The 108,744-nt window shown below is 45.3% G+C and overlaps 2 protein-coding genes across 2 annotated transcripts; one reads left to right on the top strand and one right to left on the bottom strand.

Annotated features, from left to right (window-relative positions):
* Positions 1-14,621: 14,621 nt before the first annotated feature.
* LOC137425399 (uncharacterized) lies at positions 14,622-32,513 on the top strand. Its single transcript, XM_078776611.1, has 3 exons — positions 14,622-14,765; positions 30,314-30,521; positions 31,244-32,513. The coding sequence occupies exons 1-3, from the start codon at positions 14,625-14,627 to the stop codon at positions 31,948-31,950; spliced, it is 1,056 nt and encodes a 351-aa protein (XP_078632737.1). The 5' UTR covers positions 14,622-14,624; the 3' UTR covers positions 31,951-32,513.
* On the bottom strand, positions 32,159-100,631 carry LOC137425397 (fish-egg lectin-like). Its single transcript, XM_078776612.1, has 5 exons — positions 100,569-100,631; positions 89,253-89,328; positions 72,185-72,339; positions 43,265-43,589; positions 32,159-32,724 (listed from the first exon to the last, which is right to left on the bottom strand). Exons 1-5 carry the CDS (start codon positions 100,624-100,626, stop codon positions 32,592-32,594), a joined length of 747 nt encoding a protein of 248 aa, XP_078632738.1. The 5' UTR covers positions 100,627-100,631; the 3' UTR covers positions 32,159-32,591.
* Between the last annotated feature and the right edge of the window lie 8,113 nt (positions 100,632-108,744).

Genomic DNA, 108,744 nt, shown 5'->3' on the forward strand with positions numbered 1-108,744 from the left:
ATTTCTATGATCTCACACCTATTGTCTCCACTACTTTCCACCATATTGCACCAACAAAATAATACCTGTGTATGTTTGTGTGTTGGCGGTTCGGGGTTCACATTAACGTGGGAAAGTGAACTTCATGTCAGATATAATTACTCCGCCACCAAAAGTGGATGGAGGTTTTCTTTCACGCCTGTCCATCTGTTTGTCTGTTTGTGAACAGGATGTCTCAGAACATTGTGGACGGATTCGGACGAAATTTGGTGGGCAGTTTGGATATATGAGAATGACGAAATTATTGGATTTTGGTGAAGATATGAATCCGGATATGAGGATTTTAAAATGTTTAAAGTAATTTTCCCCATTGATAGATGGGGCCAAAATGATACACATATACAGTGTCTTCAGAAAGTATTCACACCCCTTAACTTTTTCACATTTTGTTGTTACAGCCTGAATTTAAAATGGATTGAATTGAGATTTTTTTGCACTGATCCACACATAATACCCCATAATGTCTAAGTGAAAATTTTTCAACATAAATTTTTATAAAACAATTAAAAACATCAGAGAGCAATCAGATTGCAGACCCTTGCCAGGATGTGTTTGTAGTTTGTGTGGTGTTTATTAGCTGCTGTGTGTGTATAGTTTATTGATGACATGACGTCATTAATTTAATTCTGCCATACAATTTTTGTGGAGATCATGCACAATAAATTTCAAACTGATCGGTTCAAGCGTTCTACTTGTGTTTTTTTTTTTTTTTGTATACAAGATCGGGGATTGTGTAAGAGCTAACATTAATCACAAAAAAACAAACAGACACACAAAACGTACAATAAAGGGAGCGGGAGACAAGATGGGGAGAGAGAGCTGGAAGCACACAAGTACAACAGCAGAGAACAGGGACATCTGGAGATCTGTGGGAGGGAGAGGACTTGGGGGGAAGAGGCATGGTAGGGGGGACTTAAAGGAACAAATTATGGAACGGAGTGGGGGTGGGGGGGGGGGGGAGGAACAAATTATGACGTCATAACGAATACACTGATGAAATCTTCATGCATATATGTTGTTCCCTATGAGGAGTACTTGACAATGAGCCCTGTTTCATTTTTACCCTCGCCAGAGGAGGGGGTATTGCATTTGAATTGTTTGTCCGCACAGAATAAATATGATTTTCTCTGCAACCGTTGGTCCGATTGACAGGAAATTTTCACCATTGGTGCACTTTCTCCTGGAGTTTTTGTGATAATTATGACGTCATAGGTCACGTGGTATGGGTGCCATCTTGGAAAAACCGAAAAACTTTGAATCTCTACGTCTCCGAAAGCGCTACAAACCAAAAAAATCGAGACATGGCTCATTGTAAAGAACTCTCCATGGGGAATATGATATGTTAATGATTATCCTGGTGTTGGGCTAGCGGCTAGGGTGCCGGCTTAGGATAACCTAGGATCCTGGGTTCGCATCCCAGTAGATCGCTGAATGAACGCTAGGGGGGTTGACTCAGCCTGATCATACCTTCCGAGGTCGGCTAATTGAGTACCAGTTCACTGGCAATTCCCTGTTTGTCGTTACAGGTGGCAAAAAGGGTTGGCGTCAGGAAGGGCATCCGGCCGTAAAACATTGCTTCAAAAAGGGGACCGAAAAACAACAACAACCACGGTTCCCGAAAAAGGCCAACCCCTGCTTTGCGGGGAAAAATGGCCTCTAAAGGTGGTTTTTAATGATTATGCCATCGGTGCCTCCATTATGACATCATAATTCGACGAGTACAAAACTTCATCCGATCAAGATTAAATTTCTTGAGCATCATCTAGGGATAAATTCGTGGAGAAAAAAAAATGATGGCATCGGTCACGTGGTTCAGCCACCATATTTGTTTTAACACAAAATTCTTAAAAACCACTAACATGTCCTGGTGAGCGTCTGCAATCTCTGCTCTTTCTTGTTTCCCATGGAGCAGTTTCGGAGATATAGAGGTGAATTTTTTTCGGTTTTTCCAAGATGGCGCCCATACCACTCACTTTACCTATGATGTCATAAATATTTTAAAATCCTACAGGAGGAGGGGCTCCTATGGTGAGAATTTCTTGCCAATTGGACCAACAGTTACAGAGAAAAGCATACTCGTTCTGTGCGGACAGACCGACAAACAGTCCCAAATACAATAGCCTCTCCTCTGGCGAGGGTAATAAAAAGCTGAAATGTCTCGAGTCAATAATAAGTATTCAATCCCTTTGCTATGACACTCCAAATTGAGCTCAAGCGCATCCCATTTCCTTTGATCATCCTTGAGATGTCTTTGCAACTTGATTCGAGTCCACCTGTCACCACTTCAAATGATTGGACATGAGTAGGGGATAAATGTTGGTTCTGGGGCACATAAAATTAAACTGGATTAAACTGGATGACCTGGAGATGACCTGGACGAAACTGCATTAAACTTGAATAAACTGGATTAAACTGGATGACCTGGAGATGACCTTTACTGAGTCTTCCCCATTAACTTGGCTTGGGTTCTGGCTCACCTTAAAATTTAACATTGAAGTCAATGGGGAAAATTAAGGAAACTTATTGACCACTCACTCTGAAGCACCCCAAAAAAAAATTACGCCCTTTTTCTCTCAAAAAATTACACCATTTTTCTCTCAAAAAATTAGGGGAGAGGCAGGTTAGTTGATACAGTAAGTTAGTTGATGCAACCTTCCTCCTAGCCATCAGAAATGAAACTTGTGTAAATGCTGCCTTCTGTTGTTAGCTAGTTGCATCACATATCGTTGATAAGTAGGTCAAGAAGTTACAGACAAAGAAAGGGTGTGATTCTCCAAAAAACCTGATTTGTGTCATCCTGAGTAAAAACGCCAACAAAAGGTAAGATCATTTATTGTGATAATACTACATAGATTTCACAGGAGTTCTCATTGGTTGATTATACCTTGTGAAAGTGGCTTTCAGCCTACGCTGCTTTTATTGCCAGGATATTACACATAAGCATGTGGGCAACATGTGTTGCAAAAAACCCATGGATGGGTTAGATGATACAGTCTGAGTAGGTTAGTTGATACGCGTGTCAACTAACCCTACCGACCTGTATCAACTAACCCATTCATTTTTTTTTTTTACAAGACAATGCTGTAGCCATTTGTAACTGGGCTTCATACATCATAATATATGTAGGCCTATATAGCCTACACTGTACATCTTTAGAATATAAGAGTTGTGTCCATCTGAGTTGTGAATCTGGTTCCTTTGCTGATATTTGATGCTTGCCGATTCATTTGCTTGGCAGTTCTTTTTTTCTCTCTAACTTAACCTTTAGCCCCATTGTTAGATATACTTTACATTACCTATGTATACAATATACATAGCAGGTATACAACTGAATAAATAACAAACAAACAGCTTTAACAAGTAAAGATACATTCAAAGTACACAACCCCCATATGCCAAATAATTAAATATCCTACAGCGCGGCATTGTCGGGGCACCTTGGGCGCCCGGCAATACCGCAGTGCAGCTCATAGAGAGTCCATTGGGAGGGGGAGGTGTACAATAATTGATTGATTAATTGTATAATTAAAATCAATAAAAAATTATCATAAAATATTTTCGTAATCAATTGGCTAATACCACAACTAAACCACTCGTTCTTCATCCGAAGATGTATCCTTTAGAATCAATAAATAATTAATCGATTAATGGTTAAATCAATGAATCAAAAATATCCTTCATGGCCGGCCACATCACCTGGTCACTGTCATGTCCAAATATTAGCTTCCCAGTTCAAAAAGTGCCTGAGATATTGCCCAGATGAGAAAGAAAATAAATAAATGATTAATAATGAAAATAAATAAATAATAATCATTAAAAAAATTAAATAGTTAATCAATTGGCTAATATAATACATAAACCACCACCATTTCATCCGAATCTGTAACTTTGAAAAAATTAATTAATAAGTCATTCATTGAATAATTAAATAAGTAATCGATAAATTAATTAATCAATAAATCAAAAATAACCTTTACAACCAGATCGCTTGGTCATTGTCATGTCCAAATATCAGCTTCTGAGGTCAAAAGGTGCCTGAGATATTGCCCAGATGAGAAATAAAATAAATAAATAATTAATAATGAAGATAAATAAAAAATAATTATAAAAAATTAAATAATTAATCAATTCGCTCATATAACACATAAACCACCACCATTTCATCAGAATCTGTAACTGAATTTTTTTTTTGTCATTAATCAAATAATTAAATAATTAATCGATTAATTGATAAATTGATTAATCAATAAATCAAAAATAGCCTTTGCAGCCAAATCACTTGGTCATTGGCATGTCCAAATATCAGCTTCCTAACTCAAAAGGTGCCTGAGATAATGGCCAGAAGAGAAAGGAAATGTATAAGTACTTAATTAATTGCTAATAATTAAATAACTAATCAATTAATTGATTAATCAATAAATCAAAAATATCTTTTAAAGCCAAATCACTTGGTCATTGGCATGTCCAAATATCAGCTTCCTAACTCAAAAGGTGCCTGAGATAATGGCCAGAAGAGAAAGGAAATGCATACGTACTTAAAACCACCGTTTAGAGGCCATTTTTCCCCGCAAAGCGGGGGTTGGCCTTTTCGGGGACCGTGGTAGTTGTTGTTTTTTGGTCCCCTTTTTGAAGCAATGTTTTACGGCCGGATGCCCTTCCTGACGCCAACCCTTTTTGCCGCCTTCAACGCCAAACAGGGAATTACCAGTGAACTGGTACTCAATTAGCCGACCTCGGAAGGATGACAGGCTGAGTCAACCCCCCTGGCATTAATTCGGCGATCGACCGAGATTCGAACCCAGGATCCTAGGATCCTAAGCCGGCACCCTAGCCGCTAGCCCAACACCAGGGGCCCAACACCATACGTACTTAATTAATCGCTAATAATTAAATAACTCATCAATTAATTGATTAATCAAAAAACAAAAAATACTGTTTTTGACAAAGTACTTGCTCACTATTGTGCCGAAATTTCAGCTTCCTTGCTCAAAGGATGGCTGAGATATTGCCCGGACAAGAAAAAACAAACAAACAACCAAACAACCAGTGTGAAAACTGAGTACTCCCTTTCAGCGTGCGTCATTGCCGAGCCCTTTTCGGTGCCTAGCAATGACGTTATGCAGCGCCTGGAGATGGCATAGGAAAGGTGCGGTGTACAATTAACAATGCTCATTGACTCTGAAAATACCATTAGTACAAATATTAAACATAAATGATGGTATGTAGCCTAGTTTGATGTGTATCTGTAATTATGTGCATGCTAATTTGTTACCATTGGCAGAAATACCATGGAAATCAATGTATCATCTAACCCATTCACGCCTTCCAAGGTGTATCAACTAACCCACTTGGTCAGGTCAGATGATACGTTTGACAAACAGTTTTTTTGTGAGCCACCATTCCAAGTTTGATAATGCAGTAGATCTGGCATGCTTCACAGATATGTACAAGACCCTGATATTTCTTTTGGACAATTCATGAATCCTGTCGAGCTTCATTATAAGTCTTCATTATAGGCCAACATAACTGAAAAGTGTATCAAATAACCTGCCTCTCCCCTACACCATTTTTCTCTAAAAAAAATACACAATTTTTCTCTCAAAAAATTACACCATTTTTCCCTCAAAAAATGACACTATTTTTCTCTCAAAAATTACACCATTTTTCTCTCAAAAAATTACACCATTTTTCTCTCAAAAAATTACACCATTTTTCGCAAAAAATTTCACCCCTTTCTCCCTACATTTGACTCATTAACTCTCCCAATTTTTCATTATACTCATACAGAGACCCAACGAATATTTGTTTTTCTTTTTTAGGTAATAATTTAATTCTCTTAAAAGAACAATCACCATCTAGAATATTGATAAATATTACATTCGAATTTGTCTCTCGGTTTAGGTATCGCTGTTGAGCTAAGATGAAATGATAGACCTCTCTAAATGATCTCATCTGATCCCCTCCCAAACCACATATAATTTTTAGATTATAGTAAACTTGCCGAAAGCACCCGGCATTGCCCGGGTTCTTTTTGAATGAATTTACTACTATAATTCAGCTTTTACTCACGGCCGTAGAAGATTGACTGATATAATTCAGCTCAGCTTTTAATTGCGAAATGGGCCCAGCCCAGCCGAGGTGGCCTCGACTGGCCTCACCACCTAGCCTATAACCTTTCCGGGGCCCGTGCTGACACTTTTAGTTCTTTTTGAATGAATTTACTACTATAATTCAGCTTTTACTCGTGGCCATAGAAGATTGACTACTATAATTCAGCTCAGCTTTTAATTGCGAAATGGGCCCTGCCCGGCCGAGGCGGCCTCGACCGGCCTCGCCACCTACCCTATAACCTTCCCGGGGCCCGTCCCGACATTTTTTGTTTCAGAGGTTTTCTCCTATCTTTCACCGTTCAGGAGATTAGCGCGTGCGGACAAACAAACAAACAAACAAACAAACAAAAACTTTCTTTTATATATATATATAGATAGATTATTTTCCCCTCAATCATTTGACAACCACTTTTTTACCTAATAAATACAATGTTTCAAAACAAAAGACAAATTTCAATCAATCTCCTCATTTAAAATGAATACTGAAATATATTGCACTGATGTAAAATTGAACAAAGATGATTATAATAACTTTTGGATTAAACCTATTATGAAGGATAATATAAGCTACTCAATCTCTTTTAAAGGAGGAGCATTCTCTGTCTTTGGGAAGTCGTCAATTAAAGTAATTATAACAAGAGTTTCACCAATGTTTATGGAGATCTATAGCAAACTAGAGGAGGTAATGAAAGATGTTAAAGTATCAAAAAACAAAACTCTTTTTACTGAAGCTACCGAAAAGGAGGATAAAACTATTAGTTGTAAACATGGTGAAATTTCTATAATCTTTAATAACCCTAAAGATGTTAATCTTGATGAAATGAAAGATGTTAATAGAACAGGAGAAATGTCATTTCGCTCAATAGTAGTTAAGAACCATTTTAAAATTACCTTTAATATTAGAAATATTGTAGTTGAATCTGTCAATGAAAAAAAGTATATGGATATAGATGGTAATGTTTTTTCTGCTAATTAAATATGAGTCATTATTCAAGTGAAGATTTTGAGGATTATGATAGCTCCTGCTCTGTTGGAACAGAAGACAGTTATGATCCTGAGAGTTTATGTCCTTTGTTATGATATTTACAAATTATATGATTTAAATGGAGAAGAAATCTTGGGATCATTTTATTCACAGGAATTAAAAAAGACAAAGATAATAAAAAATTGAAAAATAAGGTCTAAAATATTAAACAGTCTCCTCCAAAAAAGGTGATTTTTTTTTGAAAAATAAGGTTCTAATACTTAAACAATATCCCTCAAGGATCAATACTAAGATCTGTGCCAAGAACTGATTTTTATTTTCAGCGAAAAAGTATCTATAAATTACAATGAGATTTTCATCAAGAAAATTTTATTTTATGCAAAAAAGTATCTATAAATTACCACGATATTTTCATCAAGAAAATTTTATTTCAAGCGAAAAAGTATATATAAATTACGAGATTTTCATCAAGAAAATTTTATTTTAAGTGAAAAGGTATCTATAAATCACGAGATTTTCATCAAGAAAATTTTATTTGGAGTGAAAAAGTATCTATAAATTACGAGATTTTCATCAAGTTTTTTTACGATATAAATATGATGAATACAACGTATTGCAACGTTTGTAATCGTGAATATCATAAGCGTGTTTTGACACGTCATCTAAAATCAAAAAGGCATAGACGAAATGCGGGAGAACTACCTCCTGTGTCTAATGTAAAAACACTGTGATGTCCGCTCTAAGGATGTCCGAAAGGTCTGGTATAACGAACACCCTCCAACAAAAAAGCATAGACGAAATACTGGAGAACTTCCTCCGGCATCTAATGTTATACACTGTGATGTCTGTTCTAAATATGTCTTGAAAGGGAGTTATAAGAAACACCTTCAATCACAAAAACACAAGAAGAATGAAGCGCCAGTTGTATACTCTATTAAAATTAAAAACTCTGATGGAGTATTTAAGGGACATGTTGAGATAAGGGTTTTTTAGTTTGGAACTCCTGGATCAGAATCAATAGCTGAGGCAATTGAGATGGTTAAACCTGTTATTTAAACACTTGTAAAAGATACACTGACTGAGATGAATACTTTAAAGTTTTATATGGGAGTAAAAATGGGTATGGTAAAACATGGTGTTGAAGAAACTCCCTATATGAGAACAGACTCTCACTTTATCACATCATTCCAAGATTTCTTATCATCAGGTGTTCATGGTGAACTTGTAAAACAGGAGCAGGATGTAGATAATACAATTGTAGGTAGTGGATATAGTATTAGTAACATAATTTTCCAAGATATACACATTCTGAAATCAGACCCTCTTAAAGCTTGTTCTCACATTGATTTACCGAGGGTAATAAAACTTTAAAAATCGGTTGTTAATATTCAAAGCAAAGATAATAAATGTTTCCTATGGTCTGTTCTCGCTCACCTTCATCCCCCACATTCAAAACCTGAGAGAGTATCAAATTATAAGAAATATGAGAATACGTTAAATGTTAACGGTTTGAAGTTTCCTATGTCATTGATTGATATTCTGAAATTTGAGAAAATGAATAATCTATCTGTTAATGTTTATGGACTAACAAAAACAAACAAAGTTCAGATTTTTAAAATTTCTGATAACTATAAAAATGAAGAAACTCATATTGACCTTATTTGTTTTCGTTTGGAAGAAAATTCACATTATGCTTACATCAAAAATTTGTCTCGATTGACTACTTCTCAAACGTGTAATAGAGCTAATAAAACATACCCCTGTAAGCGTTGTCTTAACTTCTTTCATACTAAAGAAAGATTAAACCAACATTCAAAATACTGTAGTGATCATAAATCAACCGTAATTAATATGCCAAAAGTAGGGTCAAACATATCATTTAAAGATTTCAACAAGACTATAAAACATCGATTTGTGATACTATACGCTGATTTTGAAAGTATCCTTGAAAAAATAGATCCTGCTTCACCAGATCCTAAAGGGTCTTACACGAGTAAATATCAAAAACATACTCCTTGTGGTTTCTGTTAATATATCAAATCATCCGTTGGTGATGACTACAACAAGTTAGAACTTTACAGAGGAGAAGATGCCCCAGAGGAGTTTGTGAAACGACCAGAAATAGACTGTGTTCGATTAACCAAGATAATGAGAGAAACCAATAAACCGATGAATCTGACCAAGGAAGAGAAAAACAAGTTTAGGCAGGATAATATATGTCATATTTGTACGGAGAAAATTGGTGAAGGTCTAAAGGTTATAGATCATTGTCATCTCACTGGTAAATATAGAGGTCCAGCTCATCAAAGTTGTAATCTTAATTTTAAACTTCCCACTTTCATTCCTGTCTTTCTTCATAACAATGCTCATGATGATACGAATCTATTTATTAATGAACTTTCAAAGACATCTGGATACATTTCAGCAATTCCGAACACAGATCAGAAATTTATACATTTCATTCACAAAAACAATTCATACATCGCCTGTGAATCACATCAGGTTTCTTGACACATTTAAATTATTGGCAAGCCCATTATCTGACTTGGTATCAAATATTAAAATCTTTCCGTGTCTTTCAGAGTATTTCATAAACCAAGAAGAGATTGAACTCTTATCACAAAAGGGAATATATCCGTATGACTATATGGATTCATTTGAGAGATTTAAAGAAACACAACTTCCCTCAAAATAAAATTTCTATAACGAATTAAATAAAAGTCATATAACTGATAAAGATTATACTAAAGCACAAAATGTTTGGAAAAAGTTTAAAACAAAGAGCCTAGGAGAGTATTAAAGCGCGGCGTTACGCGCGCTGCTTGCGAGCAAGGAGGAAGCGGACAAGCGGTAACTTATAAGCGTCTTTATTTCAGGAGCTCACTGTAACACTGGCGCGCTCCAGGCTGCGCGCCCGGTGTATATCATGAGGCCACGCCTACCCCTCGGGCGTGGCCACCGCCCACTTGGTGCGCGGAATGATGTCACCACGCCAGTGGGCTTTTGTGTCCGCCACACGCGCCCCCCCAGAATTCCCGCGCACCTGGAGGGCCAGTTTGCGGGGCAGACGAATGACCCGGCCGAAGCGCCCCCTGGCGATCGGCGGCGTCCGGGGTGCAGGGATGCCAGGTGGGATGCCCCTGGCTGCCCCTGGGATGGGTGCAGGACCGGGGGGCGGCGTGGCGGCGGGGCTGGGCGGTGCTGGGGGTCCGCCCGCAGGGGGGCGGCCCCGACGTGGGGGTCGGGCCACTGGCGGTGGATGGTCCACGTCGAGGTGGGCCGGCTTGAGGCGGTCTACCGAAACGCGGTCAGGAGTACCGCCGATGTCCAGGGTGAAGAGCTTCGCCCCGGTCTCCAGCACGCGGAAAGGCCCGTCGTACGGGGGCCGCAGTGGTGTCCGGTGGGCATCGTGGCGGACGAAGACGTACTCCGCCGTGCGAAGCTCCGGGGTGACGTGCATCGGTGGGTGCCCGTGGCATGCCGTTGGCACCGGGGCGAACCTCTGGGCGGTCTCTTGCAGAGCGGAGCGCTGCTGTGCCGCGGACCATGGTGCCGTGGAGTCGGGGAGGAACTCGCCCGGCACCCGCAGCGGTTGCCCGAAGACCAACTCCGCCGCGGATGCGCGCAGGTCCTCCTTGGGCACCGTCCGGAGGCCCAGCAGGACCCAGGGGAGCCTGTCGACCCAGCCGCCGTCGCGGAGGGTGGCCCGGAGCGCGGCCTTCAATGAGCGGTGAAATCGCTCACACAGGCCGTTAGCCTGGGGGTGGTAGGCCGTGGTTCGGTGCAGCCGGACCCCGAGCCCCTGCGCGACCGCCCCCCAGAGCTCCAAGGTGAACTGGGGGCCGCGGTCGGACGAGATGTCTGAGGGGGCACCGAACCGGGCGACCCAGGTGGCGATGAAAGCCTGCGCGACATCGGCCGCCATTGTCGACGCCAAGGGCACGGCTTCCGGCCACCGGGTGGTGCGGTCCACCATGGTGAGGACGTAGGTGAAACCCCGCGAGGGGGGCAGAGGTCCCACCAGGTCCACGTGGACGTGGTCAAACCGGCGTTCCGGCACCGTGAACGGGGCCAACGGGGCCTGGGTGTGCCGGTGCACCTTGGCGCGCTGGCACGCGAGGCACGTCCTGGCCCAGCCGCGGACGGCCTTCCGGAGGCCATGCCAGACGAACTTGTCGGCGATCAGCCTTTGGGAGGCCCTCGCGCCCGGGTGGGACAGGCCGTGGATGGCGTCAAACACCTGGCGCTGCCAGCCCGCGGGCACGATGGGGCGAGGATGCCCGAGGGAGACGTCGCACAAGAGGGCCGCGCCCGCGCCGTCGAACGCCACCTCGGTGACGCGGAGGCCCGTGACGGTGGTCCGCAAGGCCTGGACGTCGGGGTCAGCGGCCTGGTCCGCTGCCATCCGGGCATAGTCGATGCCGAGGTGGACTGCGTGGGCGACGGCCCGGGAAAGGCAATCCGCCACCGGGTTGTCCTTCCCCGCGACGTGCTGGATGTCCGTCGTGTACTCGGACACGGCCGAGAGGTGACGCTGCTGCCGGGCCGACCACGGCTCGGTGACCTTGCCCATCGCGAAGATCAGCGGCTTGTGGTCGACGAAGGCAGTGAACGCACGGCCCTCGAGCAGATGGCGGAAGTGCCTGACCGCCAAGTGAAGCCTGAGCAACTCGCGGTCGAAGGTACTGTAACGGCGTTCGGGCGGGCGAAGCTGCCGGCTAAAGAACGCCAGCGGTTGCCAAGCTCCACGCACCCATTGCTCGTGCACCGCGCCCACCGCGTAGTCCGAGGCATCGGTGGTGAGGGCGATCGGTGCATCGGGCGCCGGGTGCGCGAGCATGGTGGCGTTAGCCAAGGCGAGCTTCGCGCCCGTGAACGCCGTGTCCATCTGCTCGGTCCAGGTAACGTCGCCTTTGCCCGGCTTACCTCGGAGAGCTTCGTGCAGGGGGCGCAGGAGCTGGGCGATACGGGGCAGGAACCGATGGTAAAAGTTCACCATGCCCAGGAACTCCTGCAGCCCTCTGATTGTGCGGGGGCGCGGAAACCCCTTCACCGCCTCCACCTTGGCCGGCAGGGGGACGGCTCCGTGCCTGGTGACACGGTGCCCCAGAAAATCGATTATGGTGGCGCCGAACCGGCACTTTGCGGGGTTCACAATCAGGCCATGCTGGCCCAGGCGTTCGAAGAGCGTGCGAAGGTGGCGTAGGTGCTCTTCGCGGGACGCGCTGGCGACGAGGATATCATCCAGGTAGACGTAGACAAAATGCAAGTCACGCAGGACGCTGTCCATCAGTCGCTGGAACGCCTGAGCCGCATTCTTCAGACCGAAGGGCATGCGCAGGAACTCGAAGAGTCCGAATGGCGTGATGACCGCCGTCTTCGGGACGTCCTCCGGCCTGATGGGGACCTGATGGTAGCCGCGTATGAGGTCTACCTTCGAGAAGAAGGACATGCCCGCCAAACTGGCGGAAAAGTCCTGAATGTGGGGGACGGGGTAGCGGTCGGGAGTCGTGGCGTCATTGAGACGGCGATAGTCCCCGCACGGTCACCATCCCCCGCCGGGCTTCGGCACGATGTGCAGCGGCGACGCCCAAGCGCTCTCTGAGCGCCGAACGATGCCGAGTCACTCCAGGGTAGCGAACCCCGCTTTTGCCACCGCCAGCTTCGTCGGCTCGAGGCGGCGTGCCCGGGCGTAGACCGGTGGCCCGACGGTGGGGATGTGATGAGCCACCCCGTGCTTGACGGCCCCCGCCGAGAAGGTGGGCCGCGTGAGGGCCGGGAAGCCGGCGAGGAGGCGGGTGAATGCGTCCGCTGCCGGAAGCGTACAGACCAACGTGGCCGGAACGGAACCGTTCGGCAAGCCGCTTGGCAAGCCGCTCGTTGAGCTGGGCAACGCACAAGCGAGCGAGCTGAACATCTCGGCCTGGACAAGACGTCTGCGCTTGACGTCGACCAGGAGCCCATTAGTGCACAGGAAGTCCGCGCCAAGCAGTGCCATGGGCACGTCAGCGGTGACGAACGTCCATCGGAAAACCTGCCCTCCGAACCGCAGAGAGAGGCAGCGTTTTCCGTACGTACGGATGGGCGTCCCGTTCGCGGCAAGCAGCGCGGGGCCCCCACCCGCGGCGTGCTTGTCTGACGTGCCGGCGGGAACGACACTCACCTGCGCTCCCGTGTCGCACAGGTAACGGCGCCCGGAGAAGGTGTCCGTTATGAACAGCAGGCTGCTCGAACGGCCGGCGCTCATATATTAGGCTGAACAAACTACATCATTTGCGTAGTTTGAGCGTAATTATTAGTCTCGCCCATTCCCAAAGAGACGGTCGATGGTGGACAGCAGACGGCAGGCTGTAGAGTAGATGGTAGACTGAGTGTGAATGTGTCTGCACACAGTCCAACTTTAATATTTACATTTGATTACGTGTTGCCACGTGAATGGGATTCCCATGTCTGTAGTTACAAGTTTGGGTCATTCGATCAAGATCAGGTTATTTAAATGTTCGTAAAACATTTACAAGATTGTTGTTTACAGATGTAAGAGAAAAGTTAATCAGGAGTGCAACATGACAATGATGGGCCAAATGGCCTCATTTCCATGTTAAAGGTTGTACAGGATCTTGCGACCATGAATTCAACTCAGAGTAGTCCCACGGAGACCGAGGACCCATTGTGTATTGATTTCCATTTCTGCATGCTGTAGTGAGCACCATGAAGGCTACAGCCGGAAGAGCTTTTTATTACCCAGACCAACCATCATAAGAATAATAGCAACTCGTCACATCTTAAGAATAACTACATCTGTCCGTATTGCCTCATAACATGATATGAGCGGGGTGAAATGGTATGTAGCAGTGACCACTACTGGCACCAAGATGCTCTCTTGGTGTCCTTTGTAAAGAGTAGCTGAGCTATTGCGGGCACCATGGCCAAAATACAAATTCCTACCCTCACCTATGGAGGGCACCGCATCAGCGGCACAGCCGTGCCCTCAGCCAATGATGCTATCCTGCAGCCTTGTGCTGTACGTGCAAGAAGAAGAGGAATGAATTTGTATGAACGCCGTTTGTGAGAATATAATTTTTTTACATCTGAAGGTGGACAGTTTTCATCCCTGTTTGTCTGTCTGTCTGTGTCTGACTGTGAGCAGGATATCTCAAAAGTTATGGACGGATTCGGACGAAACTTGGTGGACAGGTTGGGTGTGTGACAAGGGCGAATTGATTCGATTTTGGTGAAGATGCGTATCCGGATACAAGGATTTTTAAAGTGATTCTTTACAATTGAGAGATAAGGCCAATAACGATATTTAAAAACGTTGTGGACGAGTTATGTCAAAACTTAGTGGATGAGTTTGATAGATGAGAAGAACAAGCTGATTCAATTTTGGTTCAGGTCCTCATACAGATCTGACCTAACTGTCGGATACACAATGTAAACTGTTCCGCCTGGCGGAGGTATGTGTTCTACCGAGTGCCGTACTTGTTTTATTAATGTGTTTCAGATACGGCGAGATCGTAAACGTGAATTTGGTTCGTGACAAAAAAACTGGGAAGCAGAAGGGATTCGTATTCATCTGCTATGAAGATCAGAGAAGCACCATCTTGGCTGTGGATAACTTGAATGGCATCAAGGTATCTCTGCCGTTCCTTATTCTCATGAATGTGTCAGCAGGAAACACGAGCCCCATTAACTTTATGGCGTCTTGTACATCCGTGCTCAAGTTTTGGTCTTCATTTAAATTTTCATGCTTATCTTTGAACTAGATGGCAGTTATTACCCTCGCCAGATAAGAGTGTATTGAATTTGAGTCAGTTTGTCTGTTTGTTTGTCTGTCTGTTTGTTTGTCCGCACAGAATAAATATGATTTTCTCTGCAACCGCTGGTCCGATTGACAGGAAATTTTCACCATGGGTGCAGTCCTCCTGTAGAATTTTTTAAATGATAATTATGACGTCATAGGTCACGTGGTATGGGTGCCATATTGGAAAAACCGAAAATGATTGCACCTCTATATCTCCAAAAGCGCTGCATATAAAAAAAACGAGACATGGCTCATTGTAAAGAACACTCCATGGGGAATAACATATGTTAATGATTATGTCATTGAGGCCTGGTGTTGGCTTAGCGATTAGGGTGCCAGCTTGGGATCCTAGGATCCTGGGTTTGAATCCCGGTTGATTGCTGAATTAACGCCAGGGGGGTTGACTCAGCCTGTCATCCTTCCGAGGTCGGCAAATTGAGTACCAGTTCACTGGTAATTCCCTGTGTGTGGCAAGAGGCAACTAACGGTTGGCGGCAGGAAGGGCATCCGGCCGTAAAATATTGCTTCAAAAAGGGGACTATGGTGCCCGAAAAAGGCCAACCCCTGCTCTGCGGGGAAAAATGGCCTCTAAAGGTGGTTCTAATGATGACGTCATAGGTGCCTCCATTATGATGTCATAATTTGACAAGTACAAAACTTCATCCGATGAAGATGAAATTTTTTGAGTGTCATCTCGGCATAAATTGGTGGAGAAAAAAAATAATGACGTCATCGGTCACATGGTTCGGTCGCCATATTTGTTTTAACACAAAAGCCTTAAAAACCACTAAAACCACTAAAAACACATCCTGGCGAGGCTCTGCAATCTCTGATTGCTCTTTCTTGTTTACTCATTGCAAACGGCCAGGGTGAAATTGGTTGTCAGCAGGTTTTGGTTGTTTTAGCACATTTGTCTAGTAATGTTAAAATGCTAATTGTGGCTTACCCAATAATTAGGCAACCATCCAGCTTGATCCGTAACAACAGGAAAATGGTTGTCTCTTGTTCCTCAGCAATGCTGGTCTCTGTCTTCCACCGCCTCCTTTCTGGTCTTGCACCTCTGCTCTTTCTGTGCTCTGTCCCCAATTCAGCCCCCCTCTCTCCGGCCACAGGTTTCTGCAGGACTTACAAGATCTGCCAACAACATCCTTGTGAAACTCCCAAAATCCAGAATCAATGCTTGCTCACCTCCACTCATTCGTTCCTCTTTTTCCGCACATGTGGCATCAACTTCCACATTCTTCACTCGCATTCTTTCCTCCAGGTCAAGACAGCTACTGACCACCATTTCAGATAATCCCCAATCCAAAACCACGATCTTTTGTAGCCCCATTAACCCTCCGCCAGCCCACCTTTTTCCAAGTTTACAGTTTTTCCTTCCTGAGAGTTTGCTTCTGTATCCATCTTGTCCACCTACCATCACCTTCTTTATTCCCAACATCCCTTGTTACTCCAAGTAGGCATCTAATTAGTCCCTCATCCCTGCTGTTGGTGTGACCCCTCTCTCTTTCTTTTTACTGGCCCTTTTGCTGTGTTCCTTCCGTTATATGATCCGTTCTATGTTATTTTTTTTGCCTAGACCAAGCTTTCTTTTTTGACAGTTTTTTGACACCTTTTAACATGAAATATTGGACAGGATATAACAGTAACACCTGGGCGAAGATGTAACCTAAAAACACGACAAATCCAGTTTGGAAAAATTAGCTTTAGTAAGATGGAAACTGGAGCTGCAGATTCCATCAGCATGTGGAAAAACTCAAAATCTCTCTTCCTGTTTATTCATTCCCATGCTCCTATGTTGCATATTGCAAATATTTACTCAGAATTCCATGACAATTGAAGTTTTCATTTGTACCTACAAGTGATACGTATGCAGCATACACATTAGAAATTTCATGCAGGTGTCACGGTTTCTACGTCCGCTGTTCAATAAGAACGTAGGACAAACGCCTTGAGAATATGAGCCGTTTTTATTATGGAGCCGTTACACATGTGCGGGAGATAGGAGGGCACGAAACTGGCCGTCCTTTCTCGAAATATATTTCCCAGTGAGCTTCATTTATAAGCAGGCAAGAACAATATTATAAGTGTTTTTCCTCCAAGAGTATGCCACGCACCCATAGTGCCACGCATACAATCTTGAAGGTCAGATTCCAACACGGAATGGCCTGTTCTCCTGAAAAACCCACAATGTGTTTTAAAATCTTCAGACAAGCAGAGAGAAACACAGACCAGCTTTGTGGTCAGAACAACAAATGCAAGATAAAAAAAAGATCACAGTGCATGACATATGCATCCTCAGCAGACTAATGAGAAAAGGTTTGATGAAGCAACCATCAGCTCCCACATTCCTTTCTCCTGTTCAGATATTAAATAATAAAACATTTTAAAAATATTATAGAACATGGAATCCCATTAACATTTCAGATCTGCAACGAAGACGTCTGGTCCGATGTAGATGTGCTCCACTAGAGGGTGACCAACTCCCCTGCGGAACTGGCTCCCTCCATCTTGCACAAACGCGGTCCTTGCAGATATTCGAGGTTAATATAGGTCCATGCTCATGAGAGCCCGCACATGTTGTTGTTCTGGGGAATACATAATGTCATCAATCTCCTGTATCATCTGCTCCTGTTTAGAGTACAGAGCATGGCAATTTAAGAAAAAGACAGAGACTTCCTTTGTGTCAAAGTCATCCATGGACGTGCGCTCAGAGGGATCCGGAGTAACAGGTGGATATTGCGGTTCCTCGTCGTCGTTTTTGTCCTCTTTCTCGTTCACTTGTAGTTGAGCCAACAGAGACTTAGAACTAGGAAAAAATCTCTCAAGACACAGGCGAAGAAAATATATCATTATAAACACAGCAAAGACAAGGCTTACGATTATCGTAAGTCCCCATAAAATCCAAGACAATATGGTGTACCCAAGGCTACCAAACCATCCAGAAAGCCAATTTGTTATACCCAGATCCTCCTGGGAAATTCTATCCACCTGTAGTCTCCTGCTCGTCTCCCTCAGTCGGTTAATGGCCTTGTTTACTCCTAACGGATTCGGGATCCAAGTGCAACATTTTCCCTTGATCACCCCACATACCCCTCCACGTTCCGCCAAGAGGATGTCGAGCGCTACCTGGTTCTGCATCACCATGGTCCACATTTCTACCACAGTATCTAACAATTCCTTATGGGCCTGTAGGGTATCATTGGCAACTCTTTCTAGGGCTAAAGCAATTTTGTCTATCCTATAGCTATTCATAACGACTCCTGTTCCCGCGAGGAAGAATCCCAATGCTTTCTCCCATCCATGTCCAAAAAGAGTAGTCTTTTTGTCTCGGTCCCACATTGCCCTCCCGGACCCTTCCCGGAGAGATGTCGAGGCTATCTAAAAGGAGGATTTCAGGAATTACTGAACCTAGATAGCATGTCCCCTTCCAGTCATCAGGCAGATACGGGTATGCTTTATCTCCACAAACAAACATCGTCCCATGTGGAGAAACCATGTGGTTTGAAAGGCATTTCATACCCTCTGAATCCCCCTTCTTGGGAACAGTAGAAAAAATAACAGCTGGTAGGGTAGTTGTATTATCTTGCAACCCCACCTGAACAGTCATTGCTCCCTTTGAAGACCTTGGTTTTCTCCCAGGTAAGACAATGTTGCATTCAGAAACTCCCATCTCAGTTTTTCCCCTCCCTTGGATGCAAACCACACCTGTTCGTTTTTCTACCCAATCTGGTTTAGGACGAGTTACCCTGTCCTGAATCATCGGGACATATCCAAATTTACGAGTGCATTCGGCATCATTCCTTATCCCTGTCCTTTTTACAGTGGTTCTAATACAGGTGTTTCCCAATGGAGCCGAGCATAAATCATTAAGTGACAATGGGATAACTTTCATCTTGATACCCGTGGAGGTGCTCTCTGGCATTGGCATACAAGACCAGCAATTTGTGCGAGTCTGTGCCGCCACTACTTCCCTAGCCACTCCCCAGTCGGTATTTGATTCTCCAGGTTCTCCCCTTATCACTTCGCTATGATCCACTGGCTGATACCCCTTGATGGTTATTTTTACCTGGTAGGTTTGTCCCACACACGTTTTTCTGCAAGTTTTATGTTTAACCAGGCACCTCAAATTCTGTGCTTGTTTAGCTTGGTCATAAATCGAGGTTATTAAAGCGTAATTTTTAGTTCCCCGTTTATATCCTGTTTTCTTAGTTTTTCTTTTTTTCCACCGACTGATAGAAAAATACTTCAGTACCACTTCCCATTTGCCTTTTATTTTCCGAGACCATTGTACTATGCGGACAGGGATTGGAGACAAACAACAACAACATGCATTTTAAAGACCATTTTCCCTGCTAGAGCGGGGGTTAGCCTTGCGGTCCCCATGACAATCTTCTCCATTTTGCCCTATTTTCTGCATCTCTCCTTGTTAACCCCCTTGCCCGCATTTCTTCTTCCACCATCTTTAGCCAAGTCTTTCTCGGTCTTCCCCGTCTTCTACTTCCTTCTACATTCATTTCCATCACTCTTCTCAACCAGTCACTTTCATCCTTCCTCAACACATGACCAAACCATCTCAACCTGTTCCTCTTCACAGCATCAATCACAGGCTCGATTCCCATAATATTTCGCAATTCATCATTTGTCTTCCTCTCTCTCAACGATACTCCGCACATCCGTCAAACCATTCGCATTTCCACCCTTTCCAACCTTCGTTGCTGCTCTACGTTCATTACCCATGTCTCGCTCCCATAAATCATAACACTTCTCACACATGCAGCATACACCTTTCCCTTCAGCTTCAACGACACTCCCCTCATCATCAGCACGCCACTCACTTCCCGAAACTTCTTCCATGCACATCTCACTCGAGCAACCGTTGCCGAGTCTGATCCACCTTCTCCATTCAGCATGTCTCCGAGGTAGCAAAATGTTTTCACACCTTCCAGCTTCACGCCGTCTCCAAGATCCAACTCAACATTTCCTCCATCTGCAGCTCCCTTTGTGCACACCTTACATTTGAATGTAGCTGCCACCCTGGTTAATGACCCTCTCAGACCACTACATTTTTGATGAACCCACTCAGCACACATTGTACACTGAATGGAGTTCACTCCGACACCCTTCCTACACACAGCACAGGGCCACTTCCCAGTTCTTTCCACCTCACCACATGCTTTACCACTTGCCATCACCTTCGTCTTTCCGATATTCACCTTCAGACCTTTTGTCTCCATACATTCCATCCACGTGTTCATCTTTTCCTTCAGTCCATCCATACTTTCCGCAATCAACACCAGATCATCTGCATACAACAACTCCCACGGTAAACCCTCCTTTACGTTCTGAGGCAGCACCTCCATCACAGCTACAAATAGTAGTGGACTTAGTACCGACCCCTGATACACTCCCACCTTCACCTCAAACTCACCACTGTTCCCGTCCTTCGTCCTTACAGCTGTGCGCGCTCTTTTGTACATTGCCATCACTACTCTGATCAACCATTCCTCCACTCCTAACTTCCTCAATGCCCATGTCAATACTTTGCGTGGAACCCGATCGAATGCTTTCTCCAGATCAACAAACCCAAGAAACAACTTCTTCCTCTTCTCCATGTACTTCTCCTGCAACTGCCTCACAATGAAAAGCGCGTCTGTCGTTCCTCTTCCTGGCATAAATCCAAACTGCATTTCGTCGATCTTCACTTTCTTCCTTATCCTCCTCTCCAACACCCTTTCCAATACCTTCATTCCATGCTCCAATAACTTTATCGCTCGGTACGAGCCACACTCCAGAGGGTCACCTTTCCCCTTGTATAGAGGGACGAGGGTACTCAGTTCCCAACCCACTGGAATGCGGCCTTCTTTCACCACCAGATTACAGATCTCTGTCATTCTCTTCACACCCCAACTTCCTGCTGCCTTCAACATATCTCCCACAACTCCCGTCGGCCCTCCCGCTTTTCTACCCTTCATTGCTTTTATCGCTTCCTCAACTTCCTTCTCAGTTATCTTCTCTGCCGGTCCTAAAACTGGGTTACTCTCTATGTTGCCATCCCATTCATTCTCTGTATTCAACAGCATTTCCATATATCTTTTCCATCTTCCTTTAATTACATCTGGGTCGACAACGATTTGTCTCACTTCATCCTTCAAGCAGCTCACCCCCATCACATCACACCTCTCTTTCGCTATCTGCTTTGCAATCCTGAATACTGCTTTCTGACCCTCTTCCGAATCCAAGCGTTCTCCGAACATTTTCCTACATGCCTCCTGCGCCTTTGCTACCTCTTTCTTTGCAGCCTTCCTGGCTGCCTTATAACTTTCATGCTCTGCTGTTTCTGCTCCCGTACCCTTCGCCTTCTGCCACTCCTTGAACTTCTTCCTCTTCTCGTCAATCCTCTTTCCAACTTCATCATCCCACCACCATGTTTCCGAGTGCCTCGGTGGTCCTTTTGTCCATCCACATACCTCACCAACGGCTCCCAACAGACTAGCTTTCATTGACATCCAACCACTTTCAAGCTCAACCACATCATCCTCGACCCTACTCAGCCTCTCTTTTAATGCCTCCCTTACTGTCACCTCTTTCAACCTCCACACCTTCATTCTCGGTTGGTACTTCACCCGCCGAGCTCTCCTCGCACCTTTCACCCTTACGTCGCAGACAACCAAGTGGTGCTGTGAAACAGCCTCCTCCCCCGGGATCACCTTTGTGTCTCGGAGGTGCCCCCTATCTCGCCTACGCACCATCAGGTAGTCAACGGTTGTCGTCGACCCACCTGACGTGTATGTAACAAGCTTATTATCCTCTTTCTGGAACTGAGTATTACAAATCAACAAATCAGCTCCATCAGCAAACTCCAAAATCCTTTCACCTTCTCCATTTCTCACACCATATCCGTAACCCCCATGAACTCCGTCAAAACCATCCATACTCCTTCCCACATGTCCATTTAGGTCTCCTCCTACCACAACAACTTCCTCATCTTTCACGTTTTCCATCAGCTTCTCTATCGCACACCAGAACTTGTCCTTCTCTTCATCGCTCCGACCAACCTGCGGAGCATATCCCGAGATGACGTTCACCAAGAGCTTTCCAATCATCATTTTCACCATCATCAACCTATCACTCACTCTTGTCACACTCACCACACTGTCTACAAACTCCTCAGAAAACAGGACACCAACACCATTCACGCCCTCCAGGCACCCTTGCCACACAAACTTGTATTTCTGTCCCTGCCTACCCTTCACCATTCTCACACCACTTCCCTTCCATCTCGTCTCTTGCACACAACATATGTCCACTCTTCTTCTGACCAATACTTCCACCACTTCTCCTGATCTCCCTGTCATTGTCCCTACATTCCATGTCCCAAACCTCAGAAACCGATCTCCACTTCAGGCTGTACCCTGCCCATATGTAGTTGTAATTGTCATGGTTCTCTTTTTGAGGCAATGTTTTTATGGCCGGATGCCCTTCCTGACGCCAACCCTCTTAGTCGCCTCTTACGACACGCAGGGATACGGCGTACCTATTCTTATCCAGGGTACACACTGGGAAACGTTTAAAACATGGAAATCCTGGAGGGGGGGGGGGGGGGGATCACCGCTGCGGTTTAAACATATTTAAATAAATATTTAAACAAAACCATGAAAACAATCTGGGAAAAGTCTCTAAGTGAGAACGTGGATTTGAGAAAGCAGGAGCAGAGGTGAAAGAACAAACGAGAATATAGGGGGCGGGGCACAAGTCGAGACAAGGAGGCCGCACGAGACACCAGGCCGCACGAGGCGTGGACAAAGAAACGACTAATTACACACAAATTTGCAACAACTACAAAACCAAAACCAAATAGAAACACACAATAACACATACACAACAAAATACGCAGCGGAAATTTGACAAAGAAACGAACGGGAAAACACTCAAACTTTGATGCCGTGGAGAGATCAAAGCAAGCCCCGTCGCTCGAGGGACCGGAAGCTAATGATTGGAGATTGGAGAGACAGTCAAAATTCCACTCCTTATGTTTCTGTCACTAATGCATGGGATTTCTATTTTCTGCCCATTGTCAATCATTATAGAGGGGGGCACCATGGGAACTAATGCTCCCGCTTTCCTTTTTAGGGGGTCTACTCCGTTACTAAAATACTTGGGGTCATTTAACCCTCTTTTTAGTCTTGCAGGTTGGTGTGATGTCTGGGGTCCTCTACTCCCATGTCCATTTAAGGCTTCACTGAGTACTCTTGGTGTCCCCATCAGAACTAGCAGCAACGTCTGCATCCCCCTCGGTCCCATTGTGTTGGGGTTGTGTAGGGCCCTGGTTGAGTGCGGGTACGTCTAGAGAAGTGGCTTCCTGGGGGTGCGTCTCTGGTGATACTCACCTTTGGCAGTGAGATGCGTGTATCCAGGAGGTCTTTTCTCGACACTTCACAGCAGTGTATGTGACCAACAGCACCTGGTACAGGCCAGTCCGCCTTTCCTGGAGGCTGTGCTTCCTTCTGAAATTCTTTATTATCACAAGGTTGCCTGACTCGAAGGGATGGCACGGCCGGGCCACTGGTTCCGGCAGAGCTTCTTTCACCTGTGAATGGAAACTGTTGACAGTTCTCATTCGTTCTGTGCAAAAGGTCAGCACATTATCATCCAGGTGATGAATATTTTGTAAATCGGTCATAGCTGGCACCGTTACTGCCAGCCGCATAGGACATCCCATCATAATTTCATGTGGACTCAGGCCCATGTGTCTATTTGCTGTTGAGCGCATGGCCATGAGAGCAAGAGGCAATGCCTGCAGCCATTTAAGTCCTGTGTCCTCACATATTTTTGTCAGTCTAGACTTCAAGATAGCATTCTGACGTTCCACGGCGCCCGCCGATTGTGGATGGTAAGCGCAGTGGAATACTTGTTGTATCCGTAGGGCTTTGCATAGCTCTTTGACTATCTCTGCTGTGAAATGTGTTCCCTGGTCGGCGGTCGCTTGATATTATGCACGGGATGCCGAATCTGCAAATAAAGTCATGCACGAGATGTTTTACCACCGCGGTGGCATCACCTATGAGTAGCTTAAGCTTCTGTCCACTTGGAAAACATAACAACAATCAAGAGTATATATTTGTATTTTAGTGGCTGCATCTGCACGTAGTCAATTTGCAAATGGACAAACGGTGCCCATGGCATAGGATGTGCGGCATTTTGAAAACGTCTCGGTGAGGGTCCCACATTGTGATGTTGACAAATTGCACACTTTCGGCATATTTCCGCGGCTACTGTTGTGATACCTGGAGCATACCATGAGTGTAAGATCTCCTTTACTACCCCCTCTTTGCACACGTGGCCATTATTATGCGCCACGCGTGCGATCCATGGAAGCAATGCTTCTGGTGCTAAGGTGCGGCCCTGGCGATCGATCCATACATCATTGTCTTGCTGCGTGCACCCTTGTTGCAGCCATCCCAGCATTTCCCTATTTTCCACTGCCGCTTGTAGATTGACAATGTCCTGCACAGAAGGGGGTTACTGTTTTTGTTATGAGCGGGACGAGGTGTGGCAGGCGAACCCTGGGATTTTGTTCGTACGTGGCTCTCTTGACCGCTCGGTGTGCACGGTCATTACCTTGGGAGATTAGTGACCCCTGTTGGCGTGAGTGTGCCTTGCATTTTACAACTGCGAGTGCACTAGGTTCCTGTATTGCTTGAAGTAAGGCTGCGATCAGGTTACCGTGTTTTACAGGTGAACCCGCTGAGGTGAGAAACCCTCTCATTTCCCATATTTTTCCTGAGTTGTGTGCGACGCCCCAGGCATAGGCAGAGTCTGTGTAAATTGTGGCGGAGCGTCTCGCAGCCATTTTACATGCGTGCATAAGCGTTATTAGTTCGGCTTGCTGGGCAGAATGCCATGGTGGAAGTGCATGGGCCTCGATTGTTTCCCAATGGTCGCACACAGCATACAATGAAAGCAAGCAATCATCCTGGGGATGGCTTGAAGAGCCGCCGACGTAATATGTCAATTCTGCGTTCGGAAGCGCTTCGTCCTTCAAGTCTGGTCTCGACACGGAAACCGAATCCACGAGCTGCAGACAGTCGTGTGGAGTCCCCTCACCTGGTAGGGGAAGGAGAGACGCCGGGTTCAGTGTGTTACATCTTTCAACAGTTATGTTAGTGGCTGACAAGAGTGTTAGTTCACTGATGACGGACCTCGCTGCGGTGAGATGTTGCGTCTTCGCTTGTATTATGAGCGCACTAACGTTATGGGCTACTCTGACTACCAGGGGGGCTCCCCAAAACAAGGTCGGACGAATGAGTAACTGCGTATACCGCCGCTGCTACTGCACGGAGGCATGATGGCTGTCCTCTGCATACCGGGTCGAGTTGGCTACTGTAATACGCTATGGGATACATTTTGTCGCCATGTTTTTGCGCCAATACCGCTTGTGCAAAACCTTCCCATTCGTGCACGTATAGGTAGAAGGTTTTGTCATGGTCGGGCAAGCCTAAGGCGGGTGCTGTGGACAGCGAACCTTTCAGTCCAGCGAATGCATTTTCCATTGCTGCTGACCATTCGACTTGCAATGGCGCGCTGTCTTTTGAAGCATCATATAACGGGCGGGCCAGTACTGCATAATCTGGGATCCATGTCCGACAGTACCCAGTGATGCCCAAGAATCTTCGGGGGCCCTTTTTGTTGTTGGTCTCAGAATTGCGGAAATAGTTTTCACGCGTTTTGTTGTCAGCGTCTGTTTACCCTTCTCAATAGAATGTCCAAGGTACTCCACCCTGGTTTTACACAGCTGTAATTTGTCGTAATTCACCTTGTGGCCTCTGTCGGCCAGCGCACAGAGGAGGGTCACTGAATCAGTCAGACATTTTTGCTCTTGTTTATTACACAGTAATAAGTCGTCCACATACTGTACCAGTGTCGACCCTTCTGCGAGGACTACGTCCATCAAGTCTTTGTGTAGGGCCCGCGAGAACAGTGTAGGGCTGTCGGCAAATCCTTGGGGCAGACGGGTCCATGTGTATTGTTGTGCTTCATAGGTAAAAGCGAACAGGTGTTGTGATTCCTGGCTTAGAGGGATGGAGGAAAATGCTGAACATAGATCAATTACCGTGAAAAACTCAGCATCTGGCGGGATGGATGCCATGATAGTGGCTGGATTAGGTACTACGGGGGCAATTCTGACAATACACTTATTTAATGCTCGCAAATCCTGAACACAGCGCCAGCTCGATTTTCCCGGTTTGCGGACCGGTAACATGGGAGTGTTACATGAACTAACGTTCGGGATTAAAATTCCCTGTTCAAGCAATGAATTCAACACAGGTAATATACCTTTCCGAGCCTCCTCACGAATTGGGTATTGGTTCACTCTAGGGAGAGCCGCTCCTGGCTGCAATGTGACGGTAACCGGGTCTGCGCTTGTCATTTTTCCCACGTCATTGGGATGTCTGGTCCACAGGTTAGCTGGCACCTGGTGCAAAGCCTGGTCGTGGAGTCGGCCGCCTTCTCTCCACCGCGTGTCCTTACACTCAATTTCCACTCTCTCAAATATTGTGGGTACATCGATGTGCGGCTGTTCCCACATGAAGCCCTGTTGATTGCGCACATGGTGCCAGTTACATTCCAACATGACCCCTTGGTAATCCCTTGGAATGTTTTTCAACCGAGTTATCATGGGTCCAATGTCCTTTGCCTCGAATCCCTGACTTACTCAGAGTGTTAGATGAGGAGTGACGTCATTTGGCAATTTAGCGAGGTCCCTTTGGTCTTGCGTCATCTGTACTTCCAACCCTACCCCCTCTCTTCCTATCCAAAGGTCTGTGACCACTATATGGGTGATTTCTCCAAGGCGAGAATGCACCTGATTTTCAAATTGTTCGTCGTTGCCAAGTTTGTCATAATAGCAAGTACAGTGAAGGGTCTCTTTCCGTCCGTGTACATTCCATCCATGGGCCATTACCCAGGTCTTCAATTCGACTGAAACCTCAAGCGTGTCCCAGTGCGTTCGAGTGGTGACTAACACTTGATTGTCCGTGCATCTCCACCAGTACACTACCGGATTTTTTTGCATTAATAGCAGTAGAACTAGATCTCGCTGGGAGTGTGGTATGTCCAAAAACACCCCTCCCGGAGTACATCGTACAGTGCATCCCATCTGACAAAACAAATCTCTCCCCAAAAGGTTACGTGGGGAGTTCTCCGCTAGTAAAAAGGCATGTCTCATAGATAGAGGTCCGCATTGCACTGCCAATTCCTGACTCGGGGGTATTTTTTCCACCCTCCCTGACACCCCCACCACCGAGACCCTTTCTGTTGAAATGGGGATCCCTCCCGAGTCTGACCCCTTAAGTGTCGAGCGAGCCGCCCCTGTGTCGACGGGAAACTTACAGCATTTTCCATCTATTACCAATGACGTGGAGGGATCTGAAATGGGGTCATTGGTTAGGGAGGGGTCGAGGGGCTTCTCGCTTGCATCATGTCAATATTGGGTTCTGGGGTTGTCTTGTTTATCGAATCGGCCCAGGTTGCGCCGGTCCTCATTCGAAGGTCGTTGACCACCCCTTCGGCCCTCGCTCCTACGTCCTTTTAGATATGGACAATCTCTTTTCCAATGTCCTTCTTCCCCGCAATGAAAACATCCATTAACAGCCTTACCTGGGCGGCCGTTGTCCGCATCTTTTTCATCCTCCCATCCACCAGAGGAGCACTGATTCTCCACACAGGGTGGGGGCCTTGCCCAACCCTGGTTAGGTTCGAACTCGCGTACTGGGGCACTGGCCTCTTTCCAATATACAGGAAACTCGACTTCTTGATGCCGATGGATTGCTCCCCGAACTAACATTTGATAAGCCTCCTGTTTAATCTCTTTAGCAGCGTCTGCATCCGCAGTGCACGATTGGTGGCATTGCATGGCCGAAGCCAGATTCTGTGCCGTGGTTTGCCCCGCCCATCCCAAAATAGCAGCTTTCAATCGTTTCTTAATTCCTGGGCGAAGTCCTACAAAAGAAGTTATTGAGTAATTGATCTGGTGGGCCCTCGATTCCTGGGGCCCCCCATATGTGCTCATTATTGTTTTAAGTCGAGTCAAAAATTCCTCTGGATCTTCTCCAGCCTTTTGTTCACAATGCGTGATTTTTCCCCAGTCTACATAATTCGGTCGGACTTCATGGACAGCGTCTATCAGCCGACCCAAGCGAGCTGAGTAGTCTCCTTCTGTCTCGTTACTTGGTGGCGCCATCTGCCATCCTACAGTTGCCTTTACCTTTCTCCATATCCTTTCTGGGAGGACACGGTCCATCATAATGCCCACATCCAAATGTGTCGGTTGATGAGTGAGCACGAATTCATACAGGTGTTGTCTTAACCTATCTGGGTCATCGAGGCATCCCCGAAGAATGGCTGACATGGACTGTAAGTCTACTTCGTTCCATGCCCGGTGTACGTATCTGGGAGGTAGCTCTCCTCGTTGTGCCGTTGCTGCACGGCCTGCGTCCGTCATGATCATCGGGGCTATAGTTTGTGGCCTATGATCTGTGTTCGGTCTTGTCCCTATCAATTGAGCATACAATCCCACTTAGGGATCTGGTCTGTACACAGCCTGATGTTGAGAGGGGGCCCCGCTCTCTTCCCCAGGCCCTGTCGCCTTATTGTTTTCCTGCGTCACTATCATTTGTTTCTGTAACACAGATATCTGTTTTTTAGTCATCTCGAGTTTGCCTTTAAAACCTGTGCATTTTGAGTCCATCTCTCGTTTGGCACATTCTTCCAGCTATTGGCTGAAAGCCTCCCAGTCATTCCCATTATGCTTTTTCCCTTCGTCTCTCTTTTTTAGAGCTTTCCTTAGATTAGTCAACTGTGATCTTTGGAATGTCCCTTCAGTGGGAAACGCGGCCCTTTGTCCCACGGTCAGTCTGACCCACTCATGTACGTATTGTACACAAACTTCCGCAAAAGTCTCCAACATATATCCCACCGGAGTACCTGAAGATGAACGACCGGGTATCCTGGGTTGCCCATTCTGGTTTCCCTTTTTTTTTTAAACCTTATTTCCCTTTTAGTGACGTCGCTACAGAAAATAAACCTTATTTTCCTTTTTGTGAGGTCACTACAGAATATTTACTGTAGTCCTTAGTCACAAGTTTTCTCTTTCCTTCAAGGTCCCACCTTGATTTCTTTTTTTTTACACCTGAGGTCGCACCTCCCTTATTCACTGTAGTCCTTAGTCACAGGTTTCTCTTTCCTTCAACGTCCCACCTTGATTTCCTTTTGCACCTTCATACCTAAGATCCCATCTTAGTTTTTTAAAATTTGTCCTGCTCCGCATAAAACGGCTCAATCCCAGTTCAGATCCGCGCAAAACAATGGAAAGGGTTCGTGTTTGCCTGGAAATGACAGCACGTTGTTCCTGAGAGAAATTAAAAGGTCTCTCACCTTTTGCTAAGTCGTGGGTACGGTACCCTTGAGACAATTGCTGCCACCTCAAGATGTCATCTGTCCCCTTGTCCACAGCCATGGTCGAATCCGAGTCACGGCACCAAAATGTCGGGATTCGTTGTCCGCTGTTCAATAAGAACGTAGGACAAACGCCTTGAGAATATGAGCCGTTTTTATTACGGAGCCGTTACACACGTGCGGGAGATGGGAGGGCACGAAACTGGCCGTCCTTTCTCAAAATATATTTTCCAGTGAGCTTGATTTATGAGCAGGCAAGAACAATATTGTAAGTGTTTTTCCTCCAAGAGTACGCCACGCACCCATATTTCCATGCATACAATCTTGAAGGCCAGATTCCAACACGGAATGGCCTGTTCTCCTGAAAAACCCACAATGTGTTTTAAAATCTTCAGATAAGCAGAGAGAAACACAGACCAGCTTTGTGGTCAGAACAACAAATGCAAGATAAAAAAAGATCACAGAGCATGACATATGCATCCTCAGCAGACTAATGAGAAAAGGTTTGATAAAGCAACCATCAGCTCCAACACAGGCAAAACCAACAGAAAGGTAACCCTTTTTTCCTGTTGTTAATTCGTTCATTTCCTTTGGACAAACAGCTGACATATCATTCAATCAACAGAGATTTGTTTATATATAATGGACCATTGTATGCATTCTCCAATTCTTATTCCATAATCCCAATGATGTTAATCACATGACCACCCAGCTTGTGGATTATAGAAACCTTTGCTGTGTTATGTTGTTTGCCATTTTCCTTTGCTTTCCCCATTTATATTCCCTTTCTTTCCTCCACTCTCCACCCCCGCCACCCCCGCCCCTCTCACCCCTGCCCCGAACATGGATTCCTTTCAGTGTCGTCTTTTTCCTGAATGTACTTTTAACTTTTGGCTTCTTCCAATTTTCCTTGCACTTCAGATAAAAGGTCGTACCCTGCGAGTCGATCACGTTTCGAACTACCGGCCACTGAAGGACACAGAAGCTACAGATGCTGTCACAAATGCTCTTCACGAGTTGGGTTGTGGACCCCCAGTTATTCAAGCTTCTAGGTCGTCTGTTCACAACATCCTCCAGAATCCACAAAGCTCAGATTCATTGGCGTCCACTTCCAAGGAAAGCAAGAAAGGTTTCTTCTTTGTTATTTACATTTTAGCCTTTCTTTTCTTTGCATTGTACAGTAAAACCTCACTCAGCTAGATTATATGGCAATTGACCTATTCCTGATGTACACATTGCCGGCTTGCTGCAGAAATAACGCCGACATGCCTTAAGTCCGAAATTTGATGTGTACTGCTGCAGTTCACCCAATGAGGAAGGCTGTGGTTGGCTGGGGTGGGATTTGAGCGTGAAAATATCGGAGATGTGCTGATTCATCATTTTCACAAACTGAACCTCCTTTCACTCCTCATGCAATGCTTTGAGTTGCAGCTTAAGAAATGCAATGAGGGGGGCATTTTGAGTCAAAACAGGAGCACAGCAGGGAAAAGAGGAGTCACATCCAGCAATCTGATAGTTACGACATAACAGTGCACACTGAATCCTGCAAGTATTACGCTAAACACAATAAGAGCAATACTATGGCAAATAGGGCGACCAAAGAAACACAGTGTACTGGACTATTACATGCAAACCACTTTGTTATTCCACACTCGTGTGTATTCTTCCAAACTTTTCCAGCACACTTTTATTGGACGCTTTTCAACTTGCTACAAATATGTGAGATCTGAAGTCAGGCTAAGTGAGGTTTTACTATCTTATTAACTTCCTCTCTGATCCAATGAATCATATACCAAGCCCAATACCTCATTCATTTTGCAACATGAGCTTTTTATTGTTATTCTTTTGCAGAGAAGAAAAAACTGAAGAAGGAAAAGCACAAAAAAGAGAAAAAAGAAAAGAAAAATAAGAAAATGAAAGAGGAGGAGGAAACCGACAGAATGAATAAACGAAGCGGTCAGATATCTATGAATGTAGAAGAACGTTGTAAAGTTTGGCAACCTGTTGAGATGAAAAATGAAAAAGTCGATCCGGATCACAGTCAGCATCTGGGACGTAAAGAGCTAGGACGAGAGGGGGAGGAGAGGAGATTCCAGGAAGAAGAGAGGATAAAAATGGAGATGGACAGAGGAAGTGGAAAGAACAGTCGGGCAATATGTAGAAAGGATTTTACGGAGAGGGCTCGTGATACGGAGGGTAGAAAAGGGCGGGAGAACAGTAGAGGTGAGAATTCAAGAGGAAAGGGGGGTATCCGAGAGGAAGTTTGGGAGAGTTACAGGTCAAAAGAGAGGGTGAAAGAGAAATTTACAAGAAGAATGGAGGATTTGCGAGAGAGAGAGTTTAGCAGAAGTAGGGAGAGGCGTACACATGTCGAAAGAGACGAGAAGAGAGTTTGGAACAGGGATCAAGGCACGGAGCAGGCGTTGAAAATGTTCAGATATAGTGATGAACATTATCAGAGAGATGTTGGAAGAGATGTCACAAGGGAAAAGCATCGAGAGGTGGAGAAAACCCATATTTGGGTCAGAGAGAAGGAAAAGGTAAGTAGAAGAGAGTAACCTGTACACTGCCATTGAATTGATGTGGTGAAAGTGATAGAATGGGATCACTGCTGTAGTTTCTTTAGCATAGCCAAGACAAAGATCATTTTTGGATGGCCTAAATGAATGGTGTTTTGAGCCGTGGTTGCCTTGTTGGACCGGTCTGGCTCAACACAACTCAGATGAAGATGTACATTGTTCCAGATACAATTTCGACATTTTGAGCAAAGATTATGCATTAATTTATTAATCTGAGATATCCGTCTCAGGAACTCAGTCTTCAGAGTTTTTTGCAATGCTTCCTGTTTTGGAGAACATAACTTGTACATTTTTTTCTTTTCCTCAAACACAATTCTTTTGAGAATCCAGCATTTCATTTTTGCGAACTCTTCTGACATGTTCTCATTGCCAAAGAGTATTTCACCTTTGGTGATTGTCATCAAGAATTGGCTCATAGATAAGGAGTATTGAAAACATTCTTTAGAAATGGAGAAAGATGTATAATGCAAATGTGTTAAAAATAATCAAACAAGTCAATCTTCTGAGCTTTTCAAAACAAATAAAACCGAGTTCATAAAGCATGCTATTGATTATAAGATCATTGCAAGTGTCTGTTAAACATTGTTGAGAAGGGTAATTAGACAAGAAACAACATGATGCTAGACATTGCAGAGCATAATTGTGCCTTCGACAGTTACGAGCCACAGAAGATCGCCATCCACCGACACTGATGTGATTTTCTTTTCCGGGAGAAGAGGTTCCAATGTTGGGATGCTCGTCCTTACTCCAATGCTGAGAGGAAGAAAAAAATGCAACAAGTAAAGGGAGGTGGTGGAAGTTTCACATATAATTATCTATCTCTCATAGTCATATTAATGTCACGTGATTTAATTATCCTTTTAATGGGAAGACATGTATTACATCAGAAAATGTAATGTTCTAATTTTGGTAAATAATCGAGTTGGAAATTGTGGGGTTAAAAAGAAACATCCCCAGTGCTTAATCAAAGAAAAAACATGCTGGGGAAACCATTTTCAATCTGGAGCTGAAAGAAAAAAAATTTCTAAAACCAAAAATTCCACTTTGACATTATGGGGTATTATCTGTTGATTAAGTGGCCAAAAAAAGTCAATTTAATCCATTTAAAATTCAGGCTGTAACACAACAAAATGTGAAAAACGTCTCGGGGTGTGAATACTTTCTGAAGCACTGCAGCTGGAGGAGTTATGGTTACCTCCACCACCGAAATTGGACGGGGATTATGTTTCCACTCCTGTTTGTTGCGAAATCGAAGATTCACAAGTATATTGGTTGGTCTGGTCTGTTATCCGATTTGTCTGTCTGTCTGTATGTATGTTAATCACCGCCTACTAATGTACTCCTATCTTCACAAAACTTAACCACCTAATAGAGGTAGTCACAAGCTTTGCAACCTATTGTTTTGAGGTCAATATCTAAATTGTCAAGATCACAGGTGGACACACTTGTTTTAGGCTTTGTCAATTGATCTGAGGTTGCCTTCAGTCAGATTTGCCTTCCCGGAAGAGAAGGCAAGTTATTTGAAAGCAACTGCCTCACCACAGGATTGTGTGTACCAGGGTTGAGAGGACAGGAATGATAACTGCAGATGACATGGTATAAATCCATACATAAGCGAAAGCAAGCTTGTGTGGAAGGATTCCCAGGCAGTATTAATAGGAGGAGAGGTGGAAATGAAGGACCAGTCTTGACATGAGAGGACAGCTTGTAGTCCCTGCCAGTCAGCTCGATTCAATTGCCAGACTCTGGCTAGTGCCGGAGAGCTGCCTCAGTGCCGCAGAGAGATATTGACTCTCACCAGCACATGATCAAATTAACCTATTGGAACAGGAGACACGAGTTGGAAAATTTGTCATTTCCAAGGCTGGAAGGGAGGATTTGCCATTGGGAGCAATACAGGTTGAAAAATTCACTGATTGGGTAAGGTCCATTTAGTCACAGAAGTCCTCTTCTGCAATGCCATGGCTGGTTGAAGAGGTTCCAACACCCAGCCGATTGGCATAGTGACAGTTGAAGTCACTGCCAATGAGGAATAGAGTTGGGATGGTTGATTATAAGATCATCCATGTTGGCAGAGATGGAGATGTAAATAGAGTCAGTTATCCCTGTTAGGACAGTACAGCAAAAATGAGAAACACGTGGTTGAATTACGGAGGGGAAATGCAGCCAAAGGTACTCCTGGGGATCAGGACAGGGAAGGATAGTACAGGGATGGGAAAATGGGGTTTAGACATAAACTGCAACTCCGCCACCGAAACGGGGTTTAGGCCTATCGAGACAGAAAAGATGAAACGCTGGAGGAGACACTGAGGAATCACAGACATCCTGTGGGAAGAAGGATTCTGTTACGCAGATAATGCCGGGTTTACCAGTTGCAGCTTTCATTGAGAGATCTGTCAAATTGGAGTGAAGATCTTGCATGTTGTAGGTTCACAGAGTTTATGGTTGGGGAAGAAGGTGATGTTGGTAGGGAGTGGGAAAGAGAGGGGAGGCGGGAGTATGTGGAATGGAACGTGGAGTGAGCATAGAGAGGATAAGAAGCAGAGAGGGGGTGGGATGTTGTGGAAGCGGAGAGGGGCGGGACGTTGAGGAAGCGGAGAGGGGGTGGGACTTTGTGGAAGCGGAGAGGGGCGGGACGTTGTGGAAGCGGAGAGGGGCGGGACATTATGGAAGCGGAGAGGGGCGGGACGTTGTGGAAGCGGAGAGGGGGCGGGACGTTGTGGAAGCGGAGAGGGGGCGGGACGTTGTGGAAGTGGAGAGGGGGCGGGACGTTGTGGAAGTGGAGAGGGGGCGGGACGTTGAGGAAGCGGAGAGGGGATGGGACGTAGTGGAAGCGGTAAGGGGCGGGACGTTGTGGAAGCGGAGAGGGGCGGGACGTTGTGGAAGCAGAGAGGGGGCGGCACGCATGGGGAAAAGATGGGAGTGGGGAAGCAGGGGGTGAAGAGAGGTGCTGGGATGCAGCGGGTGAGGAGAGGGGCTGAGACACACAGGCGGTGAGGGGAGGGGCTGGGACATACAGGCGGTGAGGGGAGGGGCCGGGACATACAGGCGGTGAGGGGAGGGGCCGGGACATACAGGCGGTGAGGAGAGGGGCCGGGACACAGGTGGTGAGGAGAGGGGCCCGGACACAGGTGGTGGGGTGAGGGGCCCGGACACATAGGCAGTGGGGGGAGGGGCGGGACACAGGTAGTGAGGAGAGGGGCTGGGACACTGGGGAAGGAGAGAGAATGGGTGTGGGGAAAGCAAAGAGGGGTTAGGGTGTGAAGGAAGCAAGGAGTGGGTAGGGCATCGAGGAAGTAAGAAGGGGGAAGGGCACGGGGTGAATGGACATGTGATCGGGGGATTCTGAGCATAGGTGGGGGTGGCAGAGCCAGGAGTAGAGTCGCTCTATTTGAGGAATAACGACAACTTAATTTTAAGCCATTGTGTTTCCATCGAGTGCCTCCGCCCATTGTGCTGAAGTGTAATGTGTTAGTTTTTTCATCAAGCTTCCTTTCTCTGTGCCCAAAAGGAAGATTATATTACTGTCATGCTTTTTTTTTTCGCTCAATGGGAATGTAGTTCCAGGGAGCTTATGGATGCCGCATCATCAGTCCGTAAACACTTACAACTTTCTCTCTGAAACTGCTGATGGGATTGTGACCAAACTTGGCTAAAATTATATATGGTATTGTTATGAATTTTGGGGTAGGGGAATATCTAGATTTAGGTGGATCTGCATAGGTAGGTGTCCGGCTGTCGTGATAGGAAACCTCACCTGTAATTTCTGTGTTTAGCCCGGTTTGTCGGATCAGGCATGTGCCTGTGATCATACAAGGATGATCGTGTGATAAATAGTTCTAGGGACTAAGATAATTCCCCTGTGCGTCAGACCTGGTGATCATACCTGTGTCCCTTATGGCAATGCACTCTTGTAGACAATAGATAGGCCCATTAGTGCACCACATTAATTAAATCCCCCCCTTACAATGACTGACCATAAAAACTGACCGGAAGAGACAGGCAGGAGGCGGCCGCGTACAACGGCGGTGAGGTGCCGGGACGCAGCAGGTGAGGAGAGGGGCTGGGACAGACAGGCAGTGAGGGGAGGGGCGGGACACACAGGCGGTGAGGAGAGGTGCTTGGACACACAGGCGGTGAGGGGAGGGGCCGGGACACACAGGCGGTGAGGAGAGGGGCCGGGACTGATTGGGTAAGGTTGGAAAGTTCACTGATTGGGTAAGGCCCATTTAGTCACAGGAGTCCTCTTCTGCAATGCCATGACTGGTTGAAGAGGTTCTAACACCCAGCCGAACGGCATCGTGACAGTTGAAGTCACCGCCAACGAGGAATAGAGTTGGGATGGTTGATTATAAGATCATCCATGTTGGCAGAGACGGAGATGTAAATAGTCAGTTATCCCTGTTAGGACAGTACAGCAAATAGAGAAACACATGGTTGAATTACAGAGGGGAAATGCAGCCAAAGGTACTCCTGGGGATCAGGAGAGGGAAGGATAGTACAGGGATGGGAAAATGCGGTTTAGACATGGAAGAGCCAATCAAGAGCCATGGAAGACAAACATTGTGTAGGCGGGCAATAGCCACGCCCAGAGGGGCTCTTGATTGGCCAGGGGGAGGGGCGAGCAATAAACACCACACAGATTGGCAGAGTAGGGGAGGACGTACGATTGGTCAAAGGAAGGGCAGAGAGCTTCTCTGTGATTGAGGGTGAGAAAGGTAAAGGAGCGACACACTGATTGGCCACCAACCGATGAGACCACGGCCAATCAGTGCGGAAGGCGCGAACAAACAACCAACAAGCTACGCACTGGTTGGGGGGCAAGCGCCGGTGATGAAAAAGGGCGCGAAAGGCGACAAGTGAGCGACGCACTGGTTGGAGGGGAAGCGAGCTGACGTCAGAAGACCGCCAGTAAAACCGGTTGCTCGCCGGCATTTTGCTCTCTTCCCTTGGCCTTCTTGTTCCTGGATTCTTCCTGCCTGGACCTCCCTTCTGCCCGTGATTTTCGTCTCCATTTGGACCTCCTCCCTGTTCGCCTTTCATTCCTGATTGGACATGTTCTTGCCTCTGGACGTTGGAGAGACGGTGGAGCGACGATCGTGCGAGCGGGGCTTGCCGGGCGGCGTGACTAGCGGAGTGCGCAGACGAGGCGGACTGAGGCCTACTTTCCGCCAGGCACGGAGCCGCGTCCGGTCACGAGTTTGGGCCTGGATGACAGCAGACAGTTAAGAAGCACCACACAAACCCCAAACACGACGATTCTTTTATTTAATTATTTCCCTTGTCTTGTCTTGTATGTGAGGTGAGGTGTGCTGGATCCCAACCTAGGTTTTAGTTTTATCATCGCGTTTCCCTGTCCCGATAGTTATTTTAAATAAACCCTTTTATTATTTTCTGTTCTATCCAAAATCCCATGTTCGTGTGAGTTCAATTGTTTTCAGGTCGAAGACATCAGGCCGTGAAGGTAAGTCGGCACTATTCATTCCGTCTCGCATATGATCCGCCATCAATTGGATTGAATAAACGCCTCCATTAAAGCTAGATTCCATCCATGGTGGACGCTCGGTTTTAATTGAGCCAACCACAGGACAGTATGTTGTGTTCACGGCATTAAAAAAAATCAGGGTCTAAGGCGGCCTACCAGGGGTCAAAGTGGGTCTTGGTCGATCCCCCAAAATATGATTTTTTGTTTGTTTGTTTAAGTCTTATTATTACGTATTATGATTCTAGATGCTGCCCTGTCTTGGAGTAACCATTGAAATTGGTTTAAAATACCGTGATAGTTTAAAATACCTTTCGTCGGTGGAGTATACTGCTTTTATCTCCCAGGTTAGTGCCCAGGGGGTACTGCTCCTATTTTTTGTTTTGTTCCTCCAATGCAGTGTTTCCCAACCGTTTTCTGATCGAGTACCACTTGGAGGTCCCGTACCGTCGCCGCGTACCACCTGGTTTCAGAAAAACTCAATCCGCGTACCACCTGGTTCCAGAAAAACTCAATTCGATAAGATATCAGGCTTATTTCAATTTAATGTGAGGGCTGCATCTGTTTCTTCTCCACCAGCTGGTCGATGCGGGGCATAACTTTGCTCACAGCACATCGGAAATCATGAAATATATCAGAAATCAGAAATAAAAAAATTATCAGGCCAAATCATTTTTTAAAAAGGTTGTCGCGAACCACCTGGAAGGCCCTCGCGTACCACTAGTGGTACGTGTACCACAGGTTGGGAAACACTGCTCCAATGCATCAGAATAAGATTTACCTTACAATAGATTATTAGTGTCAAATGAAATGTAGCACGTGAGTAAAGGTTCACACTGATGAGTGCCTAATTTGAGATGTGCAGCGCGAACGAGTAGGAGAAACACATAGGTTGTGACAGAATTCAGAAATTTGAAAAGAATTGGAAAAAGGAAAGTGAAATATAGACACGAGGCACACCATCCACGCCAGATGTGCACGCCATCAAGAGAGTAGAGAATTTGAAAAGATAACAATTGTGAGTGAAAAAGATAAAGAGCTTGAGTTTGATTGATTGTGTGGTTTCACTGAATGCAGGACTTTGGCTGCTCGGCAAGGTCGCATGCAGGTCGACATGGCACAAGGCTGATAGTCGCAGACGAATGTCCGCGATGGGTGGGACCACGGTTTAGGACCCAAGGCACCCCGAGAGCGACACCTGGTTGATGTTCCGACACTCCGCTAGTGCAGAAAACTAGAGGTGCTGTGCAAACAAAGTATCAAATAATTTGCATTTGCAATTCCAGACCGGTAGTTTAGCGGATTCCAGACGGTAGTAATGCACCATTCCGAATGACTTAGCGTACAGGGAGTTAAAAACGAAAAGGGAGGAGGATGGTATGTTCACGACACTAGAGGGATTCCACAAGACGCGATAGGCCGACGACCGAAGGGGGCTGGAGGAGGATATTCGACAAGACGAGATCGTCCTCGTTCGAGGACAGCTTAACTTGGACAGAGCGACACAGAATGTTGAAGGAGCTCTTCAACAGCTGGGGTGGCAATGGAGTAATACCCCCACAAGCGAGGATCCGAATCGTGCCGATAGAACGATTTGGTTGTCGTATTGGGCGTATTGCATGTTTTAGATGTTAAACTTTTATCCCCATGGATACTCTGATGTAGGGCTGTCAACCGATCCGAGACCGGGACGAAATCCCGGCGGTTTCGGCTTTCGAGACGGTCTCGGGACGGTCCCGAGATAAATTGATTAACGCAATTTCTCGGTAAAAAAATCCCGGTTAAAATTCCAACTTCTTGCAGATATTTTCCATAATAGAGGCATTTATTGAGCCTTGCTTTCATTACTCTGCTTCTGCACAAGCATCATTTTTCGCAAGTGCAGCTGAACTGACACAAACGATGATAGATAAAGTAAACTCACTGTTCCAGGATTTTCCCCTCGTCAACAAACAATGCACTGCAAACGAATCCGGATCTTCACCAACATCTAATCATGTCGTCCTTGTCACACACGCTGCATCTCCACAAAATTTCGTCCGAATCCGTCCACAACTTTTTGAGATATTGTGTTCACAAACAAACGGACAAACAGACAGGAGTGAAAACATAACCTGCATCGACCTTTGGTGGCGGAAGTAACGAAATCAGGATGAAGGTCACAATGAAAATCCCCCGCATCGCGGCTTCATTTAAACCGTTGAATCCTTCCGCTGTATCACTCCGCCTCGCCCCGCTGCGGTCACGTGTCCGTCCTTGGAGACGAGTTACGGAATGTGGTTGCTATGGTCTTTTGCACATTAATATCGAGGGACTCGCTCGAGCCCCGTGATTGGAGGGACGATGTTTATTTAGATTAAAAACACGTTTATAACGGATTATTCTACACACAATGTATTAATACAAGTACAATACATTATGTAGTTTTATGAAATGAGTTTTTGATGAACGTTTATGTTTAATTGCAACGCTAAATCTATAAATTGTAAGAATCCCTCGGGGTTTGGTGTGACGGTTTGAATGTGAAAGTATTTTGGTTATCTTATCTCCACTTTAGGCCTGATAAGTTGATTACGTTTACTTTAGTCACAGAGTCAAAATAAGGAGGGGGTGGGGTGATCACTACACCGCTTGCTTTATAATTTACTAGCAGAAGTACCCGGCATTGCCGGGCGGGGGAGGGGAGGGGAACGGGGGGGGGGGGGGGGGGGGAGCGAGCCCCTTGGCGATCACAACTCACAAAATGATAATGAAACTCCAACCGGGACTCGAATATGCCTGGGCAGAAACATTTTCTCCCTCTCTCTGACATTCCGAGCAAGAAATTACACGACAATACAAACTGTAATGAGATAACCCGGTCCCGTCGGTGGCCGATCATCTGCATGTAGGCGGTGTATTTTATTTCATCCCGGTAAATGGAAGCTAAGTCGGAATTTAAGTACTCAACATCAGAAATGAATTTTTTTCATTGTTGTTTATATATTGTAATGAAATTCCATTATTTTTGAAGCCTTATTATTTATTATTATTATTATTATTTTTATTTTTTATTTTATTTTTTTTACTTTGTCAGGAACCGAGCCGACCCGAGATCCCGTTATGAAAATTGAAAATTTATCGAGACGGTTCCGAGACGGGATTTTGAATCTAGCTAACAGCACTACTCTGATGTACTTAACATTTTGCATTGATTGGTTTAGCGGTTTGACAGTGGATTTTAAAAGGTTTTAGCTTAAATTCAATGTGGATATAAGCAAATTTAATATGAAGGATACCAATCCTAATTACACTTTGGCTATTTTGAGTCGGCCAGTTTTATAGTTCAGCGATGCTGTCCAAAAGTTTAATGTAGGTTTATTAGTTTGTATATTGGTAGATTTTGTGTTTGATCCAGGTGTGTTATTGGTAGATCCAGGTGTGTTAGACCAAAGTGTTGGAGGCTGTGATGAAATTGACAGGTTAGCAGGACACAGCCTTCAACCGGTTTTTAGAGGATGTGTATTTTATTAAACATCTGGAATGTCCGTACCATCCCAACAGAGGAAGTCCAGCGACTTCATGATACAAAACCTAGCCTCATGGAAGAGTGAGGTGACAGTACATGAAGACAATGTTTCAAGACAGCTGTCCACCACCGTCCCCCATCTGTGCCAATGATCTTTTCTCCAAATTGCTCACCTGTTTCCAGATTACCAAGTTTCACTCTGCTCGCTCACCCTCTTTTTTTATTTCTTATTTTCCATTTCTGCTTCTTCTCCAGTTTTCCTTCCACTTATTTGATTGAGAGTTTGCACCTGTATCCAGCTTGTTCACTTCTTGTGTACTCCTGGCTTCGCACTCGTTACTTCCTGTGTTGTTTCTTCCTCCAGGTCTCCTATCTTGCCCCTCTACCCTGCTGTTGGTGTGTTCCCCACCCCTTTTTTCCACTTATATTCATTCTTTTACGTCCTGGTCTGTTCTGTGTTCGAGCTCATCCACGTGCCTCGACTCTACAGTCACGTGAAAAAGTAAGTACACCCCATGTAAAGTTTTGACTTTTTCAACATATTTCAATATGCAGCTATTTGATCTTCATTTCAACAATATTGATAGATAAAGGTGATATAATATAACAAATATCATGAAACATTTACATTTTGTAGTCCATTGTATAATTCAAATAAACATAAATGCAAATTTCACATGTGGAAAAAGTAAGTACACCCCTACATTTATCACTACTTCAAATACCTAAAATTAGAATCAGGTGCACCAGCTCAGGTGCAAATGATTAGAACATCGTCAGAGAGGATCTTGGAGGAACCTGTCTTATTTAAACCTCAGACATTTAGTTTGGTTTGCTCTTTGTTGTTGAAGTGTGCGGCATCCCCATGCCTAGATCAAAAGAGCTCTCTGAGGCCTTCAGAAAGAAGGTTATAGATACCTACTCGTCTGGGAAGGGATTTTAAAAAGATCTACAAACAATTTGAAATCAATCATTCGACTGTCCGGAAGATCATCTACAAGTGGAGAAGATTCCAAACAACTGCCAACTTGTTCAGTCCAGGCCGCCCCAGCAAGTTCAGCCCGAGTGCAGACCGCAAGATGCTGAAAGAAGTCTCTAAGAACCCGAGAATGTCATCACGGGACCTACAGGTAGCTCTTGCCACTTTGATGTCAAAGTGCACGAGTCTACCATTAGAAAGAGGCTGCACAGATTTGATCTACATGGGAGGTGTGCCAGGAGGAAACCTTTGCTGTCAAGAAAGAACATCAGGGCAAGACTAAAGTTTGCCAATGAACACCCCAGCAAAGACCAGCACTTCTGGAACAATGTGCTCTGGACAGATGAGTCAAAGGTAGAGCTGTTTGGCCACAGTACCAGAAGACATGTTTGGCGAAAACCAAAGACAGAATTTGGCCACAAGAACCTGATACCAACTGTAAAGCATGGTGGTGGAAATATTATGGTTTGGGGCAGCTTTGCTGCATCATGGTCTGGGCAGTTCACCATCATATTATAATCCACTATGAATTCTTCATTGTACCAGAGGGTGTTTGAGGATAATGTGAGGCCATCTGTCGGAAAGTTGAAGCTCAACCGAAGGTGGACCTTGAAACATGACAATGACCCTAAACATACCAGTAAATCCACCAAGGAATGGCTGAAAAGAAAGAAATGGAGGGTTCTGGAATGGCCAAGTCAAAGCCCGGATCTAAATCCCATCGAGGTGTTGTGGGGGGATTTGAAACGAGCTGTGCATGCAAGAAACCCCTCAAACATTGCACAGCTGAAATAATTCTGCATGGAGGAGTGGGCAAAAATTTCTCCCAGTCGATGTCAGAGACTGGTAGACACTTATAAGAAACGCCTACTTGAGGTTGTTTCTGCCAAAGGGGGCAATACCACCTATTCGAGCCAAGGGTGTACTTACTTTTTCCACATGCGAAATTTGCATTTATGTTTATTTAAATTATACAATGGACTACAAAATGTAAATGTTCCATGATATTTGTTATATTATATCACCTTTATCTATCAATATTGTTGAAATGAAGATCAAATAGCTGTATGTTGAAATATGTTGAAAAAGTCAAAACTTTACATGGGGTGCACTTACTTTTTCACGTGACTGTATATACAAAAAATGCACTGGCATTGGGATACAACAGCAATGGAATGAATGAACAAAGACAGGAGGGAGAAGAAGAAGAAAGAGCAACTTGCATCGTAAGAGGGTGAGTGAGGTTCGTGGGCATTTAAACCAGGATAAGGAAGGAGGTGAAGTGCAGCAAGTGAAACTGAACTTTTATCAAATGGATACAAACCTTTGATGAAGCTTCCAATTTGAGTCGATTGCATAAACAACGCCATTGTCGCTCACGTCCAGTGTCACAAAGTTTCCAGAGATTGAGACGGAGGACAATTGGACGGCACATGTACTTGGTGTTATTAGGTATCTGAGGTTTCCATTTGAATCGATGCCCCAGCAGTCGTGCAGGCCACAAGCCATCACAGACATTTTAATGGGCGAGATTTTCCAGGGAGTGTACAGGGGATTGTTTTTATCCAGCGGAATACAGTAAATGTCCCAGCCCAACCCAAGGACGTAGCTCATATCTTTACGTTTGGCAATTACTTGATGGGCTTGTCCTAAGGGAAAAGATAATGATAAAGTTTACAAAACAATGGCACTGCATTCTTCTTACAAGAAATGTTGATTTGATCACAAAAAGTATTTTGTTTGAATTCAGCAGCAATCACTTATTCCAGCAAATCGTAAAATGTATGGAAAAGGCAACGATTTTCTCTCTATAAGTGGTTTATTAAAAGGTTTCTTAAAGAAAACGGTGTCACAAGAACAAAACCTTAATCTTAACTTTCCTTTTCTTAACCTTTCATTTATTGAGCACCATACTTACCTCCACTGGTCAGTGACAGGATTACAAATATCAATGGGATCTTTAATGTGACATATTTGGGGAACTGCACACTATTGGTTACTGGCACTGAGATTCAGTGAAGAAAAAGAATCGAATTAGCTGACACAGCCAAGGTGGTGAAATGGTCTTCAGCGATGCTAGACCCACACGACTAGAAATCACAGGTCATTAAGACAATGAAGGATGAAAGGCCTGATTTCGCCCCACAGACCACAAAGACACAATGGCTTGATCCAAATGATCGCATTTTCTCAACATCTCGTGGTATCGTTGTGTGTCGAATATTATTCGATGTGTCGAATCGTTATCGATTGTGTTATCGTTCAAAGGTGTGAGGATTGCAAGTGTTTTCCTTCAAGTATGTCAGTTGAGGGTCATTGCACACTGTCAATACTTGCTCGCCATGCAGTCCTCGTATTCATGTCTTCTTTCTCATTCCATTGTCAAACAACAAACTTTTCAATTTAATTTCTACTTTTTCTTTGTGTTTCTATGTTGGCATTTGATGCCTTCCATGATGACAAACACAACCAACCAAACAAACTGACCCAAATGCAATAAATACCCTCTCCTTTGGCGAGGGTAAGAAAAAAACTTTAATTAAAAAAACATTACATTTTTAAACGAAATCGACAATGACAATGATTTAAAACAAGAGCGAGAATTGTTGTGCAATACATGACCCCTAATGATGTGATATGTTACAAGTCCAAAAAAGGCATAACTCTGAAAAATTGTCAAAACACAGGAAAAAGCTTAGTGCGTCGAATGGTTCATTGAGACGAGATCCGACATGCAAGCTCAACGTAATCTCTGTACGAGGTATGGAAGGAATCCGCCATCACGGACTAGTATCGGAGAGTGGTACAAGAGGTTTGAGGAGACTGGAAGATGTCATAAACAGAAAAGTACCAGTCGACCAAGCACAAGTGCAGCGGACGTTGGACGAGTGCATGAATAATTTCACGAAAGTCCCAAAAAAATCAATCCGCCACGCGTCCAGAGAACTTGGACTACCAACCACCACTGTTCACAGGATTTTGTATAAATGACTGAAGCTTTATGTCTATAAGGTGCAGATTCTGCAGAAACTCAAACCAAGTGATGGACCCAAATGAATGGTGCTTGCTGTGGAAATGCTCAGTTTCATATAGGATGATGAAGATTTCCTGGAAAAGGTCATGTTCACAGACGAAGCTTGCTTTCATGTATCGTGGAAGATCAACCAGCACAATGTGAGGATCTGGGGCTCTGAAACTTGAACAAATTTGCGACAGTCCAAAGGTCAATGTGTGGTGTGGCCTTCTCCATGACCGATTGGTGGGTCCGTTTTTCTTTGTGGAAGATACAGTGACCTCAACAATTTACATGAACATGTTGGATGGATTCGCCTTCCCACAAATTGAAGACCTGCAACCCGATATCATTTTTCAACAGGATGGCGCTTCCCCTCATTGGACCTTAGTCATTCAAGCCGTCCTGAATGAAAACTTTCCAGGTCGCTGGATTGGCCAAGACAGACCAACCGCTTAGCCTGTGGGGGGTTGATTTTTTTTTTTTCTGTGAAAAAAAAAAATCATACTGATCGGATCAAGCATTGTACTTGGCCAATTATGATGTCATAATGAAGGTACTGATGACATCACCATCAACATATCTTATTCCCCATGGGGAGTACTTGACAATGCCCCATGTTTCAATTTTTTCCATTGTGTGGTTTCAGAGATAGAGAGGTGTAACGTTTTGTCATCAGATTTTCCATAAAGCTTTATGATGAGAATATGGAGAAGGCAAATTTATAATTTGGTCAAAAGGTCAGCATTGCACAAAATCATCAATTTTCATCCGATTCACCTGAAATTTGAAGAATTTGCATATTGGGTCACTGAATTGGTTTACCAATCAAAAACTAGAAGCTGATTGTTTATTTTTTTAGATCAAAAGGTCATGGTTGCGTAAAATTGCCAATTTCACCCGATTGACCTGAAATTTAAACAATTGGCGTTTTGGATCACCGAGTTGGTTCACTATTTAAAAGGTAGGAGTCAATTGATTTTTTTTTTTTTTTTTTACATCAAAAGGTCAAGGTTGCATAAAATCGTCAATTTTCATCCAATTGACCTGAAATTTAAGAATTTGCATATTGGGACACTGAATTGGTTCACCAATCAGAAAGTAGAAGCTGATTTTTTTTTTTTTAGACCTAAAGCTCAAAGGTCAAGGCTGCATAACATTATCAATTTTTGTTTTGTATTTTTACCTCCGCCACCAAAGGTGGATGGAGGTTATGTTTTCACCCCTGTCTGTTTGTCTGTCTGTCTATCTGTGAACAAGATATCTCAAAACGTTGTGGATGGATTCGGACGAAATTTGGCGGAGAGGTAGTGCATGTGACAAGGACGAAATGATTAGATTTTGGTGAAGATCCAGATTCGGATCCGGCTACTAGAATTTTTAAAGTGATTCTTCACCATTGGGAGATTGGGCCAAAATCGATACATAGCAGGATATCTCAAAAAGTTGTGGACGGATTTGGACGAAACTTGATGGACAGGTTGTTTGTGTGACAAGGAAGAATCGATTCAATTTTGGTGAAGATCTGAATATGGATTCGGATACGAGAAATATTTAATCTGAAAGTGATTCTTCACCATTGAGAGATCGGGCTAAAACCGACATATAACATGATATTTAAAAAAGTTATGGACGAGTTATGGCTAAACTTGGTGGACGAGTTGGTTAGGTGACAAGAACAAGCTTGTTAGATTTTGGTTCAGGTCCGAATCCAGATCTGGCCTATCAGTGGGATAAAAAACATAAACTGTTCAGCCTGGCGGAGGGATGCTCTCGACCGAGTGCCCTTCTAGTTTTTTTTTTTTTTTACTTTTCGTTATTTTAAGCATATGGAAGACGAAGAAGACGTATGAATACAAATGGACGCGGGCGAGCTTTGCATTTTCAGATGCTTTCTCGTTACTTTTTGCATTCTGTTCCTTTCTAGGTTATTGACACTCGTTTTTGTGTTGTTCTTCCTTTCCTCTTTGTATATATACCCACCCCCCATTTCTCACCCTCTGTCGCCCTCTTCCCTACATACCCTTTGGTCGTCTAATATAAGCTTGCTGCCATTTGTGGTTTTGCTTCTCCATGAGCTTTGCTCCTTGTGAAAACTAGATGGTACTTGTAGAATACCTACCCTGCGCAGTCACCAAGGTGCGAGCCAACTCTTCTGTTTTGGAAGGGTTTTTCTCTTTGATCCAATGTGGCTGCCAGACCTCGTGAGGGATTACATAATAAATTTATATTCTCTAAAATAATTGTTTCATAGATCACGTTCAATAAATTTCAAACTGATCAGACTAAGCGTTGTCCCTGTCGAATTATGACGTCATAATTAAGGCACCAATGACGTCATTAACAACACATTCCTCATATTGAGTTCTTTACAAAGAGCCACGCTTCAATTTTTTCCATGAGCGGTTTTGGAGATATAGAGGTGCAATGTTTTTCGGTTTTTCTCAGGTGGCGCTTGTACCACGTGACCTATGACATCATAATAATTAAAATATTCTACAGGAGAATGCGCCCCTATGGTGAAAATTTTGTCTCCATCAGACCAACAATTGCAAAGAAAAAAAAATCATACTGATCGGATGAAGAGTTATACTTGTCGAATTATGACGTCCTAACAAAGGCACCGATGACATCATCATTAACATGTCTTATTCCCAATGGGGAGTACTTGACAACGCACCATGGTTCAATTTTTTCCATCGTGCGGTTTCAGTGATGTAGAGGTGCAAAGTTTTTCCAAGATGGCGCCTGCACCACGTGACTTATGACGTCAGAATTATCATTCAAAATTCTACAGGCGGAGGCGCTCCGATGTTAAAATTTTGTGTCAATCGGATCAACGGTTGCCGAGAAAATAGATTTAAAAAATTCAGACACGCACATATGCCACATGTACGCGCATACGCAACTGAATGCCTAACCCTGATTTTCGCTTTGCGAGCGCAGGGTAAAAATGAATTTGGCTCGATTGCTGTCATAAATTTAACCGAGAAGCACATTCCTTTGTTCAGGGTGGGGTGGGGATGAAGTGAAACGTTCTGACCTTTAGCCATGTCATTTCAAGGTGCAAGATTCCTGTTGGTGCATTCCTCCTTCCTTGGATCATTTCGATATTTTTGGAATCTCACCCCTCCACGTATCACGTGCAATTTTATGTATGACGTCAAACATTTGATGTATGACGTACCACGAGCTTCTGCTAATCTATATCTTCTTCTATATACAGTCACGTGAAAAAGTAAGTACTGTTACGTGCTCCTCCCCAAACCCCTGGTCACGGTGTACCTCCGAGCCCAGAGAGGAGTCACGGCAGAAAAATGTGTTATTCTGTATGTCAAAGATCAATGGTGAAGCCACACCAATTGTTACCAACAAACAAATATTGTATCAAGATCACACAAGAATAACAGTACAACAATAATATTAATCAAAAGTACAATCAATATATATCCTATGATGGTACCATCAGTTTCGTAATATATAACTCACTGTGCTCCAAGTGAGTGAAACAAGAACATTCCCAATGTCTCTTTCCCAGCTTCAAACCAAAGTTGATTCCGGTTTCAAGCCAAAGTCGATCCTGGCTTCAAGCCAAAGTCGATCCGCTCCAGCGATCGTCAGAACGATATCTAATCGAGACCAGAATCCCGTTGGGTTTACCGTTACAGTCACGCCCGCCAAAGCTGCGCAAAGGCGCCCTCAAGGCGACTGGGAAATCCAAAGGTGCCCTCCAGGCGACTGGGAAATCACACCCACGTGTATGGACGTTTCACGGCTCCAAATCGGCGAACCGCCGATTTACCTTCAAAGTCCACGTTATACACACCCACACCAGATAAACGTCTGAATGCGGTGAAAACGGTTGAAGCGAAGCAAAGACCTTGCGCGATGCGCAAAGCGCGCGAGTCAAAATGGCCGACGGCCCGTTCTTGAGGCGTAACGGCACGACGATGATTCTCCTCGGAATCCACCGCCAAACCTGACACGTAGGTTGATCTGTCACAGCGATAACAACTCTGTCGCAGGAATCACTTTCCTGGGAAACCCAAAGTTCACTCGTGACTCTTGCTCGCCAACGTTTGCTCCAGACCACAAAGCAACTATGCTTCTTCTCCGACTCACTCGCTCCGCCTTCTTTTTCCTCTCTTCCTTTTCTTCTTCGTCGTCCGGTTCCGGTTTCATTTAAAACATTAACTTTTTTACCTTTTGAAAATAGCAATATCTATTTCCCTCAAACGACAACAATAATAGTACATGGAATCAAAAATGTTTACAGTGGATGAAAACCACAACAACGGAAGTGACGAATCCGTAACAGCACACCCATTCCATGTAAAGTTTTGAGTTTTTCAACATATTTCAACATACAGCTATTTGATCTTCATTTCAACAATATTGATAGATAAAGGTGATATTATATAACAAATATCATGAAACATTTACATTTTGTAGTCCATTGTATAATTTAAATAAGCATAAATGCAAATTTCGCATGCGGAAAAAGTAAGTACACCCTTGGCTCTAATAGGTGGTATTGCCCCCCTTTGGCAGAAACAACCTCAAGTAGGCATTTCTTATAACTGTATGCTAGTCTCTGACATCGACTGGGAGAAATTTTTGCCCACTCCTCCATGCAGAATTATTTCAGCTGTGCGATGTTTGAGGGGTTTCTTGCATGCACAGCTCGTTTCAAATCCCCCCACAACATCTCGATGGGATTTATATCCGGGCTTTGACTTGGCCATTCCAGAACCCTCCATTTCTTTCTTTTCAGCCATTCCTTGGTGGATTTACTGGTATGTTTAGGGTCATTGTCATGTTGCAAGGTCCACCCTCGGTTGAGCTTCAACTTTCCGACAGATGGCCTCACATTATCCTCAAGCACCCTCTGGTACAATGAAGAATTCATAGTGGATTCTATGATGGTGAGCTGCCCAGGCCCTGATGCAGCAGAGCTGCCCCAAACCATAATATTTCCACCACCATGCTTTACAGTTGGTATCAGGTTCTTGTGGTCAAATGCTGTCTTTGGTTTTCGCCAAATATGTCTTCTGGTACTGTGGCCAAATAGCTCCACCTTTGACTCATCTGTCCAGAGCACATTGTTCCAGAAGTGCTGGTCTTTGCCTAGGTGTTCATTGGCAAACTTTAGTCTTGCCCTGATGTTCTTTCTGGACAGCAATGGTTTCCTCCTGGCACACCTCCCATGTCGATCAAATTTGTGCAGCCTCTTTCTAATGGTAGACTCGTGCACTTTGACATCAACAGTGGCAAGAGCTACCTGTAGGTCCCGTGATGACATTCTGGGGATCTTAGAGACTTCTTTCAGCATCTTGCGGTCTGCTCTCGGGCTGAACCTGCTGGGGCGGCCCGGCCTGAACAAGTTGGCAGTTGTTTGGAATCTTCTCCACTTGTAGATGATCTTCCGGACAGTCGAATGATTGATTTCAAATTGTTTGGAGATCTTTTTAAATCCCTTCCCAGACTCGTAGGCATCTATAACCTTCTTTCTGAAGGCCTCAGAGAGCTCTTTTGATCTAGGCATGATGATGCCGCACACTTCAACAACAAAGAGCAAATCAAACTAAAAGTCTGAGGTTTAAATAAGACAGGTTCCTGCAAGATCCTCTCTAACGATGTTCTAATCATTTGCACCTGAGCTGGTGCACCTGATTCTAATAATTTTAGGTATTTGAAGTAGTGATAAATGTAGGAGTGTACTTACTTTTTCCACATGCGAAATTTGCATTTATGTTTATTTAAATTATACAATGGTCTACAAAATGTAAATGTTTCATGATATTTGTTATATTATATCACCTTTATCTATCAATATTGTTGAAATGAAGATCAAATAGCTGTATGTTAAAATATGTTGAAAAAGTCAAAACTTTACATGGGGTGTACTTACTTTTTCACGTGACTGTATATATAAAAGAAAGTTTTTGTTTGTTTGTTTGTTTGTCTGCGCAAGCTAATCTCCTGAACGGTGAAAGATAGGAGTAAACCTCCAATACAAAAAATGTCGGGATGGGCCCCCAGGAAGGTTATAGGCTAGGTGGCGAGACCGGTCGAGGCCCACCTCAGCCGGGCCAGGCCCATTTCGCAATTAAAAGCTGAGCTGAATTACAGTAGTCAATCTTCTACAGCTGCGAGTAAAAGCTGAATTATGGTAGTAAATTCATTCAAAAAGAACCAGAAATGTCGGGACTGGCAACGCCGGGTGCTTTCGGCTAGTCTATAATAATAAAAGGCAGTGTCCGTCCGTCCGTCCGTCTGTCTCCTCCATAACTCCAAAACCATGAGACCTTGAGGCCCCAAACGTTGCATGCATTCCTGGACCTGGGTCTCCAACAGATTGCGATGATGAAAACTGGGTGTTTGGGTGTGTTATAACACCCTTTTTGAAGATGATTAACGAGGTGCTCATAACAAAAAACCCTGAAAAAGCCTTACCAATATGGCGGCCGGCCATATTGGTCAGCCCACTGCCACTCACTGGTTTCTTAAGCCCCCATTTTGTTTCGGCCTACTCAAACGTGCCTTGCCTTGGAAACACGATCGATTATTATCATTACATAATTGAAGCATATCATAAAAATCTGGATTCGGATATGATGATTAGATCCTGTAGACTAAATAAATGTCCAAATCTGGAGTGAAATCTGACAATATTTACCATATGTAACGATTCTTAAAACGAAGTTTATATATGCATTTATTTAAGCGAGGCTGTCATTCTCCTTCTGGGGGTTTTTTTTTTTTTTTAAATTAAACTTAATAAAAATTTCTAACTTAATTCATACTTCCATGGGATAGGGTGTCACTCCACTGTACCTACGATCTGTTTTTAAAATTCCCTCTAGACGATGGACCCAGATTGCGTATATTTTAAAGTACTAGGGCATGCCCGTACTATATATAAGCTAGGACGTGCCCGTACGTGGGTGCCCGTTCCTTGCCAAAAAAAAAAAAAAAAAAAAAATTTGTGTAGGGGTGTGTGTGTGTAAACATCCTAGGGCGTGCCCGTACGTGGGTGCAAAAAAACATGCGTGCAAACAACAACAACAAAAAAAAACTTTGAAACCACGTGGCAGTAACGACCACAGAACCCCCCCCCCCCCCTCTATTTACATGAATGGTTTGGTCCATTCGCAACGACCACAGAACCCCCCCCTCTATTTACATGCAATGGTTTGGTCCAAAGCGAACGGTTTGGTCCATTCGATGTGATTCGATGATTCGATGTGAATGGTTTGGTCCATTCGCAACGACCACAGAACCCCCCCCCCCCCTCTATTTACATGAATGGTTTGGTCCATTCGCAAAGCCAAAGCGAACGACCACAGAACCCCCCCCCTCTATTTACATGAATGGTTTGGTCCATTCGCAAAGCCAAAGCGAACGACCACAGAACCCCCCCCCCCCCTCTATTTACATGAATGGTTTGGGCCATTCGCAACGCCAAAGCGAACGGCGAACGGCTAAATCGCCATAGCTCGGTAAGTACTTGTCCGATTAATTTCAAACCTTGAAAAGGCACATCCTCGGGTCCCCAGCAATATACCTGGCAAGTTTCAAGTATATCGGACCGGTAGTTGTCGAGAAACAGCGGTCACAGACAAACAGACAAACGTACAAACGTACAAACGTACAAACGTACAGACAGAGATTACTGGAATTATAGATAGATAGACAAGTAAAAATTTGAGAATTTTCGAATAGTGTAGGCATTTTGTGTTAAAAGTGATTAAACAAGTTTTTTAGGATAATTCGAGGGTGCTGAATTCAAAAATGCTGTTTAACCGGTTCAATTTTGGAGTCTTAACCTTCAAATTGTAAAAAACAAAATGCCCGCCATTTTCAGCATATTTTTTGCCATAACTTGCATTTTAAGCAACATAGAAGGCTCAAAATAGTGGCAATACCCATGTTTGTGATACTGAGGATTCCAAATTTACTGTTACCTAAGTTGTAACTAGTTTGGTTTCGCCGCCATGTTGAATTCCAAGATGGCCGCCATATTTTTGGTAATTTCTGGGGTGTATTTTTTTATGTACATCACTTTCACTGGTCAAATGCGCTTTTAATTTCTTTAGAACAAAAAAAATGATTTTAATCATTTCTAAAGTGCATTTAAAAAAGGGGTAAAGTTCCAAAATGGCTGCCTTTTAGTAATTATACTTTATAAATACTGTATAGCTCAATATTGGCATTCTCAAATGTTTACCTGTCTATCTTAGTCTGTTCTGTTTCTGCATTCTAGTTGTCTGTTGTATGCACATGCACATCCTCCTGTGCATGTTAGCCCAGCTTTTCTGCAGCTGCAACGGCCATTTATACATCCTTTGGTACATCCGCATGTTACTATCTCGCGACACGCCTTAGGAATTGGAGATAGCGTCATCAACTTCGACACCAAGTTCCCATCGATGTATGTCCATCCCATGTCTGTTACTTGGGAGAGTAATGGAGTAGCGATGGTTGCGCGCTTCCAAATAAAAGCCTGGTAATGTGCGCGCCTTATGTGTAGTCTCACTGCATCTTATGTTGGTGGCAGAGTCTCCTGTGGACAACCCTTAGAAAAGAGTATTACACGTGCCTTGTCGCATCTGTCCACATCATCGGGTACCTTGTAAAGACGGCATATGAACTTTTCTGCATCGTTGATTACTTCTTCAGTGATATCTTCTGTGCCTAGATCTGTCAACAATTGGATGTGTGTTTGAAACACCTTCCAGGCTGTCTTTTTGCCGTGGCCAGCAAGCTGTGACACACTGTCACAACCAGTAATTGCATGGAATGGCAGCAACGCTTCCACTTGGCAAGGTGGCAGTTTCTGGTGGAGTTTGTGGATGCGAATGTATTTTGGCTTCTTAAGAGTTCCTGCCTTCATCCACAGCTGAGTGCATGGCATCTTATCAAAATGAGCAGCTAACAAGACCAGCACGTCAGTGTCACGCACTAAAACCACCACTGTTTCAGCATTTGTGTCGACGCAATGAAGAACAAGTCGTGTGTCCGCCTCCTCATGGTTGGCCTGTAGGGATGATGTGTCCATCTCTGGATCTGAAGATTTCACGTCTGTGATCTGTGCAAATCCTCCAGCCATTACAAGTGTTGTGGGTGCAATAGACACCGCATTTGTCATGAGCTGCTGAGAAAGAAACTCTGCTAGATTTGCCTTATTCTCTCCAAGTGAGAGAAAGTTGGTCCATTTGTCTGGTAGAGGAACGTTTTGGTTTTCTATTACCCGACGTATTGGTCGAGAGGCCCGGGTACGTTTCATTCTGGTTCCAGTCTTGATGGAATCCTGCTGGTATCGGTCGAAAGTTACGTCAACTCTCTCAAATTTTTTCCCCATGGCAAACACTGGAATTCACAAACGCATCTGCATATTCACCAAATGTGGTTATTCTGCTTGGCTTTCCAAGAGCCATCACCAGTGCTTGACCATCAATTACTAAGCAAGTACTTCCAGTTAATGTCACTTGTTCTGGGGTTGAGACATCTTGAATCAACGCATTTGCCAGTCGAGATTTACCGCTACTGCCTGTATGAAGACTCCCATTCATGGCAGCAAGTGAAATTGGCACAGGCATGAGCTCATGCTGCAGAATCAGGTCCAGGTTTATCACACGCCCTGCTTTGGAAGCTGTCACAAGTCGCTGTAGAATGTTTCTATCTGCCTTGATGGTCGTTTCTTTGCCTTTGCTTTCTTTGCAGTCTACAGCATACAGAGACGAGAAAGTCTGTGCTTTGTTCCTATGTAAAGCGGCATTGAAATTGATATGACATGTGCCATCAGGAGGCTGAAGAAGGCGCTGATCAACAAACTCATCCAGCTGCACCTGTCCAAGTTTTTCTGCATTAAGCAAAGAATGTTGAATGCTCTCCGATGCCAAATGCCATCTTGGAATTCAACATGGCGGCGAAACCAAACTAGTTACAACTTAGGTAACAGTAAATTTGGAATCCTCAGTATCACAAACATGGGTATTGCCACTATTTTGAGCCTTCTATAAAACCACCTTTAGAGGCCATTTTTCCCCGCAAGCGGGGGTTGGCCTTTTTCGGGAACCGTGGTAGTTGTTGTTTTTCGGTCCCCTTTTTGAAGCAATGTTTTACGGCCGGATGCCCTTCCTGACGCCAACCCTTTTTGCCGCCTTTAACGACAAGCAGGGAATTACCAGTGAACTGGTACTCAATTAGCCGACCTCGGAAGGATGACAGGCTGAGTCAACCCCCTGGCGTTAATTCAGCGATCGACCGATCGATCGACAGCGATATTTTGAGCCTTCTATGTTGCTTAAAATTCAAGTTATGGCAAAAAATATGCTGAAAATGGCGGGCATTTTGTTTTTTACAATTTGAAGGTTAAGACTCCAAAATTGAACCGGTGAAACAGCATTTTTGAATTCAGCACCCTCGAATTATCCTAAAAAACTTGTTTAACCACTTTTAACACGAAATGCTTCCAACATTTTATATAAGCACAAATTCTCAAATTTTTACTTGTATAGTATTAAAGAGGTGGTCTCCCAAAGATTTGTTTATGGTTTTTACGCCCTCAGTTTTTTTTATACCAGATTGCATCCATTCACATTTTTGAGCGATTTAATTCCATTATAGGTTAATATAGTTGTATATAGTTCTATTTAAATATTTACTATAAAAATACACTTATTTTAAAAAAAAAACATCGTGTTTGGAACTCCACCGTGTTCAACTCTAGCTTTGCAAGTGAAATTCTAACATTTTGTTTGCTCGCTGTGATTTGCACATTTCTCTGATTTCCTGCTTGATTTCACATTTTTTGAAGATTCAGGCTGCTTTTGCAAGCAATGGCGTTACAGAAGACAGATGTCCCTTTTTGTTTTTATGTACCCATTTTTTTATTGACTGACATTTTTGTGCGATATATTTCATCTATCTATAATTCCAGTAATCTCTGTACGTTTGTACGTCTGTACGTCTGTACGTTTGTCTGTGACCGCTGTTTCTCGACAACTACCGGTCCGATATACTTGAAACTTGCCAGGTATATTGCTGGGGACCCGAGGATGTGCCTTTTCAAGGTTTGAAATTAATCGGACAAGTACTTACCGAGCTATGGCGATTTAGCCGTTCGCCGTTCGCTTTGCCGTTGCGAATGGACCAAACCATTCATGTAAATAGAGGGGGGGGGGGGGGGGTTCTGTGGTCGTTCGCTTTGGCTTTGCGAATGGACCAAACCATTCATGTAAATAGAGGGGGGGGTTCTGTGGTCGTTCGCTTTGGCTTTGCGAATGGACCAAACCATTCATGTAAATAGAGGGGGGGGGGGGTTCTGTGGTCGTTGCGAATGGACCAAACCATTGTTTTTTTTTTGCAGTTTTTTTTTTTTTTGCAGTTTTTTTTTTTTTGCAAGGAACGGGCACCCACGTACGGGCACGTCCTAGCTTATATATAGTACGGGCATGCCCTAGTCTATCTATAATTCCAGTAATCTCTGTCTGTACGTTTGTCTGTGACCGCTGTTTCTCGACAACCACGGGTCCGATATACTTTTAACTTGCCAGGTATATTGCTGGGGACCCGAGGATGTGCCTTTTCAAGGTTTCATATTAATCGGACAATTACTTACCGAGCTATGTCCAAAAAACGATTCAACCAATCAGAGAGCAGCGAACGATCGCGTGTGCCGAACGTGGCGGGCACACTCTGCCTCGGATGGCACATTTGAGAGCGTATTCATTTATTTCACGTTTGCAAACTATGTTGGCGTTAAACTATGTTTTACAACTAATAAAAACGAATTTGCGTTTCATTCGCTTTCCTGCGCGTTTGTGCACGCGATGGCGATTTCTTTACCAAACTCCGGAAGCCGTTCGCTTTGGACCAAACCATTGCATGTAAATAGAGGGGGGGGATTGTCACCACTCGCAAGCCGTTCGCTTTGGACCAAACCATTTCATGTAAATAGAGGGGGCGGGGGGGGGGATATAATTTTAGATATAGATATAGTACGGGCATGCCCTAGTTGTATTAATTCATAGTTATATTAATATACCTCTAAAATATACTTATGAAAACAACAACAAATCAAACGTGTTTGGAACTCAAATCAAACGTCCACCATGTCGAACTGTATCATTGCAAGTGCAAAGTCGACATTTTGTCTGCTCTCAGTGGTTTTCACATTTTGCTGATTTGCTGCTTGATTTTCCCATTTGGAGAAAACTATTTAAAAGTAAATATTTGTGGTTTCCGTTTTTGTGTTTGGTGTACTCCATCTGAGCTGTCCACCTGGAGACGCCCGTAGACACCCGGAGAACAAATTAACACTTTTTAGCAGTCAGAACTGCTGCTAAGTTCAATTCCGCAGCTTAAAATTTTAAATCTGGCTCATAGTCAGGGCCCTTAGGGATATTTTGGTTCAAATTCTTCCAAAAGCATCAAATTTGGCGCAGATGTTGCCCATGCCATACTCTTTCGATTTTTGACGGGCGCCAAGGGCGGTATGATCCGGGGACCATACCGGTCCATCCCGCCATGTCACCTGACCTATGTCGTCATAATTAGGATATGCATCCAATCACATGGCGTACTATAAGTGGTCAAAGTTCAAAATGAATCGATCGAAAAATGAAGGCAGGGATCCATTTTTAAGGTTTTCATAAAATCCAATATGGCCGCCAGGTCACATGACCTATGACGTCATATTTATGACATGTATACAATCATGTATACATGAACCCGGATCATGATCGCACAAAAATTAAACACAAGGATATGGCATACAGTTCATAAAACATCAAAATCCGTACCTTTGTAATTAGACTGATGAACTGCATATGCCTGCAAATTAGGAAATAGACATGTAAATATTTCCTCTAATTGTCAAAAATAAGGTCAGAGTTCGATTACCCAACCCAGAAACATAAAATGGTGAACCTCGTGTAAATCTTGACAAAAAACTCAAAAACCGACATGTTTGACTAAAAAATGACCTTTAAGATGACCTTGAGGATTGACCTTGACCTCGAATCATCAAAATAACATCATAATTGGATTCCTCGACCTCGAAAACCCCTGAAAAGTGGTATCATACATGATTCCAACCCTTTTGGTTATTTAACTGATTTTCCTCTAATTGGTGGCGGCCATTTAGTATTTCGCCAATATGGGGCCCCCCGGGGGGGGGGGGGCGCCCGTCTTGGCGCCCGTCAAAAATCGAAAGAGTATGGCATGGGCAACATCTGGGCCAAATTTGGTGCTTTTGGAAGAATTTGAACCAAACGGCCCCAAAATATCCCTAAGGGCCCTGACTATCAGGTTAAGAGTCTCCGGCCATCATAACCTATCAGTCTCATTGCATATCATTCTCTTTGCTAACTCCCCCTCTCGCCGTCACCTTTTCTACCCACCCCACTCTCTCCCTCTGTCTCCTCTTCGTTCTTCCCTTCTAATAAAGTGCCGCGCATTCCTTCCACACACCTCTCGCTCCCACCCTTCTCCTCACTCCTCCCTACTGGAGTTTACAGCATAGCGACATGTGGTGAGGCATCACTCTACCCCCCTCAAATGCCCGCACCACCCCCCTGCCCTTCTCTTTCTCCTCCCTGCTCCTCCCCCTCCTTGCTTCCCCACTCCTCCTTGCCCTTCCTTCCTCTCTCCCCCTCCACTCTTCCTTCTTCTCTCCTCCCTCCTTTCTCTCTCCCCTCCACCTTCCCTCCTCTCTCTTCCCCTTCCCCCCCGCCCCTTCCCTCTCTCCTCTCCTTATCCTTCCATTCCCATCTCCCTCTGACCTCTACTTCGGGGTCCTTCCCCCCTGTCACTCCCTCCTCTTCCCCCCCCCCCCCCCCTCTTCTCATACACATGAAGTGGCTCGTGTTACCCTGCAACGCCGTGTACCTTTCCTTGTTATATATGTATATCTATATATATATTGTTGCGGATATGGGATTTGGCCTCCATATCCGCTTGTAAATATTCCCCTATTTCCCCAATACTCCCCAACTATCCCCAATCCCCCATTCCCTAGTCCCATTGTCTGTAAACAACACTCTGTAGAACCGACCTTCCCCTTTTTCCCCCATTAAATGTCGTGCCCAGGTCCACCGCATCTCACGTAGACAACTTTAGGACCTCTTGCTAGTTATTCTTAGTCTATGTCAGTTAAGGACTCGTTTCCATTAATTCTGACTCTTCGTTGCACCAGAATGTGATTGTATGGCACCAGTAGTGAGTTTAGGACCTCCCCATACCTCCTCCCATCTTCCTCATGAAACAATAACAACAACAACAACTACAACCACAGCGGGGGCGGCGCGGCCGCGGTGCGGGGAGTGTGCGTCCTCACACCGGCTTGGTTAGCCGCCATTGCCATGTGCGCCCACGGGGTTACCACGAAGGGGCTGGCTGTCAGCTCCTCGTCAAGGGCGGAGCCCGGTAACCCCCGCACCCAATAAGAAGCAATGGGCCGATTCCATCTGGGGCGGAGCTAACGAGCCGAGGGCGTGTCACTCCCCGCCGGATATACGCAGCCACTTACTGGACGTGACGTCAGATGCGCCTCAGCCACGAAGGAGAACCAGACGCCACCTCCAGCGCGACGAGACCTCCCGCATCTCTGGACCGGACCGGGTCGATTCTGTCCCTGAGCCAAGAGTGCACCTTGAGCCTCGACTACCTGCCCTTCCTTGCCATCAATCCCCGTGTGAGTCAGTCTTGTCCCGTTTATCTGTCGTCTGTCGGGGTTACTATAAGACCGTGATTAAGTGCCTATCTTTCTATGCTGTCTCTCTTGTCCTTGTAATCTAACGTTCCGATCTATTATAACCTCCTCCGGAGGTCTTGAGAACTGTACCCTTGGTGTCGTGTCATTTTAACCCAGCCGTTGTGTCCTTTCCTCAATTGATTTAGCGTAGCGCGACTCGGCCAACGTTCGAGTATAATCGGGTAAACTGTGCAGACGCGGTCATACCAAACCGCTCGGTAAACCAACATCCACAACCGCGTCTGTAACATTTGGTGTCGAGGAGTTGGATTCGGACCTGGGACTAAATTTATTAGGCCCAAATTTTGGAACACCAATTGTACCATTAGGGTAACAATTGGTGTTGGGAAGTGGAATTCGATCCGGAGTGCGTTTCACGCGCTCGAAATTATAACGGCGAAATTTGATTTTGTTTTACGAAAATAAAAACCCGAATTTTGAAAGTCGCACTATGGCAGACCAAGACGGCTGGGTTCCGATAGAGGAGAGTGAGGCAGGGTCGATCCAGGACCAAATTGAGGGACATGAGGAGAGCGAAGCAGCGAGGGTAGCAGGCGCACAAAATGGCGCCTCGCACATGGCCACGGCGTCCACGCCCGCGACCGTAGTAGCGCTGCTGGTAGATTTGAACCTTTTTTTTCTACAAATGAAGGCCCTTATGGACAAGAATAGCGAAGAAATGGAAAGCAGAATGATGGGGGTAATGGGGAACCGGATGGATGCTCAGAGTGAGCGATTGGAGGGCCAATTGGGGGTAATGGGAAACCAAATGGGGGTAATGAGGGACGAAGCGAGGGGTACCGGTGAGGGGTTAGACAATAATTTTAAGGGGTTAGACAAGAAATTTGGGAAGTTAGACAATAATTTTGAGGAGTTAGACAAGAAATTTGGGAAGTTAGACGACAAATTTGAGGGGTTAGACAACGGGATAAAAGAGGTGAAAAATGGGTTAATGGGGGTAGAAAATAGAATGGCTGCCCAGGAGAATCAGATAGAGGGAGTGAAAAATGGGTTAGAGGGGTTAGAAAACAGGATGGAAGGCAAATTGAGGGACATGAGGGACCAAGCGGAAAGGGAAGTTAAACAAATGGGGCAGCAGATAGAGGGGGTCAGAATGGGGGTAGAGACCAAACTGGATGCTCACAGGGAGGAAATGGAGCAGATGAGGGTGGCATCTGGGCAGGAGATGCAAGTGATGGGAGAGGAGATCAGAAGAGGTGTGTGAGGAGGTCGGAGGAGTGCGCGAGGAGGTGAGGCTCTGTAAGGAGCGCATGGAGAAGGAGGTGAGAAAAGGGACTGTAAAGTTACAAGGGGGCATAGAGGACCTGACGCAGGAGGTGGAACAGCTGACGGAGGGACAAAAAGGACTAACGGAGCAGGTTCAAAGGAACACTGCGGTATTAGGAGGGTTAAAGGCGACACAGAAAGAACTAAAAGATGACTTGATAGCGACGAAGAGGGAATGTCAGATGGTACGTGAGGGACTGACAACGAGGTTGGACGAGGTGGTAGAGGTAATGGAGACGAAGGACCGGCAGGTGAGGACGCACATGGAAACGGTCAAGGTAGCCTTGGAGGACGAGCTTGAGGAGACGTACCGGGAAATAAAAGAGGTGAAGCAGAAATTAGAAGAAGTGGAAGAAGGGGTGAGCGAAATTAAGAAGCGACGGAGAGGGGATAAGAAAGAGATAAAAGAGGAGATAAAAGAATTGGTCCAAAGTCTGTGTTTGGATCGTGATGATGTGCTCATTAACCGGATGAGGGATTCGCAGGTGATGGAGGAGAAGTGAAGAGGAAGAGGACCCGGTGTAAGTGGTGACCAATATGGTCGTGCGTATGATGCGCCAGGGGATTTAATAAGCTTGGGGGTCGAGATGGACCCGGGTGTTCGTGAGAGGCCGTTGGTGAAGAGTGCGACAGGTCTGGTGTGCGAAAAAGGAGGTGTGCGAGAAAGTCCGACTCTGGGGTGTGTGAGGAAAAAGTGCGTGCCAAGGAGTGAGAGTGCTGGCGAGAGTGAGTCGGTCGTAGCACGTGTGCGAGGGAGCACATGGAAGCGTGGTGTGGTAAGTGTTACAGAGGGTGTGACGGGAGAGTGTGCGCAAGAGTGTGCGCGAGAAAGGTGTGTGACGGACAGGTACATGGGGAAAGAGTGCGCTGTCAAAGGCAAGGAAGAATGCACGCCTGTGGTGAGTGTTACAGAGGGTGTGACGGGAGAGTGTGCGCAAGAGTGTGCGCGAGAGAGGTGTGTAACGGACGGGTGCATGAGGAAGGAGTGCGTTGTCAAGAGTAAGGGTGAGTGCGCTGTCAAGAGTGGTGGTGAGAGTAGTGAGAGTGACAAGGAGCGTGAGTTGGTTGTGACAGGTGAGCGAGAATGTACACCTGGAATGGAAGGAGGCACACCTGGAATGGTAGAGCGTGAGTGGGAATGCACGCTGGAATTGGTAGTGAGGCACGTGGTTGGGTGTGCGAGTGAGAGCACACCTGTGATTGTCACAGAGGAGGTGACAGAGGAGGGGGTGCGAAGAGGTGTGTTGATGAGGTGTGCGACCAACGAATGTGTGCCAAAGTGTTCGGTGGTCAGGTGTGTGACCAAGCCTGTGAGTGGAATAAGTGTACCTGGGTGTGTAAGGAAAGGTACGAGGAGCATGGGAACGGCTGGATGTGTGAGCAAGGAACGGGCTGCGGGGTGTAAGCATCCAGGTGAAGCATCGACGGTGACCGGGGTAAAGGTTAGAACGACTTATAGCCGAATGGGGCCCTCGGTGCGTGCTGGGCCTCGCTTTGAACGGCCGCGTCCGTGCTCCACTAGGCGGAGCGGGCGGCTGGATAGGAAGGGTCGTCATGGCGACCACTTTTTGTTGAGGCATTCCGGCAGGTCGAGATCGAGCCATGGGATGGCTCCGTGCCGAGATGGTGCGTGGGATCTCGGCCCGGGTAAACCTCCTTCCCTGCACCGAATGCGGGACGTATCCAGCCGCTGGCACCAAACAACCCGCATTCATTGCTCGGCTTTACGAAGCCGGGCTTTGGACAGGAATTGGCGCACCGAGAGGCATTAGTGAGTAGACTGTGTGATGAGGATAGTGTTTTGGCCCCAAAATTAGAGAAAAACAAAATTTGATGATTGGCAAATGAGTGGCAGTAATGATTGGCAGATGATGAGTAGTGATTGGCAAATTTTTGATTTGTTGAAATTTGATGTGCAAAATTGGTAGTGGGAGATGCCCGATGTGGTGGGATGGCAACTCTGTCATCCCTCACAGAGTGGGGCAAATGCGCACTAGCTTATGGGGTGTATGGCAGTGAAAACTAGCCCGGGTGGGTTAGGATATTGATAGGGCCCTAGAAGATGACATTAGGTAACGTTAAGTTTAGTTAGTGACTGATACCTGTAGTGGGGACGCAGGTAGATTAGTATGGATGATAATGACGTGGGAGCGCAATAGTTTAAAGGGACGACTGGGAAGCGCAAGTTTCAGAGGGGAGTAGTTAGATGAGATGATGCTGTGTGAGAACTGGACAGGTGTGTGGAGCAGTGTGTGAGTAGTGAGTGTTGTGGATCAGCGCGAAGGCGCTTGGGGAGAGAAGGGTGCAGGTGGCACCAGGTGTGAGAGCACAGGTGTGCAAGTACAGGTGTGTGGAATATATGGAGCAGAGAATGAGTGGTGTGGAGAGAGTTGGAGTAAGTGGTACGGAGTGGTGTGCATGGTGCGAAGGTGTGGATGGGGGAAGAGTGGACCCCTTTCACGAGTACCCGGGGCGGGTAGTGTAAGTGTTAGGTAGAGGGTATAGGTAAATTGTGGTTGGATATTGGCATTTGTGGTGCGGTTGCAGAATGGTATTGTGGATGGGTGCATTAGTGTTGTGGAAATGGCTGGGCGTGTAGCCTGTTAGTGTGTGTAGTTGGTTTGGGCACTCCACCACTGTGAGGATGTCGGCCAGGTGAGGCCGCAGGTGGGCTCTGGGAGCCGGTAGAGTTGTGGATGGGGCCCGAGGATCCGGAGGACGGACCCGGGTAGCCCAGTGCCAGAGAGGGCACCGAGTGGGGAGAGCGCCAGAGGGCCTTCCCCAGGTAGTTAGGTTAGGGTAAGGAGCAGGTAAGCTCGGAGGCAACTGCAGTGGTGGAGGTGTGCAGGTGGGTAGACCCGCTGGGAGAGGTACACGCCACAGCCCAGAAATTGTGCGAAGGCACCGGGAGATGAATCGGGGGAGTGAGACCCCAAATTGAAAAGCACCACAGTTTGGTCAATGGGAATTGGTTTTTAGAACCCGTAGTGTAAGAGGGCCAATGGTTTGGCAAGAGAAAGACCCCGGGTAATGTAAAGTTGTTAAAGTCATTTCGGAAATAGGTAGGATTGATGAACCTGTCGCACCATACGCAGCCACTTACCTGTGGTGATGATGACTCCACACCTGTGTTTTCTTTGTTTGTGTTGCAGGAAGGAGAATTGCTGTGTGGATTTGTGAGACGCATCACGACGTGGATGAGACATTGGGGTGATTCCATCTCTCCCTCCCTAGGAGGGACTGATGATGAATTGGAAATGGCAAATTATGATGTTGAGTTGAAAATGGCAAATTTGATTGGTTAGGAGGGAGAGAAGACGAATTTGGTATATGGGAGGAACGGGGAAGACAGTAGGGACGTTTGTTGATTTGTAAAGTAGATGTTTATGGGTAGTGTTGTGTTTTGTGGATACAGTAAGGGGTAAGGGAGGGGCCATGTAGGTTACCTGGTGGGGGGGGGGGGGCGTACGGTAGGAACGTACCTGTCTCACCTGGTTCCCATGTGCCCCCAGTGTGCATTACCTTACATTGCGTGCACTTTTGCGCCCTTACCACCTTACTCACTTGTCTTTTCTTTTGTCTCCCACCTCCGAGGATCTGGCTTTGGGGCAGAGAGAGAGGAGAGAGAGGTGCTGGCGCCGCAGTTGTGGGCCTGCACTTTCGCTGCTTGCTGCCTGGATCGATACACCATATGGACCGCAATTTTAGTGGCCACCCACAATGGACCGCAGTTCTTTTGCGGCCAAGCACCACCCGTGGATGGACCTATGGGTCAATGTGGCACCTATGCCATACAGGTGAACCACTAATAGTTGGCCCCCTGACACCACAATACAGAAATGGACGCGGTTGGCGCCTTTCTTTATTTTTAAAGAAGCAAGAAGGCCAAGTGCACCACATGAAGGCAAGACCAGCGGCAGAACATCGGCCGGCTGCGACACCACCGGTGATTTGTAAACACTTTATTGGTGCACCGGATGGTGCTGACTGTGTGATGGGGTGGTGCTTTTGGTGCTTTGAAGGGGTGCTCTGCACATTATTAAAGGCCGTAAGGCCACAGAGCACTCGTGGGTTGGTGTATCGATGCTGGCATGCGTGCTCTCTCTATGCATAACATCTGCATGTGTTCCTCCAAAAACAAGTCCTGGATCGTAGTGTAAATATCAGCGTAGTCTTGTAAATAATGCTCCCTACCGGCTGTATGTTTAGTTTGCGAATTCTTTCCGCGATTCGGTTATCCTGTGGGTGTGTTTCTGTGAGGAGAAGGGTGCAACGTCGCAGAGGGCCATATTTACTCATTTGTGAATATCTGTAAAACTGTCGCACTCAGGGTAGAGTTAATAATAGAGGGAACTACATCTGAGTGCCACACTAAAGTAGGTAAAAATTTATCGGGTCGGGACGCCCCGAGGGTAGAGAAGGGTGCAATGTTGCGGATATGGGATTTGGCCTCCATATCCGCTTGTAAATATTCCCCTATTTCCCCAATACTCCCCAACTATCCCCAATCCCCCATTCCCTAGTCCCATTGTCTGTAAACAACACTCTGTAGAACCGACCTTCCCCTTTTTCCCCCATTAAATGTCGTGCCCAGGTCCACCGCATCTCACGTAGACAACTTTAGGACCTCTTGCTAGTTATTCTTAGTCTATGTCAGTTAAGGACTCGTTTCCATTAATTCTGACTCTTCGTTGCACCAGAATGTGATTGTATGGCACCAGTAGTGAGTTTAGGACCTCCCCATACCTCCTCCCATCTTCCTCATGAAACAATAACAACAACAACAACTACAACCACAGCGGGGGCGGCGCGGCCGCGGTGCGGGGAGTGTGCGTCCTCACACCGGCTTGGTTAGCCGCCATTGCCATGTGCGCCCACGGGGTTACCACGAAGGGGCTGGCTGTCAGCTCCTCGTCAAGGGCGGAGCCCGGTAACCCCCGCACCCAATAAGAAGCAACGGGCCGATTCCATCTGGGGCGGAGCTAATGAGCCGAGGGCGTGTCACTCCCCGCCGGATATACGCAGCCACTTACCGGACGTGACGTCAGATGCGCCTCAGCCACGAAGGAGAACCAGACGCCACCTCCAGCGCGACGAGACCTCCCGCATCTCTGGACCGGACCGGGTCGATTCTGTCCCTGAGCCAAGAGTGCACCTTGAGCCTCGACTACCTGCCCTTCCTTGCCATCAATCCCCGTGTGAGTCAGTCTTGTCCCGTTTATCTGTCGTCTGTCGGGGTTACTATAAGACCGTGATTAAGTGCCTATCTTTCTATGCTGTCTCTCTTGTCCTTGTAATCTAACGTTCCGATCTATTATAACCTCCTCCGGAGGTCTTGAGAACTGTACCCTTGGTGTCGTGTCATTTTAACCCAGCCGTTGTGTCCTTTCCTCAATTGATTTAGCGTAGCGCGACTCGGCCAACGTTCGAGTATAATCGGGTAAACTGTGCAGACGCGGTCATACCAAACCGCTCGGTAAACCAACATCCACAACCGCGTCTGTAACAATATATTTACCGGTAATGGAGAATATGTATGCATGTATGTATATATCATCTACCTCTCCGAGGGGATTTGACGTAGGAAGCTGAAACTGTCAGGGATTAGTGAGGGAATCCTAAAGTTGTGCATGTGCACGTTTCATTTGATTCCATCAAGTTTTGAATTATTGGTTCACGAGTTATCAAGTGACCACTATATTCGTCATGTGTGTGCGTCTGTCTGTCTGTGTGTGTGTCTGTCTGTCCGCAGCATAACTACCCGATGATATCATCCGATCTTGATGAAACTTGGGTGGGAGGTTGATATCATGATCTCGTTGTGTCCTGCCTAAAGTGGGCGTATTGCGGCCATTGTGGGCGGAGCCATGCCCGAAAAATGTCTTTTTAGGGGGTAATCAAGTTCAAGCTACATCTTCTCCGAGGGGTTTGGTGGAATCTGACAGGGGTTTCGATATTTGGTTAGGCCAATGTCATGTGTCAAGCCCCGATTTTTCATTTTTTTTTCATTTTATTTTTTTTTCATTTCATTTTCACCTAATTTTCGGTATTGTGTAGCTAGCTTGGAGATCTCGCGAGATCTTTGTCGGCGAGGTCACGTCTTTTCGAAGCTGTCCATGCGCTCACGCTTTCGAAGTTAAGTAATTTTTTCACAATTGTGTTTTTGTCGAAACTGTATTTATCGTTCGGTGTGTGTAACTACAGTGTGTCCTTAGTAAGATTCTCGGTGTTAATTTTTCATACCTTTATACAAAATCGTCAGTTAATTCGTGTCGCGTATTTTGAGGCTTAGTGGGCTACCGTGTCTGACCTTGAGGCTTTGTTTTTCTCGCAGCCGTCTGTCGATTGTGCTGCAATTACTTTCGTTCTCTGTTTTTGTCCCAGTCTTTCATCCCATACTTCTTTGTTTAAGATCTCAACTCAAACAAAAAACAAAACCCAAATTTTTTTTTCCTTCTCTGTTTCATTCGTTTATTCGTTTTTCTCATTTGTTCGTTCGTTCTTCGATCTCGTGTTTCACCCCCATTTCCATTTTCCATTTCCCCAGATAGTTTTCACTGCTCAATTTTAAAATGTTTAAACTTTCACCTGAAGTACTGTATTCTGTCATATATTATAACACCTTTTTGTTCTTCTTCTATAAAAGGATGCTTTCGACTTGCAAACCAAATCTATTCATTCCAAAAAAAAAATCCATCTCTTACAGTTCCTCTTTTCGACATTCCCGAAACTCTCCTAGACTCCACCCCTCCTCCAGCGTCCTCAAACGTATTTTTGACTCGAAGGTCACAAGAAACTTATTTTGCAAGAAATGTTCGTTTTCCATTAATCGTACACTTTCTAAAATCCAATCTCACCCCTCCCCTCCAAATCTCCCCCATCACCCCTCCCCTCCAAATCTACCCATTTGCCCCTCCCCTCCAAATCTTCCCCATCACCCATCTCTTTCAAACCTTCCCCCTTGCCCCTCCCCTCCAAATCTTCCCCATCACCCATCCCTTTCAAATCTTCCCCCTTGCCCCTCCCCTCCAAATCCTTCCCATCACCCATCCCTTTCAAATCTCCCCCCTTGCCCCTTCCCTCCTAAACTCCCCCCACACCCCTCCCCTCCGAGACTCTCCCTCGCCCCAACCCTCCTAGACTCCCCTCTCACCCCTCCTCAAAGCGTCCTCCCCGCTTCTTCCCTCTTCCAACTTTCACCTTCATCTCCCCCAAGCTTCTGCCTCGCTCTTCCCGCTCCCCAAATAACACCTCACTGTGCCTCACCCAATCACCATCAAACCTTTTGTCTGCCCCATCCTTCCCTTTCTCCAAGCTATTCTGAAATCTCTGACACACCTTCAACAGCTCTCCCTACCTCTTCCTCCTCTTCCACATCTTACCCTACCCTCCCCCCCCCCCCCTGTTCTGTATCCGATGCTCCCCCTTCCTCTTCATTAACGGTATGGACCTCAACCATCCGGGGCCTTCGCTCAAACTTGACTGATCTCTCCATACAGGTTGCTTCTGACAAACCAGACGTGATCTGCTTAACAGAAACTTTCCTCCTTCATGATGTCTCTGATTCCTTGGTATCTCTCCCAGGTTACTGCCTCCTCCGGTATGATAGACCTGAGCCTCGTCCTGGAGGTGGGGTTGCTATCTTTATTAAAAAAACTCTCTTCCTCACTCGCCCTGCACTGCCCTCTCTCCACCTCACCCCCAGGAATGCCTCTGGCTACGGCTTCCCCTTCGCTCCCACCTCTTGTTCATATGTGTGTTGTACCGCCCACCAAACAGTGATGACTCCATCGACATCTCGCTGTCTGATAATATGGACCAACTTCTATCGACCCATCCCAACTCTCTCTTCCTCATATGTGGTTATTTCAATTGTCACCATGCCAGTTGGCTGGGTGTGGGTACCTCTCTCACCAGCCATGGCTCCTCAACAAAGGACTTCTGCGACTCACTGGGACTGACACAATCTGTCAATTTCCCGACCCAGATCTCAGTCAACGGAGCATCTTCTTTTCTGGACTTGGTTATGACTAACTTCCCTGAAAATGTCTGCTGCTCTTCTTCTGCTCCAATCGGCTCATCTGATCATGTGCTTGTTAAAGTGGACATCTCTCTGACCATTCTCAGAGAGCCTCCTCAGCGTCGACGAGTCTGGCATTTCACTCAGGCCAACTGGCACGGTCTTCAAGCAGCCAACAATCATCTGGACTGGTCTCCCATCTCTACCGCCTCTGACATCAACTCATCCTGGGAATTCTTCCAAAGTAAATTGCTCTCTCTCATGCACAGATTTATCCCATCTCGTCTTCAGTTGTCATACCCTTCCTCCCGTCCATGGTACACGGAATCTTGTGGTGAGGCTGTTGCCCAGAAACAACTTGCCTTCGTCTCCTGGAAAGCAAATCCAACGGAAGGAAATCTCATTTCCTTTCACAAAGCCAGAAACAAGTGTGTGTCCACCCTCAGGAGAGCCAGGAAACGATATCTCTCCGTTCTCAAGACCGAACTGTCTTATCTGTCTCCCTCTTCCAAATCCTGGTGGCGTCTGGTCAAATCTGTTTCTGGTGTTTGTTCCCCCTCCATCCCCTCCCTCACCTCAAACGGCGACACAGCTGACTCCGCACGTGAAAAAGCTGAATGCCTCAACTCTGTGTTTTCCTCTAAATCTTGTGTCCCAAACCCATCCCTCTCTGTACCCACCGTACCCAGTCGTACCCAGTCGTACCCAGCTGCGCCTGGACTCTGTGTCCTTTCCTCCTGACAAGGTGGAAAAGTTTCTGTCAACCCTCGACTCTGATTCTGCAACTGGACCTGACGGCATCAGCCCACGTGTCCTAGAATCCTGTTCTTCCGCTCTTTCACTCCCTCTCTCTGTTCTCTTCACCCTCTCTTTTGCTCAAGGTCATCTGCCATCTGCTTGGAAATCAGCCAACATCACCGCTTTGCACAAAAAAGGTGCAAAAACAGATCCTAGCAAGTAGAGACCAATCAGCCTTCTCCCAATTATCAGCAAAGTCATGGAATCCATCATTGCTTCGGATATGAAATCTTTCCTCTTCTCCAATGGCTTGATCTCTGATCATCAATTTGGTTTCAGACCAGGTCACTCAACTCTGGACATGCTGCTTCTGCTTTCTCAACAATGGATGGAGGTCCTCAATGCCAAACAGGAAATTAGAGCTGTCTCCCTTGACATATCACGTGCCTTTGATACGGTCTGGCACCCTGCTCTGCTCACCAAACTCTCCTCCTTTGGTATCCATGGAAATCTCCACGCATGGCTGGCGGACTTCCTCTCTAGTCGTAGTCAACGTGTAGCCCTGAATGGGTTTCTCTCATCTCTTCTTCCTGTTCAGGCTGGAGTTCCCCAAGGCAGTGTTCTGGGCCCTGTGCTTTTTCTGGTCTTCATCAATGATTTCTCTGACTCTTTTGAAAATCCTCTCTATCTCTTTGCTGATGACTGTACTCTCTGTCGCTCCATTCCTCATCCCTCAGATCGGCAGTCTGCAGCCTCCTCACTCTCTGCAGACCTGGACAAAATCACAGACTGGGCAAACAAGTGGAACATGTCTTTCAATCCTGACAAATCTCACACTCTTACGATGTCTCTCCGAAAAGACCGACTGGACAACCCTCCCATCCACTTTCTGAATAATCCTCTCCAAGAAGTTCTGTCACTCAAGCTTTTGGCTCTCACTATCTGCCATGATCTTTCCTGGGAAAACCACATTTCAAATCTGGCCTCCAAAGCCAGTCGCCGACTGGGCATCCTCCGTCGTGCGAAGTCCTTCCTTGGCACACCTGAGCTCCTCACCACATACAAGGCTTTCATCCGCAGCTCAATGGAATACTGCTCTCCGCTCTGGGCTGGTGCTCCTGCCTCCCACCTAGCTCGTCTTCACGCTGTTGAAACCAAAGTGTTCAGAATCATTGGAATCTCCCGCGATGAAGCTAACTCCGAGGGCCTTTCACTCACTCACCGCAGGCAGGTTGGTGGTCTTTCCGTCTTCTCCCGACTCCTCTCCGGCCTTGCCCCCCCCAGCTCTCTCTGGGCTCTGTCCCCCAAATATTCCTACAGGTCGCACAAGATCTGCCTGCAATCCTCTTACGGTTAAACTGCCAAAATCAAGACTCTCTGCTCACCTTCACTCCTTCATTCCTCTTTTCTCCCGCCTCTGGAACAAACTCCCTCACTCTCTTCAATCCCACTCCTCCCTCCAGGTCTTTAAAACAGCTGTTCACCACTATCTCTGATCTTCCCCCATCCAAAACCTTGATCTTTTCTACCCCCGCTAATTTCATCCCAAATCCACTTTTTTGAAATACCAACTTCTTTCCTGGAAATCCTTGGTGTCCTTGTGTTTTATACCTCTCCCACCCCCCCCCCCCCCCACCCCCTTCCCACGCCTCCTCCCCCCCAAGCCGCCCTCTCCCTCCCACACATCTCCCGATGTCCCTGCTCTCAAATGTTGTGTTTGTGTGCTTCCCCTTCTCTTCCCATCTTGTCTACCGCTCCCTCTTTTTATATATTTTGTTTGTCTGTTTGATTTTTTTTTTGTGATAAATGTAAGCTCTTTCACGAGCCTCGATTCTGTGTACAAAAAAAAACAAAAAAAAAAACTAACCTCACAACTGATTATACATTATTTTCTATCTCATTTCAAGGTTAGTAACCTTTGTTTTGACATTTCCGGGCCTGGCCTGTCCGGGCCTGTTTCGGTTATTGTCTGTCCTTTGTCATTGAATACCGTTCGTTCGTGAACCATCGTCGTCTCCCGACTTGTTATTTTTCTTCATTCTCGGCATTTTCTTCCTTTGGGGGGAGGGTGGGTGCAATTTGAATTATTTGAGCAAAATAACCACAATGTATTATTTATGCACGTAAGCAGTCGCATGTTTTCGCTTCATATATAACCAGGGTTAATTTTCATTATTGGGAGCGATCGAGGCAGCAGTCTGTTGCCTATACACTGCCCAAATAAAGGGACGTGTCAGAAGAACGTGTTGCATGGTTGGACAAAAATTGCCCGTATTGGGGGTACTCTGTATAGTATTAATAATCATAAAGACAATAACATGATCCCCCTGGCGGCTACCACAGGGAGCGGGTGCTTCTAGTTATAATAAATAGGTAACAATGAGGGCGGGGTATGTATAAAACACGCTACTATTAGTAATATTACCGGTAGTCATGAACCAGCTCCCGTGGATATAGCGGTAAATGTTCCCTGGGTTGTCAACACCATACACAGTAGATCCATTCACACTGATTTGCTTCAGAGCTCCCATCACTGGAATCCACCTGTAGTTACACCAGCGATACACCAAGTCCCCAGTCCTACACGGCAAAAGAACATCACGTGATGTATTTGCTGCAGCATCACCATGTCATGCTATGAATGTACAGACCTGTTTTACCATCAACAAACAAACCAAACTGCATTGATCTTACCAAGCAGCCACAAACGGTATTACATATTTCTCTAGGATCTTTTTTTTTTAATACATGGTCAAAGGCTCATAATGGAGCTGACAGACACACATGGACATATATGCCGAGACAAACGCTAAACACAGCCACTGAGCTTGGGGGAAGTGCCGTCACTTCCTTGGATACTCTGGGTACCAGTGACGTCATAACAGTGGCGCCGCTTTTCGCACCCACTCAGGAATGTTTTTTTTTTTCTCAGGAGGGTTTTGCCCTCCTCCCCATGGATGCGAACTGATGGGGATTGTCCGTGCTCTATCCTTTTAAATGCAGAACGTCAAGCAAAGAAGCGGCATGTCCCATTTTTAAGTCTTTGGTATGATGTGAACCGGTCCAAACCAGATGGGTGTTTTTTAGGAGACACTGTAGCGGTTACCGCTGGATGCACACAATCGCCTTGCACCGGCCAGAACACGGCCAGACGCGCCTCTCCTGGGCATGCCCGGACTCACTGTTCCCGGGCACGCCCGAACCTCCCGGGCACGCCCGGTCTCGTCTTTCCCGGGCATGCCCGCTCTCGCCTTTCCAGGGCTCGCCCAGAGCGTCCGGGCATGCCCGCTATCGCCTTTCCAGGGCTCGCCCAGAGCGTCCGGGCATGCCCGCTATCGCCTTTCCAGGGCTCGCCCAGAGCGTCCGGGCATGCCCGCTCTCGCTTTTCCAGTGCTTGTCCAGAGCGCCCGGGCACGCCCAGCCTCGACTTGCCAGGCCGCAGCCAAACACGCCCGGGCAGGTCCAGACTCGCCTTTCCAAGGCTCGCCCTTGACACCCGGGCATGCCCGGTATAGCTTTTGCCGGGCAAACTTCCCGACATAAATGTGTATATATATTGCTGCCCGATAAACGGGCTTGTCAGAATACCTGAGCTGTTTTGTTTCAATAAAGCAACTTGGACGAATTCCGTCTTTGGTCGCGTCAATTCTTTCGACTCGCGTTGGAGCGCAGTTCCTTCAACACCATCTCCTGACTGGATGGCCGTTGGCTCTGCACAGAAACTCATCTGCTCATTGCCAGGTGTTGTTTTTGGTCCTGGAAGGGTGTCATAGTCATCCTCCCCACTAGCAAAGACAGTAAGGGGTGTCGGTTTAGTCGCAGACAACCGGACCATGCGGCAGGTACGTAGCATTGGGTTACATGTTACCAGTGGCAGATAAGACTGACCTTACAATAAAGATCTTGATAAAAAGGTGAGACATTGAAGTGATCATGAAGACCTTCGATGGCTTTGAGTCTCTCTTTGAACATGCCAAGACACTGCTCAATAAAGGAGGTTAGCTGCCCATGCAAACTAACCCATGAGCTTAATGGAAAGACTTTAGGGTGAAATGTGGAAAGATGTACAGTGTCGTGAAAAAGTAAGTACACCCCATGTAAAGTTTTGACTTTTTCAACATATTTCAACATACAGCTATTTGATCTTCATTTCAACAATATTGATTGATAAAGGTGATATAATATAACAAATATCATGAAACATTTACATTTTGTAGTCCATTGTATAATTTAAATAAACATAAATGCAAATTTCGCATGTGGAAAAAGTAAGTACACCCCTACATTTATCACTACTTCAAATACCTAAAATTAGAATCAGGTGCACCAGCTCAGGTGCAAATGATTAGAACATCCTTGGAGAGGATCTTGGAGGAACCTGTCTTATTTGAACCTCAGACATTTAGTTTGGTTTGCTCTTTGTTGTTGAAGTGTGCGGCGTCACCATGCCGAGATCAAAAGAGCTCTCTGAGGCCTTCAGAAAGAAGGTTATAGATGCCTACGAGTCTGGGAAGGGATTTGAAAAAATCGTACACAATTTGAAATCAATCATTCGACTGTCCGGAAAATTATCTACAAGTGGAGAAGATTCCAAACAACTGTCAACTTGTTCAGGCCAGGCCGACCCAGCAAGTTCAGCCCGAGAGCAGACCGCAAGATGCTGAAAGAAGTCTCTAAGATCCCCAGAATGTCATCACGGGACCTACAGGTAGCTCTTGCCACTGTTCATGTCAAAGTGCACGAGTCTACCATTAGGCTGCACAAATTTGATCTACATGGGAGGTGTGCCAGGGGGAAACCTTTGCTGTCCAGAAAGAACATCAGGGCAAGACTAAAGTTTGCCAATGAACACCTAGGCAAAGACCAGCACTTCTGGAACAATGTGCTCTGGACAGGTGATTCAAAGGTAGAGCGATTTGGCCACAGTACCAGAAGACATGTTTGGCGAAAACCAAAGACAGCATTTGACCACAAGAACCTGATATTTGACCACATTTGACCACAAGAACCTGACTACAAGATGCGCGCTGAGCTTGGAGCAAGGAAGACGTACCCTCCGAGCGCTGTGAGACCTCCCTGCATCTTTGGACCGTGCCTTATCCTGTCCCCGAGCCAAGGTGCACCTTGTGCCATCGACCTACCTGTCCATTCCTGCCATCAATCCCTGTGTGAGTCTACCTTGTCCGTTTGTCCGTGGTCTGTCTGGGCTTAAATAAGCCTGTATTTGAGTGCCCATCTTTTCTGTGTCTTTACCTCACTCTGCCTTGTAATCTACCCCTTTTCTCCACCACTGTAATTACACCCTCCTCCGGAGGTCTTGAGAACTGTACCCCCTTGCGTCGTTTCATCTTTCCCAGTCGTCGTGTCCTTTCCATCATTGATTTAGCATAGTGCGATTTGGCCAACGTTAGAATCGGGTGTAGTTTGTTAATGGTTCGAACTACGGGTTACTAAACCCGCTCGGTAACCTAAAACCGTAGCTCGAACGGCCGTCTCTTCCCTGTCTCACGACCGAGCGTTGCACTCAGGTCCCGGGAAGGCCATTCCGACTTTCTGGCCCGAATACCCTGGCGGCACTGCGGGCGGGAGGGAGCGTTGGGACGACCAGGAACGGAGAGTGGTTAGTAGAAGGAACGGCGGGTTAATCTCCGCAGGGCAACGAGGGAAGCCCTCTCCGGTTCCGTAACAATTGGACCCTGGTGTTGGGCTAGCGGCTAGGGTGCCGGCTTATGATCCTAGGATCCTGGGTTCGAATCCCGGTCGATCGCTGAATTAACGCCAGGGGGGTTGACTCAGCCTGTCATCCTTCCGAGGTCCGCTAATTGAGTACCAGTTCACTGGTAATTCCCTGTTTGTCGTTAAAGGCGGCGAAAAGGGTTGGCGTCAGGAAGGGCATCCGGCCGTAAAACATTGCTTCAAAAAGTGGACCAAAAAACAACAACAACCACGGTTCCCGAAAAAGGCCAACCCCCGCCTTGCGGGGAAAAATGGCCTCTAAAGGTGGTTATATATATTTTTAACCTGATACCAACTGTAAAGCATGGTGGTGGAAATATTATGGTTTGGGGCAGCTTTGCTGCATCAGAGCCTGGGCAGCTTACCATCATAGAATCCACTATGAATTCTTCATTGTACCAGAGGGTGCTTGAGGATAATGTGAGGCCATCTTTCGGAAAATTGAAGCTCAACCGAAGGTGGACCTTGCAACATGACAATGACCCAAAACATACCAGTAAATCCACCAAGGAATGGCTGAAAAGAAAGAAATGGAGGGTTCTGGAAGGGCCAAGTCAAAGCCTGGATCTAAATCCCATCGAGATGTTGTGGGGGGATTTGAAACGAGCTGTGCATGCAAGAAACCCCTCAAACATCGCACAGCTGAAAGAATTCTGCATGGAGGAGTGGGCAAAAATTTCTCCCAGTCGATGTCAGAGACTGGTAGACAGTTATAAGAAATGCCGACTTGAGGTTGTTTCTGCCAAAGGGGGCAATACCACCTATTAGAGCCAAGGGTGTACTTACTTTTTCCACATGCGAAATTTGCATTTATGTTTATTTAAATTATACAATGGACTACAAAATGTAAATGTTTCATGATATTTGTTATATCATATCACCTTTATCTATCAATATTGTTGAAATGAAGATCAAATAGCTGTATGTTGAAATATGTTGAAAAAGTCAAAAGTTTACATGGGGTGTACTTACTTTTTCACGTGACTGTATATTTTAACAGGTAATCAAAACATTTTTTAATGTAAAAGGATGTGAGGATGATATATCAAAAAGTATGTAAACAAGGTAGGGTTGGTCACAATAAATGATTATGTGAAACCATTCCTATATCTTTCTTTGAATCACGGTAGTTCCCTCCAGTATCCATCCCTGCATCCATTTGCAATGACAGTGTGTGTTGTATGTCGATTGCGTCCATGTATGAATTTGAACAAATAAATATTAAACACACACACACACACACGCACGCACGCACGCACGCACACGTTATGATTGTGCAAGCACACGTATGCATGTATATTGTACGTGATTGCACGCGTAATTATGCGAGATTGTGTTGTACGTGATTCTACATATTATACACACAGTACATGCACACACCGTTGTTATACATTCACACTCATGCACGGTCATGATTACACATGCACATTAATCATGATTATACACATGATTATATGCACCCATATCTAATACTAGCTGAGGTACCCGGCTTCGCCCGGGTTGAATAAGAATAATACAAATATATGATGAAAAGAACATGTATATTTTAGAGCAATATCACAGTATATTTCCTACATGACGTTTTTTCAATTTTCAATTTCTCAAAACCTCTGGGTATACAACATTTCTGGTTTTCTTACTTGGTGCCAAGACATAAAGATTGCTTGGTTTTTCCAACCCTCGAGCAGCCCACGTACAGCTGGCCATGGGCAAACACTTGTTCTGTGAAGTTCAGGCCTACAACCTTCATTGATTGCCCCTGCGCCCTGTTGATGGAAATAGCAAAACATAGCCGGATGGGGAACCGAATCCTCTTGAAGGAGAATGGAAGGTCAGGTGGAATAAGTGGTATCCTTGGAATGAATACTTTCTCTCCTCTGTATTGTCCTGAGAGGATGGTTGCCTCTAGGACATGCGGCATCATTTGCTGGATTGTCAATCGTGTTCCATTACACAGCTTTGGTGGATCAAGATTCCATAGAAGCATGATTGGTGCTCCCACCTTGAGAATCAACCTGTGTGTTGGACTCCTACGGACGTGAAAACATTTGTTTTCCTTCAAAATATATTTAAAATAAATAAAATAGTACATAAATTAACAATAAAATAGGCTAAAAAACAATTTAAAATACAATAAAAAGCACATTAAAAATATATAAATATGTACGTACAGTATACTGTACGTACGCGCAACTGCTGATTCTCATTCAAAACAGAGGCGACGTACAGTATTCCTTTACTGTGTCTGTGTTAGCCATGGATCCGAAGAAGGATACTGCTAGTGTTTCCAAGCGTAATGTGGTTACGATGGACGATAAGGGAAATCCGATTAAAAGGTATGGAAAAGGTGGAAAAGTGTCGGTGATAGCGCATAGACCTTATCGCGAATCGGAACCGCAATGCGTCATGGGATCGGAAAGGGGCAATAGCGCCGCCACAAACTACACCATCGAATTGCAGCTGGCCCGGTTTTTTAAACCATTGATATTAAAATAAAAAGTAGCCTATAACCACCGGAATTTTATGCTGATTCCGAATCTGTGTCTAAAACTTTTCTCCGATATGTAGTTCTTGAGTTATAAGCGGACATCCAGACAGACACACACACACACACACAGACACTCCTCCTTTATTTATATAGATATAACGCTCTTTCTGACCACTGACTGACCGACTGATATATTGTCGTGTCCCCGGGTTAAGACACCAAGAGGACGAATGACTAAAACGAGCTTTAACTCCGAGGCGTATATCCAACTTGGCGGTAGCAAAGGACACGGGAAGGTTTGAGGCCTTAGCTGATCGGGAACACACGCAGGTGTTATTCGATTCAGACGTAGAGATGGGACAGCGAAATCCATAATACCAGAAAAGTAAGATTCGACAAATAATGATTTAATGAAAACAAATGCAAGAGTAATACAAACGAAATACACTACATGACCAAAAGTATGCGGACGCCTCTTCTAATTGGTGGATTCGGCTGTTTCAGCCACACCCATTGCTGACAGGTACGTATATATAATCAAGCACACAGCCATGCAATCTCCATAGACAAACATTGGCAGTGGAATGGGCCGGGCCATACTGAAGAGCTCGGTGACTTTCAACGTGGCACTGTCATCGGATGCCACCTTTCCAACAAGTCAGTTTGTCAAATTTCTGCCCTGCTAGAGCTGCCCCGGTCAACTCTAACTGTTTTTATTGTGAAGTGGAATCGTCTAGGAGCAACAACAGCTCAGCCGCAAAGTGGTAGGCCGCACAAGCTCACAGAACGTGACCGCCGAGTGCTGAAGCATGTGGTGCGTAAAACTCATCTGTCCTTGGTTGCAACACTCACTACTGAGTTCCAAACTGCCTCTGGAAGCAATGTCAGCACAACAACTGTTCATTGGAAGCTTCATGAAATGGGTTTCCATGGCTGAGCAGCCGCACACAAGCCGATGATCACCATGCGCAATGCCAAGCGTCGGCTGGAGTGGTGTAAAGCTCACCACCATTGGACTCTGGAGCAGTGGAAACATGTTCTCTTGAGTAATGAATCACGCTTCACTATCTGGAAGTCCAAAGGACTAAGCTGGGTTTGGCGGATGCCAGGAGAACATTACCTGCCCAAATGCATAGTGCCAACTGTAAAGTTTGGTGGAGGAGGAATAATGGTCTGGTGCTGTTTTTCATGGTTCAGGCTAGGCCCCTTAGTTCCAGTGAAGGGAAACCTTAATGCTCCAGCATACAATGACATTCTAGACGATTGTCTGCTTCCAACTTTGTGGCAACAGTTTGGGGAAGGCCCTTTCCTGTTTCAGCCTGACAATGCATACAGAAATTTCATGACATACAGAAATGGTTTGTCGAGATCGGTGTGGAAGAACTTGACTGGGCTGCACAGAGCCCTGACCTCAACCCCATCGAACACCTTTGGGATGAATTGGAACGCCGACTGTTAGCCAGGCCTAATCGCCCAGCATCAGTGCCCGACCGCACTAAAGCTCTTTTGGCTGAATGGAAGCAAATCCTTGCAGCAATGTTCCAACATCTAGTGGAAAGCCTTCCCAGAATAGTGGAGGCTGTTCTGGCAGTAAAGGGGGGGACCAACTCTTAGTCAGGTTCACTATGTTTTTTCGTTCAAAATCATGGTAGATTATCAAACCTATACATTTTTGGAAACGTTATTACATGGAAAATCTGAAAATCAATGTTTACATTTGCCAATTCCGACCAATTCGACCAATCGACCAATTCCATTCGACCAATTCGACCATTTGACCAATCGCTTCGATCGACCATTCGACCAATTCGATTCGATTCATCGAATTCGATTCGATCGACCATTCGACCAATTCGATTTGCCAATCAATTTGACCGACCTTTGCTTGTGTGGAACGGACTGCGAAAACGATGCGGACTATATTGTCGGATACGACACACAGGACAGTGATGACGAACTCTAAATAGCATATTCTGTAATCGTGTATGTTTGATGCCATTGACTGCCTGTGTATATTTTGTCATTGACTGCCTGTGTAGATGTGAAGTTATACTGACTGCATGTGTATATATGATTTTGCTGACTGCCTGTGTATGTTTGGTGATATGAATTATTGTGACACTGTTATTAACTGTTATGTATTAACTGTATTAACAATGTTATTAACTGCCTGTACAAAATGATAACATGTATTTGATTATGCAACTTATCGTGAATATAGACAGTATTTTGCAATTCAAAACCTTTGATTCGTGTCTTACCAATCCCCATAGCACTAATTTGATACTTTCATTGGATTCCTTGTCCCTGAAAATATAGGTTTAGTATATTTTAAAAAGTTTTTAGGGTAATTAGAGGCAGAAATAGAACAAAATATGTATTTTACAGTGGCCATTTTGAAAATCCAAAATGGCCGCCATACAGGTATCTCTCCAAATGTAAACATTGATTTTTAGTTTCCTTATGTTATAACCTTTCCAAAAATGTATAGGTTTGCTAATCTACCATGATTTTGAACGAAATATAATTTATTGACATAGTGAACCTGACTATCTATATTAATGCCCATGATTTTGGAATGAGATGTTCAATGTTTGGGTGTCCACATACTTTTGGTCATGCAGTGTAAATGGTGAGGTAAAACTAAATTCTAATTGAGGGACCCTCCACACGGACACATAGACACGACAAGTGAAGACAAATAAAAGAAAATGTGTTTGTGTGGTGCGTTGGCCGGTACTCAGCCTGGTGTCCCCAAACGGCCCTCGAAGGCCTGGTGGTCGTCGAACGGGAGTCATCGCACAGGAAGCGCACAAGATGGCGTGCAGTCGCGCCCGCAGCATCCACCGACCCGTGGAGCGGTGGCCAAAATTCTTCCTCCTCCGATCGTCACGATCCACCGGGCTCCAAACACTCGCCTTGCCAGTGCGCACCGCTCAAAGTGCAGTGGCCTTCGCCGAAGGCGCAGGGAGAGCGATATAAAACGCGACCTTCCACTATCAAATCCAGGATCAGAAGATGAGCTCGATCTCGATGGCATAACTGCATCTTTTTCCTACACTCGAATCTTCGACGATGACGTGACACTCCAACCAATCCCCGCGCCCCACCACTTCAGTCCATGGCCACGACCAATCATCATCTTCAGGGCGAGGCCTCACGACGCCCAATGACGAAGGTAGAGGCGTGGCCTTCCTGTCACAAGTGGTGGGGGGGGGGGGGGATGGGGGGGAGGGTCGTAGTCTAATCTCCGTTAGGGGATGTTCGGATGACGTTGAAGGCCGTGAGTCAGGGCTTACGTGCCGATCGGCAAATGTGCTGGGTGTTGGTTAGTCCCGGCGGCATTGTGAGCTAATGAGTCCATTTACAGTGCAAAGGCGGCCCTTTGTGATGCAACAACAACGAAGGGAAAAAAAATCACATGGCAATTACACACTGGGGTTTATCCTTAAGCCCTACCTAATTAGCCTCGCTCCATCCCTCATTGTTATTAGCATAGCTCCATCCCTTAAGCCCTACCTACATTGAGGTGAGTTCTTCTTCTTTGTGACACTCGGAACATTCTAAACATACATGATCCCATCTCGACTAAGATATTTTATTTCATCCCTACCCCAAAAACTTATCAATATTAATGTTCGGTCCCTTCCAGGTGCCGAAAGCTGAAATTTGGCATGCTGACGGACCTTGAAGCCGGTACACCGGGGAAGATCACTGAACCATTGGAAAGTGTCCGTAAATGAAAATTTACATGAAAACAGGAAACGCATATGTTTAAAAAAAACTGCAGTGGTAATAGTCCTGAAGAACTCCTTCACAACTGGCAACGTGTAGTACATGCCCTGTCACGATGTAGTCGTCAAGCTTGCAGATGATTTCTACTGCAGTGGTAACAGTCCTGAAGAGCCCCTTCACAACTGGAAACGTGTACTACATGCCTTTTCCCACACATATCTGCCCTAAAGATTCATCTGTCCAAAGACAACTATTCTGGGATGAATTTGGTCTCAGGGCACCTTTCAAGCTAGCCCACACGTATGACCACCACTCTCTTTACCTGCTTTCCACCAGAAAAGGTTTCAGGCATGAAATCATTCATCAGAGCCTACAAGATGCTTACGAGAGTCCTTCCACAATGCGCTTTGTACACAACCCCCTTGGACGCTGTCACTGCTGGGTGTGAGTCCAGTGAAAGGATCAAGTGGACAGATGACCTCAACACTAGCTTCCAAATGGAGCAATCTGCTCTTGCAACCACTGAAATCATTACCCTCTCACTACCAGACAATCAACTCTGGGTTGTCACAGACAGTGCTGTTAAGAAGCATGGCATCACCTCCACCCTGCATGTGACCCGTAGCAACAAACTAAAACTTGCTGGGTTTTTTCATTGCCACACTGCGTGGTCGCCAAATCACATGGTTGCCCTGTGAAATTGAAGCTCTCTCCATCGTGGCTTCTATCAAGCACTTCAGCCCATATATTGTTCAGTCTCACAGATCATTATTGTGTACTCAGACAGAAAACCTTGTGTACTCACAGACAGAAAACCTTGTGTACTCACGGCCAGAAAACCTTGTGTACTCACAGAGTGTAAACCTTGTGTACTCACCGGCCAAACATTATGTACTCACTGACAGCAAACCTTGTGTACTCACAGACAGGAACCTTGTGTACTGACAGACAGAAAATCTTGTGCACAGGCCTCTGAGAAACTATGCATTGAAGAGTTGTCTGCCAGTCCACATGCCACTACCTTCTTTTCCACAGTCAGTCGCCACCATGCCTCTGTCAGACAACTGGCTGGAACTGTAAATATCCCATCAGACATTGCAAGACGCAATGCGCCTGAATGTGAAGATCCCACATGCCGAGTCAGTTCCTTCGTACACCAGAATACAGATTCCACTGCTCCACCTATATCGCTCCGTTTCTACTCCTGCTCTATCTTTATCGCTCCATCTCAATTGCTACTCTGTTGTACCTTTCCATCTCAAACCTGCTCTGCCTTTATCGCTCCATCTCAATTGCTGCCCTGCCTGTACCTCCTCTATTTCATTGCACCTCTTCCTGTAGCTCTCGATCTCACTGCAGCTCTTCCTGTAGCTCTTGATTTCACTGCAGCTCTTCCTGTACCTCTATATCTCACTGCAGCTCCTCCAGTACCTCTCCATCTCAAATGCAACTCTTCCTGTGCCTCTCCATTTCAACTGCAGCTCTTTCTGTGTCTATCCATTTCAATTGCAGCTCTTCCTGTACCTCTATATCTCACTGCAGCGCCTCCTGTACCCCCATCTCAACTGCAGCTCTTCCTGTACCTCTCCATCTCAACTGCAGCTCTTCTGTACCTCTGCATCTCAACTGCAGCTGTTCCTGTACCTCTCCATCTCAACTGCAGGTCTTGCTGTACCTCTCCATCTCAACTGCAGCTCTTCCTGTACCTCTCCATCTCAACTGCAGCTCTTCCTGTACCTCTCCATCTCAACTGCAGCTCTTCCTGTACCTCTTCATCTCAACTGCAGCTCTTCTGTACCTCTCCATCTCAACTTGAGCTCTTGCTGTACCTCTCCATCTCAACTGCAGCTCTTCCTGTACCTCTCCATCTCAACTGCAGCTCTTTCTGTACCTCTCCATCTCAACTGCAGCTCTTCCTGTACCTCTCCATCTCAACTGCAGCTGTTCCTGTACCTCTCCATCTCAACTGTAGCTCTTTCTGCACCTCTCCATCTCAATTGCAGCTCTTCTGTACCTCTCAGCCTCACCTGCAGCTCTTCTGTACCTCTCCATCTCAATTGCAGCTCTTCTGTACCTCTCCATCTCAACTGCAGCTCTACCTGTGCCTCTCCATCTCAACTGCAGCTCTTCCTGTACATCTCCATCGCAACTGCAGCTCTTCCTGTACCTCTCCATCTTAACTGCAGCTCTACTGTACCTCTCCATCTCAACTGCAGCTCTTCCTGTACCTCTCCATCTCAACTGCAGCTCTTCCTGTACCTCTCCATCTCAACTGCAGCTCTTCCTGTACCTCTCCATCTCAACTGCAGCTCTTCCTGTACCTCTCCATCTCAACTGTAGCTCTTTCTGTACCTCTCCATCTCAATTGCAGCTCTTCTGTACCCCCATCTCAACTGCAGCTCTTCCTGTACCTCTCCATCTCAACTGCAGCTCTTCTGTACCTCTCCATCTCAACTGCAGCTCTTCCTGTACATCTCCATCTCAACTGCAGCTCTTTCTGTACCTCTCCATCTCAACTGCAGCTCTTCCTGTACCTCTCCATCTCAACTGCAGCTCTTCTGTACCTCTCCATCTCAACTGCAGCTCTTCTGTACCTCTCCATCTCAACTGCAGCTCTTCCTCTATGCTCTTCAGCTGCCGGCTCTCTCCAAATCAACTCTCACTGTCCCTGGCACTTCACTGAATTTTTCTCTCGTCATGCTCCTCCAAGAATTCCTCGATAAATCAGATATTCAATAAAATGGGCCTCCCTCCCTCTCCCTCCTTTCTACCCCCCAACCCCTGTTTCCCTCTCTTAATATTCCCATCAGCAAAGCGAGTGTGTAGCTTGGTCGGTATCGATACACACTACACAGTCTCATTTTATTAACGCACAGGTTGTAAACCTGGTGCGTTATAGCGTTTGCCTGGGAATTTCGGGCGCTCAAAAGTGAAGCTAGTTTCTGTCACCCATTTCTGTCGCTCATTTCTGTCGCTCATTTCTGTCGCTCAGATGTGTAAACATGACGTCATCAAATCTATATTTATAGGATAGGTTATAGGAGATATATATGTTATAGGATAGGAATATAGGACCCAAATGACCCAGAGGACCCAAATGACCCAGAGGACCCAAATGACCCAAATGACCCAGAGGACCCAAATGACCCAGAGGACCCAAATGACCCAGAGGACCCAGAGGACCCAAATGACCCAGAGGACCCAAATGACCCAGAGGACCCAAATGACCCAGAGGACCCAAATGACCCAGAGGACCCAAATGACCCAGAGGACCCAAATGACCCAGAGGACCCAGAGGACCCAAATGACCCAGAGGACCCAAATGACCCAGAGGACCCAAATGACCCAGAGGACCCAAATGACCCAGAGGACCCAAATGACCCAGAGGACCCAAATGACCCAGAGGACCCAAATGACCCAAATGACCCAGAGGACCCAAATGACCCAGAGGACCCAAATGACCCAGAGGACCCAAATGACCCAGAGGACCCAGAGGACCCAAATGACCCAGAGGACCCAAATGACCCAGAGGACCCAAATGACCCAGAGGACCCAAATGACCCAGAGGACCCAAATGACCCAAATGACCCAGAGGACCCAAATGACCCAGAGGACCCAAATGACCCAAATGACCCAGAGGACCCAAATGACCCAGAGGACCCAAATGACCCAGAGGACCCAAATGACCCAGAGGACCCAAATGACCCAGAGGACCCAAATGACCCAGAGGACCCAAATGACCCAGAGGACCCAAATGACCCAAATGACCCAGAGGACCCAAATGACCCAGAGGACCCAAATGACCCAAATGACCCAGAGGACCCAAATGACCCAGAGGACCCAAATGACCCAGAGGACCCAAATGACCCAGAGGACCCAAATGACCCAGAGGACCCAAATGACCCAGAGGACCCAAATGACCCAGAGGACCCAAATGACCCAGAGGACCCAGAGGACCCAAATGACCCAGAGGACCCAGAGGACCCAAATGACCCAGAGGACCCAAATGACCCAGAGGACCCAAATGACCCAGAGGACCCAAATGACCCAGAGGACCCAAATGACCCAGAGGACCCAGAGGACCCAGAGGACCCAAATGACCCAGAGGACCCAAATGACCCAGAGGACCCAAATGACCCAGAGGACCCAAATGACCCAAATGACCCAGAGGACCCAAATGACCCAGAGGACCCAGAGGACCCAAATGACCCAGAGGACCCAAATGACCCAGAGGACCCAAATGACCCAGAGGACCCAAATGACCCAGAGGACCCAAATGACCCAGAGGACCCAAATGACCCAGAGGACCCAAATGACCCAAATGACCCAAATGACCCAAATGACCCAGAGGACCCAAATGACCCAGAGGACCCAAATGACCCAGAGGACCCAAATGACCCAGAGGACCCAAATGACCCAGAGGACCCAAATGACCCAGAGGACCCAAATGACCCAGAGGACCCAAATGACCCAGAGGATCCAAATGACCCAGAGGACCCAAATGACCCAGAGGACCCAAATGACCCAGAGGACCCAAATGACCCAGAGGACCCAAATGACCCAGAGGACCCAAATGACCCAGAGGACCCAAATGACCCAGAGGACCCAAATGACCCAGAGGACCCAAATGACCCAGAGGACCCAAATGACCCAGAGGACCCAAATGACCCAGAGGACCCAAATGACCCAAATGACCCAGAGGACCCAAATGACCCAGAGGACCCAGAGGACCCAAATGACCCAGAGGACCCAGAGGACCCAAATGACCCAGAGGACCCAAATGACCCAGAGGACCCAGAGGACCCAAATGACCCAGAGGACCCAAATGACCCAAATGACCCAGAGGACCCAAATGACCCAGAGGACCCAAATGACCCAGAGGACCCAAATGACCCAGAGGACCCAAATGACCCAAATGACCCAGAGGACCCAAATGACCCAGAGGACCCAAATGACCCAGAGGACCCAAATGACCCAGAGGACCCAAATGACCCAGAGGACCCAAATTCTATGTATGTTTCTATGATGATGTATGTTTTGGTGAAAGTACATAATGTGAATACTAGTAGCAATTTTACAAAAACCATGGCATAATTTCAAATCTTGACCCGAGATGATAATTATGCTACATCATAATTTCCATGTGCCAACCTGGGCGGAATCCAAGTGGATTCACTTGACTTGTTAACGCACAGGTTGTAAACCTGGTGCGTTATAGCGTTTGCCTGGGAATTTCGGGCGCTCAAAAGTGAAGCTAGTTTCTGTCACCCATTTCTGTCGCTCATTTCTGTCGCTCATTTCTGTCGCTCAGATGTGTAAACATGACGTCATCAAATCTATATTTATAGGATAGGTTATAGGAGATATATATGTTATAGGATAGGAATATAGGACCCAAATGACCCAGAGGACCCAAATGACCCAGAGGACCCAAATGACCCAGAGGACCCAAATGACCCAAATGACCCAGAGGACCCAAATGACCCAGAGGACCCAAATGACCCAGAGGACCCAGAGGACCCAAATGACCCAGAGGACCCAAATGACCCAGAGGACCCAAATGACCCAGAGGACCCAAATGACCCAGAGGACCCAAATGACCCAGAGGACCCAAATGACCCAGAGGACCCAGAGGACCCAAATGACCCAAATGACCCAGAGGACCCAAATGACCCAGAGGACCCAAATGACCCAGAGGACCCAAATGACCCAGAGGACCCAAATGACCCAGAGGACCCAAATGACCCAGAGGACCCAAATGACCCAGAGGACCCAAATGACCCAGAGGACCCAAATGACCCAGAGGACCCAAATGACCCAAATGACCCAGAGGACCCAAATGACCCAGAGGACCCAAATGACCCAGAGGACCCAAATGACCCAGAGGACCCAAATGACCCAGAGGACCCAAATGACCCAGAGGACCCAAATGACCCAAATGACCCAGAGGACCCAAATGACCCAGAGGACCCAAATGACCCAAATGACCCAGAGGACCCAAATGACCCAGAGGACCCAAATGACCCAGAGGACCCAAATGACCCAGAGGACCCAAATGACCCAGAGGACCCAAATGACCCAGAGGACCCAAATGACCCAGAGGACCCAAATGACCCAGAGGACCCAAATGACCCAGAGGACCCAAATGACCCAGAGGACCCAAATGACCCAGAGGACCCAAATGACCCAGAGGACCCAAATGACCCAGAGGACCCAAATGACCCAGAGGACCCAGAGGACCCAGAGGACCCAAATGACCCAGAGGACCCAAATGACCCAGAGGACCCAAATGACCCAAATGACCCAGAGGACCCAAATGACCCAGAGGACCCAGAGGACCCAAATGACCCAGAGGACCCAAATGACCCAGAGGACCCAAATGACCCAGAGGACCCAAATGACCCAGAGGACCCAAATGACCCAGAGGACCCAAATGACCCAGAGGACCCAAATGACCCAAATGACCCAAATGACCCAAATGACCCAGAGGACCCAAATGACCCAGAGGACCCAAATGACCCAGAGGACCCAAATGACCCAGAGGACCCAAATGACCCAGAGGACCCAAATGACCCAGAGGACCCAAATGACCCAGAGGACCCAAATGACCCAGAGGATCCAAATGACCCAGAGGACCCAAATGACCCAGAGGACCCAAATGACCCAGAGGACCCAAATGACCCAGAGGACCCAAATGACCCAGAGGACCCAAATGACCCAGAGGACCCAAATGACCCAGAGGACCCAAATGACCCAGAGGACCCAAATGACCCAGAGGACCCAAATGACCCAGAGGACCCAAATGACCCAGAGGACCCAAATGACCCAGAGGACCCAAATGACCCAGAGGACCCAAATGACCCAGAGGACCCAAATGACCCAGAGGACCCAGAGGACCCAAATGACCCAGAGGACCCAGAGGACCCAAATGACCCAGAGGACCCAAATGACCCAGAGGACCCAGAGGACCCAAATGACCCAGAGGACCCAAATGACCCAAATGACCCAGAGGACCCAAATGACCCAGAGGACCCAAATGACCCAGAGGACCCAAATGACCCAGAGGACCCAAATGACCCAAATGACCCAAATGACCCAGAGGACCCAAATGACCCAGAGGACCCAAATGACCCAGAGGACCCAAATGACCCAGAGGACCCAAATGACCCAGAGGACCCAAATTCTATGTATGTTTCTATGATGATGTATGTTTTGGTGAAAGTACATAATGTGAATACTAGTAGCAATTTTACAAAAACCATGGCATAATTTCAAATCTTGACCCGAGATGATAATTATGCTACATCATAATTTCCATGTGCCAACCTGGGCGGAATCCAAGTGGATTCACTTGACTTGTTTTTCCCATTAACAACAACCGATTTTTTTTTTTAACAATTACGCAAAGATTGGTATTCCCGTCAGTGAAGCGACAGGTCTTACATGCTGGTTATTATAACACAAGCAATACACGCCATGTAACCAACTGTATACTGAGCACAAAAATCGCCATTTTCTTAACACCATTCGTTACCTCTTGACGAAGGCTTGTCCACCGCCTGCATCCACAAATGTGAAATCGGATCCATGTTCTGGAGAACACTGCAGGGCTGCACACAGCATTGGGGAAGTATGTTTGCAAGCATTCTTCCATCATGGTCTGATGACGTAGAGATAGATTTCTCTTCATCAGTCTGGTTTCAATTCCCGACTCAACTATACAAACGATCAAATTGGTATTTCACAGACAAGACACTGCACCACACTGTGTGCCATTCCTTAGAAATGAGATGTCATTAAGCCTGGTGTCAAATCTGCTTGCATCAATTGGTGAACATTGAAAATCCAACAGTGTCCTTTGTGAAGAGTCGATGCTAATTTATTTTTATGGGGAGGTTGGGGTGGAGAGGGGGCTTCAGGGTGGGGGTGGATGAGGAGTGTTTGGTGAGGAAAATACACTTCAGCAGCAGTTTCACTTTATGGCAAGACCCTCTCACAGACATCACAATGACGGCACACGTATGCAATCACCCATCCATACCGAAGCATCGAACCAGTCCTGCCAATTTAAACCGAGGTATTGTTTCTGCTGCCTCTACCTTTTAAGGGATACCATTTCATGCATTAACTTTCATGAGCGACTCCACTGTTGTTGCCCTGCCTGTATCTCTCCATCTCAAATGCAGTTCTTCCTGTGCTGCTTCGTCTCAAATGCAGTTCATCCTGTGCTGCTTCGTCTCAACCTCAGTTCCTCCTGTGTCTATCCATATCAATTGCAGTTCTTCCTGTGTCTATCCATATCAACCTCAGTTCCTCCTGTGTCTATCCATATCAATTGCAGTTCCTCCTGTGTCTATCCATATCAATTGCAGTTCTTCATGTGTCTATCCATATCAATTGCAGTTCTTCCTGTGTCCATCCATCTCAACTGCAGTTCTTCTTGTGTCCATCCTTCTCAAATGCAGTTCTTCCTGTGCTGCTTCGTCTCAACTGCAGTTCTTCCTGTGTCTATCCATATCAACTGCAGTTATTCCTGTGTCCATCCATCTCAACTGCAGTTCTTCCTGTATCCATTCATCTCAACTGCAGTTATTTCTGTGTCTATCCATATCAACCTCAGTTCCTCCTGTGTCTGTCCATCTGTTATGGGGTCCTCTGCAATCTCCTGGTCTCGGTAACCTCCGAACCCCGAGAGGAACCCCGGCAGAAAGATATATATGTTATTCCGTGTCGCAATCAATCACTAATGACACCATCCATGAAACAATCAAAGGAAACAATCCAAATCAATAAGGAAACCACACCCTTGGTTGTCAATGAACAAATATTATATTAAAAGCACACAAAAAGAACCATACAACAATGGGGGCAATCAACCCTACAATCAAATCTTAAGATGGTACCATCTTATCTAGTCACGTAACCCCAAACTCACGGCACTCCCAGGAAATGGAACCGAGCCCTCCTCAATGTCTCTATAACCCTCCAAGGCGAAGTTGATGCGCTCCGGCGATCGTTGGAACAATGTCCGATCAAGAGCAACCGAGGCATAGACAGTCGAAGCGAAACAGAATTCACGTGGTCCAACACCCAGCACTCGCGGTAGAAAGGGAAATCTCCAAAGACGCGCGCGTACACATTTGCCAGTCAATCAGCGAACCGCGGGTCAATCTTCAGACGCCGCTGCATTGCACAGCCTTCCACCGGCAAACCACCGGAGGATAAGCCCAACCGACACGACAAAAACCTTTTCCGATGAAGGTAGCGCATGGGACGAAATGGCGGATGGCTCTCACTCGAGCTGCGGCCTTGAGGCGAAGATTCTCCGGAATTTCACCCTTGGACCTAGCTTCGCAGGCTTTTCCACAACTCCAGCGATAACACCGATGGCCTGAGATTCCTTTCAAGGACTCAAAGTTCACTCGCCATGTACGCTCGACCAGGCTAGGTACGGAGCTTTTTCAGAACGCCTTTCACTCCTCACGACTTCTTCTTCTCCAACGCCTTTTTCTTCCGGGTCACGATCTGATTTCCTGTCTCATTTTTACCATGAGCGCTTTTAACCTTTTAACCACAATAACCATTTCCCTTAAACAACAATACCCATAATAATTAGAACCCACAATAACAATAATAATAATAAGTGCCGAATCCGTAACACCATCTCAACTGCAGTTATTTCTGTGTCTATCCATATCAACCTCAGTTCCTCCTGTGTCTATCCATCTCAACTGCAGTTCTTCCTGTGTCGATCCATATCAACCTCAGTTCCTCCTGTGTCTATCCATATCAATTGCAGTTCTTTCTGTGTCTATCCATCTCAACTGCAGTTCTTTCTGTGTCGATCCATATCAACCTCAGTTCCTCCTGTGTCTATCCATATCAATTGCAGTTCTTTCTGTGTCTATCCATCTTAACTGCAGTTCTTCCTGTGTCGATCCATATCAATTGCAGTTCTTTCTGTGTCCATCCATCTCAACTGCAGTTCTTCCTGTGTCCATCCATCTCAACTGCAGTTCTTCCTGTGTCCATCCATCTCAACTGCAGTTCTTCCTGTGTCTAACCATCTCAACTGCAGCTCTTCCTGTGTCTAACCATCTCAACTGTAGCTCTTCCTGTGTCTATCCATCTCAACTGCAGCTCTTCCTGTGTCTAACCATCTCAACTGTAGCTCTTCCTGTGTCTATCCATCTCAACTGCAGCTCTTCCTGTGTCTAACCATCTCAACTGTAGCTCTTCCTGTGGGTTGGGATGTTCAGATTTCAATGAAACAAACGCAATTGAGAGCCTTCGTTCGACTTGAAGATGTGGGAGTCACTGTGGAGTACGTTAACCCATCATTTCTCGTGAAGAAACCAAATGGGGGGTTCCGGCTTGTCGGGCGCGACATTTGCCGACGTCGGGCGCGACAGTAAGCCTCAACCTTCACTTATGCCAGATGTTGACTCAACACTACACAAGATTGCCCATTGGGAACCCATCATTACAACAGACCTGCCCAACGCCTATCACCACATTCCTTTAGCGCGATCTTCAATGAAGTACTGCACTGTGAAGTGGTCACACCCTACAAAGGTCTTGGTGTATAAACTCGATCTGCCATGGGCATGCCTGGATCAGAAACTGCCACTGAAGGCCTTGGAGTCCAATGAATGTCTGCTTGAAGAAGAACAAAAAAGAATAATTAGCAAATAGCGTGCAGATCCTTAAAGGCAACCTGAACGAGATCAAAACTTGCAGGTGGAAACAAAGCATCACTTCATTTTTGTGGACCAAATCGTTTACCTAATAACTACAGACCCCATGAGAGTGTATGACCCAAACATTCTTCACATGGTAATAGGGGCCTCGGGTAGCTTGTAACTTCCAATGGTGTGTGGCTCAATTTTCAATTTCGTGCAGTGAAAGCTCAGTGTTTATTCTCAAATTTCAGTCATTGCCTTGGTTGTTAGTCCATGAGATGCTCAAGTTCCGTTTTCGCACCACATTTCAAAACGATGGCTTGCTGTCATCGGTCTTCATCATTGTTCACATTTTCACATCCATACGGAAACTTTTTCTCGTGATTTGCAATTTCATCTTCAATGCTTTTTGTGTTCCGCTGAACGGATCAAACGGTATTAGACAACCTGATGAGTTTTTTTGTCCAAGTAATTGCCAATATTCAGATTTCCTTTCCTTTTTATTTAATTATTTTTTTTGTATACAGAGTCAAGGCTCGTGGAAAAGCTAGAACACTGAACGGATCAGGACGCAAATGATCCATCATGTCTTGAAACATTGCTCCGAAGTAGGGGAATTCTCAGTTTCTCCACTAGTTCACCATTTAATGTCATTGCTGTTGTTTCATTCTTCCTATTAATGATCATCCTTTTGGTTGTCCTTGCACTAAATTGTACCTCGTATGTATTATTCAGAGGCAAGGTAAAGATCATTGCATTGGTGTACACGATTGTAATGGTGCGCAACTCCGCCACACACTTGAATGAGGTCTGTTTGATTTTTGCTTTACCTCATCGAGGCTCATGGAACAGTGTTGTAACCGAAGAACAACATAATGTTATACACAAGAGTATAAAACCACATTTCCAATCTAGCCTCCAAAGCCAGTCGCCGACTGGGCATCCTCCCTCGTGCGAAGTCCTTCCTAGGCACACCTGAGCTCCTCATCACATACAAGGCTTTCATCCGCAGCTCAATGGAATACTGTTCCCCCCTCTGGGCCGGTGCTCCTGTCTCACACCTTGCTCGGCTTCACGCTGTTGAAACCAAAGCTTTCAGAATCATTGGAATCTCCTGCGATGAAGTTAACTCCGAGGGCCTTTCACTCACTCACCGCAGGCAGGTTGGTGGTCTTTCTATCTCCTACCGACTCCTCTCCGGCCTTGCACCCCCTGCTCTGTCTGTGCTCTGTCCCCAAAATATTCCTGCAGGACACAAGATCTGCCAGCAACCTTCTTCTTGTGAAACTGCCAAAAGAAAGACTCTCTGTTCACCTTCACTCTTTCATTCCTCTTTTCTCCCGCCTCTGAACCAAACTCCCTCACTCTCTTCGATCCCACTCCTCCCTCCAGGTCTTCAAAACAGCTGTTCACCACCATCTCTTGTCTTTCCCCATCCAAAACCTTGATATTTTATACCCCCGTTAATCCATCTCCTTCAAATTCTGATTTCTTTGCTGAAAGTCGTTCTCGTATCCATCTTGTTTATCCCGTGTACCCTGCCACAGCCCTCTCCCTTCCACAAATCTCCCTGTGTCCTTGTTCTCCACTGTTGTTGTTTCCCTTTCTCTCCCCCTCTTGTCTCCCGCTCCCTTCATTGTATGTTCCATGTGTTAGCTCTTACACGAGCCTCGACTGAGTATAGAAAAATAAAATAAAAGTAGACTATCAATGGGGGTATTGATCGTAGAGAGGAAAGGGAAGGGTGGGTGCACAACCCACTTATCTTGCAAGTGATAAAGCAATCGACTAAACTAAACGATTCAAATTTCCAGAATCTAAATGTTTTCCAGTTGTGTCCACTATCCCAGATGATTGTGAGGAGCGCAGCTCTGCAATCAAGTTCCGGTGTCAACTGCAATTATGTCTCCTCAATTATTTTCTGTCCTCCGCATCATCCTCGCTCAATCCCACGCTCTTCAAGTCTCTTTCCGCGACCGCCCTCCACGTTAATCTCTGTTGTATTCTTGACCTTTTCCCTCTATTTGGCTCATTATATGCTTTCTTTATTGGTTATTTATATTCTTTACCTGCGACATGTCTGCTTTACCTGCGGTCTACAAGAGCTTTGCATTGATATTTTTGAGGTTATATTTGGGGGTCGATTGTTTTTTTTTTTTTATGTGCACCCATTGGTTGGACAGCTGTCTGACCACACCCACATCTGTTGCTTGACTCCACCCACTGTAGCGCCCAGATGAAATGATATGGCTGCCATGTTGGTTTTCTGGTGGGCCGAACAAATTAGGCCAGTGAGTCTCTGCTGATTACACACTGCCAGATGTTGTCGCCACCATTACCGCCTTCCTGCCAATGATCAAGGCTCCCGTCAGACTGAGACAGCTTCAAGGTAAAATTCCGCGTTATACAGTGCTTTCAGAAAGTATTCAGACCCCTTCACTTTTTTCACATTTTGTTATGTTGCAGCCTTATGCTGAAATCGTTTAAATTCATTTTTTCCCTCATGAATCTACACTGAATACCCCAGAATGACAAAGAGAAAACAGGATTTTAGAAAGTTTTGCAAATTTATTAAAAAGAAAAAACTGAAATATCACATTGACATAAGTATTCATACCCTTTGCTGTGACACTTGAAATTTAGCTCAGGTGCCTCCCATTTCTCTTGATCATCTTTGAGATGTTTCTACACCTTGATTGGAGTCCACCTGTGGTAAATTCAATTGATTGGACATGATTTGGAAAGGCACACACCTGTCTATATAAGGTGTCACAGCTGACAATGCATATCAGAGCAAAAACCAAGCCATGAGGTCGAAGGAATTGCCTGCAGAGCTCAGAGACAGGATTGTGTCGAGGCACAGATCTGGGGAAGCCTACAAAAAATTTTGGGCTGCATTAAAGGTTCCCAAGAGCACAGTGGCCTCTATAATTCTTAAATGGAAGAAGTTTGGAACAACCAGGACTCTTCCTGGAGCTGGCCGCCCGGCCAAACTGAACAATCTGGGGAGAAGGGCGTTGGTAGAGAGGTGACCAAGAACCCGATGGTCACTCTGGCTGAGCTCCAGAGATCCTGTGTGGAGATGGGAGAAACTTCCAGAAGGACAACCATCACTGCCACACTCCACCGATCTGGGCTTTATGGCAGAGTGGCCAGACAGAAGCCAAACAGTTCAATCTTGGTTTCATCAGACCACAGAATCTTGTTCATCACAGTCTGAGAGTCCTTTAGGTGCTTTTTTGCAAACTCCAAGCGGGCTTTCATGTGTCTTTCACCGAGGAGACGCTTCCTTGTTTTCTCTTTGTCATTATAGGGTATATTGATTATGGGGCCATTATGGGGTAGTATTGAGTGTAGATTGATGAGGGAAAAAATGAATTTAAACGATTTCAGCATAAGGCTGCAACATAACAAAATGTGAAAAAAGTGAAGGGGTCTGAATACTTTCTGAATGTACTGTATCTCTTATACCGTAAACTTGAACGTGATGGAGAGTAACTGGCGTCCTGACGTGCTGGTATTCAGGATTTATTTCGATCGTTCGTCGTTATGGTCGAGCTGGATTGAAGGAACAGTTATTCTGGCTTCGAGTGTCCACCCGCTCTTCTGGGTCGGCCCTTATTCGTTATCCAGACATTGTTGCGGCTCCTCACCTTGAGTTCTGACTCTAAGATGCGACCCTGTGGTGTAACACTCGCTGAATAGTTCAGAACACTGATTCGAGCTGTCCAGCCTCCTGTTAGAGGTGACTTCTTAAAACTAAGCTGTGCCTAATGCAATGTCCTCATAATTATTGCGTTAATTAAGATACAATTGTTGTAGCTATGGTAAATACCAGAACAGTATGTGGTAAATACATACTTGAATAAGAAATTCCAACTGCATTCATTGTCTTGTGAATGAGGTGAACTTACTTCCGGGTTCACTACCGTAAAATCCCTTTTTATTTGGTATTGGAGGGATGGAAGTTTTTGTCCCCCGTCGCACCGCGGAGCGAAAGGGGGACGATGGATTTCCCCTCCGTCCGTGTGTGTGTGCATCCGTTCGTGCATGCGGACGTGCGTGCGTAAGCGAAGGACCGAATTCTAATTTGGTGTGTGGGTGCAACTAGACAAATGGAAGAACCCTATTGAAAATGAGGTCGCCACGACAAAATCCAAGATGGCTGTCACCATATCTAAACCTTGTGAGCACGATATCTTGAAAAGTAAATGTCTGAACCTTGTGAGCGAAATATCTTGAAAAAGAAACGAACTGCCAACTTCTAATCCGGTGTGTGGGTGTATCTCAGCATAAGGAAGAACGCTATTGAAAATTGGGTCGCCACGTCAAAATCCAAGATGGCCGCCTTGCGTCTTCCACTTTGTCAACTCACATCACTTCACCGACGGGGGACCTAGGCGTAACGCTTGTACTACTTCAATGTAATGGATGTAAATCGCTTGAGAAATGATGTTTATTGTCTTATTGCAATAAAACAGGTCTCACAATTCACTCCCAAGCCTACAAGAACCACCTACAGCACTACAAAGATGCCCTCTCCCGCGCCCGCTCCGCCTACTACTCTCAAATTAACCACTCTGGCTCTGGAAACCCAAAAGCACTCTTCTCGACAATAAACGATCTCCTCAGCCCCCTGAACACCACCACCCAGTCATTCACAGTAGAAAACTGCATCTCCTTCCTTTCATTCTTCCAAAGCAAAATTGACAACATCTGCCACAGCTTAACCACCACCGCACCCGCTCCCCCTCAAACCACCTGCCCCCCCCCCCATTATCCTGCCAACCCCTGTCTCAGTTCTCCCCAGTCTCCCCTACTGACCTTCTGAACTCCTCATAGGAATGAAAACTGCCACCTGCACTCTTGACCCCATCCCCTCCAGCTTTGTCAAGGCCTCCCTTCCTGCTCTCTCTCCACTTATCACTGCAACAATAAACTCCTCCCTGTCTACAGGCATCGTCCCACCATCCCTCAAAAGTGCTGCTTTTACCCCCATACTGAAAAAACCTGGACTAAACCCTGACACCCTAAACAACTTCAGACCCATCTCCAACCTACCCTTTCTGTCAAAAGTTTTGGAATGCGCTGTAGCCACTCAACTCAAACATTACCTCTCTGCCAATAACCTGTATGAAACATTCCAATCCGGATTCTGCTCCAACCACAGTACTGAAACTGCTCTCCTCAAAATCACCAACGACCATCTCCTCTCCTCTGACGCCGGCAACCTCAACATTCTCATCCTCCTCGACCTCAGCGCCGCCTTTGACACCATCAATCACACCATCCTCCTCACCCGACTTGACATCACCTTTAACAAAGACATCACCTTTAACATTACCGGCACTGCCCTCTCCTGGATCAAATCATACCTCTCTGACAGATGCCAATTCATCTCCATCAACAACTGCAAATCCCCCACTGCTCCCTTCCCCCAAGGTGTCCCCCAAGGTTCAGTTCTCGGCCCCCTTCTCTTCATCCTGTACCTGTCCCCCCTTGGTTACTTAATCCACCGTCATGGTCTCCAATTCCACTGCTTCGCCGATGACATCCAGCTTTTCATCTCCACCAAGTCCATCTCCACCGCCACCCACTCTATCCTGACAAACTGCATCACTGAAATAAAATCCTGGCTTCAAATCAACTTCCTCAAACTTAACTATGATAAATCTGAAATAATCATCATTGGCCCAAAAACGCTCACCAAATCCACCCATAACTTTGCCCTCAACATCGACGGTTTCCCAGTATCCACCTCCCCTCACATCCGGAATCTTGGCATCATCTTTGACCAAACCCTCTCCTTCGCCAAATACACTAAACAGATCACAAAGACAGCCTTCTTTCACCTGAAAAACATCGCCCGTCTCCGTCCATCCCTCTCCTCCACGGCTGCAGAAACCCTCATGCACGCCTTCATCACCTCCCGTCTGGACTACTGCAACAGCCTCCTCTATGGTTCACCCTGAATAATCACCAATAAACTCCAATACATTCAGAACTCCGCTGCCCGGCTAATCACCCATTCCCGGACCCGTGACCACATCACCCCCGTCCTTTATAAGCTTCACTGGCTCCCCATCCCCCAGAGAATCCAGTACAAAATCCTCCTCTTGACATACAAAGCCCTCCATAACCTGGCCCCATCCTACCTGACTGACCTCCTCTCCAGACACACTCCCACCCGCAACCTCCGCTCTGCTGGTACCAACCTCCTGACCCCCCCCCCCCATCCGGACCAAATTCAGATCCTGGGGGGACAGGGCCTTCTCCATCGCTGCTCCCACCCTCTGGAACTCACTACCTCACACCATCAGAGACTCCTCCTCACTCACCACATTCAAAACATCACTCAAGACCCACCTGTTCAACACTGCATTCAACATTTAACCCACAGCATTTAACCCCTGACTATCTCTTCTCCTTCTCCTTCCTTTTGCTTTGATTATTTACCTATTGATTTTTGTCTTTTTGCACTTGTTTTTTGTACTCTGTCAAAGCGCCTTTGGGCTTCTTTAAAAGCGCTATATAAAATAAATGTATTATTATTATTGTGTGGTTGATACATGTAACCTTGAAAATGTCATGACTGACCCACTGTATTGTTTGTCTTTTGCTCAGGTGCACATGCACAACAACCTGTGAGAAGGAACTTCTAAGGAATCCCAATTGGTGTGTTCTTGTTGGTTGATCATCCAGTGTCTTCACTTAGTTCTCCCGTCACATTAAGGTTTAATCAAGCCGGTCAGAACACACGGTACATGAGAACACACGGTAATCGAGCATCACGTTGGGCTAATTATTCAATAGCTCAATAAATGTGCGTTTCACAATCCTGCTGTTCATCTTTTAAGATTGCTTTAAATGCGATTTTTTTTTCCAGATTTTGTCGCAGGTTGTGATCAATGCAGTCAGTGCGGTCATTCTTGTTCTTAATCACGTGTCCAAACCACCACAAACTAGTCTCTCTAATCCTTTCTGCGATACTTACAAACTCTTGCTCTCTTGCATGTCTCCTTATTCCTGATCCATTATCTTAGTGATATTCTAAGAATCCACTGAAGCATTCTCATCTCTGTCCTCTCCAGCAACTCCTCTTCCATTTTTTCCAAAGCCATATTTCTGCACAATACATTATAACCGGTCTAATCAATGTCTTATAGATTTTAACCTTATATTTTCTCAGTATTCTTTCACAGTTGACTCCACTAACCTCCTTCCATTTTACCCCAGCTACTTCACAACTTCCCCTTTCCTTTGGTAATAGCCGGCGAAGCCGGTGTTGCGAATGAACGCGTACGTATTGTGAAGCCAGATTTTGCTGAATCCTTTGAGAATTTCGAAGCTTTGACGCACCAAATCGCTCCATGGAGGCCGCCATCATGCGGATGCGGAAGTATGCATAAACAATTGCGAAAAAGTTCAATAGGAGTTTGTTTCACCCGCCTTTGTTTGATTCACAATCTTATGCACCTCTAATTTGTAATTAAAATACTTTAAGACCAACCTCGTTCCCCGGGCCCGCACGGGCCCTGGTTATCTTCAACGAAAATCGTCACCAAACACCGGAACCAATGAGATTCGAGCATTTGAAAAAATATTTCAAAAAAGCTTATTACCGCGTTTCGGACTTCGGAGGGTGAAAACGGCGTCAAATATTCTAACATTGACGATGAATTATTTTTTAGAAATCTCGCGGCCGTAGGGGAAAGTTTTTCACGGCCGGAAATATCCGAAGTTGAGACGGAATTCACCAAATTAATCAAGAAGGAGATTTTATAAATTTTAATCTCATCCAGAATGCAAATGGTGTCATTTTGAACTAGGTACGGTACCTACTACACCTACCTACTACCAACTACCCAACCTACTGATGCCATCGTGATGGGTAAAATAGTGGCAAGAGGCTTTGGCTTCACCGGCTCATTGCGGCTTTGCAGTCGGGTACTAGTATCACATATGAACATATCACAATTTTGATGTAATGTAACAATTTGGAATCATGTAACATATCACAATGAACCAAGGTATTTCTATTTATAATGCCATATTACAAATACAACCAAAACACAATTACCATACCTATTCAAACAACTCAATAATTTGCCAATAACTTGCCAATGCATCCCAGGTTTAACTTTAAAAAGCAAAATGCCCTCATTTACCTCGCACTCCGGAGAGAGTCAGAGACAAATATATTGCAGCGAGTTTGGGAAGCAACATGTTGGCTGCACTCCAAGTCACGAAATTCGATGAATGATGTTGACAGGTGTGCGGCAGCAAGTTTTTATTGTGTATTAACATTTGTAATTTGACCTTCATCGATAATGAGTAACATATCACAATGAGCATGAAGGGATGACAACTTGTTTACTCACGGTTATATTCTTTCATCTCTGCACATTGTTTGTTCGGTGTCATTTTGATGTAAGAGAAAGACAAAAGGGACTTAAATCAACAATATAATTAAGAAGGGCAATTATTTATTATAATATGTCCTCCCCCCCTACTTCAACCACCCACTGCAGTATTTGTCATGAAAATATTGGAGGGTATGGTCAGACATTGGGGTAGTGGGGAGAACGGTTGGACACAGAGCAAGGAACTAAACAAACAGGAAAGTAGGAGAGAGATTAGGGGAAGCAACAGCAACCCCCAAGGAATAAGATGGCTGAGCGAGGCAAGGTCATTGGGGTGGGGATAAAAAAGTTTAAAAAAAAACTAGAACGGCACTTGGTGGAGCTCATACATCTGCCAGGTTGAACCGTTTGCGTTTTGTATCCACTGATAGTCCAGATCTGGACTCGGATCTGAACCAAAATCCCATCAGCTTGTTCTTGGCACCTACCCAACTCATCCACAACTTTTTTTCAGATATCGTGCTTCATCTCGTTTTTGCCCTCTCGCTCCATGGTGAAGTCACTTAAAAAGAAATTCTAATCCGGATCTGGATTTGGACCTTCACCAAAAGTTAATCAGTTCATCCTTGTCACATATCCAACCTCTCCACCAAATTTCGTCTGAATCCGTCCACAACCTTTTGAGATATCTTGTTCATGAACAGACAAACACATCGACAGGGGTGAAAACCTTCGGTGGCGGAGGTAAAAATGTGTATTGAAGGATCGGCAATGGCATGAGATATCCGTGCACTGCTAGCTTTTAATAACTGAGAAAGAAGAGTGGGATTTAACAGGAAGATGGTTCCACAAACACGGGAAAAGAGGAACAAATAAGTTGAGATGTGCAGTCGGTGTGCGGGTTTTGAATGTTTCATCTGGAGTGATTTTATTATTGGAAGATAACGAAGCTTGTGTTTTGCAGTTGCTGGAGGGTCAGAGGGCAGAGGGAGCAAGACCAGAATGGAGGTGGAAATTAGAGACAGTCGTCACTTACTTGCCCGAGGGAGAGCAACATATCCTTTTCTTTGGTCTCATCAGGGAAATGCCTATTATACCTATTTCTATGATCTCACACCTATTGTCTCCACTACTTTCCACCATATTGCACCAACAAAATAATACCTGTGTATGTTTGTGTGATGGCGGTTCGGGGTTCACATTAACGTGGGAAAGTGAACTTCATGTCAGATATAATTACTCCGCCACCAAAAGTGGATGGAGGTTTTCTTTCACGCCTGTCCATCTGTTTGTCTGTTTGTGAACAGGATATCTCAGAACATTGTGGACGGATTCGGACGAAATTTGGTGGGCAGTTTGGATATATGAGAATGACAAAATTATTGGATTTTGGTGAAGATATGAATCCGGATATGAGGATTTTAAAATGTTTAAAGTAATTTTCCCCATTGATAGATGGGGCCAAAATGATACACATATACAGTGTCTTCAGAAAGTATTCACACCCCTTAACTTTTTTCACATTTTGTTGTTACAGCCTGAATTTAAAATGGATTGAATTGAGATTTTTTTGCACTGATCCACACATAATACCCCATAATGTCTAAGTGAAAATTTTTCAACATACATTTTTATAAAACAATTAAAAACATCAGAGAGCAATCAGATTGCAGACCCTTGCCAGGATGTGTTTGTAGTTTGTGTGGTGTTTATTAGCTGCTGTGTTTGTATAGTTTATTGATGACATGACGTCATTAATTTAATTCTGCCATACAATTTTTGTGGAGATCATGCACAATAAATTTCAAACTGATCGGTTCAAGCATTCTACTTGTCTAATTTTTTTTTTTTTTTTTGTATACAACATCGGGGATTGTGTAAGAGCTAACATTAATCACAAAAAAACAAACAGACACACAAAACGTACAATAAAGGGAGCGGGAGACAAGATGGGGAGAGAGAGCTGGAAGCACACAAGTACAACAGCAGAGAACAGGGACATCTGGAGATCTGTGGGAGGGAGAGGACTTGGGGGGAAGAGGCATGGTAGGGGGGACTTAAAGGAACAAATTATGGAACGGAGTGGGGGTGGGGGGGGGGGGGGGGAGGAACAAATTATGACGTCATAACGAATACACTGATGAAATCTTCATGCATATATGTTGTTCCCTATGAGGAGTACTTGACAATGAGCCCTGTTTCATTTTTACCCTCGCCAGAGGAGGGGGTATTGCATTTGAATTGTTTGTCCGCACAGAATAAATATGATTTTCTCTGCAACCGTTGGTCCGATTGACAGGAAATTTTCACCATTGGTGCACTTTCTCCTGGAGTTTTTGTGATAATTATGACGTCATAGGTCACGTGGTATGGGTGCCATCTTGGAAAAACCGAAAAACTTTGAATCTCTACGTCCCCGAAAGCGCTACAAACCAAAAAAATCGAGACATGGCTCATTGTAAAGAACTCTCCATGGGGAATATGATATGTTAATGATTATCCTGGTGTTGGGCTAGCGGCTAGGGTGCCGGGGGTGCCGGCTTAGGATACCTAGGATCCTGGGTTCGCATCCCAGTAGATCGCTGAATGAACGCTAGGGGGGTTGACTCAGCCTGATCATACCTTCCGAGGTCGGCTAATTGAGTACCAGTTCACTGGTAATTCCCTGTTTGTCGTTACAGGTGGCAAAAAGGGTTGGCGTCAGGAAGGGCATCCGGCCGTAAAACATTGCTTCAAAAAGGGGACCGAAAAACAACAACAACCACGGTTCCCGAAAAAGGCCAACCCCTGCTTTGCGGGGAAAAATGGCCTCTAAAGGTGGTTTTTAATGATTATGCCATCGGTGCCTCCATTATGACATCATAATTCGACGAGTACAAAACTTCATCCGATCAAGATTAAATTTCTTGAGCATCATCTAGGGATAAATTCGTGGAGAAAAAAAAATGATGGCATCGGTCACGTGGTTCAGCCACCATATTTGTTTTAACACAAAATTCTTAAAAACCACTAACGTCCTGGTGAGCGTCTGCAATCTCTGCTCTTTCTTGTTTCCCATGGAGCAGTTTCGGAGATATAGAGGTGAATTTTTTTCGGTTTTTCCAAGATGGCGCCCATACCACTCACTTTACCTATGATGTCATAAATATTTTAAAATCCTACAGGAGGAGGGGCTCCTATGGTGAGAATTTCTTGCCAATTGGACCAACAGTTACAGAGAAAAGCATACTCGTTCTGTGCGGACAGACCGACAAACAGTCCCAAATACAATAGCCTCTCCTCTGGCGAGGGTAATAAAAAGCTGAAATGTCTCGAGTCAATAATAAGTATTCAATCCCTTTGCTATGACACTCCAAATTGAGCTCAAGCGCATCCCATTTCCTTTGATCATCCTTGAGATGTCTTTGCAACTTGATTCGAGTCCACCTGTCACCACTTCAAATGATTGGACATGAGTAGGGGATAAATGTTGGTTCTGGGGCACATAAAATTAAACTGGATTAAACTGGATGACCTGGAGATGACCTGGACGAAACTGCATTAAACTTGAATAAACTGGATTAAACTGGATGACCTGGAGATGACCTTTACTGAGTCTTCCCCATTAACTTGGCTTGGGTTCTGGCTCACCTTAAAATTTAACATTGAAGTCAATGGGGAAAATTAAGGAAACTTATTGACCACTCACTCTGAAGCACCCCAAAAAAAAATTACGCCCTTTTTCTCTCAAAAAATTACACCATTTTTCTCTCAAAAAATTAGGGGAGAGGCAGGTTAGTTGATACAGTAGGTTAGTTGATGCAACCTTCCTCCTAGCCATCAGAAATGAAACTTGTGTAAATGCTGCCTTCTGTTGTTAGCTAGTTGCATCACATATCATTGATAAGTAGGTCAAGAAGTTACAGACAAAGAAAGGGTGTGATTCTCCAAAAAACCTGATTTGTGTCATCCTGAGTAAAAACGCCAACAAAAGGTAAGATCATTTATTGTGATAATACTACATAGATTTCACAGGAGTTCTCATTGGTTGATTATACCTTGTGAAAGTGGCTTTCAGCCTACGCTGCTTTTATTGCCAGGATATTACACATAAGCATGTGGGCAACATGTGTTGCAAAAAACCCATGGATGGGTTAGATGATACAGTCTGAGTAGGTTAGTTGATACGCGTGTCAACTAACCCTACCGACCTGTATCAACTAACCCATTCATTTTTTTTTTTTACAAGACAATGCTGTAGCCATTTGTAACTGGGCTTCATACATCATAATATATGTAGGCCTATATAGCCTACACTGTACATCTTTAGAATATAAGAGTTGTGTCCATCTGAGTTGTGAATCTGGTTCCTTTGCTGATATTTGATGCTTGCCGATTCATTTGCTTGGCAGTTCTTTTTTTCTCTCTAACTTAACCTTTAGCCCCATTGTTAGATATACTTTACATTACCTATGTATACAATATACATAGCAGGTATACAACTGAATAAATAACAAACAAACAGCTTTAACAAGTAAAGATACATTCAAAGTACACAACCCCCATATGCCAAATAATTAAATATCCTACAGCGCGGCATTGTCGGGGCACCTTGGGCGCCCGGCAATACCGCAGTGCAGCTCATAGAGAGTCCATTGGGAGGGGGAGGTGTACAATAATTGATTGATTAATTGTATAATTAAAATCAATAAAAAATTATCATAAAATATTTTCGTAATCAATTGGCTAATACCACAACTAAACCACTCGTTCTTCATCCGAAGATGTATCCTTTAGAATCAATAAATAATTAATCGATTAATGGTTAAATCAATGAATCAAAAATATCCTTCATGGCCGGCCACATCACCTGGTCACTGTCATGTCCAAATATTAGCTTCCCAGTTCAAAAAGTGCCTGAGATATTGCCCAGATGAGAAAGAAAATAAATAAATGATTAATAATGAAAATAAATAAATAATAATCATTAAAAAAATTAAATAGTTAATCAATTGGCTAATATAATACATAAACCACCACCATTTCATCCGAATCTGTAACTTTGAAAAAATTAATTAATAAGTCATTCATTGAATAATTAAATAAGTAATCGATAAATTAATTAATCAATAAATCAAAAATAACCTTTACAACCAGATCGCTTGGTCATTGTCATGTCCAAATATCAGCTTCTGAGGTCAAAAGGTGCCTGAGATATTGCCCAGATGAGAAATAAAATAAATAAAGAATTAATAATGAAGATAAATAAATAATAATTATAAAAAATTAAATAATTAATCAATTCGCTCATATAACACATAAACCACCACCATTTCATCAGAATCTGCAACTGAATTTTTTTTTTGTCATTAATCAAATAATTAAATAATTAATCGATTAATTGATAAATTGATTAATCAATAAATCAAAAATAGCCTTTGCAGCCAAATCACTTGGTCATTAGCATGTCCAAATATCAGCTTCCTAACTCAAAAGGTGCCTGAGATAATGGCCAGAAGAGAAAGGAAATGTATAAGTACTTAATTAATTGCTAATAATTAAATAACTAATCAATTAATTGATTAATCAATAAATCAAAAATATCTTTTAAAGCCAAATCACTTGGTCATTGGCATGTCCAAATATCAGCTTCCTAACTCAAAAGGTGCCTGAGATAATGGCCAGAAGAGAAAGGAAATGCATACGTACTTAAAACCACCGTTTAGAGGCCATTTTTCCCCGCAAAGCGGGGGTTGGCCTTTTCGGGGACCGTGGTAGTTGTTGTTTTTTGGTCCCCTTTTTGAAGCAATGTTTTACGGCCGGATGCCCTTCCTGACGCCAACCCTTTTTGCCGCCTTCAACGCCAAACAGGGAATTACCAGTGAACTGGTACTCAATTAGCCGACCTCGGAAGGATGACAGGCTGAGTCAACCCCCCTGGCATTAATTCGGCGATCGACCGAGATTCGAACCCAGGATCCTAGGTTATCCTAAGCCGGCACCCTAGCCGCTAGCCCAACACCAGGGGCCCAACACCATACGTACTTAATTAATCGCTAATAATTAAATAACTCATCAATTAATTGATTAATCAAAAAACAAAAAATACTGTTTTTGACAAAGTACTTGCTCACTATTGTGCCGAAATTTCAGCTTCCTTGCTCAAAGGATGGCTGAGATATTGCCCGGACAAGAAAAAACAAACAAACAACCAAACAACCAGTGTGAAAACTGAGTACTCCCTTTCAGCGTGCGTCATTGCCGAGCCCTTTTCGGTGCCTAGCAATGACGTTATGCAGCGCCTGGAGATGGCATAGGAAAGGTGCGGTGTACAATTAACAGTGCTCATTGACTCTGAAAATACCATTAGTACAAATATTAAACATAAATGATGGTATGTAGCCTAGTTTGATGTGTATCTGTAATTATGTGCATGCTAATTTGTTACCATTGGCAGAAATACCATGGAAATCAATGTATCATCTAACCCATTCACGCCTTCCAAGGTGTATCAACTAACCCACTTGGTCAGGTCAGATGATACGTTTGACAAACAGTTTTTTGTGAGCCACCATTCCAAGTTTGATAATGCAGCAGATCTGGCATGCTTCACAGATATGTACAAGACCCTGATATTTCTTTTGGACAATTCATGAATCCTGTCGAGCTTCATTATAAGTCTTCATTATAGGCCAACATAACTGAAAAGTGTATCAAATAACCTGCCTCTCCCCTACACCATTTTTCTCAAAAAAAACATACACAATTTTTCTCTCAAAAAATTACACCATTTTTCCCTCAAAAAATGACACTATTTTTCTCTCAAAAATTACACCATTTTTCTCTCAAAAAATTACACCATTTTTCTCTCAAAAAATTACACCATTTTTCGCAAAAAATTGCACCCCTTTCTCCCTACATTTGACTCATTAACTCTCCCAATTTTTCATTATACTCATACAGAGACCCAACGAATATTTGTTTTTCTTTTTTAGGTAATAATTTAATTCTCTTAAAAGAACAATCACCATCTAGAATATTGATAAATATTACATTCGAATTTGTCTCTCGGTTTAGGTATCGCTGTTGAGCTAAGATGAAATGATAGACCTCTCTAAATGATCTCATCTGATCCCCTCCCAAACCACATATAATTTTTAGATTATAGTAAACTTGCCGAAAGCACCCGGCGTTGCCCGGGTTCTTTTTGAATGAATTTACTACTATAATTCAGCTTTTACTCACGGCCGTAGAAGATTGACTGATATAATTCAGCTCAGCTTTTAATTGCGAAATGGGCCCAGCCCAGCCGAGGTGGCCTCGACTGGCCTCACCACCTAGCCTATAACCTTTCCGGGGCCCGTGCTGACACTTTTAGTTCTTTTTGAATGAATTTACTACTATAATTCAGCTTTTACTCGTGGCCATAGAAGATTGACTACTATAATTCAGCTCAGCTTTTAATTGCGAAATGGGCCCTGCCCGGCCGAGGCGGCCTCGACCGGCCTCGCCACCTACCCTATAACCTTCCCGGGGCCCGTCCCGACATTTTTTGTTTCAGAGGTTTTCTCCTATCTTTCACCGTTCAGGAGATTAGCGTGTGCGGACAAACAAACAAACAAACAAACAAACAAAAACTTTCTTTTATATATATATATAGATAGATTATTTTCCCCTCAATCATTTGACAACCACTTTTTTACCTAATAAATACAATGTTTCAAAACAAAAGACAAATTTCAATCAATCTCCTCATTTAAAATGAATACTGAAATATATTGCACTGATGTAAAATTGAACAAAGATGATTATAATAACTTTTGGATTAAACCTATTATGAAGGATAATATAAGCTACTCAATCTCTTTTAAAGGAGGAGCATTCTCTGTCTTTGGGAAGTCGTCAATTAAAGTAATTATAACAAGAGTTTCACCAATGTTTATGGAGATCTATAGCAAACTAGAGGAGGTAATGAAAGATGTTAAAGTATCAAAAAACAAAA

This window comes from Myxine glutinosa, chromosome 4 (assembly GCF_964187855.1).
Source record: "Myxine glutinosa chromosome 4, kmMyxGlut1.1, whole genome shotgun sequence".
In the NCBI taxonomy this organism is placed as follows: domain Eukaryota; kingdom Metazoa; phylum Chordata; class Myxini; order Myxiniformes; family Myxinidae; genus Myxine; species Myxine glutinosa.

Excerpts from the sequence above, each read along its gene's own strand:
- LOC137425397 (XM_078776612.1), bottom strand. The coding sequence starts at position 100,626 with ATGTTGCTTCCCAAACTCGCTGCAATATATTTGTCTCTGACTCTCTCC. Across the intron at positions 72,340-89,252 it reads GGACAAGCCTTCGTCAAGAG|GACTGGGGACTTGGTGTATC; the intron begins GTAACGAATGGT and ends TTTGCCGTGTAG. Across the intron at positions 43,590-72,184 it reads GAGCTGGTTCATGACTACCG|GACAAGCCCATCAAGTAATT; the intron begins GTAATATTACTA and ends CTTTTCCCTTAG.
- LOC137425399 (XM_078776611.1), top strand. The coding sequence starts at position 14,625 with ATGTGTTTCAGATACGGCGAGATCGTAAACGTGAATTTGGTTCGTGAC. Across the intron at positions 14,766-30,313 it reads ATAACTTGAATGGCATCAAG|ATAAAAGGTCGTACCCTGCG; the intron begins GTATCTCTGCCG and ends CTTGCACTTCAG. Across the intron at positions 30,522-31,243 it reads TTCCAAGGAAAGCAAGAAAG|AGAAGAAAAAACTGAAGAAG; the intron begins GTTTCTTCTTTG and ends ATTCTTTTGCAG.